This window comes from Desmodus rotundus, chromosome 2 (assembly GCF_022682495.2).
Source record: "Desmodus rotundus isolate HL8 chromosome 2, HLdesRot8A.1, whole genome shotgun sequence".
Lineage (NCBI taxonomy): Eukaryota > Metazoa > Chordata > Mammalia > Chiroptera > Phyllostomidae > Desmodus > Desmodus rotundus.
In genome coordinates, this window is record NC_071388.1 from 126993263 (window position 1) to 127108581 (window position 115319).

At 42.3% G+C, this 115319-nt stretch overlaps 2 protein-coding genes and 1 pseudogene across 2 annotated transcripts; 1 reads left to right on the forward strand and 2 right to left on the reverse strand.

The window, feature by feature from the left end:
• Positions 1–8580: 8580 nt before the first annotated feature.
• On the forward strand, positions 8581–45918 carry UBXN4 (UBX domain protein 4). The gene is made up of 13 exons (XM_024569610.3): positions 8581–8817; positions 15050–15152; positions 18409–18437; positions 18932–19050; positions 19680–19854; positions 24590–24683; positions 30215–30269; positions 31016–31180; positions 32130–32257; positions 38818–38920; positions 40851–40982; positions 41923–42125; positions 43702–45918. Exons 1-13 carry the CDS (start codon positions 8736–8738, stop codon positions 43838–43840), a joined length of 1527 nt encoding a protein of 508 aa, XP_024425378.2. The 5' UTR covers positions 8581–8735; the 3' UTR covers positions 43841–45918.
• LOC112313012 (non-histone chromosomal protein HMG-14 pseudogene) lies at positions 22853–24582 on the reverse strand (annotated as a pseudogene).
• Positions 45919–63963: 18045 nt separating the features above from the next.
• Positions 63964–114562, reverse strand: LCT (lactase). The gene is made up of 17 exons (XM_053918621.1): positions 113922–114562; positions 104595–104674; positions 101698–101781; positions 96897–96999; positions 95570–95648; positions 91600–92323; positions 84787–85432; positions 81172–82722; positions 80252–80520; positions 76737–77027; positions 74726–74924; positions 73008–73210; positions 70701–70810; positions 67592–67726; positions 66415–66638; positions 65382–65609; positions 63964–64735 (listed from the first exon to the last, which is right to left on the reverse strand). The coding sequence occupies exons 1-17, from the start codon at positions 114559–114561 to the stop codon at positions 64515–64517; spliced, it is 5787 nt and encodes a 1928-aa protein (XP_053774596.1). The 5' UTR covers position 114562; the 3' UTR covers positions 63964–64514.
• Positions 114563–115319: the final 757 nt, after the last annotated feature.

A 115319-nucleotide genomic window follows, 5' to 3' on the forward strand; every position in this document is an offset into this window, starting at 1 on the left:
ACTTCTTAATCCCCTCACCTCTTCACCCATTCCCCCAAACACTTCCTCTCATCTGGCAATGATGATAATTGTCTCTGTTCTTTTTGTTTGCGTAGTTTGTTTTTCAAATTCCATTTTTGGTACATATGTATTTATTGCCATTTTATTGTACATAGTTTTGATCTTTTTCTTAAATAAGTCCCTTTAACATTTCATATAATAATGGTTTGGTGGTGGTGAACTCCCTTAGTTTTTTCTTGACTGGGAAGGTCTTTATCTGACCTTTGATTCTAAATGATAGCTTTGCTGGGCAGAGCAATCTTGGTTGTAGGTCTCTACTTTTCATGACTTTGAATATTTCTTGCCAATCCCTCTAGCCTGCAAAGTTTCTTTTGAAAAATTAGCTGATAGTCTTATGGGAATGCCCCTGTAGGTAACTCTCTGCTTTTCTCTTGCTGCTTTTAAGAGTCTCTCTTTATCTTTAACCCTTGGCATTTTAAGTATGATGTGTCTTGCAGTGGGTCTCTTTGCATCCGTCTTGTTTGCTACTCTCTGTGCTTCCTGGACTTACATGTCAACTGCCTTCACCCAATGAGGGAAGTTTTCTTTCACTATTTTTTCAAATGGACTTCCAATTTCTTGCTTTCTCTTCTCTTCCTGGCGCCCCTATGGTGTGAATGTTGGATTGCTTGATGTTGTCACAGAGGCTGCTTATACTATCCTGAGTTTTTTGGGCTCTTTTTCTTGTTGTTCTGATTGCTTGTTTTTTGCTTCCTTATGTTCCAATCATTGATGTGATTCATAGCTTCCTCCACTGTTCTGTTGATTCCCTGTATATTATTCTTTATTTCAATTACTATATCCTTCACTTCTGTCTAGATCTTTTCTATGCTGCTTATGTCCTTACTAAGTAGATTGAGCATCCTTATAACCATCCTTATAATCCTTTTGAACTCTGCATCTGATAGATTGCTTATCTCCATTTTGTTTAGTTCTTTTTCTGAAGTTTTGATCTATTCTTTCATTTGAGCCATATTTCTTTGTCTCCTCATTTTGGGATCTTCCCTGTGTTTGTTTCTATGTATTAGGTAGAGCTGCTATGACTCCCTGTATTGGTAGCATGGCCTAATGTACTAAGTGTCCTATATGGTCCAGTGGCACAGCCTCCCCTGCCACCCAAGCTGGGTACTCAAGGTCTGCCCTTTGTGTGGGCTGAATACACCCTCCTCTTGTAGTTGAGCCTTGTTTGCTGTTGGCAGGTCTGTGGGAGGGATTTACCCAGGCCAGTCAGCTGCAAGGACTGACTATGACCACTGACCATCAACCTCCACCCTCTGTGGAGGATCAGCTGTGTAGGGACAGGGTGGTGGTACTCTGACATGGTCTGTAGCTCTCCACTGGCTATGCAGGCTCTGTGATTTCCCAGGTGGTCCAGGTCAAGGTCAGCCCCCACCTGTGGTCTGCCTGAGGCCACCCTGCATGAGCTACAAAACAATCAGAGATGGCTGCTACTTGTGCTGGGCTTGGAGGTTCCCAAGCAAAGCCAAGCTGTGAACCTAGGCTGCCTGCTGCTATTGCTGGCCTGGGGCCTCTTAGCAAGAAGTGCAGTGGCTGGGGGATCAATGCGGCAAGCTGTTGCTTGTTCACAATAATTTAGGAAGTTGTGGCGCATAAGCCAAGACCAGCCATTCACATGGAAAAGGCACTGTTAACAGCTTGGGTGGGCCATAAATTGGGTGGGATGGAGGCCAAGGGAATCACCAAGGTTGGGCCAAACAGTGTTAGGAGACAATGACTCCAACAGCCAGGTGATGGAGTCTCAATTATGGCACCTGCCTGTCAGCTCTGTGGCTCTGTGAGGGGAGGGTTCAGAAAAAGAACAACGGTCTCTGCCCACTTTTCTGCCTGGGAGAAAGCTATCCCCCAGTTCTTGCCTCGATGCCAGATAATTCAGCACCTCCTGGTATGCCACTGGTGCCTCTCAAGCTGCTGTCCTGCTGCTGGAGCTCAGAAAGAGTGAATCTGAGTAAGTCCATATGCAGGTTCTTTAAAAAGAACTGCTTGGGACTCCAGAAGTTTTTTTTCCACTGAGTCAATCCCTGCTGGGTTTTGTAGCCAGAAGTTATGGGTATGTATCTTCCTGGCACTGGAACCCAGGGCTGGGGGGCCTGATGTTGAGCTGGGACCCCTCGCTTCTGATGTCCCCCTAGAATTTTTATCCACCACATGTGGGTGGGGGACCAGCCTGTTCCGTGTCTTTGTGTCTCTACCCTTCCTACCAGTGTGGATGCATGTGGTTTCTTCAATTCCATCCTTGTTGGACTTCCATTTGACTCAATTTCTGATGTTTCCGAGTGATGGTTGTTCTATAGTTTAGTTGAAATTTTTATGGTTATGGGAGGAGGCGAGCTGTGTTCACCTATGCCTAAATTTAACCAGGAGTCAAGAATTCAGTTTGTGATGTCTTTTTACCTGTGAAAATTGAAATAAAACCTTTGTAATGGGGGAAGTTTGGCCTCAAGACACTAATAAGTCATTCATTTCACAAAGGAAACAACAAGGCATTGTGGGGTATTAGTAGAGCTGCTGCTTTTCATCTCTTAGAGAAAAGAAGACATAAACCCAGAAGTGCAGCGGCTTAATAACTGTATAAAATAAAGTGTTCACAGGGTAAAATAACCAGGAAAAACTGTACACTTCCTCTAGAGGCGCTACATTGCCTGGCCAATTGCCTTTCAGGTTCTTAGGTGGAAGCTGGTACTAGAGCTGATTGGTGAAACACCAGCCAATGTTGTTTGTATGTTTATGTCTGTCCGATGCCAACTAAATATGTACAACAGGGTTGGCAAACTCAAATACTTGACACTGCCAGAGAGTAAATAAAGGAGTGAAGCTTAGAAGTGGAGGGGCTGTGGTGAACTAGAGTGCCCGTGACTTTCTAAAATCTCGTGTAGGCCCAAAAAGAAGGGGACCAGACAAGATATAGTCCATGGACCCCAGCACAAGTGCAGGACCCAAACATCTGAAGATACCACACTGCTAAGACATGAAGAGAGTGAGGGGTCCTGCCTTGGGTGAACAGTTGCAGGATCTCCGTTGATTCAACCTGAAGGAACATGTAGTGATCGGTTACAGAAGAGAACTCACAGATTTCGAGAGGTTGAAGGGCAGGGGGTTTACGGTCAGCCAAATGGGATATAGTTCCCCATCTCAGCCCAGAACCACTGTGAACAACTTCTCTGTTTTCGATGACAAGAAGTCAAACTTTTTGAATTAATAGGAGGGTCAAACATGTGGGTTAAGCTGCTGTGATGGAGGTTCTTCCGACGATGAGAGACACACCCCTTGAAACCCAACCTCCTTCTTCATGGCCTCTAGATCTGGTCACAGGTCTGTATTCATGGTCCTACAAAGAGCTCCTTGCAATGAAACCACTCTTTTCTATCAAAGAAGCCTGGAAAGCCTTGGAACCTAGCTCATGGAAAGTCTTTCATCTCTAGAATTTAGGGATGGTTGTGAGAAGGAAAAGAACAGGATATAACTCATTTCATGGTTTGCCTGCTACACACCAATAAACAAACTTCTGTTTTAAGGGTCTGATTATAAAATGGAGCTTAACTTTTCATCAGTGACTAAGGTCCATTTGAAAAATAGGGTTGATGCCACCTCCTCCAGGCGGCCATTCCTGTCCCTCTCTTCATCTCTGCAATACCCTGTACATGGCTCTTTCATTTTATACAAGCCCATATATAATGGTCACCTATTAATGTTTTGGTCTCTCCCATGACAAGACTGTAAGCTTTTTGAGGACAAAAATGCTGTCAGTCATCAATCAACTAATACATAGGTTTTTCACAGCATCTGATCTACTAAATATTCGTTGACCAAAAGGAAAGAATTCTGTGCAAGAGGCACGGTGTGGACAGAGAAGTAGAGATGATGAGGGATAAGGCAAGGGCAGTGAGGAAATGAATCTGGTTGTCCTGGAGAGCTCAGGTGGGGAAGGAGACGAAACAAATGTTGAAAAGTGGGTTGGAACCAAATTGTAGAGGATTTTGAATGTTGGGCCACATAATTTTTACTTTATTTTTAGAGGTATTACAGAGCCAGTAAAGGTTTTTAAGCAGGAACACACTAAAAAAAAAAATTGGGGAGAAAAGGTGGATATGATATCATTTTGTAGGATGGACTGGAGGGAAAGCACAAAGAGTAGTTAGGAAAGTTGTATGAATCTTTCAAGCAATTAGGGTTCTGTCTCATTTGGGTTCACGGAAACAGACTGAGACAAGATCAACTTGCAGGACATTTATTAGGGAGTGAGCTATGTTGTTAACAACGTTGGTAAAATGCAGTTGCAACAGAGGCCTAGAATGACTCCAGGGAAAGGGCTGGAGATAAAAGGTCCTTTGGGGGCAAAATGAGGCAGAGAAGCCAGGCCCTTCTGTCCTCGGCTGAGTGAACCCTCCAAGAAGCACACAGCTTTGAGCCTTTCAATAGGGTGCTTGGGCAACCAGGGGAGTGGGTGTCCTGGTTCTTAAGCACGGCTGTGAGTGGGGTACCGTTGTATATCCCCTACCTTGAAATGAAAAGAATTTAAAATAACACAAAAGTATGAGAAGTTTGCTATGGCTAGTTTCACACAGAATAAAGGGAGGAGACAGGTGTCACTCTGTGGAAGAAGGAAGAAGAGGTGTTGATTCGGGGAGGAATATGTTTTTTGACTGATTGAATTTGACAACATTACACTTCAAAACTCAAGAATCTGAAAGAAATCAAGAATTTCCATAATTCCCGATTATTTTCCTCCAGAAAATTTAACATTTTAAAATTCCATATTGCCGACCAGTCTCTTGCCTGTCCCTGCCCTGCAGGCCTTTCATCCCCTCTGCTCTTCCTTTCGTGTCCGTTATCTCCTGCCCACCTTTCATAGTCTCTCATAGTCAGCTTAGATTTCTCGTTTCATCGCATTGTGCGATCTTGCTAATCTCCTAACTCCCCCCATTCCTTTGTTCTTTCTCACACTGTCTAGCACCCACAGCACTGGATAATTCTTTGTCTCCACCTTCTTGGTGCCTGTGCCCCCAGAAGTGAGCAGCCACTGGAGAAAATCACACTGGGCAAATTCAGGGCCACCAGTCTCACCTGGCCCTCAGCACTGCCTGGCACACCGTATTCCCACCCCTGCACCCCCACTCCGCCCCCTGTCCTTGCCCTGCAACACTTATTGATATTAATTCAGACCTTGTCCCCCATCTTCAAGGAACAAATTTCCTTACCTCCCTACCCTGTCACTCTCAGCAAATGGCTTCTCCTTCATAGGGAAAAGTCCGACCTTTATATGAAAACTTACTGTTTTCTTATTGTCAGCTTAACGTTCTGAAACATAAATTTATTTATGTCCAAAATTATTTTTCCTTTCTTGTTCCTATTAAAATGGGAAGGGTGTCTCTTCTGCGTGCCTGGGCCCTGTTACCCATTCCAACTTGCTTACAACGGTGGTGTTACAGGAAGCAATAACAGCAGCCTAACCAATGAGGACAGTTATTACCCCACAAGAGAAGACTTGTGGCAACACAGACACAAGTACTTTCCATATTCTATTCTACCACTCTCAGCGTGTTGCCAGTGTCGTTCATCATGGCCACAAGGTAGCTGTAGCAGCACCAGGCATCATATGCACACGGCCACATCCAGAAAAAGTTTGTGCTTTCTTCCATGACTCTTTTATTAGAAAATCCTATCTCTGAAGTATCCACCCGTACTTCCCACACGGCCCTTACTGGCTAAAAGGGGAGGTTAAAAACAAAATAACTACCTGGTAGTTTCCCCTCTCTGCCAGTAAGGAATGACGGGGTGGGGGTGTGGTAAAAGAATGATTGTTGAGCGGGCTATTAGCTCAATACGCCATATGTCTCATTTCTCCTCCCATCTTCCTAGGGGTCTCCCTCTTTCCTGTGGATTCAATCTCTCTAAGACTAGTTCCTTTTCATCAGCATTTAATTATGTACAGGTCTCTCCAATCTTTAAAAGCTGTCTTTCCCAATCCAAATTCCTGTCCAGCTAATGCCCTTTTTTCTTCCTTCCCTTCACTTACTGACACCCCTTCCTTATCTCCCCTCATTCTTCAACCCATGCCATCTTGATTCCACGCAGAAGAAAAACCCCTCTTGCTATGTTGCTAAAAACAATGGACATTTAAAAATCTTATTTAAGTTGACCCAACAGCAGCATTCAACATAGCTGCTTCTCATCACTTCTCAAACTTCTCTACCCTTGGCTTCTTTGGCATCACACTCACCCATTTTCCTCCACATACACTCCCCCTCACCCCACTACCTTTCCTGATGTATACTTTTCTGTACAACCCTGTAGATATCGGAGTTTTTACAACCAGAGTCATATACTCTCACTTCACTTTGCACACTCTGTGATAGCATCCTCCAGAGCCTCAATTATCCTCTGCATGGAGATAAATCTCAAATTCGTTTCTCTAGGTAGGAAATGTTTTCTGAGCTCCAAATCTAGTACCTGTCTGCCTACCTAGCATCTCCACTTTAATGTCTTTCCAGCACTCCCAACACATGTCTAACATTGAACTCACATCTTCATGCACTCCTCCCAACCTGCTCTTCCTTTAACGTTCCCTCTCTCAGTGCCACCTTCTATAGTTTTTCAACATGAAAGCTCCAGATCTCTTCTTGACTACTCCTTCTTCAAATTCCATACGTAGTCAACTAACAAAACCTGTTGGATCTGCTTCCAAAATATCAAAAGTATTCACAGCTCCATCTCCCTTATACATGAATAGCCTCTTAACCAGTCTCTTCATATTCACCCATTCTACTTCCAGTGCAATCCATTTAAATTGCAGCACAGCTGCCTATTAAAAACATAAGTCTTATGTGTAACTCCTCTTTTTAAAATTCTTCAATGACTGTCTACAATTTTTAGAAAAATGTCTGCAACGCTTCACATGACTTCCAAACCCTTGCCGAACTTCCAAGCCTCATTTCTACTACACTCCCTCTCTATGTTCTAGCTGCACTGCACATTTTTTTAGTTTTTCAAGTGTACTGTTCTCCCTTGCTTCCAGCCTTTTACATTGCAGTTTCCTCCACCTGGAACAGTCTTCTCTTTCACCTAGTTAGATTTCTCCTGACATGTCATTTTCTCAGAAAGGCCTCTCCAAACCCTGCTATCCATGTTTGGTCACATCATCACACCTCTGAAACACTCAAAACTACCCCTCTTGTGGCATTCATCATCACTCACAATCACTTGTTCGGCGTCTGCCTTCCTCTTCAGAACAGTCTAAAGTCACAAAAGCAGGGCCTTTGTCTGATCACCTCACCTCCTGTCAATGCCAGGTACAGTGCCTACTTCATAGTATGAGAGCAATAAATATGTGATGAAAGAAAGCCTACAAACGATTCCTGTAATGTTTAATTCTAACAATAGAAATAATTAAAATCATTGCTCTACTGAAAGAATTTATAGGTTGATCAATTTTAAGAAATCCACTTAAAACGTTGATGTTGAAGATCAACTCTAATTCTTCTTGAGGAATGGTGTCCTGTATAAGCAGCAACTGTCTCTAATCAGTATTATATTTCAGTTTATATTAACACTATATGAAAATCCTGATTGGAAAAAAATAAATAAAAATTGGAATGCAATATGTTAGCTATTGTTAGGTTAAATATTTGCAGGAAAGCGGTATTTTCAGTTGTAGTACTGCCTTAATCCCGCAAAAATTATCAAATGGTTGTACTGCTAGAGGAGAAATTTAATTGATGTAGAATCTATAATGATGGAAAATAAATCAAATCATTATTCTCTGTTTTTGAGTGACTTTAGAAAGCAGCTATGGCAATAAGATAGCTAAGTGTTATGAGGTTTTGTAATGATCTCTAGTCAATGACTAGGACAAGCTTACAGTCTACGGATACCTCCCCTTAGGTACACGGGCTGTGTGGTGTTACAGAAGGTGACTGCTGTGGCTTTCATATCCTGTCTTTTCTTCAAGGCTGGGATGATAAAGTTCAGTAGTAATCAAAACCTCTCTAAATCCCTACAAAGCCCATTCAGTTCCATACTGAGACTCCCAACCCTATCACACAATGACCACTCCTCCTAATAGAGAATCCCATCGTCCCCTTCTAAGCAGGGTTCCACTCGAAGCGGGGACTATTTCCTCCGGGGACTACTTCCTCCACACTGAAGCCCTCAGGGGTAAGAACACAGCATTTCCGGTTGAGTGCCCTTTCTCTCTTTCCCTTTATAGATAGTGAAGTGGCTCTCATTGCTGCCCCCCTTAGCCGTGCCCGGAAATCAGTTACATTTTCCTCCACATGAAGAAGAACGAGCCTAAGAAAACTACAATTCCCGTAATGCCTCACGCAGGCGCCACTGAGGGGCCACAGAGGATTAGTCATCCATCCCACAGCCTCGTCCACTTCCGGGACAGAATTCAAGGCCTAGCGGGCGCGCGCACGCACCAAATTGCCAGCGGGACGAGGCGACGGGGCTCCGAGCCGACCGCGACGTGTGGCGTCACGTGACGCCGCGCGCTCTGTTCCCCCCCCCCCCCCCGCCCCGAGGCAGCTGACGAGTTTGCGCGTTCGTGCGTAGCTGGAGGCGGGGGGCGGACCAGCTGGGGCTGCAGGGGCTGCGGGGTCCGACGAAGGGGAGGGTGGGGCCAGCTGCGAGATCGCAGGGACTATACGGCCAGCGAGCCCCTAGACCCGTGAGGCGCTATGCTGTGGTTCCAGGGCGCCATTCCGGCCGCCATCGCGTCGGCCAAGAGGAGCGGAGCGGTCTTCGTGGTGTTCGTGGCAGGTGAAGGGGGCGGGTGCCCGAGATATGGCCAAACACCCTCTCCGGCCTACGTCCAACCCCAGGGTCCTCCAGGGTCTGACCGTCGCGGCCTAGAGAGCGCCTTTCCCCCACCGCCCGGGCGGGAGGTACCGTTCCAGCCTCACCCTCAGAGCGCGCGGAGCCCCGCCGACCCCTCTGCCTGAGGCGAGGTGACGCGGCGAGCAGGCCCTCGCCGCCCAGCCCTGCTGTTCGCTGCCGAGCCTTTCTGCCGCTCCTGCGGAGAAGTCGGCGCAGGCGGACCCCCACAGCTCTCCCGGCGCCCCCACACGGTCTCTGTCCCCAAGGGCCCACTTCGGGATGCCCTAACGCCCGTGGGTAGCTCTGGTGTTTAGGTGGGGATACGACAGGCCACTAACCAGGCAGTTGGGTTCCTAATTAGTTGTGGACTGTCAGGAAGAAAGCTGTGTCATCGGTAAGCGACAAAGACGGACCGCCTGATGTTCGCGGTTTTTACCTTGCTGAAACGCAGACTGTTGAGCTTTGTATAGGTTTGATCTTTTTAATGGTAGTGGGGAGGGTTCCGTTGTGAAATAATTACTTGTTGCAAGTTGATTTTTTTAAACCATTTGTTTAAAAGAAGTAGACGTTCGTCCATGGTTCTTTTTGTTTTCCTGATCTAATATCTACAATTTCCAGGACGTGTATTAACTCATTTACCCTGGGTTACTCTGGGTTACTGTACTCCGTATTTTATTACTCTCCTATTTAATTACTGTAATCTTCTAGACTTACAGTAAATCTATGCCTCTATGGGTTTGCTGATTCTTGTTACAGGACCCAAATCAGTGTTCCTGATTACTGTTAATTTGAAGTGTATTATTGCAACTATATGTGCTTAATAACGGTTTATTCATTAACTCATAACTCTTGGGAGACTGCATAATAACTCATTTTATGCACTGCAGTGAGAACAAGTTGCTGAAAAACGAGTTTTAATTAACATTAAATTTGACATTTATAATTGTGCTAAATTTATAGATAACTTTCAAATGCTGTTAATTTAGAAGAGTTTGAGTAGTTCATATTTTGCTTTCGTACAGTTTTTATTTCACATACATCAATAACTGCTGTAATACTGTAGAAGATTAAAAAGGGAAATTAAATGATACCGTGCTTATTAAGAATATATAATAGTTTTTATGACATTTTAAGTTGTGTCTTTCACATAAAATCTCAATTGATTATTGTGGTAGATAGAACAGGTTTTATTATCTACATTTTATAGACGAGGAAACTTATGTCCAGACTGATTAAGTGACAAGCACCAGGGTCACAAAAAAAAAGGATTTACATCTTGTCTTCACCAATTTTTTTTAGTTTTCTAAAAAGACGTGTTTGTTTCTTATGAAAAAACGGAACAATTGTAGACTTTATGTCATTACTGAAATCAGGAAAGGATTATGGTAGTCATGTTTTTAAACAAAACCCACAATTGGTGGTGTCCAAATGTCCTTAGAAGGCACTCTTGGGCTAACCAGTTAATTTGAAAGAACTAATCTAGATTTAATTAACAAACATTTGGAAAACAGTAGTGCTAATTATTACAATAGTAAAATAAAGTTATATAGGTCTTTGGGGCTTTGTATGTATGTGCACATTCTTCAATTAATTTTTTACTGATAAGCATGTATTCTGTGCTTTTAGAATATCAATGATTCTGTTGAATGTTTGTAGGAAGACTTGTTAACAATCTGTCCCTCGACCCCTTCAGAATACTGTTGCCTTTTCTAGTGTTTTAGGAAGTTATCTCCAAGAATAGGTAAGATTAGAGTCACCGTAGGAATTTGTAGACGATAGTGTCATGAAACCGCAACACTTACAGGTTGCCTAGACCTTTGTTCATAACTCCGAAGCGTACAGTCAGAACTCATGATTTTCTTAGATCTGAGACCTCAACAATAATATACTAACTCAGTAGAAAATTAAAAAGATATCATTATAGCTTTTTAGAGGTGGTAGGAGTGGTCTTAAGGGTAACTTTGGTTTACATAACTACACCAATGGGAAATGTTTTAGGCAAGTTGTTTACATTTAGCAAACTTTTCATGGATGAATTAAAGAATGTTGTAGGATTGACATTAGGAGACTAGAAAGATTATTACTAGTTCAGCCAACACATTAACAAGGATTTTTCAAAGTATTGTAGCTATGTAAATTGAAAGAAAGAAAACTGAAAAAGATTTGATTTTGTTCTTGGGAAGAAGAATAATCTGACAAGGATCCTGAAGGTAAGGTGTCAGTTCACTGACTGGTGTTGCTAGTGGGCTAACATTTCCTTGACAGACACTTTTTACTGCATTTTTTGGTTAAATACACCATAAATGCCTTTAAGTTTTGACTACTGGAAGTTTTCTAGATTTGAATTGCTGGCTCTTCTAGGGTCTGCAGTTCTTTGCTTCTGAGCTTGTACTGTTCTCTTTAAGTACCTTTACTTTGGATACTGTTGATACCACCAAGGAGACAATGTTTTCTCCTAAAATCTTAGGCCCACCTAACTCCATAGAATAGTTCATAATTTGATTAAAACTAAGAAACTAAAGATAGTGAAGTTGGCAACTTATAATTCCACTCAGTGGTGTTAAGATAGCTCTCACCCAGTTAAGTAATTCCAACCTTGCACCTCTTGGCCTTGCAGCTGCTACTGCCACTAGGCTGAGTCATGGACAGACATTGTTCAGGGGGGATGTGACATCTGGGACCCTAACCACATGGTACAACATTGGTGAGGGAGTACAAAGTACCAACCTCAGAAGTAGCAGATTCACACTTGAAGCTACCTACTTGACATCCCCACTTGGATGCCTCACAGGATTCTAAAGCCCAAAAGTGAATTACTGCCTGAACTTGTGTTTTCTCCCTCAGTGTTCTACATCGAAATAAATGGCACCACCTTACATCCAGTTGGTTCGTCTATGACTCAAATCTTCAGTCTCATCCTGTCTTGTGTTCCCTATTGTTCATGACACTAGCAGTCACATAGGCCTTTCCCTATACCTGAATTTCTTTTCCTTGGTGAGCTCTTCTGGCTCTTGGCATAGCTCACCTTTTTCATCCCTTAGGTCTTGAATGTCACCACACAGAGCGCTTCTGACCAGTCTAAAGAAGTCTCATTTTCTCTCATAGTTCTGTTCTTTTTCCACAGCACTTATTACTAAACAAGTACTTTTTGCTGTACCATTACATTTTAATCTCCACTGAGGGTGATGTCTCATTTGTTTTATATTTAGTTTATAGCCCAAAGCCTAGCACAAAGTAAATCTGGAGTAAAATAGTGAATGTATGAAAGAACGAATAAAAAGTATCCCTAATGCCTCACCGTCTTCTCTAAGAAATGTTTGTAGTAACAATGTTCCCGAGCTATTTTCAAGGTTGATATTCTTGTCATTGATTTGGAATTTTACATCTCTCTGTAGCCCATGATGTCTTAAGAGGTGCTCAAAAAATGATAGTTTTCAACATCTAGGAGTCTGCTGATAGGCACTCTTTTTGGTCTTGGTCTGTGGATGCATTAAAGTCCCTGTTTATTTTTCCCCAGATTTCTAAAGCCCCTATTCTTGATATTGCTGGATCTCATCTCCCACAAAATATATTCACATGTGCAGCATTAGTCATACTATATCGAAAAATTAGCTGTTCATTCCATAAAATAGTTATTGAGAGCCTGCTATATGCCACCTACTTATCTTATGCCAGGTTTTGTTGTGGACGTTTGAGTTATTACATCTCAATAAGTAAAGAGGAAAACAACCCTTGCCTTTCTAGAGCCTGCATTCAATGGAAGATACAGACAATAAACAGTAAAAAGAACAAGTAAAAACATACTCTATTAACAGGTTGTAAGTATTATGGGGAAAAAAGCAGGAAATAAGGAATCTTTGGGAATATCTGAAGGTTGTATAATTTTAGAGTGGTGATTAGGAAAGGCTTTATTGAGAAGGTAATACCTGATTAAGTGTTTATAGAAGAACATTCCAGCAGAGAAAACAACTAGTACAAAGACCTTTAGATGAGTGTCTTTCATAATTTGAGGAATAGAAGAGAAAGGAATAGCAAGAAAGGTAAAGAAAATAGAGGTTACTGGACCTTTGTAAGGACTTTGGCTTTTACTTTGAGAGAAAATAGGGAGACGTTGTAGGATTTTGAGCAGAGGAATGATGTGACCTGAGAGCTTAAGGAAAGGTGCTGTGTTAAGAATAGACTGAGTGCCCTCACCAGTGTGGCTCAGTTGGTTGGACATCATTCCACAAAGTGAAAGATCGCCAGTTCCATTCCTCATTCCTGGTCAGGGCACATGGCCTGAATTGCCGGTTCAGTCCCAACTGAGGCAAATAGGAGAGGCAATTGATTGATGTTTCTCTCCCTGTCGTCTCCCCTTCTCCTGTCTCTCAAAGTAAGATAAATAAAATCTTTAAAAAAAAAAAAAAAAGACTGAGGAGGGAGACCATTTAGGAGGCTATTGAAATCATGTAGGTAGGTGTGGTAGCATAAATCAGGGTTGTAGCAGTGAAAGTGGTAAGATATATTCTGGATATACAGTTGACCCTTGAACATCACAGGTCCATTTATATGTGAATTTTTTTCAATAAATATGTAGAGTTAGAAGTAATACAAGGATTTTTTACTCCATGGGGGATTGGTGCCTCTAACCCTGTGTTGTTCAAGAGTCACCTGTATTTTGGAGATAGAGCCAACTGAAGTCAAGGGTAACTTAAGGTTTTTGGCCTTAGAGTGAAAAGGTGGAGTTCTATGAACAGATAACTGAGATGGGGAAGGCTAAGTATGGATTAAATTGGCCAGGGGTGAGGTTGGGGGGGAGTCACCGGGGGCAAAGAAGCTAACAAAAGAGTGGTATAGAATAATCTTATTTTTGTAAAATGAAAAATGTCCTGAAAACTTTTTTCATCTGTAAATTGGCAAAGGTTACTCACCTTTGCTTAGCTCTGCTAACCTCAGAAATATTTTTCAGTAACTTACTGAGATGTGTTTCCCTCTGTCCACTACTAAGTGGTTATGCCAAGTTACGGATATTATAGGTCTAGAATGGAAACAATTTCTTGATAGGCATAACTTTTTTTAACTTAAAAAAATGATTTTATTTATTTATTTTTAGAGAGCAGGGAAGAGGAAGAAAAAGAGAGAGAAACATCAATCAGTTGCCTCTCATATGCCCCCAACCTGGGACATGCCCCAGTAAGGGAACTGAACCAGGAAACCTTGACCTTCAGATTTTGTGGGTGGGTGCCCAATCCACTGAGCAACACCAGTCAGGGCAATAAGTATAACTTTAAAAAATCTTGTCATTGAAGTATGACATACAATATATTAAATGAAATAAGAGTCCAGCACAAATAACACCCTTAATAAATGTGTATAATATTTAATAATTATTTAATAAATAAGGAAAATGAAATGTATATAATATAACAAATGTGTATATTTATTTATGATGTTTTAGGTGAAATGTTCAAATTGCTGTCTGTCTTGTGTGAGACATTCATATACCCTGCCAACCACACTCAAGGGCAGTACTTCTGCTGGACCCTGTATATTAAGTGAACACCTGGGTGAATTTTTACAAATGGGTACACTTGTGTAATTGTCATCCAAATAAGATATAAACATTTCCAGCAGCCCAGAAGTTTCCTTCATGTTCTTTCCCAATCATTAGCACCTCTACTATGGTAGCCACTATACTTAATTCTTTTACCATAGATTAGTTTTGGGTCAGCATAACTTTTATGATTAGCATACTATTAAGAAAAAGCAAGTCCAAGACTGCAAACAGAATTATACCTGCTTATATCTACCTGGGAGGAATTCTGGAGAATAAATGTTGTAGAGGACATTGAGCTCAATGGGAAGGTGCTACATAATGGAGTATTGTACATTTATATCTAAGATCATATGTTGAAAAGTCAAAATAGTTACTCTACATTTCTACATGTGACTTCTCATTATTGTGGATACTATTTGGATGTTTTCTTTTAGAAAATGCTTTGTATAATCTAAATGGCAGTATTTTGTATTTTACCACTTTTTATTAATGCATATATTCACACTTCTCATTTTATGGAAAAATTCAGTTTTCAAATTTGGTAGAAAATAGTATTTGTGGTATTATATTTGCAGTTTCCAGGGAAAAGAAATCAGCAGATACTGGCCTTGTTAAAAGAATCCTTAAAATCTTTTATAGGTGATGATGAGCAGTCTACACAGATGGCTGCAAGTTGGGAAGATGAGAAAGTGACAGAAGCATCTTCAAACAGTTTTGTTGCTATTAAAATTGATACCAAAAGGTTTGCTTATGTTTTAATCTTTCATTTTTAAAAAACATTATAACTATATTCTTTAGTTGTGATTTATAGTGATGCTTTTAGACTATAAAAATGTTGACTTTTGTCTAAGATATATTGGGGTCTTAAATTGTGATTGCTGTTTTCCAAATTTATCATAATATCTTGCTGAAAAACTTAAGTTCTTCTAGTCTACCAAGCAGGAATACAAAATAACTGTGATCCTTAGCTTCTAAAAACTTGGAAGTAACTGTAAATCATATATTGAATATCTCTGAAAGATTGACCACTCTTTTAGGTCCTATTTTGGGAAATGGAGATGTTTAATTTAATAGGAATAAGGACATTTATAGGTCCCTCATAGGACCTGCTATCCACAAGGCTATTTTATTCGTTAATGCATCCCTCCTTCCCACCTTAACATTTTTTTTATAGAAAATTTCAAATATGTAAAAAGTAACCGAAGAGTGTAATAACCCCCCATGCACTCGTCATCTCCTTCAGTACTTATCAATGCATGGTCAGCCTGTTGTCATATATACCCCCACCCATTTCCACTCATCCCATATAATTTTGAAACAAACCTCAATCATCATATCACTTCATCTATAAATATTTTAGTATATCTTGGAAAGATAAAGATACTTAGTTTTTTAACATAACTGGAATACTTCAAAAACAAAATAATTCCTTAATATCATCTATCCACCCAGTGTTCAAATTTTCAATTATCAGAATCGAAGTTTTATTATTAATTTAATTTGTTATAGTTTGTTTGGTTCAGGATCCATCAAGTTTTATACATTGTGATGTAGTGATCTTTCTTAAGTCTCTTAGTCTATAGGCTTTGCCTCTGTATCTCTTTCTGTCTTTTTGTTTGCTGTATATTTTTTGAAGATACCATAGTTTCCTCCAGTATGGATTTTGTAGACTGCAGCTCTGTTGTGTCATTTAGTTTGTTCCTCTGTCCTCTATTCCTCTTGACGGTTGGATTCAGGTCAGATTTTTTTTTTTTCTTCAAGACAACTCCATAGATCACGGGTGGCAAACACAAGGCCCGCAGGCGGAATCTGGCTCTCCACCCTGTTTTATCCCGCCCTGCACCTTGTTTCAGCCCAGCGGCAGTGCTGAGCTCCTTGCCCCTCGTTAAGGAGTAGTTACGTTTATACAGTCCAAAAATTGCATTCAGCCCTTTGAAGGCAACCTTGAGGCTGATGGGGCCCCAGGTGAAAATGAGTTTGACATACCTGCAGATGGTGGTATATCTTCCATTAAAAGGCCCATAATGCCCTGTTACTTCTCTTGATGATAGCAGCAGCAGCCATCAGTGATCAGTTCCTACAAACATTAATTCATTAGTAATTGCAAAGTGGTTTTCCTGTCTTTTTGATATTAATAATATCAGACTGAATAATAATACTTGAAAACTGTCAAGATTAAAATATTCAGAAATTTACCTGTAAGTTTAGAAACTTAAAAAATTTCAGTGTTAATAGAAACTTCATAAAGTAAATTATAGTGCAGTCTGTTTCACAAGAACAGTCACTGAACTATATATTGAGCTGTAATAGTTTTTTAAAAAATCTGTCATTTTAATGTATGTCATTTATTTTGTTAATTATCTTTCAGAAGTACCTTTTAGAATCAGTAATGGCAGGAGGAATGTAGGGTTTTATTGGAAATGTGGAAGAAATATAAATTTCTGCATTCTTGAGACTGTATACAGACTTATTAATCTAGCATTTTTTAAAAACATTTCTCTTAGCAGATGGAGGGATGCCTGCACAAAGTGATAGCTGATGTTTGTTTCACTGTGGAGTGCCTGCTGATAGAATTAGAGTGTCTTTTAAATTACGAGGAGTGGCCCTGGCTGATGTGGCTCAGTGGATTGAGTGCCAGCCTGGGAACCAAAGGGTCACTTGTTCTATTCCCAGCCAGGGCACATGCACGGGTTGAGGGCCAGAACCCCAGTGGGGGGAGTGAGGGGGCTAAAGGGGCAACCACACACTGTTTATCTCCCTCTCTTCCCCTGTCCCCCTCTCTCTTAAAATAAATAAATAAAATCTTTTTAAAAATTATGAGAAGTGAATTCTACTTATTATACAATAATGAAATTACCTAATGTTCTAGGAACATTTTGGTGTATATTTATTTATGGAGATAGCCTCCATTGAAAATAAATTGGTAAGACATGCATCAGAAGTTTACAGTGGTTATTTCTGAGAAAGTAGGGTTCTTGGTAATTTAAAAAATATTTTCACCTGACGTTTTTATGATTGTGTTTTATATTCAGGGAAAAAATGAAACAAATTTCTAGTTCTTGGAAGCATTAATTTATTCTTGGAATTACTCATTTACATTGATTAATATCTTATAGTATAAAATCTCTTTTAAAATTATATTTATTTTTAGAGAGGAAGGAAAGGAGAGAGGATTTATATTGATTAATATCTCTTATAGTATAAAATCTCCTTTTTAAAAATTATATTTATTTATTTTTAGAGAAAGGAAGGAAAGGAGAAAGAGAGGGAGAGAAACAGCAATATGTGGTTGCCTCTTGCATGCCCCCAACTGGGGACGGGGCCTGCAACCTAGGCATGTTCCCTGACTGGAGATCGAACCAGTGACCCTTTGGTTCACAGGCCTGCACTCTATCCACTGAGCCACACCAGCCAGGGCTAAAAATCTCTTATCTATCCCTGTTCTTAATCACCCAGTTCTCTTCTCTGGAGGCAACCAAACCAAGAAAATATATTTGTTTTCCTTCTCTTTTTAATCAAAAAGAAGCAGTTTGACATACTTCTTTGTACCATTTTTCTTTTTACGATTGCATAATTAATCAGTTTTTATTGGTGAATATTTAGGTTGTTTTGAATCCTTTGTTATTTTCAGGTATTGTATTATTGCTTGCATGGGTAATTCATAGGCATAAATATCTTCTTGTTACAAGATACTGTAGTCAGGTGTACTTGCTGCTGAGGAAGCAGCTTGACAGATACTTACTTGAATTTTAGCCACCAGATCCACTCACCATTTTGGGTTGCAAGAGTAAGTTCTTTTAATTTGAAAATTATAAAACAAAAAAAGGTCTGTGAAGTAAGAATTATATTTTTCTCCTGCCAGCTGATGGCTACGAAAGGAACTAGTAGTTTCAGAAAAATGTTTGCAATTGGTACAATAAATTTTTATAAAAACAACTCAGTATTTGGTTAACACTTGCATTCATCTAGCAATTTTTCTGTTTGATTTTGTTTTGCAGTGAAGCCTGCCTACAGTTCTCACAAATCTGTATCCTTTCAACAAAGAATCAGTTTTATATATATATTTTGTTTGAGGATTTACTTTTCTTTTGTTTAATTTATGACATTTAGAAGTCACTCATTTTTATTTACAAACTCATGCATTTTTGTTTATGGGAACTTTTTATTACTAAGTGTCCTTTCATATAGTACATTGTAGCAAATGGAATCATAGTGAGTTTTTTTATTATGAGGATCTAGAAAGTAGTTTGGTTGGCATGTTAGTAGCTGACAAGACGTAATATGAATGTAAAAGTTATGATAGAGGGGAATGTAGTAGATGTTCTCCACTCAGATATACAATACAAATAAATAATAAACAGTTTCCATATCACATGCAGTAATTGAAATTATTTTGTAAACATGGTAGCTGATTATTTTGTGAAATTTACAAAGATGATTTGTTTTGCTTTGTTGCTAGTAGTGTTTCGTAAAACTATCCCTTGTTTCCCATGAATTGTTGGACTTAAGTAAATTGTACAGATCCTGTAGTGTGTGTTCCATCAAGTTTCTTCATTGGAGACAGTGGAATTCCCTTGGAAGTAATAGCTGGAAGTGTTTCTGCAGATGAACTTGTTACAAGGATTCACAAAGTCCAGCAGGTGAGAAGGAACAGAATTGTTCTTCGTATAAACATGTGAAAATGATTAGCCAGGAACTTGACATTAGAATATGTTTGGAACTGCTCTGTATATTCAGGAATCTGCCAGGCCATTAAATTTGAAAGGTAGTAAATACTCTCTTTCTGGACTGCTTTTAAAAATAGTGTTATGAAGTTAGAGGTGCCTGTACCTAATACTTGAGTGACTTCTTATATCCCCTTCTCTTTTCTTCCCTCAACCAATCACATAATGCACATCATTCTTTGTTGCAGGAGAGTTGTCATGTTAAGGTACCTACCAGTATATTGCTTGACGTGTTTTAAGGACCTTACTCAATTTCTCATTGCATCCACTTTGGGCAAATGACTATTGTAGCTTGTAACTTTTCCCCTTGAATTGTAATTTGAAGGAAAAGCAACATTGTACTTTTAAACTATTAGAATCTTTTTATGCTTTTGTCAATTTACAGTAGAATTCCATAAGATGATTATGTCATATTTAGGATTATATATTTCAGATTTATCTACTTAGAAAGTATGTACTTTGACTTTTTCATATTTTCATTTCATCTGCCATAGTAAATTTAGGTTCTTAGCTGTTAATTAAATTTCATTGTGTTTTCTCCTTAGATGCACTCATTAAAAGGTGAAACATCAGTGGCAAATGGCAGCGAGTCAGAAAGTTCAGTCTCTACTCCATCCAACTCATTTGAACCTAACAACACTTCTGAAAATTCTCTGTCCGGAAATGGAGAGCTTTGTGAGACACCACCCACTTCTGATACAAAGTCAGATTCTGCAACAGGTAGTTTTCAGGGTATCTTTTGGGTACAATAGAAGTCTTCCTTCACTTCATTTTAAAAGCCATGGATTACTACCCTTTAAAATATATATTGTATTTCCCCCCTTACATTCATTTAACGTAAAATTTAAGGGTTGTCTTAAATACGTGTTTGTCATTTAGTGGCAGAAGAGGATAAAGTCAGTGAATATGCCCTTCAAACCCAAGTAGGCAACAGTCCAGAACAGTTGATTTGTAATTTGTGCTACTGTGGTATGGTTCAGGGACTGTCATTATGACACTCAGCAGTTTCTAAATTTCTTCCTAGCTAGAGGATTTTGAAAGGCCCAAATGAACTAATATGTATTTGTAATTGTTTTTTATTTAAAAACTATAAAAATATTTTTTTATTGTTGTTCAAGTACAGTTGTCTCCATTTTTCCACCCCCACTTTCCCCCGCCCCAGCCACCCCCACCTCCTATACCCTCTATCCTGTCCCCCTTTGGCTTTGTCCATAGGTCTTTTATACATGTTCCTTGATGACCCTTCAACTAGTAGACTCATTTGAGGATAATAATTTGTATTTTTTAAATTAGAATTAAAAGATAACTATAAAATAGAGCTTGTAGAAATAAGAGGTATGACTGAAGAGGGGTTGATAGAAAAGGCAAAATAAATTTTATATGTATATTAGGGATCATGGTCAGAGTAGTTTGATGTACTATAGCTTTGTATTAGTCAACATAGGGTTAGATGCAAAAAGTTAGAATGTTAGTATCCAGAAGATGGTTCCAGTCTATCATCCTGGGTAATCGTCAAGCCTCTATTTGAGTACATTTAATTAGAGGAATGTCATTATCTTGCCTAAGAAGCCTATTCTGTTGTTGAAGCCCTAGTATTTAGAAAAGTTCTTCCTTATCTTGAGCTGAAATTTGTGCCCTACAATTTTACATTAACTTTAATGCTACTTATGGAGTTACATATAACAGTTTTTTGAATATTTAAAGACAAGCTATCAGGTCCCTTCTTAGAAGTCTCATTTTAAGGTTTTATATGCGTAGATCACTTAAATTCTGGATGCATATAGGACTGGGGAAGTCTATTATGAATGTAGTCCATCAGGTATACAGCAGAATAGTTATCTTTTACATTTACTGGGATATTTATGATTTCCAAAATTTCTCATTCCCCTTTGAATACAGATGCTCCTTGACTTACAGTGGGATTATGTCCTGGTAAACCCTTAAGTTTAAAATATAAGTTAAAAATGTGTTTAATACATGTAACCTACGAAACAACATAGCCTAGCCTTAAATGTGCTCAGAACACAGTATCAAAAAAAAAAAAAAAAACACTGGTAACACAGTACAGTGTAGAGTATCACTTTTTACCCTTGTGTTTGCATTTCTGACTGGGAGCTCCGGCTGGCAGCTGCCGCCCAGAATCATGAACAGAGTGCCTTACCACATACCACTAGTTCAGGAAAGTATCAAAATTCAAAATTCGAAGTATGGTTTCTACTGAATGGGTATCGTTTTTTTACCACCATAAAGTCTAAAAATTTTAAGTGATACCATTGTAAGTGTGTGTTCAGTAGGAAATTAGTAACTTTTCTGTAGTAAATAAAATGAATACCAAAGATAGTCATATTTTGATAACAGCAAATAATTTAACAAAACTTTTATTTGTTTTTTTAAAGATTTTATTTACTTATTTCTAGAGGGAAGGGAAGGAGAAAGGGAGAGAAACATCAGTGTGTGGTTGACTCTTGCACGCCCCTGACTGGGGACCTGACTTGCAACCCAGGCATGTGCCCTGACTGGGAATCGAGCTGGCAGTCCTTTGGTTCGCAGGCTGGAACTCAATCCACTGAGCCACACCAGCCAGAGCTAACAAAACTTTTAGAGGTAACTTGTAGACAAGCTGAAAAAAAGTGCTGTGTAATAATTACACAGTTAGTTGGATTTATGACTGAAAGAAAAATGAATAAGTGTCATATAGTGGGGGATTTCTAATGATGTGCTACAGAGTTCTCTGTCTTTGACATTTTATAAATGACTTGAAAATGTAAAATATACACATAACTCTATGAACAAAATAGCTTATTAGCTCATCCAAGGACTGTATTCAGCAGTGTGCTAGTAAATATTTAACAAAAGGCCTTGGGGGAAAAGAGGCCTTTGGGGGGAAAGAAGCCTTTATTTGTAGTATTTGCTAATTTCCAAGGTGTAAAATACTCCTATTGTGGCTGATAGCAAGCCACCTAAGTGAATGCAGAGGTAGGAAGAGATGTATACCATCGGCTCTACTTAGTAATTCTAGTATTTCCAATATGGCTATAGTAACTAAAACATTATGTTCCAGTCTTAGTAAAAGGCTAAGCATTTAATTTCTATTAACGTGTTTCTCAAAACAATTCTAGGAGATTACCACCCCCCGTTTTACAGATGATGAGGCACAGGGAGATTAGGTAACTTACTCAAGTGACAGGATAGGACTTGAATCCAGACTTTGTTGCTCCATAGTCCTTGCTTTTTCAAAGACCAAAAATGAAAGAAGTAACAAGTTGGTGATGAGTGGTAAGGAAGGAAATGGCAGAGGTTCTAAAAGGAAGTGCCAGACTGTAGCTATCCTCTGCAACAGGCCAGGACAAAATTCTATCTTTCACGAAATTCTTACAAGAATACTAGTGTAGAGCCCTGACCTGTGTGGCTCAGTGGGTTGGGCGTCGTTCTACAAACCAAAAGGTCTCCGCTTTGATTCCCTGTCAGGACACGTGCCTGGGTTGCGGGCCAGGCCCCCAGTTGAGGGGATGTGAGAGGCAACCAATTGATGTTTCTCTCGTACATCAAAGTTTTCTCCCTCTTTTACTTCCTCCCTTCTCTTCTTGCTAAAAATAAATAAAATCTTTTTTTAAAAAAAGTTTACTAGTGTAGATACATACAAAAAGCTTTGCTAAGGAGTCACTGATGTACAGAAGCATCCGTTGAGTCAATGTAAATCTAAAGCAATATCTAGGGTCAGACTTGGCCTTTAGAACATCTCTGTTGAATACTGTAGCCACAGCCACAGGTGGCTATTTTACTTAAAGTCAAATACAATTAAAAATTTAGACCCTCAATTGCATGGCCTTGTTTCAGGTGCTCATTAGCCACATGTGGCTAGTGACTACTGTACTGTATACCACAGATACTGGACAGCGTTGCTCTAGAGTGAAAGCCTGTCTACATCCAGTCCTGCTTACTCTATGTTTATTGTATCCCCTCGTGCCAGATCAGTATTGCTTCCTGTTTTACCTTGGTGTCCCTCAACTGGGTAACTGCCTTATGTATTTGTTTTTTTCATAAGTGAGATTTTATTGGTTGTTTCGAGGATAGGAACACAGACATTTCAATTTGTACACAATTCTTAACATATGGACCAAAAATGTAAAAATCATGTAGTTTTGATTCTTTTCTGAAGTTATTCCATTGACTTCCCAGCTTAAAATTTGGAGGCTAATTTTCCTTAGTAGAGTATCAGGTTCCAGTATATGCAGATGTTGATTCACTGTTACATCAAAGTCCGACTAATTCACAATTTAATATCATACATACCACATAATTGAATTTTCAGTTTTTCACAGCAAATTAACATAGTTACCAGGCAAACTTGACTATTACACCAAAGATGTTGCAGAATGTACAGAATTTTGACAAGGAGAGCCAAAATTAAGGACTGGTTTTCATTTGGAAACATTGGAACATGGAAACATTTCTACCAAAAACATGAGAATAAAGTAATTAAAAATGTTCAAGACATATAAATGCACGACTGACTCCAAATTGCTATTTAGTATGGTTTGTATTACAGGATGTGAAAACTAGCCACATAAGAAATGTTAAGCTGACACCCAAGATAGTCAAAGCCTGTCGTATTCAAGATGCCACTATTTTCTGGGTTGTACCAAGAAATGAACAATCTGTAAATGATTTCACCTCTTAAAAAAGCATTTACACTTGGATGAGGTGGAATTAATATCCTTATTAGAAATGTTTCTAGAGCTACTTAAAAACTTGCATTTACAAAATAGTTGATAAAAATATTCTGGATTGTAGAAGAGAAATAGAGACCACTGATAAGACATGCTATATGATATTAATCAGGCTTGGCTTCCTTTTCTCTTGCTTCATCTGAGGGTGGACTCTCCTTGTTTGTTGTTTCTCCGTTTCCCATAGGTGGATCTTCTTTAGGTTCCTGGTTAGCTACCCTGGCCTGTTTTCCCTTTGCTCCCCTTTTCCCTTTCGTTTACACTTTTTTGTCTGCAGATTTATCCTTTCCTGCTGCCTTTTTGGCCTGGTTTCTACTTATGCAGGAGCAGGCTCAGCTGACACCCTTGCCAGTCTCCTCTTGGGTTCCTCCTTCGCTGCCCCTTCACGGAGCTGACCTTCCTCTTGGGCATTGTGGCAGTAGGGGGACACAGTAGGGGGGCACGTGTTGAGTGCCTGAAGGCTGGGGCTCTGCCAGAGCCTTCACAAACCTGGATTGCTTGGCCGCTGCCTCTTCTCCCACTGCCCAAGCTGCTCAGACCTGCTGTGGGGGTGTTCTTATTTCTTATTTACATACTATTGCTCATTTCTTATCTCCTCCATTCTTAGGGAAAATATGTAATGTTCACGAAACAAGATTAACAAATGTTATCATCCAAAAGATTCATACCTTTTAAAAATTGGCATTAATTGCAGTATTTTTCTTATTTTTTATATTTAATAATTTAAGGAGGAGAAAGATCAGATCATGCCATGCCATCTCAGGAGCCCAGTGGATGTTCAAATCAGAGACCTACGGAGGACCTCACTGTTAGAGTGGAAAGGTTTGCTCTTATTTTTGCAAATAATACTTCGTTAAAAGACAGTGGTTTTCAGTTAATTTATTAATTTGAGTAAAAGCTAAAATTGTACAAATGAAGTTTCAGAATTCTGGGTTGAAATTTTTTTATTACCTGACCTACTTATTTGTATCCATGAAGATTAATTCTAGAAGTAAAGTTCTGTATCTAAAGTCATCAGTCAGCTTTAGGTCTGATCATTCTAAGAATCTTTTTTCACTGGTATTATGTTACATGTGTGTTTCTGTCTGTCACTTTTGCTTTTTTCTCTCTATGCTATAGGATAATAAGTTCCAGATGGGCAAGAATTTCAGCTGATTTTATGACTGTATACTGAGTCTGGGTTCTGCATAAGTGGGTGTCCATTAAATGTCACGTGTTATTAGTTGGTCTGATAGATACAAATTTCTGAATTTTTGTGGTTTCTAGCTTAATACTTTAATAATTTAGTAATGAGTAAATCATAGTCTTTTATACTGATTCTTAAAAGTTGTATCAATTATTGGTAAATGGATAAGCAGGAATTTTTTTTAATCCTGACTTAAAGCCACTTAGTATTAAATGAACGTTAAGAAAAATTCCTTAGAGGTCCTTGACATTTTCTTGTTTACATAGATGCTATGGAGAAACAAGGTTCAAAATGATTGCTGACATTGGGTATTTGGGTTTGCTCACAATAATATAAAAATCAACTTCATTTCAGCAAAACCTAGATTCTGGTTGTTCTTTGTAGGAGTTGGGTATGGCTAAGATCTTTATGTGAAAAGCCGGATAGAGCCTCACACAGTGGTGAGAAATGGTGTAAGGCTGGAATAGCAGCAGCAGGGAACCGAAGGTCCCAGGAGTTCACCCTCTTTTGTTTCCTTCTGTTTTGCTAACACCAAACCCACCATAGGGCACCCTTACTTGGCTACCTTGGTTGAAGCGAAATTCAAAAATTAGAAAAGGATTTGGAGAGTTGGTGGGAATAAGAAGAAATATGACAGGTAGCCATTTATTCTGGCATAAGGTCAGGTGCTATTTAATTGCAGTGGGAAAGGGGAATTTCTGTTTTTGTTTCTGTTTTTTCAAATGTATTTTTCAATTATAGTTGATAAACATTATTTTATTAGTTTCAGGTGTACAACATAGTGATTAGATATTAATATACCTTACAAAATGATCGCCCTAAGACTAATACCCATTCAACACTATACATAGTTACTATAATATTACTGACTATATTTTCTATTCTGTACTTAACATCCCATGACTAATGTTATAACTGGCAATTTGTATTTCTTAATCCAGTTCATCTTTTTCACCCATCCTCTCAACCTCCCTCCTGTTGTTTCTTAATAGGTTCCTTTGTCATGTGAGGGAATGTCTGCTGTGTCTCCCTGTATGGTTCTACAAATACAAGATAGTATGCCATTTTAGTTTTAAAAAGTTAAATGTATATGGACTGGTGTATATGTGTTATATATAGCATAATTAATGAGTCAAATAAAGACACTTTAAGACATACAACATGTAGGGGGTAGGTGGTGGGTGGAGGTAGAAGAGAGTTTAAGAGGGATAAATGGTAAGAGGAAAATACCATAAAAATAAACTGCTAAAAAAGGACATACAACAAAATGTTTATATTAATACCTATGAAAGATGGGTTAGGGATTTTTTTCCTTTGCTTTGAAGTTGCTAAATTTTCTTCTTGGAGCATTATTACTTTAAAAATTAATGTATCAGGTCAGAGAGGGTATACAGTTGTTTGAGATTCCTTAAACTTGAAAGAACCTTAAAAGTGATCTTGGAGATACATGTATGCAGTTTTTGAAAAAGCATATGCTGTTAGGACCATTTTATGAAATATATGTAGACTGGGGCCTAATAAAAAATGATACTAATACTGAAATTGGATGAAATGTTGACAAACTCTTAATTATGAAACAGTTTTCATTGGGAAGTAACTATTTGCTGCTTAGACAATTTTTGAAAAATCCATGTCATATGGTCATATAGTTAAAATCATGTAAGTACTTCAAATTGTTGCTCAGATTAATTTATCAGATTCAACCAATAAAGCCTAGGCCCTGATAGTATTTAATAATTACAGACTGAGGTCCTGCATTTTACTAATCCCAGTTACACTTCATTAGGAATTTTGTTCCTTTTGTGAAATCTGATTCATTCACCTATATAATATTCCTATTGCAAATGTCCTCTTAGCTCATCATTTATATACCTTAAAGTTACCTTCATCCCACTGTCCCTGTTGAAGACTGTAGTGCTTTGGTGCCTCTGACTCACTCATCCTCTGCATGGTTATTGGAATGTGACACCCTAACATGCTGCTGGTTTCTCTGTCTCACAGAACTGAATTTCAGTGTTTTTTCTCAGCCCACATAAATTGGACTCATTGGTCCCTGTGGTATTCTGATATGTGTACCATTATGTAACACCAAGCTCTGTAAAACAGACTCATGCATTTTTCTCTAACCTTGATGATATTGTAAAATAAATTTTATACAAATGAAAAATTCAGCCTTAAAATTGGGAAAGCTGGATTAGTAAATGTAGAATTCTAACTTTTCTCTCAAGTTGTAAAAATCTCTTTCCAGAGGCCAAATTTTGGGGAAAGTAATTACTCCGTGTTAGGTCTGAGGCTTTTTTCTGATCTAGCTTGAAGGAAAAGTAATTTTGTTAATTTTGATAGGGGAAAGGTAACTAAATCAAATTGATGTTAGCTCATAAACTCATCCTATCTTATACATAATGAGAACGTATACTTTTTACCTTGAATTGCCTTTTCTTGAGTAAGTAAACTTGATTTTTTTTGTTTTTTAAAAAGACTGATGATTTGTAATTGAGGTTAAAAATTTTAATACTAAAAATATATAGTTTTAAAATATAGTTTTTTAGAGCTAAAATATGAGAAATACAAGTCTTAGTGATTCAGAAATACCTTTTCATTAAAATGCATTATTTTGTTTATATCATTTTTTTTTAATATCATTATATTTCCCAGAATTACCTGGGAAAGATAAATATGTAGTACCATCAATTCCAACGTTTTTTGGGGAAGGTTTCAAGCCTCAGAGAATTGAAAGAATATTATAATGACTACTTGTTTTGCTGATTCATTTGAAAGTTACAGACATTTTATTTCATGCTAAATGCTTGAGTATGTATCTCATAATAATAAAAACATTGGCTGGGGTTCAGAGGTTCTGAGAGCTCTGAGCACCTAGGGATTCTAGGGGTTCAGCCTAGGTTGGAGCCTGGGGTCCATACCCACTGACCCATGCCCTGCCCCATCCCCCAAGCCAATGAAACAACAGTTAAGTAATAGATTCCCAGATGCAAAAGTGATGAAACAATTGATTTGTCATTAAGATGCAGTGGGTTTTCAACTAAATAAAAACAAAATTATATCTGTTTTTTTCAGGAGAGAATTCTGCAATTGTTACATAATTGAAGAATAAAGACATTTTCAGATTTTAGTATAATACCATTATCACACTAAAGAAATGGTAAATTGTGAGATTATCTAATATTCGATCATATTTATATTTCCCCAGTTTTCCTAATAATGTCCTTTATAACTTTTTTCCAGATTCAGGGTTTATTCAAGGATCACTCATTGAATTTTGTTTAGTCTCTTTGAATCCAAAACATTTCCTTTCTTTTGTTTTTGTTCTCATTTTTTATGACTTGGACATTTTTTGAGTCTAGGCTAGTTGTTTCTAGAATGTTTGTTGATCTGGTCCCTCTTTCATCATTCTAGGTTCAAGTTAAACTTTGTTAAGAACATTACCTAGGTACTGTTTTGTCCTTCCTGTTATGTTATTAGGCATCTAATATAAGATGTATGAATTATTGGTGATGTTAATAAGTATAATCATTGTTTAAGATGGTGTCTGTTGGATTTTTCAATTATAAAGATGCCCTGTTCCTTAATTAATAAGTTATCTATGCAGTGATTCTTTGAAACAGTGAATATGCTATTCCTCAAAAACTTTCACCCAGTGGTTTTGGCATCCATTGATTTTTGCTTGGATCTGTTATTTCATTGGTAGTTAAAAATTATTTTTCCCTGACTTTACTCCTTTTTACATTTATTAGCTAGCTTTCATTCTTGTATAGAAAAGGGCTTTCTCTTTGATCTACCTCTTCCTAGTTTCCACCCCTCCCCCTTTTTTTAGTGAACTTACTAGACACCAGCACCCAGATCAAGAAATAGAAAATTACCAGTGCATTACATGCACTGGAGCCTATTGCCTTCTTCTTAATTCCTGTTTCCCTCCCCCACATAACCACTATCCTGAATCTAACGCCATAGAGAATTTTTTAATTTGTGAACATCATAACGGAACCATACCACATGTACTCCTGTGTCTGCTCTCCTTTACTCAGTATTGTATATGTGAGGCTCTTCTGTGTTGTTGCATGTGGCAGTAGTTGGTGCACCCTCATTGCTGTGTAGTATTCTGTTATTTGACTATACTACAGTTTATTCATTCTACCGTTAATGGACATTTAAATTGTTTTCAGTTTGGGGCTATTACAAATAGGGCATTATGAACATTCTTGTACATGTCTTGGCGAACGTATCTTCTGGGTATATTTGTAGGAGTAGAAATTTCTGGGTCACAGAAACTGGCTAGTTTTCTAAAGTGGTTATACTAATTTATAACTCCCCTCAGCGATAGGCTGTTTCACGAATCCTTTTTTTTCCTCTAATGTGTTACAGTTTATTTTACTTACTCTTTTTGGTACACAGATTGACGCAGATTTGGGTAACAGAATCCCCTTCATGCTGGGTCTTTTGTGCTTTGGACATACATCTCATTCTTTGAGCACTCCCTTGATTTTTGGCATAAGTTGTTCAGCAAGTACATGTAGCTGTATGACCCAAATCCTTCTCAGAGAAAGTTCTGTTATTTTCTGAAATCAGGATACAATTCACATATGATATGTGAATTATGTAAAATTCAAAGTATACAATTCAGTGGGTTTTAATATATTCACAAGGTTGTGCAACCATTATTACTGTGTACTTTCAGAATCCTTAATTTTTAACTGATGAATTTCTTACAGTTGGGAGTCCATTTTGGTATTACGAGTTTTTATAAATGTTGTCTTTCATTCAGTATTTTGCTTTTATTTTTAACAATTTTGTACCACATTGCTGTTTACTTCTGTGTAAGTGGTAAAGCATATTTGTTCACAAAGATGTATATGTTTATTTTTAAATCAATATCAAATAAATCAGGGGGGATAAAAAGGAACTGATGGTAAGTAGGAGGTAAGGCACTTAGAGCTGGAACTAGGCTTCCCAGTGGCCTTCCCACTGACTCATGGATTGCTCCAGCAGCCAGGGACGAGGCAGACATTTTGTTGCTTTGCCTTCAGGAGCTTTTCTTGTTTGTTTTTTCTACATTTCCCCAGTTGTTTTTAGCTAAATAAATCTCCTAAATGTATTTTATATTTATATGATATGTCTCAGTTAACGTATTTTTTAAAAACTTAAAATACAGACTAACCAAAAAACTTGAAGAAAGGAGAGAAGAGAAAAGGAAAGAAGAAGAACAGGTAACGTTTGTGTACTAAGCTTTGTTTTACTCTTCCATTAAGTGAGGGAACATTTGACTCCCTATTCCATTGGCAGAACTAGGATGGCTCCTTGGTTATAGTTCAGTGTTGCAGCACAGTGAAGGGAATTAATCTGTCTTCTGTAGTAAAGTCATAGTGTCCTTTTTATAAATAAATTGGCTTATTTCTCCCTCTGCAGTGAGTCTTTTACACTAAGAATAAAGGGACTTGAACTAAAATTATTTTGCTTTGATGCAAATCAAAGTTTTAGTTCCTTTTTGGCTTGCATAAAAAAAAATTGCAGACATTTTGCTAAATTTTTCCTTTGGTGTTATTGCATTTTAGTGCACCATTAATTTTTCTCATCATGCACACCTAATCTGCATCATCTCTGTGGGGTTCTAATATAGGAAAGTTATCGTTTCTTCAAGCCAAATTAAATGACTGCCTTGGTGTCCTTATAGGGTAACATATTCACCTTAGAAACCAAAGATTTGTAATTCTCTTTGTTTTCAAACATTGACCACATCGTAGTCTTATTAGAACCATTGGCAAAGATGTAGAAATTGATAGACATTTGACCATTTTCCCATGCTGTTAATAAATTCTACCTACTTCTTACATTTTATGAAGTCATTTTATGCCTTTAGCTGTACCTACAACCAGCTTTCCCTGCACAAAGAATAATATCTAGGGCAGATTATTAAATTAAGTTTTTGGCTCATAAAACTTTCTCTTTAACTCAGAAAGAGATTAAGAAGGAAATTGAGAGGAGGAAAACTGGAAAAGAAATGTTGGATTATAAAAGAAAGCAAGAAGAGGAATTAACAAAAAGAATGTTAGAGGAAAGAAACAGAGAAAAGGCAGAAGATAGAGCAGCTCGAGAGCGTATAAAACAGCAAATTGCATTGGTGAGTGTTAAGTGTATTTGTTTTTTAAAGATTTTGTTTATTTATTTAATTAGAGGGGAAAGAGGAGAGAGGGAAAACGTGTGCTAGGGAAATTCAGATTGGTTGCTTCTTGCACGCCCTCTACTGGAGACCTGGCCCGCAACGCAGGCATATGCCCTGACCTGGAATTGAACTGGCAATGTTTTAGTCTGTCTGTAGGCCAGGGCTCAAGCCACACCAGCCGAGGCTATTAAGTTTATTTTTAATGCTTGACTTTAGAACATTTGTGAAATTGTTTTTCCATGCACAACGGTTTTGGTTTATTATCAAACAGTGTATACAAAAATAGTACATTTTAAGTGACTCAAAAAGTACCAATTCTCAGCTTCCTTTTACAGAAATTATACATTGAATTAAAGTACAGTTAAGATTAAAATTGAGGTGATTTTTTTCAAAATAATTTTTTCCATGTTATATTAGGAATTTTATCAGTAGTCAAAAAGTAGTTTTCAAAGATTCCCTAGAAAAGAAGCTAAGAGTTGGTTACCTAGCAACTTCCTCTAGTCACAAGCATTCTCTTTTGGGACATTCAAAGGATTTAGAACATCATGTAGAAGCTTAGGGTGGTTTCGCAACAACTTGTTTTAGAATTGAGCAGTTGTAATACATACGGAAACCATGCCTACCTTAATATTGTTTGTTCACTTGTTTATTCAACAAATACTTATTTACTATGTGCCAGATCTTGTTCCAGTCTCTGGTAATACCGTACTGACCAAATTCACATCCTTGTTTGTTTAATAGCAACTCTGGTCCTTGGTAGTTGATAAAAACTGAAATATACTATATCCAGAGTGATAAAGTTAATGTGTATGACTTTAAGGAATTTCACTCATGTTTTTATTTGGAAATGTATGAGTGGAGCATTCTAGCAGTGAAAAGTAATTAGTGTCTAACAACTGTTTTAAAGGATCGTGCAGAGAGAGCTGCTCGTTTTGCAAAAACAAAGGAAGAAGTAGAAGCTGCTAAAGCTGCTGCCTTGCTGGCTAAACAGGCAGAAATGGAAGTTAAGAGGGACTCTTCTGCAAGAGAAAGAAGGTACTTTATTTCCTGCTTAACTGTCTTCGTGTATGTAGCTGCTGAGAAGAATACTGGTTGTGGGCTGCTTTTTGATGCTGATGAGTGCTGTGGCTATAATACATAGTTCCAGGAGGACACACTAACCAGTTTGGCAGCTGCCAATGGTATTTGTTATTGAATGTGAATTTTCAATACAACTGTACTAAATACAGATACTCCCTAACTTACGATGGTTTGACTTAGGGTTTTTCAGTTTTACAGTGGTGTGAAAGTGAAAAGCATTCAGGAGAAACTGTACTTCAGCTTTGAATTTTGATCTTTTTTTGGTGTAGTAATGTGTGGCATGTTCTTGTGATGCTGGGCAGCAGTACACAGCCGCAGTTCCCAGTCAGGCATACTATCACAAGAGTGAACAACCAATATTCTACACTGTATTCATTGTATTAGGTGATTTTGTCCAACTGTACACTAATGCAAGTATTCTGAACAAGTTTAATATGGGTTAGGCTAAGGTGTGCTATCTGGTAGGTTAGGTGCTTCAAATGTACGGTATTTTCACTTTACAGTGGGTTTATCAGAACATAACCCCATTGTAAGTTGGGGAGTGTCTGTAAATAACTTTTAATAGAAGACTCAAAAAATATCTTTTCAAAAGACAGCACATACATCAAAATGGTCATAGTGATTATCTTAGGTATTAGGATTCTTTTTTTTTTAATTTTTTAAAAAAGATTTTATTTATTTACTTTTAGAGAGAGGGGAAGAGAGGAAGAAAGGGAGAGAAACATCGGTGTGTCAGAGATACATGATCGATTGCCTGTCACACGCCCCCAACTGGGGACCTGGTCTGCAGCCCAGGCATGTGCCTAGACTGGGAATTGAACCAACGACCTTTCTGTTCATAGGCTGGCTTTCTGTTCAATCCACTGAGCCACACCAACCAGGGCTGTGCCAGGATTCTTCAGTTGTTAGAATCTCAAGTCAAATAGGATCAAGCAAAAGAGGGCATTCATTGGTTCTACATTTGGGGAGTTCCATTGATGGATTTGGTTAGGCACACCTAGATCCGAGAATGTAAAGGATATCTTTAGATATCCTTTAATCTCTTGGTTTCTTCTGTTTTAGCTTCATTCTTAGGAAAACTTCTTATATGATGTTAGGAGAGCCCAGGGCCTCAAAAAATGAACCATTTCTCTCAAAGCCCATGTCATTCACTAAGGAGAATTCTGATTTGACCCTGCTTGGATGATGTGGCCACCTCTAGATCAATGACTAAGTCTGCTTGTGTGGGCTATCTGGTTGGGGTAGTTGACAAGCCCACCCCTGTGGTGAAGGAGGTGGAGGAAATGTTATTGATAATCATACCAGAATGAATGATATGTAACAGAGATAAGATAGTTCCCAAAACAAAAATACGTTGTGAAGACAAAACTTCAGATTTCCAGTGTATTTTATTAGTTGGATTAGGGTTAATATTTATTTTCTTCTTTTTACTTTTCTATATTTTCCATATTGGAAAATTAATAAGCATTACTTTTATAATCATAAAAATTACTTTTAAAAAACGAATTTCTTTTTTTTTAAGTATTTATTTATTTATTTTTAGAGAGATGGGAAGGGAGGGAGAAAAGGAGAGAAACATCAATGTGTGGTTGCCTCTCACGCACCCCCTACTGGGGACCTTGCTGGCAACCCAGGCATGTGTCTTGACTGGGAATCAAACCAGTGACCCTTTGGTTTGCGGGCCAGTGCTCAGTCCACTGAGCCACAACAGCCAGGGCAAAAAAACGATTATTTCTAAAAGTAATAAAATACCTAAGAATGTACTTAACAATATTAAGTCTTCTGACCTGTGGAACACAGAATGTCTTTTCATGTATTTAGGTTTTAATTCTTTTAACAATGATTATAGTTTTCAGTGTACACATCTTACACTTTTCTTAAGGGGGCAGTACTTCTTCCCAAACTGATTTATAGATTCAGCGTAATCCCTATCAAAACCCCAGATGGTGTTTTTGTTGAGATTTTGCAGAAATCTGATCTTAAAATTCAAACTGACAGGCAGTGGACCCAGAATTGTCAGAACAATCTGGAAGAGGAACAAAGTGGGAGGCTAGACTTTTTTAAAAAAAATCCTTACCCAAGGATAATTTTATTGATTTTAGAGAGAGATGGAAGGTGGGGGGGCAGGGTGGAGAGAAACATCTATGTGAGAGAAAAATATCGATCGGTGGCCTCCCATATGCCCTTCGATGAGGGATTGAACCTGCAACTTAGTATGTGCCCTGACCAGGAATACAACCTGCAACATTTTGGTTGGTGTATGGGATGATGCTCCAACCACCTGAGCCACCTGGCCAGGACAAGACTCAGACTTTTCTGACTTTAGAACTTAGTATAAAGCTTCAGTAACCAAGACATTGTGGAATTGTCATAAGAATGGATCACATAATAGAATTGAGTCTCTAGAAATAAACCTATGCATTTATGATCAATTGATTTTTTGAAAAGGCTACCAAGACCATTCAGTGCGGAAAGAAGAGTCTCTTCAACAGTGCTTGGACAAGTGAATATCCACATGTAAATGAATTTAGACACTTAGCTCACACCAAAAACAAACAAACTCAGAATAGGTCATTTACTGAAATATAAAAGTTAAAGTTTAAAATCTTAGAAACAAAATTAGAAAATCTTAGGATCTTGGAATAGACAGTGGATTCTTAGACATGACATCAAAAGCACAAGCAACAAAAGAAAACAATAGATAAGTTGGACTTCATCAAAATTAAAAAATTTTGGACTTAAAGCACAAAATCATCAGAAATGGCAGGGAGGACAAAAAAGGTGAAGGAGACTAAGAAGTACACACTACCAGTTATAAAATAAGTCATGGGTGTTTATGTAGGTTCCGGCCAAGATGGAGGTATAGATAGAAATGCTTTTGCTACTTCATACAACCAAAGGAAGGACAACAACAAATTTAAAAACAAACAACCAGAACTGCCAGAAAATCAAACTGCAAAGAAGTCTTAACAACCAAGGAGTTAAAGAAGAAATACTCATCCAGACCAGTAGGAGGGCGGAAACGGGAAGCCAAAGGAGAAAGGACTTGCAGCAAGGAGGCGGACCAGGCTAGGCGAGGCAGCGGCTGTCTGACGGGATTTCCCATGTGTACGAGTATAAGCCAGTAGGAACAATTGGGGAGTGAGACAGACCACACAACCCAGGGTTCCAGCATAGGAAACTAAATCGTCAAAACCTCTGGCTGTAAAATCCTGTGCAGATTGCAGTGGCAGGAGAAACTCCTAGCCTCACAGGAGAGTCTAGGACCTATGTAGTCCTAGAACATACGCAGACCCACCCACCTGGGAATCAGCACCTGAAAGGGCACAATCTGCTTGTGGGAAGCAAGGGAAGTGATGGAAAGTGGGGCGAGAGCCAAGCAAGCGGCATTATTCCCTCTCTGACCCCTCTCCCACATACAGTGACACTACACAATGAAGTTCTTGCCCCGCCCTGGCGAATACCTAAGGCTCTGCCCCTTACAATGTAATGGGTGCGCTGAACAAAGAAATATGTCCCAAATGCAAGAACAGATCAAAACTCCAGGAAAAAACCTAAGCAATGGGGAAATACCCAACCTATGAAATGCAGAGTTCAAAAACACTGGTAATCAGGATGCTCACAGAAATGATTGAGTTTGGTCACAAAACGAAGGAAGAAATGAAGGCTGTACAAAGTGAAATAAAGGATAATAATCAGGGAACCAACAGTGAAGAGAAGGAAGCTAGGACTCAAATCAACAATTTAGAACAAAAGGAAGAAATAAACATCCGACCAGAACAGAATGAAGAAACAAGAATTCAAAAAAAATGAAAAGAAGCTGAGGAATCACTGGGACAGTTTTAAACATCCAACATGAGAATCATAGGGGTGCCAGAAGGAGAAGAGGAAGAGCAAGAAATTGAAAACTTACTTGAAAAAATAATGAAGGAAAACTTTCCCAATCTGGCAAAGGAATTAGGCGTGCAAATCCAGGATGCTCAGAGAGTTCCAAAGAAGTTGGATCCAAGAAGAAACACACCAAGGCACATTATAATTAAGTTACCCAAGATTAAAGGTAAGTAGAGAATCTTAAAAGCAGGAAGATGAAAAGAGACAGTTACTTACAAAGGAGTTCCCATAATACTTTCAGCTGATTTCTCAAACTTTACAGACAAGAAGGGGCTGGAAAGAAGTATTCAAAGTCAGGAAAGGCAAGAAATCCATCCAAGATTACTCTATCCAGCAAAGCTATCATTTATAATGGAAGGGCAGATATAATGCTTACCTGATAAGGTTAAGTTAAAGGAGTTCATCAACACCAAGCCCTTCTTATAAGAAATGTTAAAGGGACTTATCTAGGAAAAAGAAGATCAAAACTATGAACAGTTTTGATCATAGTTTGAACAGTTTTGTTGTCAAAATGACAACAAACTCACAACTCTGAATAAGTGAACCTGAAAAACAAAAACAAAAATCAAACTAAGCAAACAACTAGAACAGGAACAGGATCACAAAAATGGAGATTGCAGGGAGGGGAAGGAGGAGAATGGGGGGGAAAGGTACAGGGATAAGAAACATAATTGGTAGGCACAAAATAGACAGGGGACAGTTAAGAATATTGTAGGAAATGGAAAAGCCAAAGAACTTACACGTATGACCTATGGACATGAACTAAGGTGGGGTATGAAATGCTGGATGGTGGGGCAGTGCAGGGCAGAGGTGACTAAAAGGGAGAAAAAATTGGGACAACTGTATTAGCATAATTAATAAAATAGACTTAAAAAATAAGTCATAGTCATGGCATATAATGTACACTGTGTACATTATACAGTATTGGGAACATAGGCAATAATACTATTGTGGATGGTGACAGATGGTTACTAGTCTTACTGTGGTAATAATTTCATAAGATATATAAATGTCTAATCACTATGTTGTATATCTGAAAGTAATGTATGTCAACTCTAATTTAAGAAATATATTGTTTTGTTTTTAAAGGTTTTATTTATTTGTTGTAGACAGAGGGAAAGGGAGGAGAAAGGGAAGGAGAGAAACATCAGTGTGTGGTTCTCTCTCGTGCTCCCCATACTGGGAACCTGGCCCGCAATTCAGGCATGCTCCCTAACTGGGAATTGAACCAGCAACCCTTTGGTTTGCAGACTGGTGCCACACCAGCCAGGGCTAAGAAATATATTTTAACAAAGTCAAAATAAAATTAAAGTGAAAAGATAACCCACAGAATTGGAGAAAGTATTTGCAAACCATATATATCTAAGGGACGTGTACTTAGAAAAAGAAGTTTTATAACTCATAGTAAAAAGCAAACAACTCAATTTAAATATGGGGAAAGGATTTGAATAGACATTTCTCCAGAGGGCATAGACAGATGGTCAATAAGCACATGAACAAATGCTCAACATCACCAGGCATTAGAGAATTCAACTCAAGACCACAATGAGATACAATTTCATACCCTCTAGGATGCCTACATTTAAAGAGAGAGCAACAGGTATTGGCGTGGATGTGGAGAATTTGGAACCTTTCTACATTGTTGAAGGGATTATAAAATGATGCGTTCACATTTGAAAAACAACTTGGCAGTTCCTCAAGATTTAAACAGAGTTAACCATATAATATGGCACTTCTACTTTTAGGTATATACCCAAGAGAATTGAAAATAATATGTCCACACAGAAACCTGTATTGAATATTTATAGTAGCATTTTTCATTATAGCCAAAATGTGGTAATAACACAAATAAATGTTCATCAAGTGAAGAATGGATAAACAAAACAGTGTGTCCCATACATTAGAATATTATGCAGCAATAAAAAGAAATGATGTACACATGCTACAACATGGATGAACTTTGAAAACATAATGGCATTTTAAAGAAGCCAGTTACCAAAAGTCACACATTATATGATTCCATTATATGAAATGCCCAAAGTAGGCAAACCTGTAGATTCAGAAAGTAGATTAAGTGGTTGCCAGAATTAGGTGAGAGAGGAATGCTAGTAGGGTTAGGGTTTCTCTGGTGGTGATAAAAATGTTCTGGAATTAGATATTGATGATGATTGTACAACTCTGACTATATTAAAAATGACTGAATTGCCTTGGCTGGAGTAGCTCAGTGGATTGAGCGCGGGCTGCAAACCAAAGGGTTGCTGGTTCGATTCCCAGTCAGGGCACATGTCTGGGTTGAGGGCCAGGTCCCCAGTGGGGGCCACATGAGAGGCAACCACACATTGATATTTCTCTCTCTTTCTCCCTCCCTTCCCCTCTCTCTAAAAATAAATAAATAAAATCTTTTAAAAAAATGACTGAATCTTATGCTTTAAGAAGGTGAATTTTATGTTACATGAACTATATAGCTCAGTAATTCTGACCTTAATACAAACAAAAAGATCTGACATTGTGGAAAAAAAACCTATGTTCATCACACATTTGCACTTTCATTTTCTCTAACTTTTGGTATTGTTTGAGAATGTGTAGAGGTAAAGATGCTGACTTAAATTTTCATTTTTTCATAGCACTGTTGCAAGGATTCAGTTCCGTCTTCCTGATGGTTCTTCTTTTACAAATCAGTTCCCTTCTGATGCTCCTCTAGAAGAGGCAAGGCAGTTTGCTGCACAGGTAAATTTGCCTTGAGTTCTAGTAAAGGTAGATGAGGTAAAGGTTATGAAAATGTAGGAGGGGAAGATTTTTAAAAAGAATTTGAAGAATGTGAATAAATTATGATTTATCCCCAGGAGGGAGGCACAGGACAACACTGGGGTGTTGTGGAGCTACCATCATCTATTAGTGCCACATGGGAATAGCGTATCTGCTGGTCGTGCAAAAATAGGAATTTGCTGACGTTGTACAATAAGCTCGGGAAACTTTACTGCTTAGTACACTCAGCTGGATAAATGAAAATCAAATGATTTTTCAAAGGTCTAATCTGAGGGAGTTGTCAGTAAAAAGGATACAGTATTTCTTGGTCCTTTTCACATTTTCTGCAGGTTACTTAGAATACTTTGAGCTGGCCATTTTCCCACTATCTGCTGGTTGTCTAGGCTTAAAGACCAGCAGCAATATTCATTTGACAAGTACCTTCTTCAGGGATTTACTTCCAGAATTGTGGCCTTACTCTGAAATCTGTATGGGTGTGAAATTTGATATCTTAGAAAATAAGATATGAGTAACTTCCAATTAATTTTTATTTTCTGATTGATTTCTTACTCAGAATGTATTCTAGGCATCATATGTTCTAGACTTATTATCTATACCAGTATTTGTCTCATATATCACTTCAGGGTTAAAATTAGGGTCCAGATCTTTCCACTAGATCTCTTCTTTGTATAATGTGCTACCTTACTTCTGGGTCCTAAAAGAATGGTGCCTGCTGTCTGCCTTCCTCCACTGGTGAGCTGGGCTGGACAATATAAAAATTGATTTTCAGAACTCTTTTTCCCTAAGCTTTATAGTAGAGCCAAGCCAATAGCCACTTTCATTCTTCTTTTGCTTTGGAGCCCCACCTGGGGCCTCCCAAGAGGGGGTGCCTTTTGCTACTGAGTCTTACTGCTCTTGCCACAGGTAAGTGAAAAGGGGGAGCTACAACGGGGGGGGAAAGATCTTTGATTGCATCAGTCCTATTAGAACTTTTCTCCAGTAGAATGGCATAATTTTGTATTTGTGTATGGTCTTATGTTAGAGTGAAAACAATGAGAGGTGTGTATGCTATGACCTACAGCAAAAAACCAAAAACGTTAGTTTTTTTCTTTGGAATCTTCTAGATAAAGTTGTCCAAGATTTACAAATACAGGTGGCTTAAAATTGTGAGGGTGACTGTGATGCTGCTCAGTAAAATGTCCTGGATCTGGGTTTATGTGAATGCTGTGGATTGGTTATGGACTGTTTATTCTTTGAGAGAAGAGGCAAAAACTCCTGATGTATATATGAGGGCAAGTCTGGTCCATTTCAGATTTTCAACAGGGAATACTTATAATCCAAACATATTTGTGAGATATTAATGTAAGTTTGTAAAGGATAGTGAAAACCCTCATGGGAAACTGCAGGCATACTTGAAAAAAATATCTAATTGTTCATTTTTATTCAGTTCATATAATTTTAGGAACTATATTCTTGCTATTTTATGGGCACTATTGATTTATAAAATTTATTAAAATTTTTTTAATTTACTGATTTTAGAGAGAGAGAAAAAAAAGGAGAGAGAGAGGAAAAAAACACATTGATTTGTTGTTCCACTTATTTATGCATTCATTAGTTTATTCTTGTATGTGCCCTGACCAGGATCAACCCCACAACCTTGGTGTCTCAGGATGATGCTCTTAACTGTCTAAGCTACCTGACTAGGGTATAAAAGCTTTTAAATACTATGTGGATTTGACAGCTTTCAGCTACACCAAAGTTTTATGAATGTTTTTTGAGTATACATTAAAATGAACTTTTCAAATCCAGGCAACTTTAATTAAAGCCGTCATTTGAAATGCATGTAAGTATGTAATATCTTACTATAAAAAGGCACTGTTGTAATGTTTTTAAACTCACTGTTATGTTACAGACTGTCGGCAACACTTACGGTAATTTTTCATTAGCAACCATGTTTCCCAGGAGAGAATTCACTAAAGAAGATTATAAAAAGAAATTACTGGATTTGGAACTTGCCCCAAGTGCTTCAGTGGTACTGTTGCCAGTATGTACATATGTCTGTATTGTTTTCTGTTCTCACAGTCCTGTTTGTTCTAGCTTTGATTGTTTCTTACAGTTAGAGGAAGGTAAGATAAAAGGTATATAGTGGATAATTAAAATCCACTTATCCAAAAATGTTAGATCAATTTATTGTTAGATTGTCCTGTGCTTTATATATTTTATTGCTAATGAGGCACTAGTTTAATTTTCAACATTTTTCTTTGCCTATTTTTATGGACAAAAAAATGGTAGGAGAAGAAAATAAGAAATGCAGAGCATCTAATCTATAGACTTAGTTTTTTTTTTTTTTTAATATGTGCACTACTCTACTGTATACCAAGTTTTCAGAAAACATTTTAACAAAGATATCATTAATTTTTAACATATTAATCCCATTTGATCCTTACAATAGTATTTTAATCTCTGATGAGGAAAGGAGGCTCAGAAAGCTTAAATGACTTTGCCAAGGTGCCACCTTACATGCCAGAGCTGGGATAAGAGCCTGGATTGTCTTCTGTGTCTGGGTTAGTATAGTTTTCCCTGCTCTGAGCTACAGCCCCACACCTAAAACAGCCCTCCGAGAATTAGGATTAATTGCATTCACTGAGGTTTGAAAATTTCCCCTTTTTAAAATAATCAAGAAAGACTTAATGAAAGTTACTAATTTTAGTACAAGTTTAGTTCTCTTAAAAATAATTGGTTCATTTCGCCAAAAACTACATTCTGGGTTCTGTGTTGTATTTACTTCTTTAAAAAGCAAAGCTCCAGGAGTTCCCAGAAATTTGTATATACTTGAAAAACCTCAAAGTTAGTAATTTTACTTCTTGGAGTAAACTAAAATTATTAGGAATTTATTTTTTCAGATAAAAGATTCACCTACAACCTTGAATGTAAGTGATTGGACTGTTAATAGTCTTTATTTAGGTTTATTTCTTAATTTTTAGGCAGGTAGACCAACTACATCCATGGTACATTCTTCCAGTGGAGACTTTTGGACATTGTTGGGAACAGTACTTTACCCATTCCTTGCCATCTGGAGATTGATTAGCAACTTCTTATTTAGCAATCCTCCTCCTGCACAGACCTCAGTGAGAGCAGCATCGTCGGAATCCGCACACCTTGCATCATCTAGCAATTCAGAAAAAAGGTATTTGTTTTCCCCATTTTCAAAATGTTAGTAATGCCTCCAAATGAAAATTTTGTTAAAGATACTTTGCCTTCTTTCTGTATGTGGGAGGTGGGGGGGTTGGGGAGAAACCCCGGGGTTCTGAAGATTTATCATCTCTCCAGGGAAGCTCACTTCCCTGGGTTTTCTCAGCCATCTAATACCTACTTCACCTCTGCTGGTTTTATTATTCCATTTACTGAAGTCTCTTCCTCCCGTAACTGTAAAAACTGATTTCTTTCCAGGTCTGAATAGCAGTATTTTTTTTCTTACTAGCTATGTTAGTATCTATCAAGATACTTCATTCCATTAATTTCTCAGTCATCTTGCATAATTTCTTTAGCGGTATTCTGCTGTAGAGAATTTTAACTCCAGTGGTTCTTTGATCTGCTGGCTGGCTGTCTTCTCTCAGTCATTTAGAGAAGGACCAAACTGAGAAAACTAGATATTCACTTGAAAATGGTGCATCCTTCAGAAAATTATTTGGATTAATAAGAGACCTACCATTTTTTGCAGATGGTCAAGGTTAGAATGGAAATACTAATTAATTAATAGACAACACTAATGATTTTAGCTCATAACTCTGTTAAGATTTTGGGTATTTGAAAATATTCTCTAGAAGGTGAGATTATACCCCTTTCTAATAATAGCAACATTTATTATAAGGTATACCTGGTACTACTAAACTGCCTTTTTAGGCCACTCCAATCCTATGTGGTAAATAATGAAAATTCGTGCCTGTCTTCCATCAGTAAGGAGATCCTAGTCTTGTATTCTGTTGACTTTCTAGATAAAGATTTGTGTAAATATTGTAATTGGGCTGACTTAAGCTTGTATCTTATTTCTTTCTTAACTATTAGGCAAGAAGACCAATCATAGCCATGGTCCATTACTCCAGTGGGGACAGAGGGAAATTATTCTCTAGTCTTAAGAACAGCCTTCAAACTAGGTCTTGTTAGTGCTGAATTTTAAGACTTACTGAGCAGTGGGTGGAAGCACTTAATCTTGAATTAATATAATGTCGGATAGCTTGCTGTGTGGCTTTTTAAACATTTTCAAATAAGGGAACAGGACTTGGGTTGGGGCAAAGGATGGGATGAATGTGTATCTGAGAGGTAAAATTTTGTGTTACACTGTTGGTTTTCCTTTTTTCTTTTTGCTCTCTCTTCCCCTCTAGAGTTGGACAGTGAATTATCTTAAATTTCACCTGTTTTCCATTTTCAGATGAAGTCCTGTTTGTTCTTAATTGTGTAAATAAATTGTTTAACATTATAAAAGGATTAAAAATTGCTAATCGACCATTTCTGTAAATGAGGCCATGAATGCAGCTTTGGAATGGAAAATATGATATGGTTGGTTTGTTTTGGAGAACAGATGAAGTTAAAACTGCCGAAAACATATAAAGTCTAGTACTGCAATACTAGATATAATTATTTTCCATGAACTTTCCTTAAAAAGTAATTGCTTATACTAATCAAATTGTAAAGGAAACAGCTTTGTATTACTGCTGTTTTCATTTTATTTCATCTTCTCTTTTCTTCCTCTTTTGTTACATCAGGGAACCTGTCAGAAAAAGAGTGCTGGAGAAACGGGGGGAAGACTTTAAAAAGGAGGGGAAGATATATAGATTGAGGACTCAAGATGACGGTGAAGATGAAAACAACACTTGGAATGGAAATTCTACACAACAAATGTAGTGTGACAAGTACATTATGTGCAATAATCATTGTTTCTCTTATGATTTAATTCAACTAAAATTCAACTGGAGAGAGGTGGGACTACTTTATGTTTTCTAACCAATCTATAAAGTATCTCTTTAATTCCTGCTTAGTGGGTTAAAGTTGTTTAACTCAGACAAGTCAAAAGATAAAATAATTCGCTGTTAGGTCCTTGCATATGATAACCAACTGCTAGAAGCCTAAAAGAATCAAAAGGTCTGCCACAACCTCCCTGTATCAGCTTTCTTACTCAGTATTTCATATACCCATTAACCCTGTGTTCTCAGATGATGAGTTTTGTTTAGAGCTGTTTTGCTCCAGAACTCCTAAGCCCACACAAAGTAACTGGTATGTCACTGAGTAATTTGACTCTTGAGTCAGAGCATTTTAACTAGCCAATCAGATGATAATTTATGTTTTTTTTCCCCTTTCCACTCATCAGCTGCAAGCAAAATCTTGTAGTTTTTAATCTTAAACACTGAATAAAAAAATCTTTTCAAAAAAATCGGAATGATCTTATTTTTGCTTTAAGTTTTGTTATCCTAGCATCTTTTTGTTTCACAGGGCTATGTTGAGGTCATGTGTCTGCACTTTGCATAATATTATATAGTTTTTGTTCTCATTAGATGCAGAAAAACAGCTAATATACAACTAGTGTTCTCAACTTTATACTGAAGTTTTGCTGTCAATAATCACATTTCAAAGACCTGAAGTACTTGTAGTATAGGACAAGAAGAATGGAATACAGACATGCCTTTTGCTCATTTGGTTATTCTTAAAAACTTTGAAGAGATTCTTAATCTGACTTACATGTTACTTTCTCCATATGTTTTTGGTAGTGAAGTCCACTAAACTAATAATGTTTATAAGAAAAGGGGATTAGCTTGACAGTTCCTATTTTAACCTATTTTTAGATGGGAAGATACTACTCTTGAGTGAACATACAAAAGGACTCTATATTTTCTAATGGGAAGGAACGTTTTCTCATCAGACCTTCTTTTTATCACTTACGAAATAACAGTGACATTTTAAAATGGTAATAGTAATTGTCGGCAAGGAAACAATGAGACAGGCTACAGTGGGGGTTGAAGTATAAACTGGTATAACCTTTTCGAAAAACATTATCAGAAACAAATATTTCATACTCTTTGATCCCATTATTTTTCTTAAGGAACAATCATAAATCAGAAAAAGTTTAGGTATAAGTATATTCATTGAGTGTTATATTTATTTTATCTAATAACTAGAAAGTAACTGAATGCTTTGTGCAGAAATAACTTTTGATGAGGAGGAATGGCACAATACTAATTTGACAATTCAATTTAATATATTTATAAATCAGGATGTGAAGCTGTGGGTACAGTATGATCTTAGCTTTGTAAACACATTTTAAATACAGACATTACTATGCATTAACATAATGCAAAGAAAAAAGAAATACACCAACAGTGTGTAACAGTGGTAAGAGTGGTTATATGTGATCTTAGTACCCTATATGTTTTTTGCACCCTTAAATGTTTTCTCAGTTTTCTGTAATGGTTATATTACTTCTGTAGTTCAAAAAGTAAGCTTGAAAAAAGAAAAATCCAGCAGTCATTCCATTTCAGTGAAGGTTTATCATCTTTAAAAATACAGTGATATGTGATTTTAAAAACAAAAAAACCCCACTGGTCACATGGGTGTGACCCTACTAGTAACTATTAAAAATATATTTGCAAAAACTTGTAGTACCTCAAGTCAGTTTGCCTTGAAAAAAAATCAAACATAGATCTTAGAAAAATGTATGTAAAAGAATGGTTCACAATCTTTGAGTAGGAGGATCCCTCCTCAGTTTTATATTTTAAATAGTATCCATGGTAAGGAAAAGCTCAAAACAGTATAGAAGGCTATAAAATGAAAATGAAATCCCCCTCTTTGCATCTTAACCTCCAGTTTTATTCCCCCAAAGTAATCTTAATCTATTAACAGTTTCTTTTGTAATCTTCAGAAAATTTTTATGTATAATAAGCAAATATGTAATCTTTATATTTTAAATAAATGGGATCCTATTATATATACTACTCTGCATCTTGCTTTTTACTTACAGTCTTGAAGATCTTTCCCTGTCAGTACATAGCTATTTCATCTTAATGGCCATATAGTATTTTTCTTGATAAATGTACCCCAACTTATCCATTCTCTGCTGCCATTCATTGGTCATTGTAGTGTTTTTGCTTGTTTTTGTTTTTCTACTACAAACATTGCTACAGTGAATGTCTTTGTGAAGGTATCTTTTTAGGTGTGAACACATACCTCTAGCTTTGTGTAACTTCTGAGTCAAAGGGTGTTTGCAATTTAGATTATAAAAAATGCTTGCAGATTACCTCTTCTTAAGGTTCTGTGAATTTACACCCCCACCACACCCTTGCCAGCATTGCATTACACCTTTTTATCTTTAGCAACATGATAGATGAAAAATTGTTTGTGTTTTTTATGTATGGTGTTGATCACAAATGAAGTTAGGCATCTGTTAATATTATTGGTCATTTTTATGTACACCTGAGAACTACATGTTTATTCTCTGCCAGTTTTTATTTTGTGTTTTCCACCTTTTCCTTACTGATGTATAGGAATTCCATATATATTAAGAAAATCAGTCCTTTGTCTAGCATATGATGTGAATATTTTCTGTCTGTTTATCTTATGATGACTATTGGTGGTAACTTTTGCCACAATATTTATGTGGTCATATTTATCAGTGTTTTTCTTTATGGCCTCTGGGTCTTAAGTTTTGCTTATGTATACCTTTCCCACTTCAAAAAATAATTTTAAAAATTTCACACTTCTATGCTAGTATTCCCCTGGTTTTGTTTTTATACATTTAAATCTGATACACCAGGAAGGGCTCTGGCTTCTGTCCCCATGCCTGTGGCTGACATCCTCAAGGTCTAACCTGTTTACCTACCACTATTTATGGAATAATCCATCTTTCCCACTGATTTAGCTTGTCACTTTTGTCATGTACTCTATTCCTGTTATGTCTAGGCTTTCTTTTCCTTTGTTTATCTTTCTGTTCTCTTCTTTGTCTCCTTCCAAAATGTTGGATTGGCCAAAAAGTTCATTTAGTTTTTTTCATACGATGGCTCTAGTAATGCTTAGTTTATTTTAACTTCATTCAAAACAATTTTGTTAGATGTATTGTGACAGCTATTATATCAATGTCCATTTAAAAAAACATCAAAATTGGGGGGACTTCCGGCCAAGATGGAGGCGTAAGTAAGACACTGTGCTGCCTCACACAACCAAAAGAAGGACAATGATGACTTAAAAACAAAAACAACCACAACTGACAGAAAATCGAACTGTATGGAAGTCCAACAACCAAGGAGATAGAGAAGAAACATTCATCCAGACCCGTAGGAGGGGCGGAGATGGGCAGCAGGCAGAGAGGACTCTTGGCAAGGCAGCGGCTGGCAGAACCAGTGAGGTGGCGGATTGTGGAGCATGGTGGGCAAGGCTGCAGCTGGTGGACTGGGTGACAGACCTCCCAACCCAGAGTTCCAGTGTGGGGGACATAAAGCCTCAAACCTCTGATTGAAAACACCTGTGGGGTTGAGGCAGCAGTGGGAAAAACTCCCAGCCTCACAGAGAGTTCATTGGAGAGACCCACAGGGGTCTAGAATGTACACAAACCCACCCACTCGGGAAGCAGCAGAAGAAGGGCCCAATTTGATTGTGGGTAGCGGAGGGAGTGACTGAAAACCAGCAGAGAGTGGAGCAAGCGCCATTGTTTCCTATTGGACCCCTCCCCCACATACAGCATCACAGTGCAGTGACCAGCGTTACCCCGCCCTGGTGAATACCTAAGGTTCACCCCTTTACGTAACAAGTGCGCTAAGACAAAAAAAATGGTCCAAGTGAAAGAACAGATCAAAGCTCCAGAAAAAAAACTAAGCGACCAAGAGATAGCCAACCTATCAGATGCACAGTTCAAAACATGTAATCAGGATGATCACAGAAGTGGTTGAATTTGGTCACAAATTAGATGAAAAAATGAAGGCTATGCTAAGAAAAACAAAGGAAAATGTACAGGGAACCAATAGTGATGGGAAGGAAACTGGAACTCAAATCAATGGTGTGGACCAAGAGGAAGAAAGAAGCATCGAACCAGAAAAGAGTGAAGAAACAATTCAAAAAAATGAGGAGAGGCTTAGGAACCTCCAGGACATCTTGAAATGTTCCAATATCCGAATTATAGGGGTACCAGAAGGAGAAGAGGAAGAACAAAAAATTGAAAACTTAACTTGAACAAATAATGGAGAACTTCCCCAGTCTGGCAAAGGAAATAGACTTCCGGGAAGTCCAGGAAGCTCAGAGAGTCCCAAAGAAGCTGGACCCAAGGAGGAACACACCAAGGCACATCATAATTATATTAGCCAAGATGAAACAGAAGGAGAGAATCTTAGAAGCAGCAAGAGAAAAGGACACAAGTTACCTACAAAGGGGTTTCCATAAGACTATCAGCTGATTTCTCCAAAGAGACCTTACAGGCAAGAAGGGGCTGGAAAGAAGTATTAGAAGTCATGAAAGGCAAGGACCTCCATCCAAGATTGCTCTATCCAGCAAAGCTATCATTTAGAATGGAAGGGCAGATAAAGTGCTTCTCAGATAAGGTCAAGTTAAAGGAGTTCATCATCACCAAGCCCTTATTATATGAAATATTAAAGGGATTTATCTAAGAAAAGATAAAAAATATTAACAGTAAAAATGACAGCAAGCACAGTTATTAACCACACCTAAAAAGCAAACTAAGCCAACAACTAGAATAGGGATGGAACCACATAAGTGGAGATCACATGGAGGGTTATCAACTGGGGAGTGGGAGAGGGAGAGGGGGAGAAAGGTACAGAGAATAAGTAGCATAAATGGTAGGTAGAAAACAGGGGGAGGGTAGGAATAGTATAGGAAATGCAGAAGCCAAAAAATTTATATGTATGACCCATGGACATGAACTATAGGGGGGGAACGTGGGAGGGAGGGGGTGTGCAGGATGGAGGAGAGTGAAGGGGGGGAAATGGGACAACTGTAATAGCATAATCAATAAAATATATTTTAAAACATTAAAATTGGTGAAATTTTGTGCAGCCATTTTAATATCAGAAATGGAAGAAATACATAACTTTTTGACATGCTTTATTATTGCAAGAAAGGTGAAGCATACAATGCAACTGAAATGCAAAGTTTTATGCAGTGTGCAGAGAAGGTGCTGTGACTAGTCAAACATCAAAAGAGGTTGGCAAAATTTCTTGGTACTTTTGACGTTTTGGCATAATAATTCTTTGCTGTGCAGCCGTTTTATGCATTGGAAGATGTTTAGCAGCACTCCTGGCCTCTACCTAGTAAAAGCCAATAGCCAGAGATAGCTGACATAGTCAAAATACCCAAATCAGTAAACTTATTGGTGAGAATGAAAAACGTGTCTTTCATTTTATGGAAAAACACTAAAGACTTTTTGGCCAACCCAATAATTTTTATAACTAGTTTTACAATGTTTTAATATGCTTCACTGTTGGGAACCGTCCTACCTGATTTCAGGAACTGTAACCCCTCCAACAGGTGAAGAGGCTCCATGGCTAGGGGACCTTGGGACTATAAGCCACTAAGGAATCAAAACATACCCTCCCGGCAGGGGCGCAACCTGTGTCCCCTTTACTTCACCCTGCTTGGCCCCTGGAGGATGGCTGGATAGTCAATGATGGGTAAGATTCCTCAAGAAAGAAACAACCTAAAACAGGCACGGTAGTGAATGGGGCCATCAGGGAAGGATTTAGGGGTTTGTGGAAAAGGGACAAAAAATCCTCACCCCTCGGCTTTGTCATAGCCTGAGTCCTCATTCTATCTGTTAGAAAGTCCCCTAATCTCTTGGCTGTCTTGCTTCCCCTGCCTGATTCAGGTCTGAAACAATGCTGAAGTGGGGTGCAGCCCTGTGCCGGAACTGGTGGTTCCCGTGGCGGGGTGGGTGGGCGATCAAGCCTAAGAAAAAAATGCATAAAGTCCTGTGAAACCTGCTTTGCTAAGAATGTCCTCAATTTAGATGTTAAGGGTCCAAGCACAAAATAAGTTTGTTTCCCAAGATTTTACAGCCAATTGGCATCATCACCCTGTCTACCAGACCCTGACTCAAAAGGACCCCCATGATCTCAGAAATGTTAGCTGTAAACCATACCTCCTTTCTTTGATATGCAAAGAAAGCTAAATTCAATAAAAGCCCATTGAGAGAGGGGCAAAACGCCTTTCTCCTCTGAGAGACAGTCAGTCTTCCTCAAGCAGATCATATCTTGGTAGAATTATTCTCATCTATGGCAGCCGGGGGAAGCTCTGCTGATGGAGTACCCTGCACACCGCTCCAATTTATCCTGGCTCTTACAAGTTTATTTAATGTGAAACTTTATATTTTGACCATGTTCCCCCACTGAAAAAAAAAATGGTTATCGAATTTTTGAATTAATTTAGGTGTAATTGACAGCTTATAATACTAAGTCTTTCTACTCAAGAAATACTTTATTATCAGTTTTAGAACTCCTCTCCTCTCCTCCCCCATCTAGCAAACTTTGCTAATCTATTGATGGAGAAAATGTTTATGTACTATACAGTTCCTAACTCCAAGTTGGGGCCCACAGCAGTGGAACATTTTCATAGGAATTTTCTGTAGATTCAATTCACGTAAGGAATTCTTACAAGAAACAAAATTTCAAGCATGATCACCCTTTTAAAACAGTTGAAAATGACTTTTCCCCCAAGTGTCTTCACTTTTTTCCTTATTTTTTATTTAGTGTTGACATACAATATTTCAGACATACAGCATACATACTTATTAGACATTTATATAACCTATGAAATGATCACCCTGATAAAGCTAGTACCCACCTGACAACATACATAGTTATTACAATATTATTGACTGTATTTCCTATGAAGTACCTTATATCCCTGAAACTACTTTTTATAACTGTCAACTTTTTATGCTCTTTATTTTATTCTTTTAAAATTTAAAAAAATTAAAAAATTTTCAATTACAGTTCATATTCAGTTATTTTGTGTTAGTTTCAGGTGTATAGCATAGTGATTTGACAATCATACTTCACAAAGTGAACCCCCTGATATTTCCAGTACCCAGCTGGCACCATACATAGTTATTATAATATTATTGACTATCTCCTGTTATACTTTACATAACTGACAATTTATTCTTCTTACTTCCTTAGCCCTATTCACCCATCCCCCAAACCTCCCTGTTATCTGCTGACCATCATTTGTTTTCTGTATCTGAGTTTCTGTTTTGTTTTGTTTTTTGGATTCCACATATAAATAAAATCATACGGTATTTGTCTTACTCTGTCAATCTATGGTGTGCAGATGGCAAGATACTCTTTTATATAGCCGAGTCATATTCCACTGTATGTATGCACCACCGCTATCCATTTGTCTATGAGTGGATACTAGGTTGCTTCCACATCTTGGCTTTGTAAATAATGTAAATAACGAACATGGAGGTGTATCTATCTTTTCTTTTTTCTTTTTTTCATAGTATATCTACATTCAGTTCTTTTTATTTTTAAGTATATTTTATTGATTATGCTATTACAGTTGTCCCATTTTTTTCTTCCCTCTATCCCCCTCTTCCCTGCACCCCTCCTCCCACCAGCATTGCCCTCCCTTAGTTCATGCCTATGGGTCATACATAGGCATTCTTTGACTTCTCCATTTCCTATACTATTTTTAACTCCCCCCTGTCTATTTTTTGCCTACAAATTATGCTTCTTATTCAATGTACCTTTTCCTCCATTCTTCTCCCTCCACCTCCCCGCTGATAACCCTCCATGTGATCTCCATTTCTGTGATTCTGTTCCTGATCTAGTTGTTTGCTTATTTTGTTTTTGTTTTGGTTTTGGTTTAGTTATTAAGAGTTATGAGTTTGTTGTCATTTTACTGTTCAGAGTTTTGATCTTCTTTTCTTTAGATAAGCCCCTTTAACATTCCATATAATAAGGACTTGGTGGTAATGAACTCCTTTAATTTGACCTTATCTGGGAAGCACTTTATCTGCCCTTCCATTATAAATGATAACTTTGCCTGATAGAGTAATCTTGGATGGAGGTCCTTGCCTTTCATGACTTCAAATACTTCTTTCCAGCCCCTTTTGCCTGCAAGGTTTCTTTTGAGAAATCAGCTGATAGTTTGATGGGAACTCCTTTGTAACTGTCTCCTTTTCTCTTTCTGCTTTTAAGATTCTTTCCTTATCTTTAATTTTGGGTGACTTATGATGAGTCTTGGTGTGTGCTTCCTTGAGTCCAACTTCCTTGGGGTTCTCTGAGCTTCCGATTCTCTGAGCTTCCTGGACTTTCAGGAAGTCTTTCCTTCACCAGATTGTGGAAGTTCTTCATTATTTTTTCAAATAAGTTTTCAATTTCTTGTTTTTCCTCTTCTCCCCTGGCATCCCTATGATTTGGATGTTGGCAAGTTTATGTCCCAGAGGTTCCTAAGCCTCTCCTCATTTTTTTGAATTCTTGTTTCTTCATTCTGTTGCACTTGAATGTTTATTCCTTCCTTTTGTTCCAAATCATTGATTTGAGTCCCAGTGTCCTTCCCTTCACTGTTAGTTCTCTGTATATTTTCATTACACTTTTTCATAACCTTCACTTCTTCCTCTATTTTGCAACCATACTCAACCATTTCTGTGAGCATCCTGATTACCAGTGTTTTGAACTGTGCATCTGATAGGTTGGCTATCTCTTCATCGCTTAGTTTTATTTTTTCTGGAGCTTTGATCTGTTCTTTCATTTGGGCCATATTTCTTTGTCTCAGCATGCCTGTTACTTTGTAAGGGGTAGAACCTTAGGTATTTGCCAGCGCGGGGCAAGCCACTTAACTGTGTTGTGGCACTGTATGTGGGGGAGGGATCAGAGAGGGAACAATGCCACTTCCTTGGCTCTTGGCTGGCTTAGTCACTTCCCCTGCTATGCACAAGCAGATCAGGCCTTTGTGGTGCTGATTACTGGGTGAATGGGTTTTTGTACATTGTAGGACCCCTTGAGATCTCCAGTGAACTCTCCTGTGAAGCTGAGAGTTTTTCCTGCTGCCACAACTCCCACAGACTTTTACAGCCAGAGGTTTTGAGGCTTTGGTTTCATGCACTGGAACCCTGGATTGTGTTGTCTGTCTTGCTCCTTAGTTGTTCCTACTGGCTTATCTGCACATGAATGTGGGACCTCCCAGTCCTCCAGCCTCTGCCTTGGTGGGAGACCTTTCCACCCAGCCGTCTCCGCCCCTCCTACCAGTCTGGATGAATGTTTCTTCTTTGACTCCTTGGTCATTGGACTTCCATAGAGTTCTATTTTCTGGCAGTCCTGGTTGTTTTTTGTTTTTAAATTTGTGTGCAGAGGCAAAGCATATCTACCTACACCCCCGTCTTGCCTGGAAGTCTTCGTATGTATCTTTTCAAATTAGTGTTTTTGGATTTCTTCAGATAAATACCCAGGAGTGGAATTGCTGGGTCCTATGGTAGCTCTAATTTTCAAATTTTGAGGAACCTCCATATTGTTTCCTATAGTGGCTAGAAAACTACTTGACCATTCCACCAATGCTCCATAAGTGTTTACTTTTTGCAGCTACTCTCCAACAGTTGTTTGTTGATTTATTGATGATAGCCATTCTGATAAGTGTGAGTGGGTATCTTGTGGTTTTGATTTGCATTTGTCCGATGATTAGTGATGCTGAGCATCTTTTCATATGTCTGTTGGCCATCTGTATGTCCTCTTTGGAGAAATGTCTGTTCAGGTCTTTTGCCCGTTTCTTAATTGGAATGTTTGTTTTATTGATATTCGGTTGTCTCAGTTCTTTATATACTATTTTGTATATTAACCCCTTTATCATTGGCAAATATCTTCTTCCATTCAGTATGTTGTCTTTTTGTTTTGTTGGTTTCCTTTGCCAAACGTGCAAAAACGTTTTGTAGTTTGCTGTAGTCTTATTTGTTTATTTTTTCATTTGTTTCCCTTGACTAAGGAGACATATCCAAAGTAAAAAAAATATTGCTAAGAGTGATGTTAAAGACTTTACTGCCATGTTTTCTTCTAGGAGTTTTAGGGTTTCACAGTCTGCATTTAAATCTTTAATCCATTTAGGGTTTATTGTTGTGTATGGTGTAATAAAGTAGTTTAGTTTCTCTCTTCTTTTTGCATATACCAGTCTAGTGTTTCCAACACTATTTATAAAGAGACTTTCTTTCCCCTATTGTTCATTCTTGCCTTCTTTGTTATAGATTAATTGACCACATAGGCATGAGTTTTTGAGCTATTCTGTTCCATGATCTCTATGTCTGTTTTTTATTTTAGTACCATGCTTTTTTGTGTAATATAGTCCTCTTTAGTATAGTTTGATACTGGGTAGTGTGATACCTCTAACTTTGTTCTTCTATTTAAAGATTGCTTTGGGGTGATGGAGAACCAAGATGGCGGCATAGGTAGACACACTGCGCCTCCTCGCACAACCAGAACTGACAGAGAATCAAACAGCAAGGGGGACCGACACCAAGGAAATAGAAAATAAACATTCATCCAGACTGGTAGGAGGGGCGGAGACGGGCACCAGGGTGGAGAGGACTCGCGTGGCTGTGGCGGGACTGAGACTGGCGGGGTGTGGGACAAATGGCGCAGGCAGTCCGAGCACTAGCAGACCCTGCGGCCCCACATTTGCACAGATAAACCTAGAGGGCTGGACTCAGAGTGGCGGAGAACAGGGCAGGCAGAGCAGCGGGTAGCACCTCGTGACACCACATTCGCCCACAGATAAACTGGACAAATGGCGGGGAGCGAAACAGACCACGCAACCCAGGGCTCCAGCTCCGGGAAATAAAGCCTCAAACCTCTGATTGAAAGCGCCCCTGGGGGTTGAGGCGGCAGCAGGAGAGACTCCCAGCCTCACGGGAGAGGTTGTTGGAGAGACCCACAGGGGCCTAGGGCGTGCACAGGCCCACTTACTTGGGAACCAGCACCAGAGTGGCCCAGTTTGATTGTGGGTCTCGGAGTGAAAGATTGAAATCCGGAGGAGAGTGAGGCGGGCGCCATTGCTCCCTCTCAGCCCCTCCCCCACGTACAGCATCACAGCGCAGCGACCAGCATTACCCCGCCCCGGTGAACACCTAAGGCTCCGCCCCTTAAAGTAACAGATGCGCCAAGACAAACAAACAAACAAAATGGCCCAAATGACAGAACACTTCAAAGCTCCAGAAAAAATACAACTAAGCGACGAAGAGATAGCCAACCTATCGGATGCACAGTTCAAAGCACTGGTTATCAATATGCTCACAGACTTGGTTGAATCTGTTCGAAAAACAGATGAAAAAATGAAGCCTATGCTAACAGAAACAAAGGAAAATGTATAGGGAACCAATAGTGAGGAGAAGGAAACTGGGACTCAAATCAATGGTGTGGACCAGAAGGAAGAAACAAACATCCAACCAGAAAAGAATGAAGAAACAAGAACTTGGAAAAATGAGGAGAGGCTTAGGAACCTCCATGACACCTTGAAACGTTCCAACATCCGAATTATAGGGGTGCCAGAAGGAGAAGAGGAAGAACAAAAAATTGAAAACTTATTTGAACAAATAATGAAGGAGAACTTCCCTAATCTGGCAAAGGAAATAGACTTCCAGAAAGTCCAGGAAGCTCAGAGAGTCCCAAAGAAGCTGGACCCAAGGAGGAACACAACAAGGCACATCATAATTACATTACCCAAGATTAAACGCAAGGACCTACATCCAAGATTACTGTATCCAGCAAAGCTATCATTTAGAATGGAAGGGCAGATAAAGTGCTTCTCAGATAAGGTCAAGTTAAAGAAGCTCATCATCACCAAGCCCTTATTATATGAAATGTTAAAGGGAGTTACCTAAGAAAAAGAAGATCAAAAATAGGAATAGTAAAAATGACAGCAAACTCACAGTTATTAACGACCACACCTAAAACAAAAACGAGAGCAAACTAGGCAAACAACTAGAACATGAGGGTTGTCAATAAGGGAGTGGGAGGGGGAGAGGGGGGTAAAGGTACAGAGAATAAGTAGCATAGATGATAGGTGGAAAATAGACGGGGGGGGGGGGGTAAAAATAGTGTAGGAAATGTAGAAGCCAAAGAACTTATAAGTATGACCCATGGACATGAACTATGGGGGGCGGGGAATGTGGGAGGGAGGGGGGTGTGCAGGATGGAGTGGAGTGGGGGGGGAAATGGGACAACTGTAATAGCATAATCAATAAATATATTAAGAAAAAAAATAAAATAAAGATTGCTTTGGCTATTTGGTTTTTTGTTGTTGTTTTGGGGGTGTTTTTTTGTGATTACATATAAATTTTAGGGTTATTTGTTCTAGTTCTGTTAACAATGCCATTAGTATTTTGATAGGGATTGCACTGAATCTGTAGATTGCTTTGGATATTATGGACATTTAGCTTTACCTGTGGGACTTTAAAAAAATAATTGACTTCTAGTTTCATACCATTGTGATCAAATAAGATGCTTGATATTTCAGTCTTAAATTTATTGAGACTTATTTTGTGGCCTAGCAGGTGGTCTGTCTTGGAAAATGATCCATGTGTACTTCAAAAGAATGTATATTCTGTTGCTTTTGGGTGAAATGTTCTAAAAACATTAATGAAATCCATTTGGTCGAATGTGTCACTTAGGTCACTGTTTCCTTGCTGGTTTTCTGTCTGGAATATCTATCCCCTGATGTCAGTGGGGTGTTAAAAGTCCCTTACTTTAATTGTATTACTGTTAATCTCTCCGTTTGTGTCCATCCATATTTGCTTTATATATTTTAGGTGCTCCTACATTGGGTGCGTAAATGTTTACAACAGTTACATCCTCTTTTTCGATTAATCCCTTTATCATTATAAAATGCCCTTCTTTGTCTCTTGTTACAGATTTTGTTTTAAAGCCTATTTTATCTGATATTTCTACCCCACCTGTTTTTCTGCTTTCATTTGCATGAAATATCTTTTTCCATACCTTTCAGCCTGTGTGTGTCTTTTGATATGAAGTGGATCTCTTGTAGGCAGCATATGCATGGGTTTTGTTTTTTTTTTTATTCAGCCACATTATGTCTTTTTATATGTTTTTTTTGATATAGAACAATAAACACCTTTGTTACATGAGCTAAGACAGGAGGGAGGAGGATTTATTTGCCTTTCCTGCACTTGATTTTCCTCAGCTAGAACCCTAACTCCTTGCCCTCTAGCACATAACCCTCTCTGTGGCCATGTGGGCCTGGTCTTGGAGTGATGCATGCAAGCAACTTGCCTGCTGGAACTGCTCCTCTGGAAGACAGCTGATTGTGGCATTCTTTTTACTTTATCATATATTTTTTAAAATCTTCTATGATCATTTTTGTTTATAATTTCTTCCTTCTCAGGAGTCAACTTGGCCCCCTTCTTGCAGCTGAGGGGCAGTGCCCAGGGGACTCGTACCACTGCCAGTACAGTGTGCTGTCAGTGAGCACGATGCAGTTCTTTTATGGGGTCGATGTGGGCCAGTTCATTGGTGCATACTTGTAGACATCAATAATCTTTGTTTTGCACGTACTGCACTCTGTTTCCAAGAAGTCGCCCACATCCAACCTCAAGGCTAGGTACTTGGTATTGCCTCCCCGCTCATGGACTCAGTGTTGGCAGCAGGGTGTCCCAACTCATATTTTCACTTCTCGTGTTGGGGCTTTCTCTTACCCCTGGTCCTGCAGTGCTTGTGCCAGTTGTCCCGAGAGAGGCCCATGGCTTGGCACCACCAGAAAGAGCTACGTTATGTCTTTGATTGGAGCATTTAGCCCATTTATATTTAAAGTAATTATTGATAGGTATGTAGTAATTGCCATCTTATTAGTTAATAAAATTTACTAATTTTATCATTGTTTTTGTAGTTCTCTGTTCCTTATTCTCTTACTCTCCTGTATACTGATAAATTTCTGCAATTTTGTGTTTGGATTCTGTTTCCTTTATTTTTTTCTTGTGATTTTTAGTTTGTGGCTACCAGGTGCTTCATCTATACAAAGCTATGCTTATAATAGTCTATTTTAAGTTGATAGTTGCGTAAGTTCCAACATATTCTAAAATCACTCTTCCTCACTTCTGTTTTTGTTACTATTTTTTTACTTTGGTGTGTATTTGTTAATTGTTGTAATTACACATTATCTTCTTACTTTTGTCTTTTAACCTTTGTAGCTTTATTGTTTGTCCTCTGCTTTTATAAGGTGTTGGCCTTCGTCAGTGAGAATTTTTATCTTTCCTATATTTTCTTACTCATGTTTTTTATCTTTTCTTCGTAAAGAAATCCCTTTAACTTTTCTCATAGTACTGGCTTAGTGGTGATGAACTCCTTTGGGGATTTTTTTTTTTCTTTTTAATATTATTTTTTAATTTTTAAAATTATATTTTATCATTTATGCTCCTTTAGCTTTTTCTTGTCTTTATCTTTCTGTTTATCTTTCTGATTATCTCTCTTTCGATTCTAAGTGATGGCCTTTCTGGGCAGAGTGCTCTCAGGTATAGGCCTTTGATTTTCATCACTTTGAACATTTCAGGCCAGTTCCTCTGGCTCGCAAATTTTCTGTTGAGAAATTAGCTGACAGTCTTATGGGAGCCCCTTTGTGTATAACTAATTTGAAGTTCTCCCTGAGCTTTTCTATTTCTCCTTGGAAGTTCATTGTGCATTCTTTTAACCAGTGTTTTTAACTCTGCATCTGGTAGATTGCTTGCCTCCTTTTCATTTAGATTTTTTCTGGAGTTGTGTCCTGTTTTATCATTTGGAACATATTTATCTCCTCTTGGCTGACTCCCTGTATTTGTTCCTATGTATTAGATAGAGCTGCTACATACCCTGGTCTTGGTAGAGTGGCCTTACGTAGTAGGTGTCCTGTGGGACCCACTGGTGCAGTCTCCCTGATCCTTGAGCCAGTTGCTTCGTGGGTGTCCCTTGTGTGGGTTTCGTGTTCCTTTCTGTTGTAGTTGAGCCTTGATTGCTGTTGGCACATCAGTGGATGGGGTTGACCCTCAGGCCGACTGGTTGTGACTACAACAGATGAGCTCTTATGTGATGGCTGACACCACAGAACAGGAGTCACTTCAGCAGAGCTCTGGTGCCAGCCAAGTTTGCCCTTCAGGTATGTCATTTATGGAGCTTGCTGGGTGGTGCTCTGGTGTGGTCTGAAGCCAGCCACCAAGTGTGTTGGTTTTGGAGCCTCTTGGGAGGGACTCCAGGGCAGGCCAAGGTCAACTGCCACTTGTGCTGGGCTTGGGGCTGCTTAGTTGAAGCTATGTTCTAGGCCAAGGCTGCCTGCTGCATGTGCTAGGCTTGGGAAAACCTGATAGGAACTACAGTGAAAATTGAGACCAGTTGTTGCTTGTGCTGGGCTTGGGGCTGCTTAGCAAGAGCTATAAGGCACACTGGGGCCAGCCACTGTTTGGGGTTTGTGGACCCTTGAGAGATTTTGGGAAAGTCCACAGCATGAACTTAGGCAGGCTGCTTATGTGGAAAAGCCACTGGAAGAGACTTGGTTGGGTGTGTGAATTGTGTGGGGCAAACCATGTTAGCCTGGTTTGGAGAGCACAGATTTGGCGAGTCTCTGAGCCTGCAGGCTGGGTGAGAGGAACATTCAACAAAGGAACAATGGAGCCTGCCAGCACCTGCATCGTAGAGAGAGCTGTCCTGACCCTATGCCCCTTTAGCCCTTTTTCTGAAGTTAGTTTAATTCATATGTACCTAGCACTTTATGAGCTGCTGCCCCTGTGCTGGAGCCCAGATCAAGTAAGTTTGTGTGTGAGTAAGCCTGTGCATGCCCATCCCCCTCCCAAGAGGCGCTCCTAAGTCTCCAATAGGCCTCCGTCTTGCTAGGACACAATCCTAACTGGTTGTCACAGCCAGATGTTATAGGGACTCCTCTGCCTGGTAGTGGTGCCCTGGGTTGGGGAAACCTGTGTGGGGCTGGGACCCCTCACTCCTCAAGGGGACCTCCGCAAATAACATATCCCTCCCGATTCTCAATCACCACACAATTGGTGTGGGACCTGCCTGTTCCAAGTCTCCCCTATCCTACTAGTCTCCACCGTGTGGCTTCTTTATAGCCTCAGGTGTAGGACTTCTGTTCAGCTAGTCTTCAGATGGTTCTCCAGGTTGATTGTTCTATAATTTAGTTATAATTTTTTTTGGCATAACCCTCTAACTTTTATTTATACTGTGACCTGTTGGGGTTTTTTTTTAAGTATATTGTATTGATTATGCTATTACGGTTGTCCCAATTTCTCCCCATTGGCCGCCCACTGCCTAGTACCCACTTTCCTACAGCATTCCTCCCTCCTTAGCTCATGCCCACAGGTCACACATATAAGTTCTTTGTCTTCTCCATTTCCTATACTATTCCTAACATCCCCCTATTTTGTGCCTACCTGTTATGCTTCTTAATCCCTGTACCTTTCCCCCCTTTTACCCTCCCCACTCCCCCTGATAACCAATCCTCCAAATGATCTCCATATCTATGATTCTCTGTTCCTGTTCCAGTTGTTTGCTGTGTTTCTGTTTTTTAGATTCAGTTGTTGGTAGTTGTGAGTTTATTGTCATTTTACTGTTCATAGTTTAGATCTTCTTTTTCTAAAATAAGTTCCATTAACATTCCCCCTGGCTGGTGTAACTCAGTGGATTGAGCACGGGCCTGCAAACCAAAGGGTCGCTAGTTTAATTCCCAGTCAGGACACATGCCTGGGTTGTGGGCCAGGTCCCCAGTAAGGGGCATGTCAGAGGCAACCACACATTGATGTTTCTCTGCCTATCTCCCTCCTTTACCCTCTGTCTGTAAAAAATAAATTTTAAAAATTTCATATAATAAGGGCTTGGTGGTGATAAATTCCTTTAGTTTTACCTTATCTGGGAAGCACTTTATCTGCCCTTCCATTATAAATGATAGCTTTGCTGGATAGAGTAATCTAGGTTGTAGGTCCTTGCTTTTCATCACTTTGAATACTTCTTTCCAGCAAAGTTTCTTTTGAGAAATCAGCTGGTAGTCTATGGGAGCTCCTTTGTAGGTAACTCTCTGCTTTTCTGTTGCTGCTTTTAAGATTCTCTATCTTTAACCTTTGGTATTTTAATTATGATGTGTCTTTGTGTGGCCCTCTTTGGGTCCAACTTGTTTGGGACTCTGTGCTTCCTAGACTTGTATTTCTATTTCCTTCAGCAAATGAAAGAAGTTTTCTTTTATTATTTTTTCAAATAAGTTTTCAATTCCTTGCTCTTCCTCTTCTCCTTCTGGCACCCTATGATTCAGATGTTGGCACTTTAGGAGATGTCCAAGTCTTCTTATTCTGTCTTTTTTTTTTTTTTTTTTTTTTTTTAATTCTTGTTTCTTCATTCTGTTCTGGTTGACTGGTTATTTCTTCCTTACGTTCCAAATTGTTAATTTGAACCCTGGCTTCCTTCCCTTCACTGTTGGTTCCCTGTGGATTTTTCTTTATTTCACTTAGTTTAGCCTTCATTTCTTCCCTTATGCTTTTGTCATACTCAATGAGTTCTCTGAGAATCCTGGTAATCAGTGTTTTGAACTCTGCATTTGACAAGTTGGCTATCTTCATTCCATTTAGTTCTTTTTCCCTAGGAAAAAACACTGCTGTTCTTTCATTTGGGCTATATTTGTCTCCTCAATTTGGCAGCCTCCCTGTGTTTGTTTCTGTGTATTAGGGAGAGCTGGTTTGACTCCATATCTTAGCACACCTGTTAAGTTGTATGGGGTGGAGCCTTAGGTTCTCCAGGTGGGGCAACCTGCTTCACCGCTTTGTGGCACTGTATCTGGGAGAGAGGTTGGAGAGGGGACAGTGCTGCTGCCTGGCTGCTGGAGGCTTGCATTGGCACTCTCCCCATTTCCAGTCACTTCTCCCACTTCCCCTATGCCACTAGTACCCCTCTAGCTGTTGCCCTGGTGTTGGTTCCAGAGCAGGTGGGTTTGCATATGTTCTAAGAATGTATGAGCTTTTTAAATGGACTCTTCTGAGAGATTGGCAGTTCTTCCACCATCCCAACCCCCACTGGTTTTTATAGCCAGAAGTTATGAGGCTTTATTTCCCGTTGCTGGAACCCTGGGCTGCATGGTCTGGCCTGTATCTTGGATAACTTGCTCCCCAGTTATCTTTCCCAATCTTTACCTACCACACATGAACGTGGGACTGCCCGTTCTGCTGGCTGCTGCCTCCTCGCCGCTGCCACACCATGTCCTCTCCACCCCAGCTGCCCATCTCCACCCCTCCTACCCATGTTGATGAATACGGCTGCTTTAAATCCTTGGTTGTCAAACTTCCATACAGTTTGATTTTCTGGCATTTCTGGTTGTTTTTTGTTTTGAGTTTAGTTGTGATCTTTATAGTTTTGCAAGGAGGCAAAGCATGTCTCCCTATGTCTCCATCATGACTGGAAGTCTATAGTTATAATTTTTTTGTGTGTGATCATGGAAGGAGGTGAGCCCAGCATTTATCTATTCCACCATCTTGACAAGAAGTCCTGAAAATTACTTTAAACATTTTTTTAATTTATTGATTTTAGAGAAAGGAAGTGGAGAGAAACATCAATGTGTTGTTCCACCTATTTATGCACTCATTGGTTGCTTCTTGTATGTGCCCTGACTGGAGATCGACCCCTCAACCTTGGCACACTGGGACGGTGCTCTAACCAAGTAAGCTGCCCAGCCAGGGCCCACTCTTTATTAAAAAAAAAACAAAACAAAAAACTCACAGATATCTAGAAAGGATATATAGACCAAATAAGTTGGTACATGTTTCTCACTCAGACTGTCTCATCAGCACATTCTAGGGGAATGGATAAGGCCACGTCTTTCTGTTCTCCCACCACTACTCAGGTATGTCTTGTGAATAAACACACAGAAGGGGCGGCTGTGCATTCTGGGCCCTGTCTCTAAAACATGCATGCTAGAGACGGTGAGACATGGGCCTTTGACCTCAAGAAGCTGATAATAGGGTAATTTTCAATTCCAGTGTAATGTGGTCATAGGAGGTATTTACCAGCAAAGTCAAAGTAGTGTCTGCCTGGGGGATTCAGGGCAGCTTTCCCCAATGGGAAAGTACATATCTGACCTGAGACTTAAAGCATTTTCTGAAGAAAGGGCATCCTAGGTAGAAGCAATAGTATTTGCAAAGACACAAAGGAGCATGGGATAGTCAAGGGCTAATTAGGTGCAGTTTAGATTGAGAGAGGAACAAGGGAAACAGGCTAAGTGAACCAAGGTAAGATTGCATGAGCCTTGAAGGCCATACTTGGGTCCTTAAAACTCTGCCTGCATGTGGCAGTGGTTGGAATAAAGGATTCGCAGGTCATCTCTTTGTTATGGTTTCTCTGCCCCAGGGAGCATATATAAAAAGTAGAGAGCCTTGGTCTGGTGGGAAAGTTTAGACACCCCAAGTGGCTTGTGTGGCTTTGTAACTTTGGTAGAACCTACTTTCTCAAGCAGTCACTCAGGGAATAGGACACAGGGAACAGGACCATTTTTACTTTGAGAAACACAAGGTATGAGGCTGGGAGGGATCGGGAAGAGGGCAGGGGTGACAGTGCAGCACTTGTCCTCAACGGAGTTCATTTCACTGAAAAAGGGTTCCTCTGGTTTTTAACCCTGTTTCTATCTTTAAAATCTCTTAAACTTCAAACTGCCCAGTTAAGTTAAATCAAGTGGCTCAGAGAAGCACTAGATGAGCTCAGTATCTGCACATTTCCACAAGAGCCAGTTGCAGGGTCTTTTTTCTTTTTTAATTTTTATTGTTATTCAATTACAGTTGTCTGTTTTGCAGGGTCTTTTAATGCCCAAATGAATTCCTGCTCCTGGGGCAAGGTGCAGATACTTCCGTTTAAATCAGGGACCTGAAATTCTTTAAGATTAGACTCTCACACTGTACAGAAAGCCTTTATGAAGAAGACTGGTATGGGCAAAATATAAAATCCTGAGGAGTTTTGTGGGTTGACACAGATCCCGGCCCGTGGGATTGTGTGTTGTGGCGGCAATATACAAATACACACGGACTACAGAAATCCTGTGGAGAAAAAGGGGCTGCGTGGCCGCTCTCCAAGTTAGAGAGAGGGTGTGAAGACCCCTGCCTGGATAGGCTTTTATTGTTTTTCTGGGCACATTACATTGAGGATGGTCCTCACTTACTATGCACAGGTTCACCACAGGTGTTTACTTTTTAAGGATGACAAAGGACAGAACACTGCTAATTACTTCAAAGAGAAGGATGTTACAGCTCAAGGGGGAAGCTGCTCACACTCCATACTTGGGTGGTTTAGCATAGATTTTAGGAAGATGAAGATACTCAGTAAACATTTGCTGCCTCAATTCAGGGTGAGGGAGCTTTAGCAAGCGCAAGTCTCATAGCAGCCTGGGTACAATGCAGGCCTGATTCCCCACTGGAGAACCTATCCATGGACGTGGGTCCTGACAGCCAACCTCAGTCCCCACTGGCTTTTCTGAGTGGGGGCTGAGCCACAGTTCCCACGCTTGGAACGGTTGCCCGTAGTGGGTGGCAAAGGTACAAAGGAAACCTGGGTTATTTTCCAGAACTGAAGGAGGAGGTAACTTGTGGTCAGAATGAGGAAATGGGGCTCAGTTCCTGTGGGCCTGGTTGTGTTGTCCCTTTCCTGGAGTGCTTACAGTACTTGTACGACAGCAAGGCCACACCACCGGCTCCCAGAAGCGCAAGAGAAAACAGTGTGTACAAAGCTGCCTGGGCTTCTGCCGCGCCTAGTGCCAGCCCCAGGAACTGAACTTGCTCTTCTCTGCTGGGGCTGATGGTGGGTCCAGCACCTAGGAGAGGACAACAGAGCGCAGTTCACACACTAGTGCAGATGTGCGTATGGGACTTGTGTTAACCTACAGTAAGTCCAAGCTTGGTCCTTGGAATAGAGAGGTTGTACACAGGCACCCAGAGTGAGCCTATCGCTGAGATACATATCCCTTTCACTGACTTATGAGCCTCTGAATGAAGTTCAGTAGTTTTATTTCTTAAACATCTCTGTCAGCAATTAGAATATAATCTAAATGGGATGACTGTCTCTTACATTTGTAGAGCAGTTTATATTTTTTCAGTCATTCAACAAATGTTGGGCATCTTTCATCATGCCAGGCACTGTGTTTTCCATTGTTTCATTTGATCCCCACATCAGCCCAGAACATTCGCCTGGTTTCTTGCTCAACGTCACACAGCTGGCTAGTGCAAGGGCTGGGACAAGACCGCAGGCCTGCTATTCCCAGACCGGGGCCTAGCGTGTAAATGTAGCATTAACCCTGCTAGTTGTTCTGTTCCATCCTAAGAACACTGAAGGAAAATATTTGTTAAACGAATGAGGGAATGGAGAGGCCAAGAGGAGGGTAACAAACTGGAAGAAATGACTGAAAAGGCTCCTCTCACCCCTCGCTCTCTGTGTTAGTCTACCCCAGAGCTACATCTCACCTTGCGGCTGGAGACAAGGGTGCGGGCCCGCCGCTGGGTCCGGGAAGCCATTGCACCGGGTTATAGAGGCGTAGAACTTGGCTGACGCTTTGGGAATCCTTGGCAGAGAAGGGTCAGTATAGTTGACAAAATGTAGACCAAACCTTTCCGAGAAGCCTGTGGCCCACTCAAAGTTGTCTATCACACTCCAAACAGTGTATCCACGAAGGTCCACCTTATCCTGCACAGCTGTCCAAACAGAGGCCCCGGCATGAGCTTCCCTCCTAAGACCTCCTTCCACCAGGCCTGCCGAGGCCCTGCCTGCCGGGGCTCTCCCCCGGTTCCCACCTGCAGGTCAAGGGGAGCCTTTCTTTTTAGCTTTTTGAGAAAGCTGCCCATCCATTGCATGCAGTATTTGTTATCTGGTTCTCTGTGGATGGAGCTATAGCGCCATCAGCATTTTTCTAGAAAGGCCCAGCCCTGGATGGGAGTCAGAAACACGGGCAGACTAGTGCTCCTCTTTCCAGACAGTAAATGGCCCTTGGAAAAGATTGGAGCTGGAAGGGGGTTTCCTAATTGTTCATTTTCACTGCTGCGTTGCTCATTCTCTTTTTAAATTTCTTTCTTACTCTCTTACCAGCATTGCCGTCTCATCCCCAGTTCTGCTGAGCTGAGGGTCTTAAACTTTTGCGTGGGGAACTAAAGGTCCTGCAGACACCAGACCCACCCAGCCCATCCCTCCTGGCCCCTGCCCAAACCGTCCTCAGGAGGGCACTGCAGCTCGGGGACAGGGGACGTCAGCGAGGATCGAGGAGAACAAGGCCTGCCTGGTTCAGGCCAGGAACGCAGGTCTAGCTGTAATGGGCAACTGGATTTGCCTGCTGAGCTTAAATTTAGGAAGGAAAAAACTCAGAGAACAGCTAACCCAACAGGAGTCAGATGCCTCACCTTTCTTAATTTGGGGGTGTGTGGATTGAGCGCCACCCTAAATGCAGACGCTGGCAGATGTGGGCACAGTGCAAGGTGCACGGGGAGGAGGGCAGGCCTGCCCTACCTTTGAGAGCCTCGTTGATGTAACTGCGGAGGTAGTAGATCCTCACAGTGTCATTGAGGCTTACTTCCCCACGTTGGGACACTCCGTTCTCCGTTACGTAAATCGGGGGGTTGTTGTACTCCTCCTTTATCCAGTTCAGGATCCTCCGGAAGCCGAAAGGTGTCATCTTCAGCCAGGAGGAGCCAGAGTCTGGCCAAGAGGGATCTGCGATGGAGGCAACTCCCCTACCAGGTTAAACATGAGATTAGGTCTTGTTTTGAAAATCCCTAGAGCAAAATCCCTTTGCCCTAAAGACCAAACAGGATTTGTACTAGGAAAAACCTTAGGTTTTGTCTAGACTCGAGGGTCATGAGTAAACCCGGGGTAGCCACATCACCTCACATTCTCTTTCCACAAGCTCTGTCTGCACTACTCAGGCCCGTGTGACTGGAAAGCCACCTCAGCTCCGTTCTTCATGCTTCCCACGCGTACACTGGCACCGTCTAGCGCGGGGGCCCGACGCTCCACGGGCTCGGTGTTGACACACCTCACACTAGATGCAAAGGGGCTCTGGGTCCACAGTCTCTAGTGGGGTGTGAGCTTTACGTCTTCAGAGGATGGGCTTCCCTGAGTCACCTGCGTCTGGTCAGTGCCACAGGCACCGAGCCATTTGTGTGATGACAGGGAGCAGTAGGCTGGGGCCGCTTCAGGGCCCCAGACCCGGCCTCTGTCTACAGTGAAAGACGAGAAGGCAACAGCTTGTGCCAAAGGAGCGCCCGCTGGGGGAGGCAGGGTAGCTCAAATGTCTGAGAGTCATACATTTCAAATAAAGACCAGTTGTTTAGATAAAGAATAAAAAAGCCCTTATTATTGTTGTTTTAACTGAAATACATCTGAGAAGTAAAACAAATTTGACAAAATAGGAGAAGATTTATCTCAAAAAACATGATTTAAAAACTCCAGGCATGTTCATCGCAGTGGGAAGCGTCTTGGAGTCCCGAGGCTGCACTACTACTATTGCATGATGGGGCTTGATGAGGCGTCGCAGGAGATGGGGCTCATCTTACAAACTCCAGGACATCCAGCATCAGGAGGCGGTTTTCTGAGGCCCTGCAGGCCTCCAAGTAAGGGGCGGGTAAAGGGGCAACTTACCGTCTTTTCCAAAGATTGCTCTAGGTGGCCCTGCTGGCCGTCTTACCTGTCTGCGTCAAAGGAAGAGACCCCAGAGTCATAGTCGAGATTGTAGGCCAGGACAGTGGTGTAGTGATTAAACCCAAAGAAGTCATGAGTGCCTCTGATCCTCCTCTTCTCGCTCTCCGTGAACTCTGGGAGCCTGAGCGGAAGGAGCCTTTAAGGGTGTGCAGCTTTGGGGAGGTCATGCTTTGGGAGGAGAATGCCCTGGGGTAGGGTGGGAGCGAGGTAAACCACAGGTGACTAGGGTGCAGCTGGCTGGGAGCAAGGCAAGGCCCTTTCAGCTGTTGCTAGAAAGTGCCTGAGGCTGCTCTTACCAGCCCACAAACCTCACCTCCCTCTGTTGTTACAAAGCCCTCTCTCTCTTCCTGTTGGCAAAATGAAACAATTACTCTTTCATAAACCTCCCCTTCCAGACACACACACACACTTTCATTTCCTTCAAAAATTAACAGGCAACGTCTGATAGTTACTATCTGTGATAGATTTTGAAATCAAGGACACTCTGAGCTACATATCTTAGGACTAAGCCTTAAGGCTATAATATCTCATAATCTGTGTTTCCATTATCTGCCCTTTATGAGTTACTCTGCTTTGTTGTGGTTGGTTTAGGCTGGCCTCTTTTTTCCAAAGTTTATCCTTATTAGTAGGGGAAATATTTTTACAAATTATATTTGTTGAACTTTTCAGATTAAAACTTCTGCTCACATGATTTTACCGCACTTTTTAAAAATAAACATTTGCTGGGGCACATTCTTCGTGTGCTCTGATACTTTCCTATAAAATCCGACTCACGTACACTTGCTTACAGACTGAGGGGCTCCCCTCAGCCCAGTCTGACGACTGGTGCCTTCCGACCAGGATACCCTGGGGCTGCTAGTTTAGGGTTGCCTAGAGATTGCCCTGCTTAGGCGTCTGAAGCCTTCATCTTGACCTTCCTGCTACCCTTAACCTCAGAGATCGAAACCTCCCTCCCCTGAGGTTTCTGAAACAGCTGGGAGAACAGTAAAGCATGGTCCTGTCACACCCCTCGATCCCCTGCTCAGGAGCCAGCAGTGGCGCCTCAGGGCCCACTAGGACATCAAAGCTGAGCCCCTCTACTTGGCCTCCAGGCCCTTCATCTCGTGCCCTTGGCCCCTCCCCTGTCACCAGGCCAGACCCCCTGCCGTCAGCTGCACACGCCCCACTCATCCCTTACTGCCAGGCTGTGCTGGTGCCCTTCCCCTTGGATGGAATGCCCCCTGTTCTCCCACACGCTGTTCATTGTCAAGGCCCAGCGCAGCTGATGTCCTGCCTCATCATGAAGTCCCTTGGGCCCACCCACCCTGCCATGGAGTGGGGAGGGTTACTGGCCTCCCAGCTGGTGAGTCGGCAACTTGGAAGCTTCCCTTTATGTGGACTCTGCCGGGCCAGGCTGGGCCCTGACCTGACCCGAGCACTCAGCAAAGTTGTTGATGGGCTGGAATGCACTTGCTTGTGGGAGAGCAGAGTCTGCTGCCGAGACCTTCAGGCCCAGCCTGCTGAGCAGGACCTGGCCTCACGTGGCCAGGATGTGTGCTCTGAGGGTGGGGACTGGATTATTTCATCCTTACAGCTGGGCTGTATGGGGTGGTTTGAGGGAAAGACTCAGAGGCCTTTTGAGCTATGGTTACGTGAGCTACCTTGGAGCTTGTGGCTATGTTTCCATAAAGCCAGTTTATTCTGTCCTCATCTACATACCGCACCCCTAATCCCAGCTGGGTGACGCAAACCCCCTGTGGGCCCTGGAATCAGACAGCCTGGTTTCATAGCCCAGCTCCATCATTTAGTAGCTGGATGATCTTGCTCTAATATTTGTGCCTCATCATTAAATGGGAATAGAAGTACCAATAGAAGATGAATACAAGTTAGCTGTTGTTGATGTTGCTCTTACTGCCTTGACAAAAAGGGGTGAGCCAGGAAGTAGGACGGCAAACCACCGCCACCTGCTGGCCAAATGACAAAAAGCCCCCTCTGTCTATTACCCACTGCCATCCACATTCACTCACAGGTGATGGGGTGGGGTGGGATGTGCTGGGGCATCTGTCCTTGGAGTGAGGTAGTGGGTTGATAAGTGGGTATCCCACAGATAGATTTTCTGGCTGTTCTGAAGAATAATAACAGTAAAAGGGAACCCTCGTGCACTGTTGGTGGGAATGCAGACTGGTGAGGCCACTGTGGAAAACAATATGGAATTTCCTCAGAAAACTAAAAATGGAACTGCCCTTTGACCCAGTAATTCCGCTGCTGGGATTATACCCTAAGAACACTGAAACACCAATCCAAAAGAATCTATGCACCCCAATGTTCACAGCAGCACAATTTACAATAGCCAAGTACTGGAAGCAACCTAAGTGCCCATCAGCAAACGAGTGGATCCAAAAACTATGGTATATTTACACAATGGAATTCTACGCAGCAGAGAGAAAGAAGGAGCTTATACCCTTTGCAACAGCATGGATGAAACTGGAGAGCATTATGCTAAGTGAAATAAGCCAGGAAGTGAGGGACAAATACCATATGATCTCACCTTTAACTGGAACATAAGCAATAGAAGGAAAAAGCAAACAAAATATAACCAGAGACATTGAAGTTAAGAACAATGTAACAATAGCAAGGGCGGGGGGGGGGGGTGTGGGGGCGGGGACAGTGGGTAGAGGGGATTACAGGAACTACTATAAAGGACACATGAACAAATCCAAGGGGGAGGGTGGAGAGGGGGGAGGGAAGTGGGTTCACCTGGGGTGGGGTGAAGGGATGGGGAGAAAAGGCATACAACTGTAATTAAATAACAATAAAAAAAAAAAAGAATAACAACAGTAATAGCAACTGTCTTTTGTCAAGCACAGCGCAGTGCCAGTTCCTGGGCTAAGAGCTTCACATATACGATCACGTTTAATCTCCCCAGCGAGCAAGGAAGCTCAGACAGACGGTAACTTGCCTCTGTCACACCTGCCTGACCCCAGCAGCCGCTCTCACCACTGTGATGTCCACCCAGGAGCCTCAGCTCAACCCCGCACACCAGGGTCCCCCCCCCCCCCCCCCCCCCCCCCCCCCCCCGCCTCTCCTGGCTGAGTGTGTGGGCACCAGGACCTTACCGAGACTTGTTGAGGCCTTCGGCCAAGCTCCTGTCACGAACCCGAGTCTTCATCACTTCATTGTAATCTCCATTTTTGAAAATAGGATGTGCAAACCAGCCTCCCATAAACTGCAGGTGGGGTTGGGGGGGGGGACAGTCAGCCTCAGCATTAACAATGGGCACAGCTGGAGACATCCCTGCTCAGAAGTCACTGACTTCAGACCACCCCACCCCCACCCTTCACATTCTTCCCAAGTCCCATCCTTTTTGGGGAGGGGGTATTCAGTAGTTGCCATTTTATTGATTGATTTTTTTTATTTTTAAATTACAGTTGATGTATGATATTAGTTTCAGGTGTACGACCCTACGATGAGACATTTCTATATCTTATGAAGTGATCACCCTGATAAGTCTAGTACCCCTCTGACACCATCTGTAGTTACTGACTGTACTTCCTGTGCTGTATTTAACGTCCCCGCGACTCTTCTGTAACTACCAATCTGTACTTCTTAACCCCTTCCCCTTTCCCTTTCCTACCCTCCTTCCAACCCCCTCCCATCTGGCAACTCTCAACATGTTCTCTGTCTCCATGAGTCTGTTTCTGTTCTTCTTGTTTTCTCCAAATCCCATTGTTAAACTCCCATCTCCACGGCTGTTTGCAGGCGGAAGCTTTAGTGCCCAGAGGTCTCTTCACCTCCTCTGCTTTGCTGAGCTGTGCTCTCACTGAGGGCAGCTCGAGGGGCGATGCACTGGACTGAGCACTGGCCCAGGGCTCGGCCAGTGCTGCCCTTAGGAGGGTCCAAGGAAGACAGGGAGACCCAACAAGCCTCCAGGCTGCGGTTCCCTCTCTTACCACAGAGCAGGTCCTTCCCCACCATCATGCCTAGGGCTCACCCAGAACTTTCTGGGGAGGGCTGAGCTGCAAGGCTGTCCCGGCAGCCAGGCAAAGGATGGCTTTTCATGGGCATCGGATTCCTAGAGTAGGAACTTTGTATCTCTTTTCTTGAATAAGGTCTAGGCCACCCTTACCTTAAAGGCACCCAAATGCTACAATGCTGCAGTCTCGAGTGGCTTCTTCTGTCTCCCCATATCCTCCCCTCATCTGCTAGCCAATGCCCCAACTGGGGGCCTTGCCTTCTCGGTCAGAGATGAGGCCGGGAACACACTCTGATCAAAGAGGCTTCCGTGGGTGCTGAGGTAACAGCGGACCCTTTCGTAGACTCTGATTTTACTAGACGATGTGTGTGTCCTACTCCTGGGCTGCAGTCTCGCAGTTCACCTGCAGGTGTCTCAGTCAGATGAGACCACAGCCTAACATTTCCTGAGGTTTGGGGATTTGATTTCAGAAAACAAAATATTGCTCTAATTCAATATATTCTGAAGAGAGGGATGCACTAATTTTGTCCTAAGACTTTTTACTTCAGCTGCCTAGCAAACAGGAAAATCAAGCTTTTATTTTCACTTAATCTGAGTGCCTTTGCCAACTTGTCTTGTGAAGAGTGTGGCAAACCAAGGCCCTTGGCATCCCCGCCAAATGCTGCAGTCTGCGGGCTCCTCCGCAGAGCCAAACATGGGGACCGGTGTGGAGAGGCTCTTGCTTGCTTTCCTGACGCGGAAACATGGGAGAGGGTGACTTCTAACCCCTTCAGAGGCATTAACAGGAGCCAGGGTAACACTGTTCCATGAGCGGGCCGTGGTTTTCTCTCTCTCTTGTCCGGGCCCAGACTAAAGGGGGGTGGGTCATCTTGTTGGCACCTGCTTACTAGTGTCTCTGCTTCCTGGGAGTGAAATTCCACGACCAAAAGATGAAATGTGCTAATGTTAAACTCATGGAATTGGAAAACTAGGGGCACTGATGAGTTTCACAGTCTGAAGTTCCCAACCTAAGGAACGCTTAGGCTGAGGAAATAAAATTAGATGGTGACACCTAGAGGTTGAGTGTGACATTGCAGCCCACCTCTATTTACTACCGTGGTCAAACCTGACATTTGAAGAAAGAATTTCTATTTGTCAGCTTCAAGCCAATATTATACCAAGCAAGGACTACAAGTAAAAATAATTCTTTAAAACCTAAACAATAACCCCCAAAAACTTTCATCACAGCAAACCGATGAGGTAGGTAGGTCATCTCCACTTCACAGAAAACTAAGGTCCAAAAAGATCAGGTTCACATAAAAGATAAAAGATATTACCAAGTTCACAAAATCAGATAATAGCAAAACAGGGCCTAGATCCTAAACTGTAGTTTTGCTTTCTAATTCTATTTCCATCAGACAGGAGGGGGAAATGGGGAAGAGTAAAAACAATGCCCGGAGGGAAATCAGACCTGAACGTATCTCCTGGCTGCCTCCACATCCTCCTGGTTGGAGGGGTCTCTGGGCTCAGCCCAGTCGCTGCTGATGGTGATGGAAATTGTGCCACCTTGACTGGCGCGGTACACGTCATTGTACAGGTGCCAGGCCTCGGCATGTGCCTTTATGAGGTTGTGGCCAGCAACGTAGGGGCCGGTGCCAGGCCTAACAGAGATTCCTGGGAACATACACATAGATGTCAGCGAAGACTCAACATGGCCAACGGTGTCACTTTCTGCCTATAGACGCCCACTGGGAGTTTGGGAGGAAGAATGCAGATTTCAATATTAGGAAGAATTAACTTAAATCTTGGCTCCAAGCCAGCTGGTATGGCTTGGTGGATTAAGTGCCAACTTTCAAACCAAAGGGTTGCCAGTTTGATTCCCAGCCAGGGCACATGCCTGGGTTGCAGGCCAGGTCCCCAGTAGGGGGCACGTGACAGGCAACCACGTATTGATGTTTCACTCTCTTTCTCCCTCCCTTCCCTTCTCTCTAAAAATAAATAAATAAAACCTTAAAAAAAAATCCTGGCTCCATTGCTTACTAGTGGGCCAGGCAACCTGGGGCAAGTATTTCAGCCTTTCAGTATTTTCCTCTGCACAAATTGCAATTGGGAGTTCTTGCGAGAAGGAAATAAAAACTGTGTGTGGAGCTCCCAGCAGCACTGTCTGCAAAGACAAGGTACTTGATAAGTGTGGGGCTTCTGCATCCCTCCCCCAAAGCGTGGCTCCTACGTCTCAGGCAAAGCACCCAGGAGAGTTGCCCCTGGAGTTGACATCTGGCACTCTCAGGGGTTCCCGCTGTGAAAGGAAAGGTTGGAGAACATGCTGATGGAAGCAGCTGACGGAGATTCCTTGAGAGCCAATGTTAGGAGGCCCCTCTCATGCGTTGAAGGAATGGTAAGCCACAGTGCCAACCAAGGACCTACAGGGGATACATCTGGTAGCGATTCCAAATCTCCCTGAGACTCCGGCTTTTACACGTGATGATGAGGATCACACAGATGAACACAAATTTCTCTTACGCTCAGAACTAGAGAACAAGGAAACTGGATGGTTCTGAAGGGGTGAAGGCAGGTCCACAATCCCTTACTCAAAGCTTTTAGGGTCAAATGTGTTTGGGAACAAAAAGTGTTTTTTTGTCTTAGAAAAGTATGAAATTGTATGTAATGTATTTACATGTCACCCCAGCCAGGCCCAGAGCAGCTGTCCCTAAGCAGGGGCACAAACGTGCCTGCAGCAGAACTTAAGTGGAGTAAAGACCACAGGCAGCCTCGTGTCGGTTCAAGTCAGGCCAAACTCAGGCCTGCCAGGTCAATGACCTAAACTTTGGGGTTCCGGAGTTGCAGAAAACAGACTGTGGACCTGTGTAGCCTGGTGAATGAATAGTCTTCCTATATCGATTAGTCCACGTCCCTGACTCAAGGAGCTTCCCATCTGAAGCATGTTGGAGTCTCAGAACAAAGGAAGGAAGCCATCAGAGACACGGACATGTGAAATCCACGTTTAGCAAAAGTAGTGTCAGAGGGAAAATGTGCCGCCCGTTAGGCAGCCCTGAGCTAGAGGCAGGGATTCGGGGGGCACTTCCGTGCGGCTCTCCTGGCCTCCTCCTCCAATGCTACCTGATTTCACGTCTTACAGGAGCTGAGAATGCCACTCTCCAAAGAGCTGATGGATTGGGCCTGGGCCCTTACCTGGAGCGGCTGTCCCGTAGCCATAGCCCTTGTAAGCGATGACAAAGGGCTCATTCAGCGTGATCCAAAACTTCACCTTGTCCCCTAGCTTCTGGAAGAGCACATTGGCATATGCTTTAAAGTGCTCTACAATGGTCTCATTCTCCCAGCCCCCAACATCCTGGAGGGCCTGGGGCAGGTCCCAGTGGTAAATGGTCACCTGTGAGAAAGCAAGATCAGCAGTTCCATCAGCCAGCTTTAAATAGGAAGCCATTGGTGCTATACGTGCACCAGCACGAATGTTTGCTGCCAACGCGGGGAACGAAAGATCAGACAAAAAAGCCCAAAGTTTTCTGGTGGCGGGTGCGGGGGGAAGGCAGCAGTGTGAAGAGCAAGAAATTCGCACATTGCCTCAGCGAAGCCTGGGTCTGAGCCCAGCTTTGCACCTCCCACTCTGCGCGCAGGCACTAAGACCTCCATGTCCTGGAATCGCCAGGAGGCCTAAAGCAAGAGGCACCCCTGACTGCTCTTTGATGTTAGCAATGGGTGTGCTCAGGTCAGAGCCTGTCTGGACAGAATGCTGAGAGCCTGAGACCCTGAGGGTCCCAGGAGGACAGAGCCATTTTACTTGTAAAGGGACACCCCAAGACCATCACCTGCTGTTTCTGGAGGCTCCTCCTGTGCAGCTGGGGACTGTTTGCTGGGAGGGAGCACCCCTGGCCATGCTGATGGGGTGGCCTCTCTCTCTCGCCTTCCCCTCGATGCCCCTGACACCACCCTCCACCCTTGTGCAAGCTTCGGTCCCCACTGTCCTTAGTCTGCACCAGGCTTCCAACCACCGTCAGCCCAGGCGGAAATCTTTCCCTCTGCCTGAAACGCCCTTGCCTTGCACGGCCACGCATCCAAACGCCCCTCTTCATTTGAGCCCCATCCCTCCCTGGAGCTCCTGGGCCAGGCGCTTTTCCTTTCTGTCATGTCTCTGTGCCCTCAAGAGGTACAAAATCATTTTTTTCTGAGTCGTGTGCTCTCTGACCTTGTTCTGAAGTGTGGTAGGTAATGAACCTCACTGCCCATCCAGCTGGCACGGTCCTGCAGGACAGCCCCTTGGCCACCTTCTCCCCCACCACGCCCAGCACACATATTCTGGGGCTGGTGGGTTCCTGCAGTGCCATCAGTGTGAGGAGAAGTCCCGAGAGCACTCTTTCCCCAGATACAGGTCGGGTGGGAGGAAGGGGGCTGTACTGTGGGGACTGTGCTCTTGCCGTGGTGCCTAATCACCAATCACAACAAGAGGGACACCGAGCTTCATAGAACTCGTACCTCCTGTGCTCCATCATACATGGCCCGGGGAAAGGAAACATGTGCTTAGGCTCTCAAGTTGTACAATTTTGGCAACAGCAGAGTAAGCCCACAAATGAACTTCTGTATTATTCATAATAGCTCATTGCTTAAGAATATAGACACTTTGGCCCCAGCAGTTCTGCCCCAGGACCGTATCCCGCAGAAAAACCACCCATGTGTTTGGCTGTATGTCTGTGGTCACTCATCGGAATACAGGCTATGATGGCAAACAAGCAGAAAGGTCACAGGGAAAGTGCCCATGAACAGGGAAGTAATCAGAGAAGTAAGGTACAGACACATAACAAAAAAAATGAGGAAACTATGTATGGATTTGAAAATATCTGTAAGAAATATTGTTAAATAAAAGCAAGTTTCTTACCATTATGAAAAGAGAGGGGAAAGGAATATACATACACATATACACACGTACGGACTCCTGTACACAGAGGAAGGACATGAGAGCCTAGCGAGCGTGGCTGCCCATAGAAAGGGGAACTGGGTGGCTGGGGGTCAGGGACGGAAGGAAAATCTACAGTGCGGGCTCCTTTATGCTTTTGGAATTCTTCTCCATGTGAACCTGTTAACAATTCAAAACTTAAATTTGGAAACAGCTTTTGTTGACAAGATAAATGTGCTCCCCGGCCCAGCTGGCTCCCCTACGTGGACAGGCCTGGCCCGGGCCCCACCTCACCTGGGGCTTGATGTTGGCGGCCAGCAGCGCGTCGATGAGCCGCACGTAGTAGTTCAGGCCCGCTTCACTGAAGGACTTGGTGGTTCCGTCTGGGAGGACGCGAGGCCAAGAGATGGAAAAGCGATAGTGGGACACGCCCAGGTACTGCAGGGCGGCCACGTCCTCGGCAATCTTGTGATAACTGTCGCAGGCCACGTCTCCATTGTCATTGTTCTCAACATTCAGTGGTGTGTGAGAAAACATGTCCCAAATACTGAGTCCTTTGCCATCTGCTCTCCATGCACCTTCGATCTCAAGAAGACAACACGTGGTCTAGTTAAGTCCTGCAGTCAAGCCCTCGCGAGTTCCTTTCTGCCAGCAGGGAAGTGCTGGGCAGGACCTGAGTCTGTACCATCTCCTCTGGGAGCCTGCATGGGCCTCCCTCCGATTCCTGCACCTCAGTGGCTCCCTGTGCCTGCCGTGTGGCCGTCCCGGCACTGCCACACTGCATCACGCAGCTGTGCGCTTGCCGGCGGGCTTCCCACAAGACTGAGAGGACTAGGCGTTGTGTCTTTCATCTTTGTGTCCCACTAGTGGACGTAACAGTGTCTGGTGTATGGTGAGTGCTCCCTAAAACTTTAAATGAACAGTTCCACGTGCCCCAACCCCAGTCAAGGCCAAACAAATCCCAGTGATGCCAGGTGTGGAGGCAGAATTTGATTAAAAATCAAAGTGACGTGTGTCACTTTCTGAGCTCCCTTCTGGTCCTCCCACCTACCTTAAGAGGAAACGGACCATAAGCCACTGGGCAAACAACTAGCTACCAGCTTAGCTGATCTGACAGGTACAATTTCTGTAACTTACTTCAAAACCCTTCAGCATCTATGGTGTGGTATCATGGACTGTGTGCAGCTAAGGTGGCGTGGCATTTTCACCAAGGCTTGCCCGGCACAGCCCCTGTGAGAGTGGCAGGCACACATCCTGTGTGGGCGGTCTGGGTGGAGGAGACAGCCTCGGTGTTGGGGGGATTAGTTAATGCAGGGGGTGAGCAAATAAGTGCCTATGTTGAGGAGGTTAGGAGCTAGGTCTCTCACTACTGGAGAAAGAACTACAAATACGGAAGACAGCAAAGCTAGCCTTCAGCCCGTGTAGTTGGGTTGGAATTTGGGGTATCAGTGTGAGCTGCCAGAGATGGAGGTGGGTGCAGAAGCAAATGTAAGTGCATGTATGTGCGTGTGTGAATGCACACACGTACTTCCTAGCTCTGCCCACTGAGGGCCTAGAAGCGATGGCGCCAGCAGCAGCGAGCATGCTTAGCACCTACATCTCAGTTTCTAGAAGCCCGTATCCAGTGAAAGGAACCAGGGCTCATGAGAGAAATGGCTGATCACAGGGCCAGAGCAGAAACGGTACACGGTGAACCAGGAACGCCTCGGGTGGGGAGAATCAGAGAAGTGCGCAGAGGATGATGGGCCGTGTTAAAGGACACGGGACCGGGCCAAAAGGCACTCTGCCTGGGAAGATGTGGGTCCATTGAACATCTCAACACATAGTGAGAGCAGAAGTATCGCCCATTACATAAAATAGGGCTTTGTGAAGCCATACTGATGCTTATAGCAACATATATTTACATATAGATAAAATGTAAATAAGTAGGAGAAGAGACAAAGCGTGACCTTTCTCTTGAACGCCACATAAATGGAAGGGAGTGATGAAACTGGAAAATCACCATTTGTCATCTATCATAGTAGTAACTGGTACAGGCAAAAATTATCCACAGTTGCTAAAACTAGTGGGTGAAATTTGATGAGGAATAAGATATTTATATAGTCTCCAAGTAGCTCACCGTAAATTACTTACAACTACAAAATACTTACTCATTTCATGGTAGAGAAAGCGGGTAGACACCTTCTTGTTCAGGTGATAAAGTCAGCTTCATACACATATATATATAATGTGCATATACACATATACACACATACTTTATATACATACAGAAAGAGAGAACAAGGCAAATGGTAAAATGCTAATAGCTGAGGAATATGGGAGAAGGGTATGTTGGAGTTCTCTACTAGTTTTGCAGATTTTCTCTATGTTTAAAAAGATTTCCAAATAAAAGGTTTTAAAAATAATACCCAGTCAGATGGCATCTACTTAGAAAGCCTGCTCTATAGGCACTTCTCATCCATCCTTGACTCATACCCCACACTTGGCTAATTAGAATATTCAGCATCACAAATGGTGTGAATCCTGCCGGCTGAGTGCCCTGAGAATAGAAATGGGTGCTCACTGCCACCAATTTAATCATTCAAGATGTGGGCTGACCAAAATGTTTTCAAGACCCTCCCCGCCCTGGCATGGATAGGGTTTAAGGGTCCAGCAAGGCCTGCAGCCTGCACCTTGCTAGATTCCTGAACCAGAAAACCCCTACCCCTTCCCATGTCTAGAGGTAACCCCGTGGAGCCGTGGGTATTTTGTCCCCGAGGAGAATTGATCGATGTCTGGAGACATTCTCACAGTTACAACTGGGGGGAAAGCAGACTGACATCCAGTGGGCGGGGCCAGGGATGCAGCTAAACCTCCTACAATGCCCAGGACAGAGAACTATTCATCCGAATGTCGGTAAGGCCACACTGGAAAACCCTGCTATAGAGAATCCTGTTTGCCTGAAATAAGAGTAACAGAACCCTGTCTCTGAAATCTCGCATTTCTTCAAGTGAACCTTCCATGTAAAATACTGTCCAGGGCACCTAACAGGGCCAAGAACTGGGTTTCCTCCAGTCCACACAATCCGCTACATGAACAGTTTTTGTTCACTTAGGTAATAAATGTCTGGATCTGGCAGGCTTTGGTCTGATAATTCGTTATAACCTGGTAGTGTGGTCCTCTGGGTAGCTGACATTCATCCACCTCAAAACTATTTTCAGCAACTCCGGTCATCTAGAAAAAACCCCAGGGCAGAGCACACCCAGAGTCAGGTCAGCTCTGGCCACTGCCCTGCCCGAGTGCCACACTGAGCGTACAGAGCCCCTGCTCCTGTGTCAGAGGAAATAAACGGAGGCAGAAGAAGGAAAGCAGTGGCCCGCAGCTTGTGCCAGAGCAAGACCCTCTTCGCTTTTTCTCTTTTATTTTCTGAGGAAAAAACCCAAACCCTCATATTTTCTTTATCAGTAAGCTTCATTTGACATGTGTAAAGCAATGGTTTGATATTGTGAAGACGCCAGAGAAACCCATGTGACAGCCATGTTGAGTAAACTCCTGGCATGGAGGAGACGAGGTAAGAAATAAAGGAGAGAATCTTCATACTTGCATGTCTTTGCTAAGTGTTTCTGCCCTGGCTCCCTCTGCCCCATCTTGCCTGAGAACCCCCATCTCCAGGAAGAGGGCCTGCAAGATTCCCCAGAGGGCATCCTGCACTTCCCTCCCACAGCCCATGAAATTCCCCTGCTCACGCCCGCCCTCCCCAGCACAGAGCCCAGAGCCCGGCACATAGTAGGTATGCAACAGATGTTGCTGAACTGCCCTGAGCTCCTCACCTGATACGCAGCGGAAGCCACACTCCAGATGAAGCCCTCGGGAAACTGACCGTAGAGAAACTCCTGTTCCCGGGGCCGTGGCATGCCGTTGTGGGTGATGACCTCCGTGTAGTAGCTGGCAGAGACTCTGGCTGTGCGAGGCCTGCTCGCGTGACTGAAGTCAACACGGTAGAGCCCGAACTTGACCGTGTAACCATTCAACCAATCAAAGTTGTCCATCAGAGACCATGCGGCATACCCTCGAAGGTCTACACCATCGAGCCTGTAAGCTGGGAACATTCCCAAGGGAAAGAGAAGAGCTTTACCCCAGGACGGCAAGGACCCTGAGAAGCCCAGGTAAATAGTGGCTCTTTAACTCCAGACAGCAGTCCCAAATCATCTGGTGCACACCTGTTGGACAAGATCACCTTGCGTCTTTGTTTTTGCCAGCACTGATGCCTCCAAATGAGTATTAATGAGTGATCTTTGTAAAATCAAACTCTTTTACTGGGGTAAACGGATGTGCTCCAAATTCAAGTGCCTCAGCCCACTTTGGAAGTTAAACACAAATGTGAATTGGAGAGCAGTTTCTTGCTCTGGGGTTGCACGGAGCCCATCAGCAGAAAGTTATCTGTTTTGTTCACTGCTGTTTCCCCATTATTTAGTACAGAACTTGTCACGTAGTAGTTGCTCAATGATACATGAATGGGCCCCTGAAAACATTCTTGTGGGGACTGTGTGTGTGTCCATTTGGGGAGATGATCATAGCTTTTCTTAGATTCCCAAAGCGTTCTGTAACTCCAGAGAGGGGAAGAATTACAGAGTTAGTGCGTAAGAGAGAGACTTGTTGAGGGTTTTTAATCCACTCTATCAAACTATTTCAGGCACATGACATATGGATGTTGGAAGATTTTGTAAGGGGGTCGTGAACCCTCACATACCTTTCAAAGCTTCATTGATGTAGGTTTTGTGGTAAAATATCCTACTGGTATCTTCCTCCTCCGGATTTGTCAGCCCCGCCCCATTTTTGGTGATGTAAATGGGGATGTCCCCATACTCTTCCTTGATCCAGTTGAGCAGCCTTCGCAGCCCCCAGGGAGCAGCTCCGTTCACAGCGGTGGCAGGCCACGTAGGGTCCTCCTCCTCAATCATCTCCTGGTCATCTTTGTAGGAGGGTGGGTTCAACCTGGGTGTTGTATGCTGCACGATTCTGGAGGAGTAGGTGCTGAGGCAGAACACATCGGCCGTGCCCCTGATGTACCTCTTCTCTTCCTCGGTGAAACTGGGCAGGCGGGATGTGGCCAAGTGTTGGAGTTCACTCCTGTTCCCCACTTTCCACTTCATGGCGTCGGGATAGTCTCCATTTCGGAAAATGGGGTGGGCGAACCAGCCCAGTGAGAACTGCAGCATCCGGTCAGCTGCCTCCACATCCCTTGGGACCTGCGGTGACTTGGGCTCTGCCCAGTGTGCACTGAGACTCAAAGAGATGACCCCCTTCTGCACTTGTCTGTATTTCTCATCATAAGTGTGATAGACTCTGGCATGAGCTTTGATGACTGTGTGGCCAATTCTGTAAGGTGCCCATCCTGGGTCCTTCACACTTGGGGGAAAATCCCCTGAGCCATAACCCAACCATGCCTGGTATGTGGGCTCATTAAAGGTCATCCAGAACTTGACTCTGTCACCAAACGTCTGGAAACAAAAGTCTGCATAGCTGTTAAACAACTCAATCAAGGAAGGGTTCTCCCAGCCACCAATATCCTGGAGGGCCTGGGGCAGGTCCCAGTGGAACAGTGTCACCATGGGAGAGATGTGGCTTCCCACCAAGTCATTGATCAGACTGTTGTAATAATTAACACCATGACTGTTAACAGAAGTGTTTCTACCAGTTGGGAAAATCCGAGACCAGGAGATAGAGAAGTGATAGGCCTTCACCTTCAAAGCTCGAAGTATACTCAGATCGGCATTCAATTGGTTATAGCTGTCACAGGCTATGTCTCCAGTGGCATTGCCTTTCACATTGCTACCTGGCGTGTGCGTAAAGTTATCCCAGATACTGGGGCCTTTGCCATCAGCATCCCAAGCTCCTTCAATCTGATAGGCTGATGAGGACACCCCCCAAAGAAAGTCATCCCGAAACGTGCCATGGTAGAAGAAATCTCTTTCAAACTTGGGTTGGTTGGAGAACTTCTCCCAAACGACTTTAGCCTTGGAGGGCACCTCAGATGGAAAAGTGAAGGCTCTGATTTTAGGGGGGAAGTTTGCTATATTGGGTGGTGGCAGTCTTTTTATACGTTTAGTGAGGAAACCATTTTTCTCAATGATGCTGGTGAAGAAATAGGCAGATCTCCTGGGAGTCCTTGGCTTGCTGCTGTCATTGAAGTTGACGTGGTGCAGCCCAAACCTCTGGCTGTAACCAGAGGGCCCTTCGAAGCCGTCGATGAAGGAACGAGCAATGTAAGATCTAACATCCACGGAGTCCTCCTTGACAGCTGCGGGGGAAAACAAAAATAGCATTGTGTTAAAGACTCTGGTGGCTTTTGAAAGGTCTTCCACTGGACATGAAAGTTTTGGAGGTGACTTGGGTTACTCCAAAAACATTAACCCTTTTTCTTCCTCAGAAAGAATAAGGAAAATCCATAGGACTCCCACAAAACATCAGGCCATATCTATGGCCATAACTCTCAATCCAAAGGAGCAACCTTGTCCTAAAATGAATAATGGAGAGGATGTGCCCCATCTGCTAATATTAAGACTCCTTGGTTTTATATATAACACACAAATCACTGAATCTTTCAAAATGTGCTTTTGTTTTTCCTGGTTTATGTCTAGCAATATTGACCAAAAAATGATCACACACTCCATGTTAAAAAGAGAGAGAGAGAAATAAAGCCTGAAGAAATATATTCCCTGATTCAGTGGGTTGAACGGTAGTCGCTAAAAAGATACATCTAAGCTAACCCTTGGCACCAGTGACTGTAACCTTATTTGGAAAAGGGTCTTTGTAAATGTAATTAAGCTAAGGATGTCACAATGAGATCATCCTGGATTGACCAGGTGGGCCCTAAATCCAATGACCAGCATCCTTATGGAGACATAGAGGAGATCGGAGTGATGCAGCCACAAGCCATGGAATGCCTGGATGTCAACAGAGGCTGAAGGAAGCAAGGATGCATTCTCCCCTGGAGCCTTTGGAAGAAGAGCACTTTCACTGACATCTTGATTTCAGACTTCTGGACCCCAGAATTGTGAGAAAGTAAAGACAGTCTGGCAAGTCAACCAAGAGCCAGAGGTAAAATAAGGCAATGGTTGTGGCCTCTAACTGGGAGTCCACGAAGTATTAAGCTTTGTTTTTATCAGGTCACACAGCCTCTCAGCAAACATCGGTTGTATAAAAGGTAGGAAAAGTCCCTACTCATTCACTCAGTAAGTAATTCAGTAAGCATCTCCTTTGTGTCCAGGCTGTGCCAGGCTCTGGCAACATAAAGAGGAATAAAAAGCCTCGTAGGTTAGAGGGTGGGGTGAAGAGCTGAGCCAGAAATAGAAAGGCCTGTGGTTCTGCTCACAGGATGTTCTGGCACATCATTTAGCATCTCAGGGCAGCAGGAAAGTATCTGTCCCTATGCACTGCATACAGCTGTGCCAAGGCTCACTTGAGGTCAGGTCTTACACGGATTCCAAGATTATGAAGATTATAGAATCATAAGCTGGATGCTGAGAAGAGTACAAGTGAAGAATAAGAGAGGGAGTCTGATCTCCCCTCAGTGGGTTGTGCCCTGCAGCGCCAGGGCAAGTATCACTTATCAACTCTTTCTCTCTGAGTCTAGACAAGACCTTGAAATAGACCTCTTCTCTTCATAGACGTCTAGGCAGAAAGCTAGCCACTCTCAACTGATTAGGACTGACATATGAGATAAAACCTAATTGCCATTCTTTTTTACTTGGAATAGAATGACATGTGAAACAGTATGTTATGTAAGAATGAGACTGTAGATACGACTGTAGATTCTTTATAGCCAGTTAAAGGAGATGAACTCTTTTCTCCGGTGTGGCTGGGGCAACAAAAGGAGGCTCAGTGGGTTGGAGTCCCATCTTCAGTCCTCTCACACCATCCTGTAATGCCATTATCACCCTGTGTTGCAGTTTTCTGTCCTTGGCCCTCTGCAGACTGTGAGTACCCGATGGCAAAAGACATTTTTTATTCACAATTGTACCCCTACTGTCTTACACAATGTCTGGCACATAATAGGCAGCTAATAAATATCTGTTAAGTAAGTGCATTAAAAGATGGTGAGGCTTGATGAGTGATAGGACTCAGATGGGCGGAACTGAGAAGGCAGGCATTCTAGGGACTAAGCATGTAGGAGCAAAGAAAGACTTGGGGCCTTTGAGGGGGAGAGTTAGGAGGCTGATGTGAAGGACTTGTGCTCTTATTACCAATATTACTTTTTAGCTTCATTTACTTGGGAGACTGTCTTTGTCCCATAAAACAAAACTGTGAAGACTTTAAGAATTACCGCCCATCTTTCAGCCACCAGCATATCCACTGTTCTTACCCTTGAGTACTTCATTGATATATTGATTGAAGTAGTCTACTCTCAGGGAATCATCAAGGAGATTTTCACTTTCCCCTATGGGCATGCCATTCCCAGCCAGGTAGATTGGAACTTTTCCTCTTGTGTATTCCAAGGATATAAACCGCAACAGTCTCCTTATACCCCAGGGAACCACGTGAATCCAAGGGGATGAAGTCCGGGGCCAAGCAGGGTCCACGTGCTGGGAGAAGCCACCAATGGTATCATAGCTGGGGATGCAGGTGTCTTGCCGGGCCTTGCTGATTAGGCGGGAAGTATAATGGGACAGACCCAGAAAATCAGCAGAGCCTTTCAGGAGCTGCTTCTCTGCTTCGGTGAATTCAGGGAGCTGGGCCACAGGACTGCGGCACTGCTTGTTTATCTGTTGAATCTGGGCTCTCAGGGCAGCTGGGTAGTCTCCATCCACAAAGATAGGGTGTGCAAACCAGCCCAGCATAAAGTGCAGGAAGCGTTCAGCAGCTCCTAGGTCCTCAGGCCTCCCTGGGGATAGGGGTTCTGCCCAGTCTGAGTTCAGCACAATGCCCACACGCCCCTGCTGCTGTGGCCGATGGTGGCTGTTGTAGAGGTGCCAAGCTCTGGCATGAGCCTTGAGGACCAAGTGAGCCACCTTGTGAAAAAGAAGAAGAAGCCAATAGCAAGTCAACAACAGCAATGTCAACAAATTAACACCAGTGTCAACAATATCAGCAAGTTAATAACAGCAACACTGAAAATGTCAACATTAACACTAATACCAACACTGTCAGAAATTACCAACAAGTTACTACCAATGTCAAAAACGTCAACAAGGTAAGCATATCAACAAGAAGTTAAGACGGATGCTAACAGTGTCAATGAGTCAACAATTTAGACAGTGCTGACATCAATGACATCAGCACCAGTGCCCCTAACGTGGACAACAATGTCAACAAGTCTACACCACCACCGAGAGGTTAATAGCAACAGTTTCAACAGTCGTATTAACAGTAACAATTGTTAATGAATTCTCTCATGTAATCCTCACAACAACCTATGTGACAAGTACATTTATTATTATTGCTATACAGGTGTGGGAAACAAGACCCGGAGAGGGGACATGCAAGCAGTCTGATCCCAGGCCTGTATTGTCACCCACAATGTTACTCTGCCTCTGTTCCCAATAAGTATTTGACTAATTAGTCAACAACTAATGGGGAATGGACATCATTTTAGTTAGTACACAAAGAAGGGCACAATTCTCCTAGACTACCTCTCTTCTTTCTATTAATAAAATCTAAGAAGAAACACCATGACCAGGAATCTACGTAGTCTTATAAAAATCAACAGCTTTCCTTGGTGGAGCACCCTGAGAAAACGAGCAAGAGCAGAGTGTCTGGAGTAGAACAAGCCTAGACTTAAATCTCAACTCTGTCACTAACTTGCTCATTAAACTCAAACCATCTTGTGTTTCAACTTCAGCTCCCTAGTCTGCAAGAGGCAGGTAATTATGGATCCATAAAGGAGGATTAAGTGAGGGAGGGCACACAAAGCACCAAGCAGAAGAGAACTCGCCACTGCGCAGCTCCCTTTCCTTTTTTATCATCTCAAGATGATGACACTTTTCAAGAATTTCATATCAAAAGATGCCCAGGAAGTGAAACTCCTGAGTGCTTCTCATGTCCCAAATGTTAGTGCTTCACTGTCCTAAACTCCAGCAGTAAACCGTGGCTATTCCCAAAAGGTAGGGAACCGTGGCTATTCCCAAAATGCTTCTCTTCTAGACCAGTCAATGACAGTTCAGGTGCTCAGGGAATATGAGACGGCCATCAGAAACGGTCATTGTGAGTGTTATAACAGGGAAAATTAATAACAACATGTCAAGTAAAAAATGCTCACTACGGTGATTATGATTTTCCACAACGCAGGCTCGTTGATTGTAACAAATGTGCCATGTTGATTATGGAAGAGGCTACGCATGTATAGGGGTAACAGGTACATGTACTTTCCATTCAGTTTTGCTATGAACCTGAAAATACTCTAAAAAATAAAAAATAAAGTCTATTTTTATTTTTTTACATTTTTTATTTATTGATTTTAGAGAAAGAGAGGAAGGAAGAGAGAGAGGGAGAGATAGAGAGAAATAGAGAAGGAAACATCCATTTGTTCTCCCACTTACTTATGCATTAATTGGTTGATGCTTGTATGCGCCCTGACTGGGGATTGAACCTGCAACCTTGGCATATTGGGACAATGCTCTAACCAACTGAGCTACCTGGCCAGGGCAGAATGAATAAAGTCTAGTTTTAGAAACTGGTACTAAATTAAGTGTACACTGTGATTACACTATGAATGCATGGAAGCCAAGGCTGGAAGACACATGAGAGAAACCTTTTCTTTGAAATTTGTCTTTAATGGTATTATAACATTTTAACTAATGAGTTAGAGAATGAATGAAGTAGAGAAGTGAAGTGGGTTTTCTCTGTTTGAAGTCTCTGTAGAAAAATCTCAGGAACATGTTGTGGGGATGAGGAGCCTAAGGAGAATCCAGCAAAGCTATCATTTAGAATCAAAAGACAGATAAATAGCTTCACAAAGAAAAGGCCAATGAAGTTCATCACCACCAAACTAGTATTACAAAAACTGTTATGTTTAAGAAGAAGAAAATATATATATATATATATATATATATATATATATATATATATATGAATAATAAAATGGCAATAACTACATACCTATCAATAATTACCTTAAATATAAGTGAATTATAAGTAAAATAAATGCTCCCATCAAAAGACATAGGGTGGCTGGATGGATAAGAAAATAAGACCCAAGTGTCCATCAATAGATGACTGGATAACAACATGTGGCACATATACACAATAAAATATTACTCGGCCACAAAAAAAGAATGAAGTCCTACCATTTGCAACAACATGGATGGACATAGAGGGTATTATGCTGAATGATTTGTCAGACAAAGGCAAACACCATATGATTCCACTTATATGTGGAATCTAAAAAAACAAAACAGAAACAAACTCATAGCTACAGAGAAGAAACATGGTTGCCAGGTGGGAGGGGTGTTGGGGGTCTGGGTGGAAAAGGTGAAGAGATTAAGAAGTACAAATTGACTTCAGGCATAGGTAAACATGTCTTACCTCCTCACACAACTACAATAAAAATTATAACTAGACTACAAAACATATATCACCCAGAATTGTCAGAAAATCAAGCTGTATGGAAGTCCAACAAACAACGATTTAAAGAAGCCATTCATCCAGACAGGTAGGAGGGGCAGAGATGTGGAGATGTGGAATAGGCGGTCCCACAACCACATGTGGTGGATAAAAATCAGGAGGGATACCTCGGGAGGGAGGGATGCCAGCCCCAGAACAAACCACCCGGCCCAGGATTCCAGTGCCAGGAAAATAAGGCCCTATAATTTTGGACTGTAAAAACCAGTGGGGGTTGGAGTGGCAGAAGAAACAGAGGGATTCTCAGGAGACTGCTATTACAGGGCCCACAGTGGACTTAGGACTTATGCAGACTAATGATCTCTGGGCTTCAGCACCAAGCAACAGCTGGAAGGGCACCCGTGGCATATGGGGAGAAACTGAAGTGACTGGCAACTGGGGAGCACCAGGAGACAGCGTTCTCCTGGGCAAAACTTCAGAGGCCAGGCAGTGGCATTGTCCCCTCTCTGAGCTCTCCCCCACACAGAGTCAGAGAGTGGTGACACGTGTTGCCCCGCCCTGGCGAGGAGTCAGTCTCCACCACATACAGCTTACAAGTGCACTTTTCTACAATAGGCCAAATTACTAAGACAGGGAGTGAAGACAGCTCCATCTAATGCACAGAAACAAACACAGGGAGGCTGCCAAGTTGAGGATACAAAGAAATATGGCCCAAATGAGAGAACAGAACAAAACTCCAGAAAAAGAAGTAAATGAAATGGAGATAAGCATCCTATCAGATGCAGAGTTCAAAACACTGTTTATCAGCATGCTTGAGGAACTGATTGGATACTTGAACAGCGTAAAAAGGATCCAGGCAGAAATGAAGGTTGCATTAAGTAAAATAAAGAAAAATGTACATGGAATCAACAATGGAGGGGATAAAGCCATGACTGAAATCAATGATTTGAACATAAGGAGGAAAAAAGCATTCAATCAGAATAGCAAGAAGAAAAAAGAATTCAAAAAAACAAGGATAGGCTAAGGAGCCTCTGGGACATCTTTAAACATTCCAGCATCTGAATCATTGGGGAGCCAGAAGGAGAAGAGGAAGAACAAGAAGTTGAAAACGTATTTGAAAAAACAATGAAGGAGAACTTCCTTTATTTGGTGAATGAAATAGACATATAAGTCCAGGAAGCACAGAGACTCCCAAACAAGTTGGACCCAAAGAGGACCACACCAAGACACATCATAATTAAAATGCCAAAGGTTAAAAATAAAGAGAGAATCTTAAAAGCAGCAAGAGGAAAGCAGATAGTTACCTGGAAAAGAGTTCCCATAAGACTGTCTAGCTGATTTGCAGGCTAGAATGGACTGGCAAGAAGTATTCAAAGTGATAAAAAGCAAGGACCTACAACCTAGATCACTCTATCCAGCAAAGCTATCATTTAGAATGGAAGGGCAGATAAAGTGCCTCCCAGACAAGATAAAGCTAAAGGAATTCATCATCACCAAGCCATTATTATATGAAATGCTAAAGGGAGTTATATAAGAAAAAGAAGATCAAAACTATGAACATTAAAATGGCAATAGATTCACAACTACCAACAACTGAATCTAAAAAAACTAAGCAAACAAGCAGAACAGGAACAGAATCATAGATATGGAGATCATTTGGAGGGTTATCGGTTGGGAGAGGGAAGGGGAAGAATGGGGGAAAAGGTGCTGGGATTAAGAAGTACAAATTGGTAGGTACAAAATAGACAGGGGGATGTTAAACAGTATAGGAAATGGAGTAGCCAAGGAACTTATACGCACGACTCATGGACAGGAACTAAGGGGGGGATTGTTTGAGGTAATGGGGGTACAGGGTGAAGGGGGGCAAAGGGAGAAAAATTGGAACAACTGTAATAGCATAATCAATAACATATTTTTTTTTAGTTATATTACTTAAAAAAAAAAGTACAAATTGGCCCTGGCCAGGTAACTTAGTTGGGCCAAATGTCATCTCAATATGCCAAGGTTGTGGGTTCAATCCCTGGTCTCTCTCCCCCTTCCTCTCTCTAAAAATCAATAAATAAAAATTTTTCAAAACATTTAAAAAAAGAAGTACAAATTGGCAGTTACAAAATAGTCATGGGGATGCAAAATACAGCATAGGGAATATAGTGAATGATATTATAATGACTATGCATGGTCTTGGGGGGAGTAGACATGGGGGAGATCACTTGTAAGTTATACAAATGTCTAACCACTATGCTGTACACCTGAAACTATATAACACTGAATGCCAACTGTAAATGAAAAAAATTTTTGATTAAAAAAAGAAGCCTAAGGAGAAAACGCTTGTATGAGTTTCTCAACAAGCAGATAAACCTTCCTTTTTCTGAAGTGTGCCTCTCTTCCTTGTGTGCTCACTTGCTGAACATGAGCAGAATGGAAATCTTGACTTAAGTGCTGTAGTTTTTGGCATTTTGTTGAGTCATTTATTCATAGTACTCCAGCTCCCTCTAACTGGATGTTTTGATTCTCCAGGTTCCTTACATGTGTTAGTATCATCGTCCCCCAAATGTTTTAACATCTCAGGGGCCTGGGCTGCGTGTCCTCCTTAACACCCAGCATGGGGTACAGTCAATCCTCATTTTGGAGCAAAGTGCAAAGTGTGGCAGGGGAAAGCCAGACTAACACGTCCATCCTGAAGAATGCTGCCAGGGAAAGCTGGTGGGTTTTCTGGGAGATTTCGAAAAAAAAGGAAAACGATGGAAGGAAGCTGTAAGAATCCACGTTAATTTTATCTTCATTATACACATCTCCTTCTTGTTGAAATGATACCCTGACAGCTCTCTGGAAAGACAACCCGTTCCCCCAACCTGCCCCGCCCCACTTCCCAGCCTCTCAGCCAGTGTGCTGAGGGATAGAGCTGGGACCTGTACCAGACAGTGCCCCACAGTCCCCTACCATAGATCAGTGATTGGTTTAGGGGGCACACGTGACCCACAATGAGACCAGGAGACACAGGCAGAATTTGCTGGGGGTGACAGAGGCCAGCTTTCTCTCCCACTGGCCTTACCATATGCGAGCAGGGCTGCTGCCATCTGGCCACCAGGTAGCCCAAGAATAACGCCAACGAGAGGAGCAAGAGAAGAAAAACTGGGTCCTGGCAACATCGTTTGTGGTGTGATCAAGCTCTACTCTGATTACGTAAAACCAAGACTTTTCAATTTCCTGAACTCATAAATTCCCGATCTGCTTAATTAAATTTGGATTGGGTTTCTGTCACTTGCAGCTGAGAGTCCTGGATGACACAGGAAAATTGTTCCAGAGTCAAGTAGACTTGGGCTCACATTCTTGGGCTTCAAACTAACCCACTAGTGATATCATCGTAACCAAGCTGTTTCTCCTCCTGGGCCCCAATTCCCCCATCCATCAGTGCTGTTCTGAGGATGTAATAACTATTTTTAAAGGGCCAGCACGATATTTGGACAAAATTAAGTGATCGACCATTTATGGTCCTCTCCTTCCTCTGATCTTTAAAAAACAAAATGTAAACACTTGCTGATGGGAAGATAAAATGACTTTCTTCCAGCCAAATGTCCTATCTCTTGCAACGAGTAGGAGCTGCGAAGATGAGAAATACCTTAAAGGAGGCCACCCCTGGGTCGGAGATGCCCGGTGCGTGTTGGCCAGTGCCGTAGCCAGCATAGCTCATCACCCACGGCTCGTGGAAGGTCACCCAGAGCTTCACACGGTCCCCAAAGGTGGAGAAGCAGAAAGCTGCATAGTCCAGGAAGGCATCCACCACACTCTCATTCTGCCACCCTCCTTGATCCTGCAGGGCCTGGGGCAGGTCCCAGTGGAACAGCGTGGCCATGGGCTCGATGTGCGAATCCAGCAGGCTATTGATCAACTTGTTGTAGTAGGCGACACCCCGGAGGTTGGGGCTGCGTCCATGCCCAGTGGGGAAGATGCGGGACCAGGAGATGGAGAATTTATAGACCTGGGCCCGGAGGCCACGTAGCAGGGAGACATCAGAGTCCACCTTGTGGTAACTGTCACTGGCCACACCTGGTGTTGCTTGGCCCTTGGTGGCCTTCTGGAGTCCAGGTCGGTCCCAGACACTTGGCCCTCTTCCGTCCTCAGCCCAGCCTCCTTCCACGTGAAAAGCTCCTGTGGAGACGCCCCAGAGGAAGCCTTCAGGAAAAACATCCCACAGGAAGGCATCCCGTTCTGCCTTGGACTGGTTAGCAAATGTTTCCCAGACTCTGTGGTAGGCAGGGCTGGACGGTGCGGAACCCACTGCAGTCTGGAAGTCCTGCTGCTCGGCAGCCTGAAGGGTCAGGCTGTCAGTCAGAGAATAAGACCTGCCGTGGGATTGAAGTGACATAAAAGGACATAAGTAGTAATGACTCTGAGTTACAAATGCCCCCAGGCTGATGAACAGTGACATGTTTAATCAGTAAGATTCCAGAAACACTGAGTGGAAAGCCACATCTACAGAGTCACAGGCAGGAAGTGACTGGGGGATGGGAAATTATTACCATCACCCCTCCCTAGCTGAGTTATCATCGCTCCGGCAGGAGTGCGAGCTCGCTGCCAGTGCTGTTCCCCAAGTCAGCCCACCCTGAGTCCTGCTGTCAGTTTCGATGCCGTGCTTTTTTCCTCTTATAATTTCCTCCTCTTATAATTGATTGCTTATAAAGTATAGCTGAGAATAGTGTTGACTTCGATTTATTGAGCTGTAGTTCTGTGCTGGCTGCTGTGATAAAAATGTATGTATATTATCTCACTCAATGTTCATAGTAAATTTATGAGATAAGTACTATAATTATTTATCTTCATCCCACAGAGGAAACTGAGACTTAAAGAAATGAGTAACTCAGCGTCAGGAGCCAGCAGCTATTTGCCAGCTGGTACAGAAATGTTTCCGTAACTGAACGGCTGGTGCAGCTCTGCTGCCGTGCCCCGGTTAAAGATCCACACCAGCCGCAAGCTCTCTTCTTCTTCACGCTGCCTGGAGGTGAACATACCGCAGCCCAGCCTCCTTCCAGGTTAAAGGCTCCCGTGGAGGCACCCAGAGGAAGACATGAGGAAAAACGCCTTGCAGGAAAGGTCCCTTTCTGCCTTGGACTGGTTAGCAAAGGTTTCCCGTGCTGGACGACGAGCCAGACGCCTTGTTAAGGGTGACAAAGCCACAAGATAGGGGCCTGGATTCCCGATGATTATACCCACTGTCCATCCCAGACTTTATTATGTAAGTGATCTCGTATCATGTTTTTTAAGGAAAACTTCTCCTGGATCACATAGCTTGCAGATGGTACAGCACAGTCTGTACTTTCAAACACGCATCACTACGTCCATGCATGGATATATAGATGTCCATAGGTATTTTGTTATGCTTTATTTCAGAAATAAATATATCTGAAATAAAATATATAAACATGTTCTCGGTTTTTTGGAAAATGCTTGTTTTTTAATGTTTCAAATCAAACCTCTAAACTGATTTCCCAACCTATGAGTCATGTCCTGCAGCAGTTCCGCCGGCAGAGGGCAGCTTTGCGGGAGGGAGGGCCCAGGCGGGCGCGTCTGGTCGGGAGAGGGGAACACACCTGGCGGAAATGGGGTGGGGAGGGGATGACACTTATACTAGGCTGGCCCAGATGAAGAACTGGTAGAAGTGACGGGGGTGCTGCAGAGGGACCTGCCTCCCATGAAGGGAAGCCTGGGCCTTCCCGACCTAAGCACCGTCTGTTTTATGAAGGATCATCCACATTTGCTAGGAAAGTGGTGAGGGAAAACGATGACCTGCAGTAGTGAGTTGTCCAAAACATACGCATGACTCTGGAACACAGCAGGGACACTGGTGACGCCCACTCCGTGCACAGCCTTGCTGCTCTGACCCTGACTGTCCTAGCCTGGGTGAAAAGAGGTCCTGAGGAAATAAATAAGCTGCCCCTGGATAAAACAGAACCTGCCCTGAAAACCTTGGAACTGGGAGTCCTGGGTTTGCCTAGCTTGGGAAGAGATTTAGCACACAAAGCCTCAGTCTCTGTCTGCCCAGCCCCTCCACTGTCCCTCCTTCAGCTGACCCTGCCCCCACTGCAAGCCACCTCAGAACATCTCAGATAAGCCTCTTCTCCCTCCTCTGGGGAGCAGCGCTGAGTTTCAGGCCACAGTCTTGTGTTAGAGTCACTTCTGGGCTCTCTGTCTCACCTCTGAGGTCTAAAATTCTCAGGTGAGAAAACAAAATTAGGCCTCCTGGAAGCCCTTTCACCTGCCCCTGCACGTGGCAGGATCTCCATCAACACCTCCCCCCACCCCCCGCCCCCCCACCCCACGGTGGTCAGTTGAACATTAGCCAATGGTACCTTCCCTTCAGGCAAATTACCAAAAGATCAAGGGCTCAGAGAACCTTGGAAATGGTGTCGTGTATCATCTCGTGGTTTTATAATCACTAAGCTCTCGAGGGACCCCTTTTATTATGACGCTTGAGTTTTACTTTCTGAAAAGGCATAGCCCAGCACTCCTCAGCTGACGCCAAGCGTGGTCAGGGAGCAGTTCTGACCTATTTGCTCATCACACTGTTCATACTCCCAGCACAAAGCTTGCCATGTAGCAGCCACTCAGGGCCCGTGGTCCCGAATGCTGACTTGGAGTGACAGGACTTGAGTTGACAGGAGTAAATGACAGAAGGAGCTACAATGCAGGATAGCCAAGAGCTGGGAGAGGAAAAGTACAAAGAAGGGGAGGCGACTGAAGTTTATGACCTCGGACAGAGCCTTGCTGAGGTGAACAACAAAGCGAGCTCTAGCTGAAGTTCTGGGCAGCCAACTGGCTGCCTCCGCTGGCCTTCATTGCTCCTTCATACAGGGTGCCTGGGCTCCCATGGGTGACATACCCCCATGCAGTGCTGGGGGTGCCGGGGAACTCCCAGTGCTGGTTTCCACACTGTCCTTTTCTCGCTCACTCAAGAAGCACATTGGGATATGAATGGGCGAGAGTCCGATATTTACGGGGATAACCTCAAATCTGCTCTTTTTTTAAGTATGTCATTTACATATGTGGATGCTTTAGTCGTTTGTTAAGAAGTTATTTACAACCCCGCCATAAATAAAAATCTCTGTTCTGAGAACACCACGGAGTTAGGCTTCTGCCCCGCTTTCCTATCTGCACCGTCTGCTCAGAGGAAGACATTTCACGCTGTACGTGAGGAAACGTGCAGAGGACTCACCCTACTTACTCATATCGAGCAGCCACAGTGGGACGGTCAGATCTATCTTTACCCCAGCTTGCTCTGCCACAAACTCACAGGTTCTTAAACTAGAAGGCAGGGGTTCAAATCCCAGCTCCACCAGGTGTGTGAACTGCAAGGTGGCTGAATGACAGGTGAGAGTGCCAGAACCATGTTGCACCCACAGTAAGACTCAGGAGAAATAGGCTCTCCCTGCTTTTCCCTCTGGGCCTTCATCTCTCTTCTCTAGAATGTCTCGATGAACTCCCTGGCCTGAGAGGCAGATGACAGCAGTCTCCTGAGATTACGCGTGTGAAAGAACAGCAGAGTATTCTGCAAATATCAACCATTGGTAGCTTGACAAGACATCTAATCTTACCTTTTCTTGGAATCTGATGAACAGTTCAAGAATATGTTAACATCAAACCCAATGGTGAACACTTGCTCTGTACTGATGGCTGTAAGAGAAGACGTTTAATTAACTCTACCTGAAGCCCAACAGACAATGCACATGATTGCAGCCAATAGTCTTCCTCACCTTACACAACACTCCTAACCTCCAAGCAACGGCTCTAAGTCCCTCTGGAAAATTCCATGGGCGAAGCATTTAAGGAAGTCAGAAGCAGTTTCTACCTTCTTATGACTCAGAACGGTGGTTCTCCAACTGTGCGCACCAGCAGCAGCTGCAGAGCTTATTAAGCATGGATGGCTGGGCCCCCTCCAGAGTTTCCAATCAGTTTCTGATCTGAGGGGGACTTGAGAAAGGGAATGCCCGGGCGATGCTGCTGTGGCTGGTCTGGGGACCACACACAGAGAACAATTCGTTTAGAAGAAATCAAATATCAGAAGGGTGGATTTTTTTAAAAAATTGTAGTAAACTACACATTAAACATAAAATCCACCACTTTAACCGTTTAGAAAGGGATGGAATTTAGGAACAGAAGTTGTTATGCCATGAAAGGTGAGTTAGGGTAGGGGCTATTAAGTGGCATCTATGGACAAGTTTCATGGCGTCTGTGAAACCAGCTCAGCACTGGTTACAAGTGACCTGTCCCATACTCTGACCTTTCAGGGTGACCGGACTGGATATCAGGGCACCAGAAACGTGCCCCTTGGCCCCTTCCTGCAGAGTGTCTAGTGGCCCTCAGCACCTAATGCCTGAATAGACCCCCCCTTTCCCTTGACCTAACTGGACCAGGAGCAATCTCCTGAACCACACCGACCACTCTAAAACATTTTGGATATTGAGAAGGTGCTCCATTGGTCAGGTACCCACCAGGGACAAGAGCAAGTTGAGGTAGTGGGGAAATGAACAAGGATAAGCAGAGCGGGCTGTCTGGAAGAAAGGCAGCCCTGCTAAGGGCTGCAGAGACGGGAAACCTGGAGGGAGGGTAATGGAAGGGAACAGAGAGGCACAGAGCAGTTGCCATGCTTACACCTGACATCTTGTTTCCATAACCTGTACCATAGGTTCCATAACAAGGACCACCTGGTCCTTGACCAGAACCTGTCATCTTTCTTAGGTCAACAGTAGTTGAGGGACGGACAATAGGAAGGCAAGGGACACTAAACCCATCTGGGATTGGTTGTCAGACCAACTCTTCTTGGGTCCCTCCTCCTATTGGAACCCCAGACTTTCAAAACGGCTGCCCCCCAGTCAGTGTGCCAAATGTCACTCAAAGCCTGTCCAGTGGTGGTCCACGCACCTTCAAAAAGGCTGAAGAGCAGCTCAGCTGGGTTACTCCTGGTGGAAGGGCAGTTCTGGAGTTTCAGACTGAAGATGAAAACTTTCACTTTTGGCTCAACAGTCTGAAAAAGATAAAGGCCAGCTAGTGAACCAAAACTGCCTAGAACAAGCCTTTCGATAACAGGGACAAATATTTCAAGATGAGAAGCTACAAATACTCAATCTGGTTTCAGAAATTACCTCCAGCCATCTCAGTTAATAAAGGGAGCTGACTCTAGACTCTGAGGGAGAAAGAGCTACACTTCTCAATAACACAGACCACCCTCCCCAGAACCCCAGCAAAGAGATAGGCCTGTGTTTTCATCTCGGGCTAACGAGGCACCTCCTAGAACCAGGCACTGCGTTAGGACCAGGAACAAGGCAGCCACGCTTGTCAGGGGTCTGTGTCACAGGAAACTTAATCAGGTGCCACCTCATGATATTTATGGATGTCTGGGGTTTGCTTCTAAACAATCTGGTTTTGGGGGGTGATGGTAGGGTAGAGAAGAAACCAGATCAACCACAAGGTGATAGGTTTTGAAGCTGTAGGTAGTTTCATTATTCTTTTCTCTCTACCTTTGGATATGTTTGACATTTTCCATAATAAAAAGATAAGAGGATCTGTTTTCATTAAAATTAGAGCAGGTATAATTTTTTCTCCCATTTCCAGCTTTTCAATATCAAAGGAAACATCTCCAGGCTGACATGTTGTTTGACTTCACTTTAAATTACTTTTGGGGGGGAAGTTGAGTTTGATCATTGTCCCCTTGCTAACTTTCTCCTCCTCTGAGCAGATAAAGGCCACTGAGAGGTTCCAGCAGCAGCTACTGGAAAGGGAGCCAGGCACATTATTTTCTCAAAGCCGCCTGTAACCACGTCCCTTCTTTACAGATGAAATTCCTTAAGCTCTGAGAAGCCGGGTAACTTGACCAGGACCATAGTAACTAGGGCAGCGACTCACCCAGCCTTGTCCTTTGCCTGGGCCAAGGCAGGACAGCTACACTACCAAGGGAGCCCCGCAGTTCCTCCTTCCTGAGAGATGGGCACACAGCGGGGCAGCTTGTGCCATCTCTCGCAAGAAGGAAGAGCTGGAGGAGTCATCTGCTGAGCAGAGAATTCCCCAGGCAAGCAGAGCCGCTTCTGATATGTGGCTGTGGGACCCTCGTGTAGCTCCTGCAGAATCTGTGGCCATGGCATGGCTTTTCATCACTGTGCTGCGCCTGAGGACGTCCTCTGGCCCTAGACGTCAGCTTGTCGCGGTGGGGGGTTGGCAGCTGAGGGTCCCCGGGACACACAGAGGCAGGCAGGAGCTCTGGGGAGGGGGGCAGCTGGGAGTGGGTGAGGATGCCTGCTCTTTCCTGTCCTGAAGTCACCCTCTTCCCTTGCAGCCCATGGGAAGAGGCCCCTTTAAGACGAGGGTGTGGGGACCTGGGATGAGGAGGGAAGGTAGGTAGTTCAGGACGAAGCTGTGGGCAGCACGATTCAGATTCCTGTGGACACAAGGGCAGCCCCTCTCCATGGGGAGATCTTGGCTGCTCACCCTGCTCTGGGTGTGGTGACTGTGTGGGAAATGCTGCCAGGCTCGGAACTAACGATCCCAGAGAGGGACCGCCTCCTCTCCAGCTCACTTCACTCCACTGCATAATCAAAGTGGTCATCTCGAATCTTTAAGGCTGCTTCTGAGCTGTCAAGTGCAACATCTGGAATTTAATTCCTACCTGAGGAAACAAAAGGAATAAAGAACTGGTGCAGGGGTGTAGTAAGTGGCTGCTATGTTTATCCAAGGGAAGGATAAGTAGCTGGTAGGCTATGAACTGAGGGTTCACAGCTTTATCTAGACACTGGTGGGAGCCGGTCTTCTTGAGAATGTTTTGATGTAAAAGGGAAACTGTAACCCACATCCTCAAGCAGAAAAGGAGCCAGGGCTCTGCTGGATGCCTCTCTGAAGGCCACATCTGCATAACCCATGTACTCTCAAATGTCAGTGTGCCTCAACCCGTTAGCTAAGCAACAAGCTCTGGATGAATTCCTTGAAGAAGACCAAAGGCAGATTTATTTACTTATTTGTTTTTAATTATATTTAATTGATTGTGTTATTACAGTTGTCCTGATTTTTTCCCCTTTGCCCCCCTCCACCCAGTGCCCCCTACTCCCTCAGGCAATCCCCCCATCATTGTTCATGTCCATGGGTCATGCATAGGTTCTTTGGTCACTCCACCTCCTATACTGTACTTTACATCCCCACAGCTCTTCTGTAACTATGTATTTGTGTTTCTTAATCCGCTTACCTTTTCACTCATTCTCCCCCTTCCCCCTCCCATCTGTCAACCTTCTGATAACTGACTTCTTTTCTCTTGCTTTTAAGAGTCTCTATTTTTAACCTTTGGCCTTTTAATAATGATGTATCTTGGAGTGGGTGTCTTTGCACCCCTCATAATTGGGACTCTCTGAGCTTCTTGGACTTGCATGTCTATTTCCTTCACCAGATCAGGGAATTTTTCTTGCACTGTTTTTTCAGATAGATTTGCAATTTCATGCTCTTTCTCTTCTCCTTCTGGCACCCCTATGAGGAGAATGTTGGACCTCTTCAAATTGATCCAGAGGCTGTTTATACTATCCTCATTTTCTTTGTATCCTTTTTTCTTCTTGTTGTTCTGCATGGTTGTTTTTTGTTTCCTAATGTTCCAAATCATTGATTCAATTCTCGGCTTCATCCATTCTGCTGTTGTTTCCATGTAAATTATTCTTTATTTCAATTAGTGTATCCTTCATTCCTGACTGGGCCTTTTTTATGCTGCTGAGGTCCTCACTAAGTTCCTTGAGCATCCTTATAAACAGTGTTTTAAACTCTGCATCTGATAGACTGCTTATCTCCATTTAGCTCTTTTTCTGGAGTTTTGATCTGTTCTTACATTTGGGCCATGTTTCTTTGTCTTGTCGTTTTGGCAGCCTTCCTGTGTTTGTTTCTGTGTATTAGGTAGAGCTGCTTTGATTCTGTGTCTTGGTAGTGTGGCCTGATGTAGTAGTCATCCTGTAGGGTCCAGTGGCACAGCCTACGTTTGTGTGAGCTGAGTACACCCTCCTCTTGGAGTTGAGCCTTGGTTGCTGTTGGCAGATCAACGGGAGGGATCTACCCAGGCCAGTCAGCTGCAAGGACTTGCTGTGACTGCTGACCACCAACCTCTGCCCTCCATGGAGGATCAGCTGTGCAGGGGCAGGGTGGTGGTTCTCCGACATGGTCTATATCTGTCCACTGGGTGTGTTGGCTCTGGAGTTTCCTGGGTGGTGCAGGCCAAGGTCAGACCCAACCTGTGTTTTGCTTGGGACACCCTGACTGAACTGTAAAGCAATCTGAGATGGCTGCTACTTATGCTGGGCTTGGAAATTCCCAGATGAAGCCAAGCTGTGACTAAGCTAGCTGCTGCTAGGGCTCACTGAAACCAGCTGTTGCTTGTTTGATAGGATTGAGGAGGGAAGACCAGCCAGCCATTCTTATGGAAAAGCAGCTTGGGTGGGCCCATAATATGGGTGGGGTAAAGCCTCTGTGGATCTCCAAGGTGGGTCACACAATGTTAGCCAGGTTGATGGAGTTTCAGATATGGCACCGGCTTGCCATATGGCACGCAGTGCCTGCGGTAGAGCAGGCACTAAAACCCTAGCAGCTATTACTCCAATGTCTTATGAAGGCATCTGCTACCTTTGATGAGATCATCTCATTATGTGTAGATAGCAAAAGCAACAGCATCTACATGGGCCAGCTGGAGAGACACAGATATGGGGATGGGATCAATGCTAATTTGTCCATTTTGAGCCACTTGCTTCAGGAAAAATGGAAGTTCTACCTAGTTGCAGCACTGAGGGTTTGACATTAATAAGCTTGGCCTTTAAATGAATAGTTCCTCTTGCAATCCATCCCTCTTGGTGATGGAGGTGGTGGGATCAAAGCCAAGAGGAACAGGGTTGAAAGCAGAGGCAAGTGGCTTTGTGCCAGAACCTGCAGAGGCCAGAATAAGGCCTGGGTGAATTCTGGTGGCATCAGAGAGAGACCTGCGAGAGGGCAGCTCTTCGGGGGTAAGTATAGGAATACTGCTAGGACTCAGGAGGTCCAGAGAGAAACTACTGGCTATGTAATCAGTTATATCCTGTCAGGAGATGGGGGAATAGCGGGGACTCCAGGGAATTAAGTAAGGAGGTTGCACGGCAGTGCCCAAGCAGAGGAGAGGCAGCTAACTGTTGGGTAGGAGACATTTAACATACTTTCTCAGAAAAGAGTCAGAATCATTAGACTTGATAAAAACAATACTAGGTACAGGAAGAAGGGGCCTGAGGTTATGGGAAATTTCCGATAGCTGGTATCTGATTTAGTGGTCCTGGGTGTGAAATGTCTTTTTAAAAAAATTGTGGTAAAATACACATACCGTAAAATTTACCATCTTAACCATTTTTAAGTATACAGTTCATTGTTATGGAACCATGACCAAAATCCATGAAATGTCCTTTTTAATCTAGAATTTTAATTCTCAGTAGATTTCTATACAAGAGAGCAGGAGATGCATATAAATATTTACCTGAACAAGCCAACCCTCATTATCCTTCCCCGGGAAGACTGACTAACCTGATGTTCTCTAATGGTGCTTTCAGCGGAAATCTCCCAGACACCACTCAGCAGGTCTGCAGACTGTGGGGTAGCTCAGTTTACACCTCAGCCGAGCATTAAATGCCTGATATGTTCTCAGGACCCTTTGCCACTCCTCATCAATGTGGGAAACGGCTCAACTTACCGGCAATTCACTCAGCTTCTGCAGCAAACTTGCATCACCTTCACAGTCATAAGACACATCAAGCGAAAGGAAATCAACTGTATCCTAGAAATAAAGGAACAGGGTCGTCAGAGCACAGTAATTTCAAGAGGAAGAACTGCTCAGAAGTGTCCTTCTTTGTTTCTCCCTGATTACTGAACTGAATCCTCCACATAGGGTTTCCCAAGGGACAAGAGGACAGAGGAGAAGCTGGGGATGGAGTGAGTGTGTGTGTGTGGGGGGGAGGGTGCTGCATATTGTTGGGGATATATCATTTATGTACTTGGCAAGTGCTTGGCACACAGTAAGTGCTCAATTGCGTATGAGTAAAGGGATGAATGAATAAATGGAGTACTGGATGCCAGACATGGTGGGTTTCCACCAAGCAGGTAAGCACTAAGGAGGGAGTCAGAGGCCACAGCAGCCCTGGGCAGCATCCTCCTCAAAGTGGCCCTCCCACTCTGTCAGGACAGAGGTGGTGGAGCCCTCTGCCACCCGTGGGTCCCTCAGTGATCTCTGCAGAGCCTACTGGGGTACTGAGTTTTGTTTTCATGGTAGACTACAGCCATTGGCTACTTTCAGGCCACAGCTTAAAGTCCACCCCAGTTGGCCCATGCCTGGGCCATACTATTATCCAAGAACATAGTTCTCATGGCCCTAGTCTTCGACATCTCCACCCACACTCCAGTGAAGGGCATACCCCTCCGCCCTGCCTCTGGCCTGCATATACTCTGAAAACTTCAGATTCACAGAATCTAAACATATAACCATAGCACTGTGCTTCCCTCCCCACCCTTCTCAGCAAGCCACTTCTGGTCATAACTAGATCACTGCCGGTCTTCTCCCGCTCAGAGGTCATCTGGTCCTTCACCACAAAGACTGTGGATAATGGCATCTGGTGACAATCGTGTGCTGTGGACCTCGGACTACTGACTCACCACTAGAGCCCTATGGCTTTCCCAGTCAAGTTGCCATCAGTGTTTACCAAGCGTTCCACAGGCTCACTCCACTTTGGCGAGGTTCCAGAAGGTTCTGGAAGTTTCCACTCTAACATTCCGCCACCTGCCCTCTCAGCCCTTGCTTTGTCAAGTCCATATCACACAGTCATTGAGTTTTGTTGAGAGCTAGGAAAGAGGGCTAGACAATTATAAGCATTGCTAAGCAGAAAACCTCTTGAAGGTCACTAGAATGGATAAGGAAGAGAAACAAATCGTCATCCGAAATAAACTTATCAACAGGAGACAGACAGATAGTTCCTCCTGAACCCAGAGCAAAACTCCTCCAGAGCTCAGAGCTATGCAGAGATAACAGCAACTCCCGCTTTTGTAACTTGCTTGCTTGCTTCTCACTGTATAAAAGAGCTAGCCTGTGAGCGTTTGGCGCGGCTCTCATCTGCAGCTCTTCTGAGCAAGTGTCTCCGGGACACATCGAGAGTCCGCCCCTGCGCAGGTTAAAAGAGTTGGCCATTAAAGTAACATCTCTGTAAACGTCCTGAAAGTCTCCGAACGTCTGTTTCTTGCGTCAGTGGGTGCAACAAGTTTCTACTCTTGAAAGTCACTGTACTGGGTACAGTGGGTGGGGATTCAGGTTTAAAGATGAGTAAGATCCACAGATGCTGACAACTTAATAGAGAATGTTAGTAAATGCACCAATTACATGAAGAAAAGGCAGAGATTTGGAAGTGCCATAAGGAAAGTCCACCTCAGGGGTCCTGAGACCTTGTGAGGATTAGGCTGGGAACTGGGGACACCTATGAAGGCCTAGGCCTGTCCTTCTGCATTAAGCCTTGGCCTCTGTGTGCATTACTAGCCCTCCAGGCAATTCTAATAAACATCAGAATTTGGTAACTGCTTGTCTAAACAAATGACTAACGGTTTCACGTGGGGAGAGACCACAGTGAATATAATCTCACATATAATCAGTAGGACCTCCCTGCAAGAGATGTTGGAGGAAGGCTGGGCGGTAAGAAGGGAATGCAGGAGAGCAAGAAGAAAGTGGAGCACACGCTGGCAAAGTAAGAAGGGAGGTCAGACAGAGAGCTGAACTTGCACCAGTTCAGGGGAGTGTAACTTCCCAGCAGGGAACTGGGCACAACTGTGCTTTGAAGAATAATTCAGCAGCACTACGTGGCATGGACCAGTTCAAAGGCTCTTGCTCTGCAAGCACTTTCTGATCAGCACTTTGGTCTGATGGCCGTTATTGGCCTCGTAAATTAATTTAGATGGCTTTCTGGCCGCACAATCAGCCTTGGAGCAGGTGGTTTACAGCTTATCATGTCTGGATTTTAAGTTTCCGAGCTGTAAATCTGAAGACCAGATGCTAACGTGGGGGCCTCCGTCATGTCGTGGAGAGCTAGTGTGTCCCAGGACAGCGCTATCAGCACAGCGCAGGTCAGCACCCAGGACGACAGCAATCAGCTCTCCTCCCTGACTCTTTCTACACTGCGAAGCAGCCAGCGCCCCGGGGCCGATGCTGTTTCATTCTCGGGGTTCTAATTTTTCTAATGAGGATCATAGTTCAGAAGTTCTAGTTAGAGGAGGTAGACACCAGGGTGAGCACTCTACAGAGCACATAATATATAAAAACAAACAAACCCTTCGCCCTAGTACCTGTTTTGCTATAAACTGACCTGTCTTTTAATAAGCTACTTTGGACTCTTTTAATAAAAAATCAGAACAAGCAGAGGCATTTGGCTTTTTTGTGTAGGCCAGGAGCTGAGATTTTGTTTTAAAGTAATTACGAATTTAGAGAATGTATAACATTCAGGAGGGACATTTATAGCAGTGTCAAGCCAACAGACAATACATCTCTTGGTTTTTAAAATGAAAATCGCAACTTTCCTCAGATATTACAGATGCTGTTTCAGGGACCGTCCTCACCTTGGCAAGTGAAGACGTGGACGGTTCGAGCAGGAGCTCCCGGACCGCTGTGGCTGGTAGGACGACAGAGAGCTTTCCACCTGAAAGCAGCCAGAAGAGGGGGGTGCAGTGAGCGAGGCAGGAACCTGTGACCACGGAAGCCGCTTTCAGACTCATTTCCTATCGAACTTTCTATTCCACGGTCACTGGTTTAAAAAGAATTTCTGAAGAAATCACTCACATGACTTAACCCTAGCTGAAAGAGTTTAGAAAATAAGGGGGCTTACAAAACATCCCTCAGGGAAAGTTTCATACAAACCAGGACTCTGAAATGCAGTATGCTTGTAAAAGTCTTTTAAAATAAAAGAGTAAAAGCAGTAAAAGGGAGGGTGCGCTCAGGGAGCTGCTGTTTCTTGTCCTTATTCACTGTACAAACATCGGTGCAGCCCCTACTTTGCCCTGTGGGGTCAACAAGGAATATAAAGAGTGCAGCTTGTACCGCTTGCTTTGACATTTGGTCACCTAACAGTGGTGCTCAAATCTGTGTGTGTCGGAGCCACCTGCCTGCTTCTCAGAAGACTGGGGTGCTCCCAGGAACTGCTGCCTTTTAACGGGCTTCCCGGGTGCTTCCCGTGCAGAGGTCCTGAGACAACAATCAGAGAAACGCAGTCCCGGGCTTGGGACCCTCAGTTGTTTGTGCTGCTCACCCTTTGATGCGCACACATCTTTATCTTTCACTGGAGGGTAGGCTGCTTGAGGAACAAAACTTAGACATTTCTTTATTCCTCCCAAATATCAAGCTTAGGACTGGGTGCGGGGTAGGTGCTCTGACCTATAATTAGAAAACGCTGAACAAAAATTGAACAGAACCACTGTTTGGCACTTAAACTGTAAGACAGAATTTCATCCAAATTCTGGACTTGAGGAAAGATTTCCAGCCAATGAAACCAGCACTACCAACCACCTGCCACCTCCAAAGTGCTTATTGTGATAAGCATAATGGAACTTTGAAATCCTCAGAGCAGGGAATTTCACCCAGACACAGCGAGCCCTCATTCTGATAACGCCGTTTCCAGTTATTTAATGATGTGCCGGCGGCTGCACTTCACCTCTCACCCACTTCCCTGCTTCAGTCTATCCTCACGCCAGCACACGAAGACCTTACGTTATCAGCTTGTGCTGAACATTTTGAATTGTACAATTTAGTACCCTCCCTAGGCCAATAAAATGAAACTAGGGCACAGTTAATCCTTAAGCACAATTAACCCACAAATCATTTCTATTTGACTTCGAAAGCTGTTTTAAGAATTCAGACTAAACAAATGAGCCTAAAATTCCAGAATTTCTCATATTATACAAAATGATCAAACTTCCCCAATAGCATTCCCAACTGGTTCTCAGTTTAAACATAAACTATACTTCTTAAAATAATGTAAAATGCATATTAACCAAAAACTAGATTCTCAATCTACACCTGCAGCTCATGTTTTCTATGGGACCGAAAGGGGGGTAATTATTCTGGTTTAAGATAACTTATCTTGTAATTTTTCGCTGAATGTGGTTAGAGATAGGTATTCACGTCTACGGGACTCAAAATCAGTATTTGCTGTGGGTTGAGAATTAACCATTCCAAGTCTGGGTAGAAAATCACCGCACATCGACTGCCCTGTGAATCCTGTCCCTCCGAGTCGTTGCTAGACCTCACTAAGGATCAACTCCTCTCTGTTTCCACCACAAAGGGAAGTTATTTCTCCCCAAACCATTTCAGTCATCTGCACAAACAGCCCCTTTCCATTTGCTCCTTTCCCTTTTGGCCCAAATGCCTCAATAAAAGGAACCTGGTTAATACTGAACTGCCAATGTCAATGCTTCAAGCCGCTACGGCCAGGGCTGAGTGGGGTGAGCCGCGCCGCGCTGGGTTGCGCGCGCCTGGTGCTGAGCGAGGGGAGGACGGCGCACACGCTTCTGCTCTTCCCATGGAGGGGGGCGGGGGGGGGGGGGCGGGGGGTACGGGGCGGGTGTCAGTGCCCCTCCCCCTCCGACTCCGCCAGGGCCAGTCTTTTGTGTCCTCCTCAGTGTTGGCACGCTGAACACGTCAATATGAGGTTTGTAAGGCTTAGTAAAAGATCAGAAAAGAACTTTTCAAAAATTGCGGTCAAATATTAACATAAAATTTACCATTAAAAAGTTAAGTGTGCAGTTCAGTGGCATTAAGTACAAAACATGGTTGTGCAACCGCCACCACCACCCATCTCTAAAGGTCCCGCCCCCCCAGACTGTAGCTCTGTGTCCATCGAACAGTAACTCCCATCCCCTCCTCCCAGCTTCTGGTAACCACTATTCCACTCCCCGTCTCTGTGAATTGATCAGTCTAGGTCCCTCATGGAGGTGGAATCATGTAATATCTATGTTTTGTGGCTGGCTTATTGCACTTAGTATGATTTCTTCAGGGTTCATCCATGTTGTAGCACGTGCCAGAATTTTATTTCTTTTTAAGATTGAATAATATTCCGTCATTTGTATATTCCACAATTAGTGTACCCATTCATTCATTTACGGGCATTTGTTTGGGTTCTTCCTAACTTTTGGTTATCGGGAACACGGCTGCTGTGAAAATGGGTATACACATACCTGTTCAAGTCCCTGCTTTCACGTTTTCACACATACACTCACAAGTGCTAGGCCCTACGGTAATTCTATATGAAATTCCTTGAGGAACTGCCATGCTGTTTTCTATAGTAGCTACTCAGTTCACACTCCTTCCAACAACGCACAAGGACTACAGTTTCTCTACACCTCAGCTACACTGGTGGTTTTCTTTTTCTTTTTGAATAGTAGCCACCTAATGAATGGGAAGTAGCATCTTGTGGTTTTGATTTGCATTTCCTAATGACTGTCAACAGAGCATCTTTCTGTGTGCTTACTGGCCATTGTCACAACTTCTTTGGAAAAAATATTAATTCAAGACCTTTGCCCATTTGTTAATACAGTTGATTGTTTTGTTGTTGAGTTAGAAGTTTTAGAATATATTCTGGATATTAATTTCTCAGCAAATACATGATTTGCAAATATTTTCTCCCATTCTGTGGGTTGCTTTTTCTCCCTGTTGATGGTGTGCTTGGATGCACAAAGTTTTTACATTTTGATGAAGCATAATTTACCTATTTTATTTTCTGTTGCCTGCACTTTCAGAGTTGTAGCTAAAATATCAGCACCAAGTCTAACATTATAAAGGTTTTGTCCCTATGTTTTCTTCTAAGAGTTTTACAGTTTTATTTCCTATGTGTAGGTCTTTGATACATTTTGAGTTAACTTTTGTATATGCTTTAAGGGTTAGGATCTAACCTCTTTCTTTCACATGTGGGTGTTCAGTTTTTCTGGCACCATTTGTTGAAAAGACTGCCTTTTCCCCCATGAAATGGCCTTGGCACTCTTGGTGGAAATTATTTGACCATATAGGTGAGAGTTGATTTGTGGGTTCTCTAGTATATATGCTCATTTATGCCAGTACCATGCTATTGTGATTACTCTAATTTCAGTCTATCCTTGAAGGAAACATCAGACAAATCCCAATAGATACAATTACAAGAGGCTACATATTAAATGAATTATTCCATTCATGTAAAATGTCCAGAACTGGGAAATCTATAGAGACAGTGAATTTGTGGTTGCTTAGGGCTGGGGTGAAGGAGGGAAATGTGGAGGTAAGAAAATGAGAGCTAAAGGTTACAAGATTTCTTTTTGAGGTGACAAAAATGTTCTAAAGTTGACCATGGTGATGGTTGCACATATCTGTGAATATACCAAACACATGCAAAAATATACTAAAAACTTTAAAGGGGTGAATTTCATGGTACATGCATTATATCTGAGAAATCTATTTTTAAAAACAGGCATCCAATAAAATACCTGGCCAGGACCCCTTGAAACTGTCAATCAGGTTATTATAAACAAGAAGACTCAGCCCCAGCCTGTGTGGCTCAGTTGGTTAGAGCGTCCTCCCAAGGAGCAGAAGGTCACAGGTTCGATTCCCAGTAGAGGCACATACTAGAGGCAACAGACCAATGTTTCTCTTTCTCCCTCCCTTCCCCTCTCCATCAGCATGTCCAGGATAAAAAGAAAACAAGAAAAGTCTGAGAAATTGTCACAGGCCAGAGGAACCTAAAGCAACATGGCAGCTAAATGTAATAAGATCCTGGAATTGAAAAAGGACATTTAGGAAAAAATACTAAGGAAATCTAAATAAAATAGAGACTTTAGTTAATAATAATGTGTCAATATTGGCCCATTAATTGTAACCAATATGCCATGCTAGTGTAAGATGTTAGTATAAGGAGAAACTAGGCTCAAAGAGAGGGGCATATGGGAGCTCTGTACTATCTGGTCAAATTTTCTGTAAGTCTAAAACTCTTCTAAAAACTAAAGTCTATTAATTTGTTAATGTGTTAATTAAAAAGGAAAAAATTCTTACAAACCAAGAATGGCTTTCAAATTTGCATATTATCTCTGATTTTCTAACGACTGCCCCTCAATCATTAAGAAATGTCATAGAAGTGACAGAAAATCACTCTCCAAAGAAGGGGCATGAAGAAGAGGCACAATTACCTGAGAACGTTGAGATTTACCAAGGAGGGGAAAGGGATTAAAACATTTGGAAACTAGATATTCTAAAGACTGAAGACATTTAAGTAATTGTAAGTACCATGAAAATATATTTAAAAAATCAACCAAAAGAAAAGATTGATAACTTTCTGTTAGCAGCAGGAACTTTTGTTCATCAAAGTCTCCACAGAAAGAGTGAAAGAAGAAGAACTAGAAAAATATCATTACATATAACCAATCAGATTAGATTTAAGAATATATAAAGAATTCTGATATGTCAATAAGAAAAACACAACTCAATACATAAACGAATAAGAAATATAATAGGAATCTTATAGAGGAGGGAACAAATATGGCTGATAAACAAGAATTCTTATACATTGTTCATGGAATTGTTCATGGGGGTTGTTGGTACACCCCCAATGGAAAACAATTTACATTCTCCCTCAAAGCTAAAAACACTGCATTCCCCACAGGAGAGAAATGCTTGCACATGTGCAGAAATAAATGTGTACAAGAATATTCATACCAGTTGTGTTCATAGTAACATAACTTAAAAACTATTTAAATGTCCGTAAGCAGGCAAATAAATTAATAAAATGTGGCTTAGCCACACAATGGAATAATTGTATAGCAGTGAAAAAGAACATGCTATAGATATATTTGACAGCATGGATAAGCTTGGAAACATAATTTTGTTTTTTAAAAAAGGAAGCCCTAGAGGACTACAAAAAGTATAATACTCTTTTATGGTGCCTCAAAACCAAACCAAGAAAAATTAAATACTATATTGTTTAAGCATCTATAAGCACTTGGGATAAAAAATTATATCTTAAAAAAGTAATGGAATCATAATGAGATATCATCAAAATGGCTAAAATAGAGAACATGAGCATGCCAGTGTTGGCGAGGGTGCGGGGCCGGTGGGGAGGCTGGACGGTCGTGCCCAGCTGGCGGGGGCGGGGCTGCTAAATGGAGCAATGGCTTCGGAAAACTGGCCTGTTCTGAAAGAGTCAGGTACATCTATGACCCAATTCCACTCTTATGTATTTATCTGAGAGAAATGAAAATGTAGTTGCACATAAAAACTTACACAAGAATGAATACTCCTAGCAACTTCACTCATAATAGACGAAAACTGGCAACAGCTCCAATGCCCCTCAACAATGATATATCCATAATAGAATACTGCTTAGGTAAAAAGGGAACAAATAACTCGTGCAGCAACAAGACGAATAAATCTCACAGACTTTAAGCTGAATGAGAGGACAGCAGGCACAAAAACTCTGTGATTCAAAATCAGATCAGTGTTTCTTCGGGGCGGGGGGCGGGTAAGGATTGATTAGGAATCGTGCATTAACCAGAAAGGGGATTTTCTGAGGTGTTGGTTTATGTCTTATCTTGATAAGGTATGGGTTACATGGATGTGTTTGCCAAAACTAATCAATTGTAAAATCAAGATCTATGCATTTTACTATATGTTAATCATAGCTTGATAAAAAAAATCTTAGGAAAAATTCAGAACCACAATTCCTATTGTATTTCCTAGTGAGGAGTAAATGGAAATTTACTTCTTTAACATACTTTTTAAATTTTTATTTATTTATTTTTAGAGACAGATGAAGGGAAGGAGAAAGAGAGGGAGAGAAACATCGATCGGTTGTCCTGATCAGAAATCAAACTGGTGTCCTTTAGGTTTGCGGGACTATGCCCAGCCCACTGAGTCACACCAGTCAGGGATTTTAACATATTTTTTAACACACTGTCAATGTGCTCTATCCGCTAAAATTCCACATGTTCTGTAACTAAAAAATTTTTTATTTAAAATGTTTGGCCTTGTACCTTTAAGTCATCATGGACACCAAGTTGGGGGAAAAGCCATCAAATAATAAAAGGTAAACAGAATATTTAGCATAGTGGTAACCTGCATGGGGAGGGGAGACAAAGGAGAGGAGGGAGGAATACACAAGTAGATGTGAGTTGTGGTATGGTTTGCTTTGTTTTGTTTTATAAACCCACACACCTCCCGTTTATATTTGTATATTTTTAAAATTAATATATATTGCATACAGTTAAGATATATAGCATAAAATCCACATCTCCTGAGACTAATATAAAATAATATTTAATATAAACTTTAATTGAAAGAAATTACCCCTTTAAAGTATACAATTCAGTGGTTTTTAATATATTCACAAAGCTGCAGCCATCTCTGCTATTCCGAGACCATTTAGCCACCCAAAATGAGTCCGGACCCAGAGGCAGTCACTTCCCGTTTTCTTTTAGCCTCAGATACTGACAATCTGCTTCAGTGTCTCCACAGGCCTGCCTATTCCAGACACTTACTATGAAGAAATTCATGTACTATGTGGTCTTCTGTGACTGGTACTTTCATTTGGCAAAACGTCTTCACGGTTCATCATGCTGTAGTCCGTAGCAATACTTCATTCCTTTTAAGGCTGCAACACAATATCCACTGTATGTATATACCTCACTTTGCTCATCCATCAGCTGATGGACATTAGGGTTGTTTCCACTTCTGGTTATTATAAATAATACCGCTATAAATGTTTGTGATGACTTTTAGTCCAGACCTTTGTTTTTATTACCCTTGCATACATACCAGGAGAGGACATGTTGAGTCACATGGTCACTCTAGTTTAACTTGAGGAAATGCCAGGCTGTTTTCCAAATTGGCCACACCATCATTCATTTCCACCAGCAGTGCCTGAGGCTCTCAATTTCTCCTCATTATCTCCAGTGCTTATTATTGTCTGTCTATTTTTTATTATAGCCACTGTAGTTGAAGTGGTATTATGTTATATTTTAATTGTTGGATTGAGTGGCCACTCCATGTGTATTTGCTACACTATTTTGCTTTTAACCAACACAAGTTACATACTTTTTGTGTATATTAAATAATAGATTTTAAAAAGAACAATAGGGTTATAATTAGACTAAAAAGTGAGGAGAGAGCGTGAGAGAAGGAGAGTGAGAAAGAGAGAGGGAGAAATTATACCTTTTGAAATAATAAAAAGATTGAAAAGAGAATTTATTTTGTTTCCTGCATTATATTGGGGGCAGATAATCTAGTGATATTGATGAAACAGAAAATAAAGGATAGGAAATATGAGCACAAGAAGAAAAGAAGGAAATAAAGTTTTAAAAAGAAACAGTCTTAAAAAAAGAAAGTCTTTAGTAACCTGACATAAATTAAATATAAAATATGCAAACATTTTAATAAACATGTATATTTAGTTTTATAATTGAACTAATTCTATGGAATCCGACTCAAAATAAGACAGATGTTCCTTTATTTGAGATGATCCAAGTTCAGTCTTGCCTTCTTCCGAAGTTCATTTTATACGGAGCTGCATCAGCAGAATTACAGCCAACAAACCTTTATTTGCTCCCACACCCAAGACACGCTTTCCAAAGAATTCACTCCCGACCCAGCATCTCTTCATCTGCCACCCTCCATTCCCCATTCACTAAACTGACAGCTGGCTCTTCGCTGTTCCCACTGCGGGGGCTTCACACTCTCCCCGGACCTGGAACCCTCTTCTGCACGTCTCAAGGCTGAACCCCTCCTTCACTGCTCAAAAGGCGGACTGAAGACTGCCTTCCTCACAACCCGACCTGAAACAGCCCCCTAGACTCACACGCCTTTTATTTTTCACATAGAAAAAATAGGTTTAATCTGTCTAAAATCAAATATATGCAGATGAAGATTGTAAGGAGGTAATAGTTTTTAGCTGTCCAATTCCCAATGATAACACAGGCTAAGTGGCGTCAGAAGAACAATTTTGTAACTGTTGATGTAAACTGCTACAACTTTTCTGGAAAATAATTTAGCACCACGCTTTAAAATCTTAAAGAATGCACTCTCTTGATCCAGTAATTTCAATTTTAAGAATCTATCAGAAAGAACTTGTTAGAAGTTAGGCAAGCATTTATAAATATGCATATTTATAATTTGTGATAATAAACACTAAATAAACATATATTAAAATGAGAGCAATATTTTAAACTTTATGATTCATTCATATTATGGGAACCTATAAATAAGCCCATGGAAAATCATGCTTTCAAAGAGTTTTTAATAAAATGAGAGTATACTCATAAAGTAGACTATACAGGCATGCATATATTATATACTACATGTATATCATAAAACCAAGAAAGCATGACTAATCCAAAATTGGTTCTCTAAATTAGGGTACCTCAGATTCACCTGGAGAACTTATTAAAATCGCAGATGTCCCGGTGCTGCCCAGATCTGCTGAATCAGAACCGCAGGTGAGCTGCGAGGCAAGGGAGGGCGAGGACCATTGAAATGAGGCTCTTTTCACCGCCTCGCGGCGTGTCCTCATTTCACCTCCGCATTTGTCTGTCTCCCCCGCTGCGACGCAAGCTGCAGCTGGAAGTGCAGGTTGCTTTTCGTAAGGAAAGGGGAAGGCTGGGGTAGGGTGGGCAAGCTGGCCGCCCGGGAAGCGCCCTCCGGGAGGCGGGAAGATACCCCGGGCCCGCTCGGGCGCAGAAGCTGCGCTCACACGGCGTGCGGGGCGCTGTGCGCACAACGCCCCCTGCCTGCCCTGAGGCATCTCTCCTCGACGGGAATTCCTCTCCTGAATGTTCGACGGCGCCGCTGACGACGAGGGGGAAGGAAAGCTGGGTCCTGCCTTACGGGGGTAGGGGCGGGGGGCGACCACGGCTGCGGGCGCGCGGCCGCTCGCGCGAACTCACCCGGGGAGGCGTGACTCCGGCGGTAGATCTCGGCAGCTCTTCGGTGGGCGTCGGCGAGGGTCTGGAGACGGGAAGAGCCTGGCTTCTGCGGGGGGCGCTCCGCGACCGCCGCCTCCAAGTCACTAAACGTGAACCAGACGTCCACCAGGTCCCCGAAGGCGCGGAAGGCGAACGCGGCGTAGTCGGCGAAGAGCGCGGCCCAGGCCTCGCCGCTCCCGGGCGCGGGGGCGCGGGGCGCCGGGCGGTGCAGGACCGCGAGCGGCCGAAGGCGCGCCGCTCGCACGGCCTCCAGGAGCCGCCGGTAGCACCGCACGGCGTCCTCGTCCGGGCTCTCGGAGCTCGCCGTCGGGAGGAGGCGCGCCCAGGGCAGAAACACTTTGTAGTGCGTGACCCCGCGGGCGCGGAGGCCGCCCATGTACGCGGGCAGGAAAGCCGGCAGCGGCAGGCGGCACGGGGCGGCGTCTCCGTCCGCGGCCGCGCAGCCGGGGCCCCGGCCTCCCAGCGCCGCGCTCCCGCCGCGCAGCAGGGCCCCGGGCAGAGGGCCCGCAGCCAGAATGACGTTTCTGTCACGCGTCCAGTCTAACCCCCGGCAGGGAAAACTTAGAAAAGCAACAAAGACTAAATTCCAAGTCAGCTCCATTTTCGAGGACCTGTTAGGAGGAATGCAGAATCCTTACTTTATAACTGCAGCCGAGGTTGTAAAATACTAAGTGATTATTAACCCCTAATATTTAGCTGCGTTAGCAATGATAACGAAATCAGTACATGGTTCGTCAATGCAATATCAAAAAAATGTGAAGACCAGAAGAGATGGCAAAACCTCAAATCTCTCACACAATTGAAGCAGAGGAACCTGGAAAATGTCCAAAGGAAACAGTTCTCCACATTTTTGTCTACAAATTATTTAAAAATTTGTTCACAGAACAGGACAAAAACGAGTCCCTTGCCAAATATTTTTCCCCTTTAAAAATATGTAGGTAAATGATGAACACATTTTGTAAAAGAGTCGAACAATATAGGAACATGAAATAGGTGTGAAGTCGCCTTCCCTCTCTCCCCTCCCTTCTCTGGCTCAGCGCTTTCGGCGCAGCTTCCTTCTGGTTTCCTTCCTCGGTGGAGCTGCGCGGTAGCTCGGAGTCGGGATGCCCGGGATTAAATCTCCTGCGGAGAAAGTCCCTCAGTTTCTCTGTGCCCGCTGCTTCACCTGTAGAATGGAAGTAGGTGGGTGGTGAGAATTAATCAAGGTCATTCCTCAGCTTGTTTAGAACAATGCAACTCAATGACCGCCCTTACTGCATGTGTGCAACGCAAAGAGACGTAGGTGTACAACACTTTGAGTGTGGAGCATAATTTAACGTACGTGAAATTATGATTTAGGTATTGCTCTTCCGCTGTCTT

What these genes read in the sequence shown, in the direction of transcription:
- UBXN4 (XM_024569610.3), top strand. Translation starts at nt 8,736, where the DNA reads ATGCTGTGGTTCCAGGGCGCCATTCCGGCCGCCATCGCGTCGGCCAAG. An exon ending in GGATTCACAAAGTCCAGCAG is followed by an intron (nt 19,051 to 19,679) that starts GTGAGAAGGAAC and finishes TTTTCTCCTTAG; the next exon opens with ATGCACTCATTAAAAGGTGA. An exon ending in AAAGGAAAGAAGAAGAACAG is followed by an intron (nt 30,270 to 31,015) that starts GTAACGTTTGTG and finishes TCTTTAACTCAG; the next exon opens with AAAGAGATTAAGAAGGAAAT.
- LCT (XM_053918621.1), bottom strand. Translation starts at nt 114,561, where the DNA reads ATGGAGCTGACTTGGAATTTAGTCTTTGTTGCTTTTCTAAGTTTTCCC. An exon ending in TGGCTTCCGCTGCGTATCAG is followed by an intron (nt 77,028 to 80,251) that starts GTGAGGAGCTCA and finishes TGTCTTCTTGAG; the next exon opens with ATCGAAGGTGCATGGAGAGC. An exon ending in CCGCCAACATCAAGCCCCAG is followed by an intron (nt 74,925 to 76,736) that starts GTGAGGTGGGGC and finishes GCTTTCTCACAG; the next exon opens with GTGACCATTTACCACTGGGA.